At 41.6% G+C, this 144,179-nt stretch overlaps 1 protein-coding gene across 4 annotated transcripts; it reads right to left on the bottom strand.

The window, feature by feature from the left end:
- Positions 1-86,252: 86,252 nt before the first annotated feature.
- Positions 86,253-129,312, bottom strand: MAP3K7 (mitogen-activated protein kinase kinase kinase 7). Of its 4 annotated transcripts, none has more exons than XM_075268202.1 (17): positions 128,901-129,312; positions 116,000-116,110; positions 115,233-115,298; positions 114,205-114,250; positions 110,978-111,116; positions 108,753-108,877; positions 107,032-107,160; positions 103,729-103,859; positions 102,706-102,787; positions 101,425-101,552; positions 99,737-99,896; positions 96,850-96,930; positions 90,793-90,860; positions 89,008-89,119; positions 88,783-88,844; positions 88,484-88,599; positions 86,253-86,875 (listed from the first exon to the last, which is right to left on the bottom strand). In XM_075268202.1, exons 1-17 carry the CDS (start codon positions 128,985-128,987, stop codon positions 86,695-86,697), a joined length of 1,824 nt encoding a protein of 607 aa, XP_075124303.1. In that variant the 5' UTR covers positions 128,988-129,312; the 3' UTR covers positions 86,253-86,694. The 4 variants fall into 4 exon arrangements, with proteins under 4 accessions (XP_075124303.1, XP_075124304.1, XP_075124306.1 ...); XM_075268203.1 differs by having other exon boundaries at positions 90,793-90,857; XM_075268205.1 differs by lacking the exon at positions 96,850-96,930.
- Between the last annotated feature and the right edge of the window lie 14,867 nt (positions 129,313-144,179).

Here is a 144,179-nt window from a genome sequence, read left to right as displayed (position 1 = left end):
TTGTTACACACTCTGTGCCAAGAGCAATGACCCTCGAAGAAATTAAACATGCGGTGGATTCTGATCCCCAACTTCAGTTGGTAATTGACACTGTTCGGTCTAAGAACTGGAACTCTTTTCTAGCTGAGACCCGTCTTCAACCGCAGGGCCAAACAGCATATTTGCAGGCCTTCTTTAATGCAAGACACTCTCTTTCTGTATCTGACTCAAACATACTACTACGTGACAACCGCCTGGTCATTCCTCAGAAACTTCAGAGTAGAGTGATCGATCTGGCCCATGAGGCCCATCAAGGTATAGTTAAAACAAAGCAATTACTTAGGGAGAAAGTATGGTTTCCTGGACTAGATAAACAAGTGGAAGCACTTATTGCCACATGTATACCTTGCCAAGCAACTACGGTGGACCATAGCCGAGCACCAGTACAAATGACACCTCTGCCAGACAATCCATGGACTGCTGTGAGTGTTGATTTCTGCACTTTGCCAGATCATTCCTATTTACTGGTTGTCATAGATGATTTTTCTAGGTTTCCAGTCATTGAACCCGTTTCCACCACCTCTGCAAGAGCTGTCATACCAAAACTGGACAAAATCTTTTCTGCATATGGCATACCTGAAACAGTGAAGACTGACAATGGGCCACCTTTCAATAGTGCAGATTTTCAGTCTTTTGCAACTTATCTTGGTTTTAACCACAGGAAAATAACTCCTTACTGGCCTCAAGTCAATGGTGAAGTGGAGCGCTTCATGCAATCAATCAACAAAACTCTTCGGATTGCTACCATGGAGCACAAGGATTTGAAGTAAGAATTGTACAGATTCCTTAGACAGTACAGAGCCACCCCACACTCTACTACAGGAACTCCACCAGCAACTGCGCTTTTTGGCAGGCCTTTGCGCATTAAGCTTCCAAAAATCCCAGTAGTTCACGTCCAGACTCCATTGGTCCTCAATGATTCCCTTGCCAAAGGCAGGATGAAAAGATATGCAGATAAGAGAAGTTGTCGCTTCAAACAGCTGGATGTGGGAGACTGGGTCCTTGTTAAAAGGGTGAGACCCAGTGACAAGTTATCATCCCCTTATCATCCAGAACCCTTTCAAGTCACGCACGTCAAAGGTACCATGGTTACTGCTCAACGCCAGGGTCATCAAGTGACACGAAATGTCTCCCATTTTAAAAAGCTTCGTGACTACAACCCAGGAGCAAGTGCAGAGGAGACAGATGATGAGGAAATTTCACCAGGTACAACTGGTTCAGCAACACCAACAAGAGATACCGAAAATTCACAGACTGTTTCTGATAACGAGATGTCTCAACGCTACCCGACAAGGATAAGTCAAAGGCCACCAGCGCACCTCAGGGACTATGTTCTGCAGTAAAATTTTCTTTTCAGTTCGGACCTTTTATTTATTGTTCATTTATAATGTTTGCATTTCATTTTATTTTTTTTTATAAGAAGGGGAGAGATGTGATGTTGTTATAAGTAAGTTCTGTATGTTCTGTTCTGCTTACTTATTCTGCTTTGTCTGCCTAGAAACAGTGAGGTAGTAATGGAGGAGGAGCTGAGCTTAGGGGGAGGAGTTGTTAGACAGGGAGCCATGATGGAGCATGGAATATAGTGTTCTGATCTACAAGAGTAACCATCTCATAGTGGACTTATTCCAGAAGACCTGCATCCTCACTACAACACTACACACAATCACATTGATACGGACAGTGTGCAATGTAAACCAAGAGATCAGGGTACTTGTGCTTCAAACAGCTGATCAGCAGAGGTCCTATGTCTTTTTGATTATGTATTCTCAGGATGAGAAGGAGAGTAGCACCATCCCTTTAATATATATTAGGTGATGGTTATATGAATAGGTCCTAGAAAAGAGAGTTGTACATGAACACTGGAATGTTCATACATAGAAATAATAGAGCAAAACCTGCAAGGACATTCAGTAGATATCTTTGTATCCCCTCCATCACTTTCAAACTTTGCATTAGAAAGGACATACTGGCTAGGAAAGATAGCTAAAAACTTTATATTTGTGAACCTATGGGCATTTCTGAATTATGTGCGGCACTCAATCGACCAGACCGATGTCATGATGCTCATGTGCCAGATGTATGATGGGTTCATGAGTAGATTTTTAGCTGACAAAGGTGGCTCTCACTTGCAATTTTCATCAAATCTTGATAGAGATATATATTCATTTTTCAGTTTCACACCTGTAACTGTTACATCACCTTAACAAGAGTATATGTGCCTTCTACATGTGATACTCCAGGACTCTCTCATCTACTAAAGACAACTAAACTGTACAGGCCATTGAAAGGGTATTTGTTTCACCAGGCTGGACTCCACCATCCTTTCCGCACCACGAGTGAGTGCAGGGTCTGGGCGCCCCTCTCTGGCATCCTGTGATCCGCTGCTCCTTTATACACAGCTCGAGTGCCAGCCAGCATCGGGCCAGCAGTCATCGGTTCAGCATGTCCCGATGCTGATGCTGAACTGCGATGCTGGCCCGATAAGGGAAAAGTACCAAAAAGGCCTACCATTGATTTCAATGGGTAGCGCACGTATGCCGGCTCCCATTCAAGTCAATGAGAGCTGCTTTTTACGCGTTCATTCTGAACGTGTTTTTACGTTCAGAATGAGCGCAGCGTAACTCCGTGTGAACGCTCCCTTAAATGTAACTTTTAATGGTATAGGACTAAAAGAAAAAAAATCCCTATATTGCACTTGCAATGTTTCTTTGGGTTACTTCTGCTGTTTTAATGATGTGTTTTTATGTACAGTACAGAACATGGGTCAGTCTTGAGAAATTTCCTGCCATGTGGTACTGTACACAAACATGAGATATATTCAAGACCATTGTGAACATAATCTAAAGAAGGTGTAGGTTGCTACTGATGCCAGAAATTAGATCACTTCTGTTAGATGGAAAAGATGGATTTGAAATATATATAGCCAAATAGCAATGTTGTCATTTGCCAGGGGGTTAAAGGTGGCTCATACAGATTACAAAGTGCTTAATATAGATTACAAGGATGAGGTCAATTATATTTATCAGAAGATGATTTCTCTGTGCAGTGCCAAGATCTGACTATTGGGTCCCTTGTTGGAAGACAAAATGGGGGTAACTACCGTATTTTTCGGACTATAAGACGCATCTAATTTTTAGAGGAGAAGAATAGGGAAAAAAAAATTTCAAGCAAAAAATGGTAAAACATTTAATGTATGGGAGTTGTAGTTTTGCAATGGCTGCAAGGCCACATTGACAGGTGGCCCTGCAGCTGTATGGGGATGTATAGGGCATTTTTTTTGTGGGGCCAGATGTACTTTTTAGTTATACCATTTTGGGAAATGTCTATTGCTTAGATAACCTTTTATTTAAATCAGAGGCAAAACGGTGAGAAAAACCCAGCGGTTTAGCACTTTTGATTTTGACATTTACTATACAGGAAAAATATTAGTAGACCGGGCATTTTTGGACACAGGGATACCTAATGTATATATGTTTCACAGTAATGTTATACTTTTATAAGATAAGATAATCAGATAAGATAAGATAATCCTTTAATAGTCCCACAATGGGGAAATTTCAGAGCTCCTGGGGGGATGGTAATAAATAGAGATGAGCGAACAGTGAAATATTTGAGATTTGATATTCATTTCGAGTAGAGCCTCAATATTCGACTACTTGATCGAATATCGAATCCCATTATAGTCTATGGGAAAAAATGCTTGTTTCAGGGGAAACTACTATTCAACTAAAGGAGAGTCACGAAGTCCATGAATAGCAGGAGGAGAGTGTTTAGGAGGAGCGCTGTGCAGTTAAAGCGCACGGACCCCATTATAGTCTATGGGGTCCGTGCGCTTTAACTGCACAGCGCTTGCAGTTGCGCTGATAAAAAGTCAGCTCCCTCGTAACAGCGAACTGCCAGCTCTCCCAACTATCGAAGACGAGCCTGCGGCAAATCAACGCTGGTTCTGCAGCAGGCTCGTCCTTGCTAGTCAGGAGAGCTGGCAGCTTGCTTTTACGAGTGAGCTTAATATTTCTCATAGGAATGAATTGATCAGCATTGATTGGCCAGTTTACAGCATTTGGCCAATCAATGCTGGTTCTGCCGGAGGCTCGTGTGTGAGGAGGCGGAGTCTAAGGTCAGACCACAGCAGTCTCCATTGTGGTCTCCATTATATATGTGATTATATAAATAGTCTTTCTGGTTTAGCGGTACTATTTAGTGATTCTGGAAAATGAATTTTTTATGTACATTCAGTTTAGACGTACAGAGCTGCACTGTTGCTAATATATTACTTCCATTGTTAAAATAATGGTTATACTTATAATTAACTTATAATTAACTTTTCTGAGATTGATTTTATTTTAAGATAAATGTATAATATTATATTAAGATAAAGTTTACCATTAAAGGGGTATTCCCATGTACATAATCATATCTATATTTATAGATAATTAAAAGTCAAACATTTTTGCAAATAAAAGTAATTAAAAATTCTGCAGAGTTTTAAAGATTTTCTCTAACTTTCTTAGTGGTGACGTCTGTTATCTTGATCTGTTGACAATGGTTACGACCACTAATGCAGAAACTTTCTATGGTCTGGGACTTGTCATGAACCCAGCTATGATTTTCTTATTGTAGATTGTTTATTAGACATGGACACTACATGTATCAGAAGATATCCCGGCCACAATAAAGAAATCATTGCTGATTTTCTGACCTTAGAAAGTTCTTGCGTTCATGGTTGTATCCATGGCAACCGATCAAGACAACAAGACTGTGACCTCAAGATATTTAGAGAAAGTCTTTAAAACTCTGCAAAATGTTTGATTACTTATATTTGCAAAAATGTTTAACTTTTAATTATTTACAAATAAAAAAAAAAACTATGTACATGGGAATACCCCTTTATGCCTTTTCTATTACATGTTAGTAGCAGGAAGTAATACTAGACTGAACAAGAACTCTTTACCTTTTTGTAAAATAAAACTTACATATTTCATTCATTACTGTGTTAGTGCTTCTAATGGATAACCTCTGTTAGCCTTCAGAACCAGAGCAATCTTTCTGACATACACATTTGTGCCAAGGGTGTGCCAAGAAAACATACCACCAAACACTATTACTTTGGAGCAAAGTGTTGGAGTATAAAAGTGTTGGCGTATATGTGGAGGCTGAGAATAATAGTAGTAGCAGCAGTAATTTAAAGAGGAGTGGTCACACTGGATGATAGATCCAACTAGAGATGGGAAAACTTCTCAAGACAGCAGTGGTCACAGTGGATGATAAACTCCGCTATAGATGGGCAAACCTCTCAATATTAGTTTCATGTTTGGGTTCAGTGGCTCAGGTCCTTGGTTTGTTTCAGATCAAACAAGTTCAATAGAATCCACATTTTAAATTGGCTTAAAACATAGTGTAGAACACTCTTAGAGCTCCTAGGAACCTATCCATCCAATTTCTAGCTGTCTAAGGCTAGCACAGTCAAAGATATGTAAATGGAAGATGACGATAAAAATGTTAAAAAATTCTCACAGATACTGTATATATCTTGTTCATTTTGAAAAAATTTTTTTTTTCCACACTACCTATGGACAGATTTGTCCTTTTAGGTGTTACAACGCCACCGACAGCCATGAATACCCTCTCGGCCATAACACTTGAGGCCGGATGAGATAAAACTCCCATGGCAAACTAAGGAGAGGAGGATACAGAGGAGGTGGATGGGACATGTATTGACCTTGTTCATAATTGCTGCTCCATATGGCAACAGTACCATTAAATATCCACGGAAAGACCCACGTTCTCCGACACTGCACACTTCACTCATTTAGCCAGTTATGGGAACAAAACTGACCAATTAACTCAAGTGTGAACTTAGCCTTACAGGGTGAAAGAGAGCACTCTTTTTACACTGTCATCTGCTGATTCCACATAGATGTCTACAGAACCTATTCTATTAAATTCTTATACAAGTAGAGCCCCCCTGACAGAGTTTGGCTGCCCAGATCTTCAATGACGGGTGGCAGGGTGCACTCCAAGTATGTTACCACCTGCTGGTACAGTTTCTTCTCTATGTCTAGCTGCTGGTGAGTAGTTTCTTCGGGTGAAGAAAGCTGCTCATTAGCGACTCTAGGTTCAGACTGCTGCTGATGGATCTGATACTGCTCCTACCCACCACCCTCCACAGCAGCGCAAGGTAAGCGCCCAGGGATCCCCTGGTCACACCTCCGATAGGATGGACGATGGTGCAGATAGGCAGCAGCCAACTGACTACATAGGATGTTTCCATAGTAGTTCAGTTTGTCCTCTCTTTCAGCAGGTGTAAAAAAGGCCCCCATTTTAGTCCGGTAGCGGGGTCCTAACATGGTGGAGAGCTAGAAGTCATCCCTCTGTCAAATGGTAACAATTCGGCTGTCACTACGCCAGCAAGTGAGCATATATTAGGCCATTTGCGCAAGTGACTTGGAGGGACTTCCTGCATCCATCTCCACTGCATACTGTCATGGTGTGTCTGGATCAGTTGCCTCATTTTCCTCATCTCTCTCTCTTGTTCTTTTGGCTGCTTCTGCTCCTCCTCCCCTGTCACCTGTAGAAAAACCACCCATTTTGTTACACATTGCTTGTACTCCAATGTCCTCCTCTTCCTCCAGTTCAGCCCCCACAGGGCTCATGTGGCCCTGAAATGTAGGCGCCATGTTTCCAGTACCCTGACCAGACAGATTTACCAGAATCTTTTCCAGGATATGAATCAGTGGAGTTACATTATCCATGCCATAGTCCTGGCAACTGACAAATAAAGTGGCCTTCTAAAAGGGCAGGAGAAAATGGCAAGTGTCATGCATGAGCTGCCACTAGCTAACATTTAGGATACACAGGGGCGTACCTCTGTCCGCTTCAATCATGAAGAAATTGTTTACGGCCTTTCTCTGTTCGTACAGTCAGTTCATGATATGGAGGGTGGAATTCCAACGGGTGGAAACGTTGCCTATCAGCCTATGTTGGGAAGGCCGTTCTGCCACTGCAGCTCAAGGAGGATGCGCTTGGCAGTGTATGAGTGGATGAAGTGTATGCAAAGCGGATGGTCTACCATGTTTGGCTCATGACCTCCCACTGCTGCCACCCTGCTGACTCCGAGACACGCTTCCGACTTGCTGGTTCCGCTGCTGCCTCATGCGCAAGCTGCCACTCTCTTCTCCCAATGATGATGAAGCCCCTTTGTTACCTGGCTCCCAATTGCAATCAGCTACATCATCGAGTACTGTCTGCATGTCACTGATGTTCCCCTCAATGATTTCTGAGCAGGAGCCTGATCACTCGCAGCACCAGCTCCCACGCCAATCTCCTCATCACTACTTGCCTGCCTAACAGAGAAAGCAGCAGTTGTCTCCTCCAGATCTTGGCTGGGCAGTAGCTGGTGACTGTCCTGTAGTAGCTCGTCCTCGTTGTAAAGTGGAGCTGAGCCCACAGCATAGAGTACTTCTCTGGCTGAGGGAACAGAAAAGGACAGAGGCAGGTTGAGGACAGGTGATGGCACAGGGTCTGCTCCCAGGCCATGCCATCTAATGGTTGTGTCTGACAAACTACCGACTCTTGGCTGGAGGTGCAGTACCACTTGACTCTTAGGTCTCATGTTCTGGAGCATGTTGTTGCTGATGGTAGCCAATGTATTGACCAACTCCATAGTAATATGAAGGCCCTGGACCCATTGCCCTGTCTTGAGTATATAGCGACTTTGGTTGTTCATAGGGCCGGGGGTAGGTTGCCAGTACAGTTGGTAGAATAGGCAGTGGCACATGGATTAATGCCCTCCGGTTTGTGCTGCAGATAGTCCACAGCCTAGCACACAGATTCTCCTTTGAAACTTCTTCTAGTATATGGGCCAGGCTGCAGCAAAAAATGTGTGGTAGTGTCTCTTGGCTCCTACTGTGCACACAGCTGTGGACAGTGTGGCAAAACTAGCCTGACTGGAGACGGTCCTATGACTGAAGCATCACTTCCAGCTCTGTCTTCTACTTCAATTGGAGAACCAGATTAGCCAGATGAAGCCAGCAACTTCAGCTTAACTGCCTCTGATGCTGTCTCCTCAACATCAGCTGGATCCAGATCCTACAGACTGTCCTGTGATCTATGGTAAGAAAAAGGGTAAATATTTTCGAAATTTATATTAAAACATTGACAGAGCATGCATGTTCGTGGTACCCAGCATTTCCCCATGCATGTCCCCATTCCATGTTCTAAGCATGCTAAGTACAGCATGCCCACATACAGCACATTACACACTAATTACACTGAAACAGATAATACAAACAGATTTATTTACATGTACAAGATAGAAGAAAGTGAAGCAGCACTAACATTTCGCTAAATTTTCTCTTGCTTCATTAGTAGCTCATCACAGGACAAACATCATGCAGCAGAATGCCGTAGACACAAACTGTTCGAGCAACGGCCGTTTCGCGTTACCATGCTTTCCCCCCTCAGTTGTGTGACAGACTTACAGTATTTATATTATATTAGAGTATTATATGTCACGATTGAATATAGCATGAACTATTAAAACCACTTAAGTATATACTTACAGCCCAATATCCATGACATCATGTAAGTACATCATCTGCTGAGTAAATATATATATGTTTTTTTGCCGAAGGCCTTGACCATCTCCACTCTTCCCCTGCTGCTGCAATTCTGTAGTGGAACTGATCCCGGCAAGAGTTCCATCCAGTTTTGGCCATTTTTACTGTTTCCCAAACATCCATGAAAATGCGTGAGTTAGCCAGATGTACCAGCTTGAACTTCATACTGGGAGCAGGACGCTTAGTAGTATTGCTATCTATGATGCTAGGGGTCCCTTCCTCCCAGGGACATACTGTCCTATACTGTAATTGGTACAGAACAATATGTTGTTGGGAGGTTGCTATATTTTCTTGAGCTAAAGCCAGGAATAGATTGAGCAAAAGATAGAAGTAGAAGTATGTTCTATATGGTTCCCATTCTTGGCTCAAAACAATGCAGCAAAATCTGCAACAAAAAAGGTGTATTTCCGCACCATGGAACCTCAGACTTAGATTAAGGCCACACATAGTGGGCCATGGGAAAAGCTGTGGTGGCAGTGCCAAACCATGGCATTTACATCATGTGGGGCCCTGACCTTAATGTGGATTCATGCTGAAACTAATCTATGGAGCACATGCTCACTTGATTTTATGGTGTGCTTCAGGGTCACTTGTCTAATATCTAACCAGGGAAGTTCCAATCATGAAAGAGCAGATACAGTCCTATGAAAAAGTTTGGGCACCCCTATTAATCTTAATCATTTTTAGTTCTAAATATTTTGGTATTTGCAACAGCCATTTCAGTTTGATATATCTAATAACTGATGGACACAGTAATATTTCAGGATTGAAATGAGGTTTATTGTACTAACAGAAAATGTGCAATATGCATTAAACCAAAATTTGACCGGTGCAAAAGTATAGGCACCTCAACAGAAAAGTGACATTAATATTTAGTAGATCCTCCTTTTGCAAAGATAACAGCCTCTAGTCGCGTCCTGTAGCTTTTAATCAGTTCCTGGATCCTGGATAAAGGTATTTTGGACAAACAATTCAAGTTCAGTTAAGTTAGATGGTCGCCGAGCATGGACAGCCTGCTTCAAATCATCCCACAGATGTTCAATGATATTCAGGTCTAGGGACTGGGATGGCCATTCCAGAACATTGTAATTGCTCCTCTGCATGAATGCCTGAGGATTTGGAGCGGTGTTTTGGATCATTGTCTTGCTGAAATATCCATCCCCGGCGTAACTTCAACTTCGTCACTGATTCTTGAACATTATTCTCAAGAATCTGCTGATACTGAGTGGAATCCATGCGACTCTCAACTTTAACAAGATTCCCGATGCCGGCATTGGCCACACAGCCCCAAAGCATGATGGAACCTCCACCAAATTTTACAGTGGGTAGCATGTGTTTTTCTTGGAATGCTGTTTCTTTTTGGACGCCATGCATAACGCCTTTTTTTATAACCAAACAACTCAATTTTTGTTTCCAAAATGAAGCTGCCTTGTCCAAATGTGCTTTTTCATACCTCAGGCAACTCTATTTGTGGCGTACGTGCAGAAACGGCTTCTTTCTCATCACTCTCCCATACAGCTTCTATTTGTGCAAAGTGCGCTGTATAGTTGACCGATGCACAGTGACACCATCTGCAGCAAGATGATGCTGCAGCTCTTTGGAGGTGGTCTGTGGATTGTCCTTGACTGTTCTCACCATTCTTCTTCTCTGCCTTTCTGATATTTTTCTTGGCCTGCCACTTCTGGGCTTAACAAGAACTGTCCCTGTGGTCTTCCATTTCCTTACTATGTTCCTCACAGTGGAAACTGACAGGTTAAATCTCTGAGACAACGTTTTGTATCCTTCCCCTGAACAACTATGTTGAACAATCTTTGTTTTCAGATCAGCGACCATCAAACTTAACTGAACTTGAATTGTTTTGTAGAAAGAAATGGTCCAAAATACCTTCATCCAGGATCCAGGAACTGATTAAAAGCTACAGGAAGCGACTAGAGACTGTTATCTTTGCAAAAGGAGGATGTACTAAATATTAATGTCACTTTTCTGTTGAGGTGCCCATATTTTTGCACCGGTCAAATTTTGGTTTAATGCATATTGCGCATTTTCTGTTAGTACAATAAACCTCATTTCAATCCTGAAATATTACTGTGTCCATCAGTTATTAGATATATCAAACTGAAATGGCTGCTGCAAACACCAAAATATTTAGAACTAAAAATGATTAAGATTAATAGGGGTGCCCAAACTTTTTCATAGGACTGTATATCTAAGAAAATGACCACTCAGTATAAATTGCTGTTACAGATTTTTTTTTATCACAAAATCCAGAATAAAAATTTAACATGAAATTCAGTAGTATGTGCAATATGCAGATGATTCACAGTTGAGATTATATTGATTTTAATTTATCTTGCCTCCATTTGTTCTTGTATTTGAGATATTCTATACTGCTATCACATCATCCTGTATTTTTGGTTCATAAAATTACACTTATTTATTGCCTCAAATAGTGTTGGTGTCAAGCAACAAAAAAGGACCCAGTTCTAGGCCAGACAAGACTGTGTTTATGTGGTTTGTGGAATATGTGATGCATATTTTTCATATTACCAAACTGAAACTGTGTCCTGCAAATGTTTCTGCTTATATTTTATGCTACTTCAAATATTTTTTCAGGCTCATATCTGAGCAGTATATATGTACACTATTGTAGAATATAAAAGGTGTGAGAACAGGGCAAGTTTTATATAAGGTGTGGCCCTGGCCAAAATTAAAAGTGGGATTCCAAAATGCTAAAATATTATAGACATAACATATTCAGCCATTTCATAAGGCTTTATCATTGAGCTGTATCATTCCTAGCGCACACAAACAAATTATATGTATGTATAGTTATATATGGTTATCAAATAAAATCACTATACAGGACCAAATGTTACAAGAATATAGTAGTTGAATACACATCATACATAGGCTAATATTATTTACAATTCATACCATTATATAAATAATGCTAACAAACCATGACCATTACTATTATCTCTACATAGTGAAAAAATAATATTACCATACCATACCTCCCAACCGTCCCGATTTCCGCGGGACATTCACTATTTGGGTGACATGTCCCGCGGTCCCGGTTGGAGGGAGTTATGTCCCGATTTCAACTCAGATCTGCGTCCAGAGGACGCAGATCTGAGTTGAACACATATGCGGCTGAAGCAAGGAGCTGACACAGGTCAGCTCCTCGCTTCGCCGCTGCGCGCCTCTCTCGCTGACACATGCGGCTGAAGGAAGGAGGTGACACAGGTCAGCTCCTCGCTTCGCCGCTGCGTGTCTCTCTCGCTGACACATATGCGGCTGAAGCGAGGAGCTGACCTGTGTCAGCTCCTCGCTTTGCCGCTGCCGCCGGCTACTGGCTTGTAGACGCGATGTGGGACGTGAATCTGAGGGGACATGAATCTGGGGGCAGAGATGGAGGGACATGAATCTGGGGGCAGAGATGGAGGGGACATGAAACTGGGGGTAGAGATGTGGGGACATGAATCTGGGGGCAGGGATGGAAGGGGGACATGAAACTGGGGGCAGATGAAGGGTGTATATGAAACTGGGGGAGAGATAGAGGGGGGACATATAATTTACGGGTGACTGTAGGAGGATTATACTGTGTGCGGGCACATAAAAAATTAACAAGTGGGCGGAGACAACACAAAAGTGGGTGGGGTCAAATTTTGTCCCTCTTTCGATTCTTCAAAAGTTGGGAGGTATGCCATACTGTTACTAAGTAAAAAAAGACCCCAGAAACCGATATTATAAACCATGCAGTGAAGATTTCAACTCTGTGAACATCCTGAGTACCATTTTCGTACTGAGGTTCCTTGGGCCCACCAGATAAACTGGTCCTGGGGCCTGCCCTCCACAAGCCCTCAGTATATACATGTCCTTGCCATGTTAAACAGCTGCATAAAAGGTAAGGATATCTCTGATGCTGTCTGACATTAAGACTAAGGCTACATGTTGTGGAAAAGGAACGTTTTTTCTGCTATGCAAAGACAGGAGAAAAAGTAGCTGCATTTCATAGTAGCAACAGAGTGAATGAAGATCTGGCTAATCCTATCCACAAATTGCAGAAAATAAAAAACACTGTAGAAAAGCTGCGTTTTGAAAACACATACATTTTTGAAAAATGCAGCATGTCAATTTTACTTGAAGAAACGCTTGCAGTTTTCCTATAGACTTAATAGGGAAGAAAAACACAGCAAAAATGCAATGAAAATTGCGGCAGTGATAAACGCTTTTATATGTATTCTGAAATGTTGGGCCTCAGCCTAAGGCTGGCACCCCATGTAGCATAATCCTATCCACATGGCTAATCTCATTCACATGTTGCAGAAAAAAATCCACAACGGACATGCTGTGATTTCAAAAACTGTTGCGTTTTTGGAAATTACAGTATGTCAATTATACATATGGAAATGCTGGTGTTTTCCATGTAGGTATAATTGAAAGTCCGGAGAAGAAAACTCTGCAGACTTTCTGTGAAAAGTGCTTGCCGGGAGGGCTTTTTAGCTGCAGCTAGCTATGTGGGGCTTTAGCCTAAAGTGGACTTTTGTTCATTTCAACAAAGTTTGACAGATTTGCATGGATTTATTCAACAAAAGCAAAAAGATTGTGCAAACATATCCAGGGACAAGGATCACTCTGACAATAAAGTTACCAACCAGTTAATAGGTTACTGTTATGATGTGTGTTATATGACTTTCATGTAGGAGTGGACACCCTTAAAGGGAGTCTATCATTAGATTTAGCCAAAATTCCCTAATGCCATGTTGGCGTAGCCTTTAGAAAGGTTATTCTAGCCCTACCTTTCTTAATCTGTTCTTCAACGCAGTTTTTGAATAAAAGACTTTATTCTTATAGGTTCATCTCAATAAATTAGAATATCATCAAAAAGTTATTTTTTTTAGTAGTTCAACTCATCTTCATCTTGAACCAGGCTAAGGGGCCTTTTTAAATGCTAGGGAAGCCTTTGGATCTGTTTTGGGTTAATTATTTTACTTTTCTGAGATAATGACTTTCGGGTTTTCCTTGGCTGTAAGCCATAAACATAAACATGAACAGAAATAAACACTTGAAAAAGTTCACTCTGCTTGTAATGACTCAATATAATATATGGGTTTCACTTTTTCAATTGAATTACTAAAAAAAAAAAAAAATAACTTTTTGATGATATTCTATATTTTTGAGATGCACCTGTGTATGCAAATTCTGCATCATCGTCCCCTGACGAAGCCATATTGGCAAAACACGCGTCGCAGCGTGTACATTTGTGGTAAGGTCCCATTAAGATTTACTAAAGGTGCTTTTTTACTGCGGGTCTACTTTGGTGATGTTTGGAACTTGACTAGGTTTTCTTGTGCTTTACCTATTACTATTACTGTAAGCCCTCGCGGGCAGGGCCCTCTACCCCACTGTGCCAGTCAGTCATTGTTAGTATTATATCTACCTGTATATTCTGTGTATTGTATGTAATCCCCAAATGTAAAGCACCATGGAATTAATGGTGCTATATAAATAAACAATAATAAATAAACAATAATAATTAGACTTTTCCTTGTTCATTATTATGCACACACTTGGTCACTTTTCTTTCTCTTTTTCAGAAAGGTTGATGCTCTATATATATACTATATACAGGGGGTGGATAAAAAAATGGAAACACCTTGAAAAATCATCAAAATAACTTTTAATATGGTGTTAGTCGACCTTTTGCGGCAAATACAGCCTCAATTCTCTGAGGTATCGATTCATACAAATTGTGCATTGTTTCCAAAGGAATTTTAGCCCATTCTTCAGTTAAAGCACCCTCCATTTCTTTTAGAGACGATGGTGGTGGAAATCGACTTCTTACTTGAATCTCTATAATCAACCATAAATACTCAATAATGTTGAGATCTGGTGATTGTGGTGGCCAGATGAGATGCTGAACTTCATTACAATGTTCCTCGTGCCATTCTTTAACAATTCTTGCTCTATGGATTGATGCATTATCATCTTGAAGGATGGCATCCCCCTCTGGAAACAGTTCTTGAACCATAGGATGAATTTGGTTTGCCAAAAGTCCTAAATAGTGATGGCTGTTAATTCTTCCATGAAGGGAAATAATTGGCCTCACGGATTTCCAAGAAATAGCACCCCAGATCATCACTGAACCCCCGCCATGTTTGACGGTTGGTAGAAGGCAGTCTGGATGAAATGATTCTTTTGGCAGTCTCCAAATGTAAACACGGCCAGAGGTCAGAAAAAGGGTAAATAATGATTCGTCAAAGAAAATCCCATTTTGCCACTGCTCAAGGGACCATTTCTGGTGGTTTCTACACTACTCTAAACGCTTTGAAACATTTGTCTTTGAGAGCAGAGGTTTTCGAATTGCAGCTCTTCCGTGGAATCCAGATTTGTGAAGCTCCCTTCGAACAGTTTTTGTGGAAACTGGGTTCTGTACGTGTCTATTGAGCTCTGCAGTGATTTTAGGAGCTGTGGTCTTGCGATCTACTCCAACAATTTGCTTTAGAGCACCAACAATTTGGCCTAATTTGGCCTCTTTGAAAGTCTGAGAGGTCTGCCATTTCTAGACGGTTATAACCAATTTTCTTAAATTTCTGTACAAAAAAAGGTAGCTTAAAAAAACATATCAAATAACAGAATTAAAAAACAAAAAAACATTGAAATATGTCAAGTTATCATTGATTTGAACATGTTCAAACATTATGATGCCAAAAAGTCAAGAGTTTCCATTTTTTCGTCCACCCCCTGTATGTACCTGTTACACTGTAGACCCTGCACCCCAATTATATGGTTTTGGTTGAGGGATTTATGGTTTATATTTTTACAATCATGCTATATTGAGACATTGTCTCTTGAATAATTTAGAGCAGCATTGTATGTTTATACCCTGCACTAATATGATTCATGTACCTTCCACATTGTTTCTCTGGTAGTTTTGGTTCCCTTGTCTTATATGGAATTTATTTGTATTCATTTTGTTACTTTGTTTTCTTATTTTTATTAATTATTTCTAATAAACTTTATTCATTTATGAATTTCTGTGTTTATGACATTTTTTGCAAATTCTACATGTTGGGTTTTTCTGTCTGCTTGAAAAGTCGGACATCTATAGGAACGGACACTTAAGGACAGGCATGGAGTGCAAAAGAACGCACCCGATCGCCATTTACATGAATGAAAAATGTCACGGACACAGTTAGTGTCTGCTGCTAATGTCCGTGCAAGATTTTGAACAGACACTAGCAGTGGACACTACCTGTCGGACAATGACGGTAGTGTGAACGCTCTCTAAGAAGAGGAGGATGACGTGTAACAGCAGGAGGAGGCAGAATACTGTGGATGACAGTGGTGTGCTCGCTGCACTGGTGAAACACCCCTTGTGTTCTGTGCACAGAATTTGCATATAAGAATAAAGTCTTTTATTCAAAAATGAGGTTGAAGAACAGATGAAGAAAGGTAGGGCTAGAATAGCCTTTCTAAAGGCTATTCCAAAATGTCACTTGGGAAATTTGTCTAAATCAAACGATAGACTACCTTTAAGTTGACACTAACGTTCTGGTTTCCATTCTTCGGGTCTGCTTGGTGACCTGAAAAACAGAAACCCAATCTGCTTAAAAAGCATTTACACATGGAAACCCGTGGACTTCATAGACTATAATGGGGTCTGCCGGGTTTTTGTACAGTTTATGCCGAAAACGGTGGAGAGAATAGTCCTCTTTACAGGACTTTACTCTCCACATATTTTAAGCAGAATGGGGGGCGGGGTCTCAACTGAGACTCAAACGCTAGTGTGAACCTAGCATTATAATTATTGCATAGAACATAGACTACTTCATATCTGACTTTATTTTAACAAAATGTCACGCCCTGCAAAAAGGGTTGCTGACCCCTAGACAATTTATTATCATTCCTGCCTGATTGCTTTGTACAACTCCACTTCCAACCTTGGGAGTCACATGACTGCTGGGAGCTGCATGAGCTGCTGGGTCCTAAAGGTAATAACTTTTTTATTTCTCCACTCCCAGAGCCATATGAGGTCTTAATGTTTGCGGGACAAATTTTTCTTCATGTTGCCACCATTAATTATTCTGCATAATGTACTGGGAAGCTGGAAAAAAATCAGAATGGGGTGAATTTGAAGAAAAAATGCATTTCTGCGAATTCTTACGGGCTTCGGTTTTACGGCGTTCACTGTGCAGCCAAAATGACATGTCCTCTGTATTCAGTGTTTTGGTACGATTCCGCGGATACCAAATTTATATGGTTTTATTCACATTTTAACCCCTTAAAAAAACCAAAACTGTTAAAAATTTTTTTCTAAAAGTCGCCATATTCTGACAGTCGTAACTTTTTTTATACGTCCATGTATGGGGATGCATAGGGTGTCTTTTTTTACGGGGCAAGGTGTAATAATTAGTTCCACCATTTTCGGGAAATGCTATTGCTTTGATCACTTTTTATTCAAATTTTTATCAGAATTAAAACAGTGATTAAAACAGCGTTTACCGTACAGGAAAAATATTTTTATACATTTGTAGAGCGGGCGATTTCGGACACAGGGATACCTAACATGTATGTGTTTCACAGTTTTTAACTACTTTTATATGTGTTCTAGGGAAATGGGGGTGATTTGAATTTTTAATACTTTTTTAAAAAAATTATATTTTTTTTTTACTTTTTTTAAAATTTATTGTATCTGCATTTATTACACCCCCTAGGGGCCTTGAACCCCAGGGGGTCTGATCACTAATGCAATGCATTACAATGCCAATGCATTGCAATGCATTGCAAAAAATCATAATTTCTTTTGCAAGCTGCATAGACCAGCCTGCAAAAGGAAATCACTGCAGACAAGCAGATTGAAACGTGACGTTGGCCCTGGAGCTTGCTCCAGGCGCCCGCGATCACCGGCAAAATGGCGGCCCATGTGCCGTCGGAAAAATGGCGCCTCTGGCTCCTTTGACTACGATGCCGGAGGGGTTAATGCCTCCAATTGGTCCGGGGACCGATCGGAGGCATTAGCGCTGGCTGTCTACTGTGTACGGAATGTATGGGAGTCGGGCGGCCGCCATAGTTAAACACCCGACATGCGCCGTACTAGTATGGCGGATGTCGGGAAAGGGTTAAAACCATTAATGGAGAATTATAGAAAATGATCTAAGTAAAGAAAGATGCGATAATACTGGACTATATAATTTCCACAATAAAAGCTTATTGTTGACTTCCATAAGAACATTTACCTTGGTAAACTGTAGTGTTGCATATACATATGAAAACAAATCTGACTGAATCCATATTTTGGCCTTTGGCATGTGGCGTGGAAAACATTAAAATAGCCCAGTGTTGCCAGGGTAACATTGCATGAATCTCAATACTTTTTGCTTTGTATAATCAAATGACGTATTTCTTGTTACTTATTATTGTTTTTTTTTATTACGCTATATTGTACTGTACATGTATTGTATACAGCACAAGGGTGCATGCTCACAGCACTGTTCTTTACTGGCTTTTAGAGAAACACATCAGCATATAAAATGTTTAACGTATTGCCACTGTTTTGTAGTCCGTACAGAATTTTCATTGTATCAAGTGAGAATAGTAATAATAATAATACATTTTATTTATATAAGGCCAACATATTCCGCAGCACTGTACAATTTTGGGAGTTCAAGTACAGCCAAAAAGATACATTACAAAGGAATAGTCACTACACACAATGGGACTGAGGGCCCTGCTCGCAAGGGCTAACAATCTATGAGGTAGAGGGGGTGACACAAGAGGGTTGCAGGGTTAGCATTGCTTATACAATGTGATACAATTATGATAAAGGTTATTTTAATTACACTTATAAATAAAACTGTATGACCCATCACCAGTCAGTGACCTTTAGGTCAGGGCCTCACATTATGAAAATGTGGTATTTTACATTACCGGCAAAGTGGATAGGATTCTAACTAATCCCATCCACACACTGCATAAAAAAAATCTGTCAATTTTTACTTTGAGTTATACCTGCGGCTTTCTTGCGTTGCAGACCACCAATGGCTTACAGACTTTGGATTGCAGGAAATTTGCAGAGATTCTGGCAAGGAAGCTACAAAATACAAACACCCAATACCTAGTGCCACAGTGTGGTTGGCAGGAGAGCACATTTCTGTGTGTTTCCAGCTGTACACATAGAGTTCTGCAGACAAGTCAACCTCAAGACATATCAAAATGAAGAACTGAGAAAAAATACAAAACTAAAGCCTCCACATAAAAATGTAGGCATATCTGAATGTGAAATAGTCTGTAAACATTACGTGCTATTATTCAATATCACTGCCTCACAAAAAGAATAGGAAGCAATGACCATGAACCCACAAGAAACATCAAATTAGAAATCTGAGCGTGATTGAAGCCCAGATAACATAACTAGATACATTTACAACTACTGGAGTCGGATCACAGTGGGATTCAAAGTAGTGGTTGCTAAGTTGCTTGTCATATCCTTGTTATAGTCAAGACTTAACTCCTTTGTTACTGTAGAAATAGCTTTCATTAGAGAGAAAGAACTAGAACACGATTCTTTTAAATGGATAGTTTTAACCTCATAAAGATAAAGTCAAAATTAGAATTTTATGTATTATTATTTATTTATTTTAGAGCATCAGTAATTCCATGGTGCTGTACGTTATTATATTAATTCCATGGTGCTGTACATTATCATATTAATTCCATGGTGCTGTACATTTAAGGGTCTACATACAATACACAAAACAAATACAATACTAACAATGACCGATTGGCACAGTGGGATAGGGCTTACAAAGTAGGTGAGGGTACAGACTGTTCAGATGGTGGTGTGGTGACAGTAGTGTTATTGGAGGTTGTAGGCCTTCCTGAAAAGGTGAGTCTTGTGAGTCCTTTTGAAGCTTATGATTAATGGGGGTTGTCACGGAGCGAAGGTATACGTCTTCCTCCGGAAGGTCTTTTGAATCAACACGGACGCAAGAGGTCGGGAGACAACAGCAATTTATTGTAATCCACAAAGTTAGTAGCCGGCGGCGGTCACATCAACCGTAATAACAATAAGTCCACAGAAGTCACAATCCAATGATAACTTTGGTTCCTTGGTCCTGTAACTAAATTCTGGCTCTCTGCAGAGCTGTGCACAGGCCGGCTAACACATACTAACTCCAAGCTACAACTATATACTAAACTGTTACTTCCTATATCTGGGGGTGGGAAGGGCTGAGTCACAGATCCTTCCCCCCTCACCTATGCCAAGGAGAGCAGACTCCCTGTCTCTTTTGAACAATGCACAGTCCAACATCTTCTTGGAGACACCGATCAGATTATCTCCACCCATTGTCCTCACTAGTTAGAGGTATTTGCATACAATGTGCTAACACACTAGACCCTAATCAGCCAACTACACATTGATGTATACAACAGGTTAGAGAATACATTCCACATGAAATATATATTACACATTGCCTATAGTATAGACTCTAACCATCCCGTGACAACCCCTCCCCCTCTCAAAACATGTGCATGACACAATTGGCCTACACAGGTAAATTGGGGAATGCACATCAGTCTCTATAGGTCATATGTCCTCCTGCCGGGATAACCCATCCGCGTTCTGGTATTGGTTCCCTCGGCGGTGCTGAATGGTAAAGTTGTAGGGTTGAAGGGCTGGCATCTGTCAGAAAATCCGGTGGATCCATGTTGGCTTCTCCCTGAGCTTGGCTTCGGGTCACTGCTCCCACAAAGTGGCACTGTAGATTTCCAACATCGTTGCCTAACAGAACATCGGCCGGCAGCCCGCTCATCACACCAATTGTGCATCGTTTTGGTCCATAACCATAGTCGAGTTCCACGGTAGCTTTAGGAATACGTCTTTGAGTACCCCCTGCCAACTTGATAGAAATGCCAGAGCCCTCCTCTAGGGCCTCGGGTCGCACAACTCGGGGGTCCGCTACCGTTAGGAAAGCTCCCGAGTCCCGGAATCCAACAACTGTTCGGCCATCCAGTAGGACCTCCTGCAAGTGCTTCCTCTGAAGGTTTGCGGGATGTGTGGCGGAAGGCTGAATCCCATAGACCCCTGGAGGTGGAACAGATGGGTCATTCATGGAGTCATCTGGAAATGGGGCCAAACTTTCTGTCCTAGGGGTGGTTCCCAGGTAGTGAATAGGCCGGGATGCCACGGTGGCCCGTGCCCCCATGTTAGCAGGGCAACTAGCTTGCAAATGTCCAGGCCGCCCGCACCCAAAACATCTGCGCTCTAGCATTCTTCCAGTGGGTCGTTGTCTAGGGACAGGGTTGTTCATAGCTGGAGGCCGATGGGCTGGGGCAGGGGTAGAGGGGGAATTGTAATCCTGAGGCCGGACACGAAAGGTGGGTGGCTGGCTGAAGGGTGTCTGGCGGACTGTGGTAGTTTTCCGCTCCTCTGCAAACAACCTCTTCCACTGCGGCTTGATGGTCAGGCCCTCATCTGCAAGAGAAGCAGCTTGCTCAACTGTGGCTGGGTTCCGTTCCAGCACCCACTCACGGATCTCAGCGGGGCACTGGGAAAAGAACTGTTCCTTAAGTATGACTTGGAGGATCTTATCGACTGTGACAGCCTCCTCTCCTTCTAGCCAGCGCTTGCATGCTTGCTTCAACTTGTGGGCGAACATGTGGAAGGAGCTTCCCCCATTGTAAGACAAAGAGCGGAACTGAACTCGGTAGGACTCTGGAGTGACTGCATAATACTTCTGCACCGCTCTTTTAATGGCCTCATAGTCCCGCTGATCACTAGGGTCCATGGCTCTGAGAGCTTCCGCAGCCCCATCTCGTAGGTGCCCCACCAGATACCGGACCCAATCCTTCTCTGGGACTTCCATCAGGCGGCACTGGTGTTCGAAGTCCTGAAAATATCCATCAACATCCCCAGCCGCTTCATCAAAGGTCTTGAAGTGTTTATGGGAGACATATGGTGGTTCTCTCACTGTTGGGCTGGGGGTCGACGTTTGATTATAATTCCGCGCAGTTATCTCAGCCATTCGCATTTCATGCGCCATTCTTTCCTTTTCATACGCCATTCTCTGTTCCTCCTTCTCCGTTTCCTGAGCCCTCTGTAATGCTCTACTCCTTTGCTCTGCAGTTGCTTCTAGCCCCAGCACTGCCAATTCCTCCTCATACAAAACAACCCATCTGCTCTTTTGGGTCTGTACCTGCCACTCCCGTATCTCTACTGTCTCCTGGGGGCAGCCCTCCTCATGGTCGCTTTGCAGGGTCATCTCCTCCAGTGCCTCGATCAGTTGATCTTTCGTTCTTGCCTGGTAACTCAGGTTTAGTTCCCGGGCCCTTACTTGTAGACTTGCCATAGTCCAGTTCCTGTATTCTGAGGTTGTGGCTCCATTAATCGCTGAGCTGCTGTAGTCCATCTCGCTGTCCGCTGTTGATCCCACCGCTGCCAACCAGTTGTCACGGAGCAAAGGTATACGTCTTCCTCCGGAAGGTCTTTTGAATCAACACGGACGCAAGAGGTCGGGAGACAACAGCAATTTATTGTAATCCACAAAGTTAGTAGCCGGCGGCGGTCACATCAACCGTAATAACAATAAGTCCACAGAAGTCACAATCCAATGATAACTTTGGTTCCTTGGTCCTGTAACTAAATTCTGGCTCTCTGCAGAGCTGTGCACAGGCCGGCTAACACATACTAACTCCAAGCTACAACTATATACTAAACTGTTACTTCCTATATCTGGGGGTGGGAAGGGCTGAGTCACAGATCCTTCCCCCCTCACCTATGCCAAGGAGAGCAGACTCCCTGTCTCTTTTGAACAATGCACAGTCCAACATCTTCTTGGAGACACCGATCAGATTATCTCCACCCATTGTCCTCACTAGTTAGAGGTATTTGCATACAATGTGCTAACACACTAGACCCTAATCAGCCAACTACACATTGATGTATACAACAGGTTAGAGAATACATTCCACATGAAATATATATTACACATTGCCTATAGTATAGACTCTAACCATCCCGTGACAGGGGTCAATCTTATGTGTTAAAATTCCAGAGTATGGGGGATACATGGGAAGAGCTTTGGAGGCGGTTTGTGAAAAGCGGATAAGAGCAGAATAGGGGGCCTGAGAATATAAATATATATGATCTTTCTATGTTTTTTATTTAATAGAAGTTGCCATTGCTGTTAGGGAGATTGTTGTCAAAGTTGTTGTAATTAACTTTCACATTAGAGAAGCAAATATTTCATTGTATTGTACAATTTTATGACCTTGATCAGTCCCTCTGATAACGTGATGGGATAACATGATGGGATAGGATCATACTAGTCTTCCGTTCCCCTGAAAAGCACATCAAATACACATTATTAAAAAATAGTACTGTACCTTTTCCAGCATTGTTTACACCTGGTGACTTCATTCCAGTGTCTACGTTTAGATATTTTGGGTGGCTCTAACATGTGACAACATCATATTGGTAAATAAGCTCCAAAAGAGAATATGAAAAGAATCCATGCCAAGACAAACTTTCTATTGTCAAATACAATTTGGCTTAAATGAATTTCAGTTGTGGACTATTCCAGCAATACAGAATCAGGCAGAGGTGAAATGGCATGCTTGCTTAAAGGGATTCTATCATTAGAATCCTGTTTTAAGCTAAACCAACATCGAGATAGCCTTAAGAAAGGCTATTCTTCCCCTACCCTTAGATGTCTTCTCTGCGCTGCCGTTCCTTAGGTATCCCGGTTTTCGTCCATATCCTAATTAGTTTTCTTGCAGCACTGGGGGCATCCCCAGTGCTGCGAGAAAACTATCCAGTGCCACCTTCTTCTTTTTCGCCGTCTCCGCATCTTCTTTCCTGTTCAGCCACAGGAAAATGGCTGACTGTGCCCACATGCGCATGTCCGTTGACCATTTTTTCTGTGGCCAACTGTTCCCATTCGGCCACAGGAAAATGGCAACGGACATGTGCAGTCGGCGCTTTTTGAAGAAGATGTGAGGAGACAAGGAAGAAGAGGTGGAGAGGTGAACAAGAAGAAGGTGGTGCAGGGTAGTATTCTTGCTGCACAGGGGACATCCCCAGTGCAGTTTAAGTGCTGGGGACCCCCCCCCCCCCAGTGCTGGGAGAAAACTAATTAATATATGAACGAAAACCGGGATATCTAAGGAACGGCGGCACGGAGAAGACATCTAAAGGTAGGGGAAGAATAGCCTTTCTTAAGGCTATTCCGACGTGGGTTTAGATTAAAACGGGATTCGAATGATAGAATCCCTTTAATACTGAATTCCTTTAGACTCACCATAGTCTAATATACAAAGCCCAAGGCATTGCCAAAGTATACTTTCAAAACTTTGCTTTAGAGCACAAAAGCATAAAACAGGATTGTTTGAGCATACAGATCTTCTTCAAACTGTTTAAGTAATATTAATGCAATTTATTATGCCCATATTATGACCACATGATAACCCTGAGGACGGTCTAGAGGACATCTGATTATCGGGAAGCCCTGCAATATGCTATATTCTCTGCTATATATCATGCAGTCAGTAATACTCTCAGAGAAGTAAAGCATTGCATGGAGCCAATTGGAGTCAGAAAGGTTGTATCATACTGTACATCAGTGTAAAATATGTTTGCCAGTAATTCCCTGAGCGTACTTGGCTGTTCCAACAATTTTGGCTGACAGAGAGGGGCCACAAGTAGCAGCATTGTCTTAACCCTTTCTGTGCTGTGATACTTGTAGCTGGAAATCTAATTGGGTCAGAACAATACAAATGAATGAATTCATGCATATTTTAAAGTAGGAAGAAAAATGCTTGTTGAACAGTTTCATGGCAGCAACCTCAGGATAGTTCATTTCACAACATGAATAAAGTAATATGTTCGAGCAGTCTATTTTAAGAAAAGCTTGTATTTTCCTCATGGTTTAATAGATGTTGCTGAAAGTAGCAGGATACTGTTTGAAGAGTGTTGCCTGGCAACAGACACTGTACATCAACATCTAGGAGCGATCTCGCACAAGTCCTGCCATTGTCAGCATATTTCTCCTGATATCTTTCGTACATTTGTGAATAAGAATGTTATCTATCGACACGTTAAATATGGACTGATTAAAAATAATGTACTTGACTTCTGAAATATAGAAGGCTTTATTTTTACGTGACAGTTGTGTAGATGAATCCTTATGACACATTACATTATGATCTGGCTTCTATTTACCATATTCCACCATGCTTCCACTATATCATATACATGCCAGTGAATAATGAATAATAAATACATGCTAATAAATAATGAGCGCTCTTGATTTCATGCAGCCTCAAAGCAAGTGCCTTTTTATGTGCCATGTACCTCCATGACCATGAAGCCCCTGCTAAGAACAGACGTGTAAGATGTGTAAAGAAAAATTACAACTTATCTTTTTGATTTTTTATTTATTTATGTTGTATAGATTTAATTGATTTATTCATTGATTGATTGATTAATTGTATGTTGTTTATTACAAATGTAACAAGAGAACATACAGTAGCCCAGTTTCTCAAGGTTAGGGACCTCAATCCCAACAAGAGAACATACTGTAGCCCAGTTTCTCAAGGTTAGGGCCCTCCTCCCATTCAGTTCACTTCTATGGCTCACCAGTTAACTGGTAAATGTAGCAGAAAGCAATAGATTTGTATAGTACATTCTACTCAGCACTACATGATGGGTAGGCCTTCCCCTATAGTAACACTCTAGAAGGAGATACATCATTATCCACCATTTTTTCATTGGTCAACTACTCACCTATATATATATCTCTGGCTCCTACTACAGGTTTGTGTGCATGACTCACAACATAGATGTGCCCACCACCCACAAAAGATTTACTCTGTTCATCTAATCATCCAAGCCCTTTTCAAGGGTAACGCAGGGATTTGGGGTCAGGGTGCGGTGTTGGTACATCCTGGTTTGCAACACATAATATAATTAAGCTGCATCAGTTAAACCACCAATTCACCACCACCTACTCCAGAAACCCCAGTTTTACAGCCTTCAGATGTGATTATGTGATTTCATTCTGTTGACCACAATCTCTGTATTCAATGTACAGTAGGTACTAACCTGCTTTTCTCCAAACTCCCTCCTGTACCACCGATTCAGAGTTGCCACTTGGCAAAAGCTCTAGTAGTACAGTAGTAACCAGCAAGTTCCATGAAGAACCACCGTTCTGTCATTTTTCTGCCTCAAGCATATATACCACAGCCTGTACTCTATCTGTATCTGGGGACATTCACTGTTTACTAACCTAATTTTGACATGGGCTAAATGGCATTTAAACAGCTTCATCTTAACCCATATTTCTATAGTGAGCCAACACACCATTCAGATGGTACAACTGTTCACAAAATGTCCAGCAGTACATTATGACTAGAGATGAGCGAACACTAAAATGTTCGAGGTTCGAAATTCGATTCGAACAGCCGCTCACTGTTCGAGTGTTCGAACGGGTTTCAAACCCCATTATAGTCTAACGGGGAACATATACTCGTTAAGGGGGAAACCCAAATCCGTGTCTGGAGGGTCACCAAGTCCACTATGACACCCCAGGAAATGATACCAACACCCTGGAATGACACTGGGACAGCAGGGGAAGCATGTCTGGGGGCATAAAAGTCACTTTATTTCATGGAAATCCCTGTCAGCTTGCGATTTTCACAAGCTAACTTTTCCCCATAGAAATGCATTGGCCAGCGCTGATTGGCCAGAGTACGGAATTCGACCAATCAGCGCTGGCTCTGCTGGAGGAGGCGGAGTCTAAGATCGCTCCACACCAGTCTCCATTCAGGTCCGACCTTAGACTCCGCCTCCTCTGGCAGAGCCAGCGTTGATTGGCCGAAGGCTGGCCAATGCATTCCTATTGGTAGCAGTGCTGAGCCAGTTCTGCTCAACTACACCGTGTGCCGGTCAGCCCATCTGATATAGCAGAGCCGAGTGTGCACACTCCGCTCTGCTACATCAGATGTAGCAGAGCCGAGTGTGCACACCTGGCTCTGCTATATCAGATGGGCTGACCGGCCCATCAGATGTAGCAGAGCCGAGTGTGCACACTCGGCTCTGCTACATCTGATGCAGCAGAGCCGAGTGTGCATCAGATGTAGCAGAGTCGAGTGTGCATCAGATGTGTAGTTGAGCAGAACTGGCTCAGCACTGCTAAGTCTCTGCATTCGCATAGGAATGCATTGGCCAGCCTTCGGCCAATCAGCGCTGGCTCTGCCGGAGGAGGCGGAGTCTAAGGTCGGACCTGAATGGAGACTGGTGTGGAGCGATCTTAGACTCCGCCTCCCCCAGCAGAGCCAGCGCTGATTGGTTGAATTCCATACTCTGGCCAATCAGCGCTGGCCAATGCATTCTATTAGCCTGATGAAGTAGAGCTGAATGTGTGTGCTTAGCACACACATTCAGCTCTACTTCATCGGGCTAATAGAATGCATTGGCCAATCAGCGCTGGCCAATGCATTCTATTAGCGTGAGCTGAGTTTGCACAGGGGTTCTAGTGCACCCTCGGCTCTGCTACATCTGATGTAGGAGGAGTCTAAGGTCGGACCTGAATGGAGACTGGTGTGGAGCGATCTTAGACTCCGCCTCCTCCAGCAGAGCCAGCGCTGATTGGTCGAATTCCGTACTCTGGCCAATCAGCGCTGGCCAATGCATTCTATTAGCCCGATGAAGTAGAGCTGAATGTGTGTGCTTAGCACACACATTCAGCTCTACTTCATCGGGCTAATAGAATGCATTGGCCAATCAGCGCTGGCCAATGCATTCTATTAGCGTGAGCTGAGTTTGCACAGAGGTTCTAGTGCACACTCGGCTCTGCTACATCTGATGCACACTCGGCTCTGCTACATCTGATGCAGCAGAGCCGAGTGTGCATCAGATGTGTAGTTGAGCAGAACTGGCTCAGCACTGCTAAGTCTCTGCATTCGCATAGGAATGCATTGGCCAGCCTTCGGCCAATCAGCGCTGGCTCTGCCGGAGGAGGCGGAGTCTAAGGTCGGACCTGAATGGAGACTGGTGTGGAGCGATCTTAGACTCCGCCTCCTCCAGCAGAGCCAGCGCTGATTGGTCGAGTTCCGTACTCTGGCCAATCAGCGCTGTCCAATGCATTCCTATTGGAAAAAGTTTATGTCACAAAAATCACAATTACACACCCGATAGAGCCCCAAAAAGTTATTTTTAATAACATTCCTACCTAAATAAAGGTTATCCCTAGCTATCCCTGCCTGTACAGCTATCCCTGTCTCTTAGTCACAAAGTTCACATTCTCATATGACCCGGATTTGAAATCCACTATTTGTCTAAAATGGAGGTCACCTGATTTCGGCAGCCAATGACTTTTTCCGATTTTTTTCGATGCCTCCGGTGTCGTAGTTCCTGTCCCACCTCCCCTGCGCTGTTATTGGTGCAAAAAAAGCGCCAGGGAAGGTGGGAGGGGAATCAAATTTTTTTGGAGTTTGCCACGTGATGTTCGATTCGAATCGAACACATCAAACAGCCTGATATCCGATCGAACATGTGTTCGATAGAACACTGTTCGCTCATCTCTAATTATGACGTCATCCATTAGATCATTGATATTTCTGAAACTGAGAAGGTTTTGGCAGTATTGCAGCAGCCTTTGCAATTTACTTGGATGTACTCCCAGGAGATGATAAAAACTCCATCTTTCAGACATACAGGGACCAAGTGATGAATAACTTGGGCTATAGGATAACAGTCAGAGACAACTCTGCCTGGGAAAGGGTAGGCATTGCTCTTGTTACTATCCAGGAGCCATGACTAGTATACAACAGAATAGTCTTCAGACTTTAAGAAATTAGTCCTCATTAGAGATGAGCGAGTAGTGTTCGATCGAGTAGGTGTTTGATCGAATACTACGGTATTCGCAATACTCGTACTCGATCGAACACTACTAGCTGTTCGAAGTTTAAGGTTCGATGTAGAACCAGCATTGATTGGCAGAATGCTATACATTCTGCCAATCAACGCTGGTTCTTCTCTTACCTTTCCGAAGTCTTCTCCGCGCTGCGTCCCCGCATCTTCTTCCGGGTGAAATTCACTCTGCCTAGGCATCCGGCATGCGCAGTCGGCTCTGCTCAGGCGTCTGGCCTGGGCAGAGCCGCACGCGCATGCGCAGTCGGCTCTGCCTAGGCCGGATGCCTAGGCAGTGTGAATTCTACCCGGAAGAGGATGCGGGGACCCTGCCCCGGGAGAAGACTTCAAGCAGAATCCAGCCCGACCGTCACTCGTGGACTTGGTAAGTATAATTTTTCGAATGTTGACTACCCCTGAAACGAGCATTTCCCCCCATAGACTATAATGGGGTTCGAAATCCGTTCGAACAGTCGAACAGTGTGCGGCTGTTCGAATCGGATTTCAAACCTCAGACACTTTAGTGTTCGCTCATCTCTAGTCCTCATCTACTGAGTACTGATGCCTGCTGCACTGTTGCCCAACATAAGACAAAGAAGAATGGAAGGAGGGATGGACCGAGAAACAGTAAGAATGTGACATGATGTGACGCAGGAGTAATATGCACCCCTATACAATGCAGGCAAGGTCTGGAGCAACATGCTGACTCTTTAACAGGTACTTGAGTTTGATCAAAAGATTAAATATCTTCAGGGTCTTGCTCGGCAAATACTTTTCTTGCTGTATAAGCCTTTATACATGGTATTCTATCTGCTCTACTGCTGTTATTAGCTCCATTATGGCTACAGCACATTTTACATTTCTCACTGAGACTGGGGGCACTTACAATAAGGAGCAGTTTGTCCGCGTCCCCTATCCTTTATTACCGCTACTGGTTTAATCACGTTATTCTGCCCAGACTGTAAAATAGTAAACAAATAGATCATAAAGCCCGGGAGAGATCCTAGGACACTGAACTGCAAAAACATGATACAGATAAAAATGTCCGCTGAGACAGGAAAAGAGTGATCTGAGCACAGGAAAGCTGCTTGCTTTCTATGACTAATATCACATCAGCAATCAAAGTCAGACTGGGGTTTCTAGGGCCCTCCAGTAGAATGACCCACCACCAAGATCTCTGCAGTCCAAGACAGCACAACTACAGGTAATAACATGTCCTGAGCCATCCTAGCCACTCGCCATACAATTTGCACCACTACACTACCTAAACCCACCACTACACCACGTATGGCAAGTGAGTAGTGCGGCTCTTGGAATTGTTACCATTATCTGTATACAGTGTTCGGGAAAATACTTAGGGAAAGTATTTTAAATACAAAATACTTATGACTAAAGTATTTTAAATACAAATACTAAATACTACTTCAAAAGTATTTAAAAAATACTAAAATACTTGAAAAATGTAAACAAAAAATTTAATAAAAACAAAAAATGGAACAATTGAACATAGGCTAAAAGAAGCTAATTTACTGTATTCCATGACATAATCATACAGTAATATATTCCCGATCGGATACTTTTTTTTAAAAAAAAACAAGTATATAACATGTTAAAAACATAGAAATTGTTTGTTTTTATCATTAATAAATTAACAAGTTATCGCAGCGTGGGCGAGATTCTTGTCAATTCTCGTGAATCTTGGGGCACGTGAGAAAATTCTTTTAACGTATTTTACATTTTTTTAAAAAAAAGATATTAATTTTGTTTTTTATATTTTATATAATTATATTTAATTTTTAATTTGAAATAGTCTTTTTATTTTAATTTTTAATAGTGTGGTAAAAAATAAATCGTCCGGAGGCCACAGCGCTGGAGTCCTGGTGTTCAAATCCTGCCAAGGGCAAAAAACCATCTGCAAGGAGTTTGTATGTTCTCCCTGTGTTTGCGTGGATTTCTATCCCATATTCCAAAGACATACTGATAAGGAAAAATGTACATTGTGAGCTCTATGTGGGGTTCACAATCTACATTTAAAAAAAAAGAAAGTCAGACATTGAGTTTTTTTGACCCGTGATTAACTTGTTTGGACAGGCCTTGCAGTAAGCAGACACTTTTTGTCCTGCGCCTGCCTCTTCGGATTTAGTCTTGTTAATTTTAAAAAAGTTCCGTCCAAAATTGCAGGGAGATGTGGGTCTTCGAGATCTGAATCATTGTCAGTTGCATCCCCTTCACTGGTATTACGATTTTCCTCCATTTTTGAAGTAATTTTATGGAATGGATTACTACAAGGCGGACTTGCGTTTCTGGAACACGCTGGAATTTTTCCTCCTCTTGTCACACCTCGCACGAGATATGAGAAACAAGAGTGATGGCGTGACTCGCGCTGTTGTTTTTTTTTTTTAAGTGCGGTGAGGCAGGTTATTTAAATTACAACATTTGTTTTGAATTTAGACAGTAATTAAAATACGTAAAATACTTCCCAAAAGTATTTTAATTACAAATACAAAATACTGAATAAAAAAAGTATTTTAATTACAAAATACAAATACCTGACAAGTATTTTAAATACTATTTTATTTACTTGTATTTTAAATACTCCCGAACACTGCCTATATGTACTGTCCTGGGAAAGCTCATCTTCAAAGGTCCTAGATGAAGTACCCCTGCAGGTGTAATATTGAAGGCCTATCCTAAGGATAGAACATCAGTATTAGAAAGATGGATAAACCCTTTACAGAGATTGTCCAGCAATTGGCGCAACCCATGTGCTGGGCGGGAGGTGTAAAATAAAAAAAATAATAAAAAAAAAAAACACACAAAAGCCAATTAGAAACCAACCAATTTGAAACCTAAATACAAAGCCAAAAAGTACAGCAGAGTCCAGTACATTCACATAAAAAAATAAACAAATAAATAGTCCAGAAAAAAGTCCGGGCAGGGGATGCAAGAAGAAGATGGCAGTTAATCTGACTTGTAGAGGGTAAGAGCATAGAAATACAACAATACAAAAAGTATAGTTCCCATGTGGGTCGGGGGTGCTCGGTCGTCCCCAGTTATCCTTGTACCATTGGAGAGTTTGGTGTGTAGGGAGTGGGGGTCATGGTGTCAATTTAAACAGAGTAGGGGGAAGGAATCCTTTTAGACAACAGGACAAGAGGGGAAGTATATGTATGTTTTGAGGGGCTGCTGGGGGCGCATCTCAAAATTGAGGTGAAGGACAAGATTTGATATGATGAATGTGTGGAAATCTCATTATTGCCATTGGAGAAGTTTAATTGAGGTAAGGGGAAGAGGGACAAGTGCAAGAAGGGGGCAAAATGGCGATGGAGTTTGATCCTCCAGACGTTTACCAATTGGCTGCAGGAGTGTTCCATTTTGGCCATTGTCATCAGAGAAAAGTTACTAGAAAAGTATTTGGGGCTTTTCTGCTATTTAGATGTGATTAGTGAAGCTTATCAAGTTTACAGGGGGAAGGAAAACGTGGCTTTGTTATGATGAAAGTTCTGGCAACGAAAGGCGGTCCTTCTATCAAGGAGCGTGGCTCAGCTCGTCCGGCCAATCCGGCTCAGTCCTCTGTGGCACAGGGATCAGGCCTGTGTTGACAGCTTAATGATGGACAGTGCAAATTTGGGGCAGCTTGTAACCCTTATCTAAATCATTATCCTGATTGGGCTAAGACCAGTTTGTTGTGTGACGGGTTTGAGTTCAGTTTTAGGATCCCATGTTCAGGGCAGCTCCTTGTCCAATAAGAATTTGGCCTCAGCACATCAGCACCCACAGGTGGTGTCTGAGAAGCTGAAGTAGGAGGTGCCCTTGGGTCGCATGGCGGGATCTTCCCGTTTTTCCCCATGTGCCAATTTAGTTGTTTCACCTTAGGGAGTTGTTTGAAAGAAGGAACCTAACAAGTTTCAGATGATCCATCATTTGTCGTACCCTAAAGGGGGTCTGGTTAATGATGTTAAGTTTGGTTGCATATACCTCTTTTGATGATGCGGTAAAATGAGCGTGTAAGTACGGTAGCGGGGCATTATTAGTATAGATGGATGTGTACTCTGCATTTCTCCTCCTAACAGTACAGCTGAAAGTCAGAGGCTGCTGGGGTGTCACTGGGATAGGGCGCTTTTTGTGGATCATTGTCTCCCAATGGGCTGCTCCATTCCCTACGCCTATTTTGAGGCTTTCAGCACATTCTTGGAACAGGTAGTACGGGACCTGACAGTTGTCGAGTTGGTTATGCATTACTTGGACAAATTTCTGGTTTCTTTTGATTTGTTGGAGAGTTTGTATAGGCTCATACGAGTGCATCTTGTTTTGCCTTGCATTCTCGTGGGCTTATTGGGGGCATTTCATCTTGGGGAGCTGATCACCCCGCTCAAGTTTAGGGCGGGTGGTTTCTTTTGTGATGTATCCGTGTCTGATTCAGGGGTTGAATTTTACATACGGAGGTCTAAGACTGATGAGAGCAGTAGGGGAAAGGGGCCAGATTTCGGGGTCTGCCATGTGTCCGGTTAGGTGTTTTTACGAGTTTCGGGAGGTTTGCCATCAAGCAACTATTCTCTATTGTGTCATCAGGATGGGTCTTTTATATCCTGGTCCCAATTCACTTAGGTTTATTGCAGGTGCATCGCGTTTCTCAGTCTGGACACAGTGGTTTATATGCCCCATTTGTTTAGGATTGGGGCTGCTATGGAAGCATCTGCCTGGGGTTTAGGACTGGAGGTGGTGCGTCGTATCTGGAGGTGGAGGTCGCAGTATTTTCCCTCCAACATCCGTTCTCAGTTTTTGTGAAGTGGGGTTGGCCTTGGTTTTCTTCAGTTATGGGCTTGTGTGTATGTGGGGGGGTGGTATTGCAGCTTTTGAGTGTTTTCATTGTTCTTGTTGTTTGTAGTTTCGCTGTGCTTATAACTGTTTTTCCAGGTCCCCCCATCATTTGGTCTGAATTTTTGGGCACTCGTATGTCCATTGGGGAGCCGCCAGAATAGATATGCGGCAGATGGTTTGGTTTCCTCAGACACGAGGTGGTGTTATGATGTTTGAGGTTTTGTCAATTCAACATTTAGGCACATTTGGATAGGCCTTCGGAAGTAGTTTGGTTGTCTTGCATCTTGGGGGTAACAATTTGTGGGCTTGACCATTTTGGGAACTAGTGCGGGATATCAAGCATGATTTGCTGTGATTGTCGGTGGTTTTTCCTTCAGTGATCGTGGTATGGGCATAGTTCCAAGGCGAGCCTGGAGAGGGGCCAGATCGATTGAATGACTTAAAGTGTGTTCGAAGGTCAATCGGATGGTTGGCACATTTGTGGTTCACAACGTGGGGGGGGGGGGGAGTTAGTGTACCTTTGTGGGAGGTTCCCATAGTTGAGATGTTCAAGGTATGCTCTCAGTGGCAGGGTGGGTGGGTCCTTGGATTTGGTTAAAAATTATGGGGGAAGAACCATGGTGGTTAGTTCTCTTAAAATTAATGTTATTTGATCTGGTTGGTTGTGGGCTCCTTCTGGGTGGTGTCCCGAGAAATAATTTTTCATTTGGTGTGGAATAGCTATTTATATTCCATGGTACTGCTGAGCCTATGGTTTGTGGCTGGGGGCAATTGCTGCGGTGGACAGATTGGTCATCAGATCTATGTATCTGCAAGGACCTCCTCCCCATACAATAATTCTCAGGGATTAGTTGGATTTTAAGGATGGTATATATTTATAGTTATTTATACAAATATTTATATTTAGGCTTTTAAGGGTATGTTCACACGTTGGAATAGCTTAAGTCCATTGCAGGTCTGTGGCCAGTTTTAAAGGATTAACCGGTTTTTAATAAATATAGGCCAAATAACAGGATACATCAATGCAAAAGACTGCCTAATATATATCCTGTTTAAATTCAGCACAATTTATCTGATTTATTTTCAGGTCATTGTCTTCAGCTGTGACATTTACTATACCTCCTTGTGAGCAGTTCAGCCAGCAAACGAAACATCACAGGATCACGTGACGTCAGATGAGAGTGATTTGTTACCTGTGATTATATTGGAGGGGAGAGTGGAAAAGGGAGAGGTACACAGAGTGAGAACAGGCAGATGAATGTAGTTTGTCCACAGATTCACTGCAGGTAAATAACAGTGATAAAAGGAGCAGCAAGTAAAATAAAGTCAAGCAAAGGGTGCACAAAGGAACAGTTAGCACTGTTTTGGATATATTTGCATATAATTTTTGGAAGCTGGATAACCCCTTTAAGGCAAACCTGTTAGAAATGTATGCTGCCAAGCAGGATATGATGGAGGGAGAGGAGCAGAGCTCTGTGATATATACCAGATAAGTGTGTCATATGATTTTATATTCCATACCATTGGAAGATAGTTTCAATTATTTAATGAAGAAGTGTGGGGAGAGGATCTCGAAATGTGCTTATATGCTTTACTAGACTACAGATGTGGTGACTCGAATGTAAAATGTCATTTATAAATGGACAGTAGTGACTATGTCTGCTTGAATTACAACTCAGTGGAAAAGGCATTTTACACATACGTGGTACATGACAAGTGTGCTGCCTCAAAGGCTTTGCTGCTTTGAGTCTCATGATACTATATCTTAGAATCAGAATGCTAATAATATTTATGATTTGCCGTATAATCATTGCATGCTCTGATGTATATGGTATGACTTATATTTCTCACAAAGCGAAAATTAACCTTTAAAATGCATCTTCAATGAATATTTGAAGCGCTTGCTCCCAGAGCTGGAGTTTTAAAGCTCATTCATCTTTATGGCACTGACAGTCTGCAAAGTGGCTGGAATGCCTCTGGCGGTTCGAGTATTTATAGAAAAGAAGCACTAACGGAAAATACTGATTTTTTTCAATCTATTTTAATGGTTCTGTCTTTTAGCACCTAATGTATCTGCTTCTTATTCCACTTCATTTCTACCGGACATTTTAGAAGTAGATGAAAATATGTCTTAATAATGCATGTTTTTCTTTCTGGAGAGTTTTACACTTCACATGCACAGGAAGTCTGTACGGTGTAGAGGTGCAATAATCTGTATTGCCTTAAAAGAGGAATAACATTTTGCACAAAGTATCATTTCAGTGTTTAGCTTTATAATATTTGCAAACACGTATATAGCCAGCTATCTATCTATCTATCTATCTATCTATCTATCTATCTATCTATCTATCTATCTATTTTTTAATTCTTTATTTATAACATTTTCAAAACAGGTATACAGTATAAAGAAAGCACAGAACAGGTGTATAGTAAATGTGTCTCTCTGTGGAGGTAGGGCCATATAAGGCCTACAGAAGCAAATAACAGGGGAACATACTAATAGGGGAAAGAACAGTGGATACAACAAGGTTGGGAAGGCAACAAGAGGAGAACTAAGAAAAATAAAGGGGTGGGGGGGGGGTTGAGCAGCGTCAGAGGGAGATACCTGCTGAGAAGGGATTGGCCTATGGACCGTCTCTATGCTGAGAGCATAATAGATTTATATTCATCAGTCTCTTTATAAAGAATCCAGTAGTACTATGTTTTCATATAAATGTGGTGACGGTCATGCAGCTGAGCTGTCAAATCTTCCATTAGACACAGCTCTCTGATTTTTTGAAACCAGAGCGAAGAAGGAAGTAGCACCGAACACAACTACCCCCTCTAGGAAATCCTCAATCTCCCACAAGATAGAGTCCAAGTACATGGCCTGGCCAGAGGTAGGTAAGTACAATGCGCCCAAGGTAACTATCATGCCCGTTATCTTACATTTGATGAAGAGGTAGTGACCAGAGTAATCTGAAAGACTATGCACAAACTGCCAAGCTACATGCCAGGCCACTAGTATAAAGACACCCTTCATCTTGGAGTCTGTCGTACAGCCATAATAGATGTCCAGAAAACAAGGATTGGTGAGTCTAGGAATGTGGAGGCTCATTGGATCTGAGGGGAACAGTCAGGAAGAGTAACTGGTGGAGTGCCCAGGAATAAGAAAAGATCCTCAAGGTCATGAAGAAAGCACACCAGGAAGTCAGCCCCTGTCCTGTGGAGCACTATGTGGAAGAGGTGACCTTGACAATAAGTGGCACCCATCTCTTTGGCCTTGTCTAGGAGAGATTTCATTTGTCTCCTTATGTTCAAAGTGTACGTCAGGTAGTTAAGTGATGCGACAGTTCTTGTATTCCACCGGGTCTACCTGCCAGGCGCTCTGCAAGATAGCTTCTCTTGGCTGGAAAAAGTGCACTTTGAATAAAAAATCCCGAGGCCATCCCAGGCTGGAGACTTCAGACCAGGTACCCAATGGTCCTTTTCCAGCTCAATGTGGGAAATCCACAGGTTTGTTAAGTATGTGGTTAAAAATGGTGGACACTGCTTGCTGAAAAGAGTTCGTCTGTACCAATTCTGGTAGACCGCAGAATTTAATGTTATATTGCCTACCATTTGCGCCATTGTAAGGCTGGGGCCCCACTGGCCGTAAACACTGCAGTAAAAATTGCAGCATTTTACAGTACTTGAAAAGTGGATGGGATTCATGTGAATTCCATGCACACTTTGCAGAAAAAAATTGCAGTGCAGACACACTGTGATTTCCAAAACCTATGTGGTAACTTCCCTATAGATATAATTGTAACAGAAAGTCTGTGGAGGAAAACTCCATGAAATTTCTGTTGAAAGAACCACGGTTCTTCCCATAGTGCTTTAGCGCTGCGTTTCCGCCCTGTGAGACCTTAGCCTAAAGGTAGAAGAGGACACTGCTACCATGTTGGATCTCTCTGGAACAGGGGAAGTGCAGGGGAGGTCCGCATATACCAGATGAGAGCTGATCCCAGTGTGGATGGGGGTTATGATCTTGCCTAAGCCCCATCCATTGTCTGGGGCACCATTGAATGTTGGTTAACAATTTGAACCCCAAGAGAGGTAGTTGTCGTGTCAGAGGGCGGGCAGTGTGTGTCTTCACACTGCCACGTTCGAGTCATGCCCCTTAGATCAATGTATTTTGTGTCTTTTATGTCGTGTTTTTTATGTCTTCTGTGTGTGTCAGTTCTATTACCTGAGTATTTTAACATACAACAATACACAGCGATAACATTAAATAAACTCTATAATATTGCATGTCCTCTTCATGCAGCCAAAACAGCTATAACTCATTTAAAGAGTCCTCCAGTATCAATTAACAACAGATCCTTTATGTCTTGTAAGTTACAGGAGGGGTCCTCAATGGATCAAAAAAAAATTTTCAGTATGTCCCACAGATGCTTCATTGCAATGATACCAGATGCATTTTGTTGCTGAAAGATGGCACTAACATTAAGAAATATAACTGCCACAAAAAGGTGTTATTGGTCTGCCAAAATATTGAGCAAGAGGATAAATGTGCAAGTAAAATTCACATAAATGCCATGGCCTAGAGTTTCCCAGCTATGGTGCATGTTCTAGTGCTGTGACTCCTCTGTATACATTGTATTGTTCATTTCATAGTGGCCATGTGATGTAACTACAGCTTTATTCTGTACTCACAAGGCTGCAATTATATGACATGGACATTATAGCCAGATAGTGATGTAAACAGTGAAGGTGGTCACCTTGCTTGTACGTGTGACATGGACCCTTTAAACAATACTGCCTCCCAATAACCCCATCTATAAATGATCTAGTCTTATATTCAGAATTTTCCCTAATGCCCACTTATAAAAATAGTACCCCTTACACTCATAATTTCTTCTTATATATGATATCCCACCTTTATGGTCATACTGCACCCTAACATCCCCTTTAATGCTACATATAATAATAAGACCTCACAACTAACAAAAAAAAAGTAAAATAAAATAAGTTATACTCACCTGCCTTCAATCCCTTGATGCAAGGAGCTGCAACGGCCAATGTCTTTCTTCTTTCTTATAATTTACTGTGACCACAGACAGGACATCTGCACCTAAGCACAGGAGATGCAATGCTGTGGCTTCATTGTGCCTTTCTGCCATAAAGCAGACATCTTGTCTGTGTACACAGTGCCTTGTGAGCCATCAGGCCTGAAGCGGCTTATAGCGTGGAAGAGGAGGAAGTCAAATGCTTCCTGCTCTAGCATGTATTTCAATTGTATCCGTGTTCTTCAAACACTGATATAGTTCAAAGTAATACAAGTGTTTATGGCAGCCCTGGGGTGACCCCACAGAGTCAGTGGGTCCGGGACTGCCATCTCACCCTGCCCCTTTGCAAGCTATGACTCTTGCTCATTGTAGAATATTTCAGGGGGTCACCAGGGACATCATGGCTATTCTGACTGGTCATATCCATTGAAATCACTATTCAAGCTTACAAACATATCACCTTTAAGATCTGTCTTTTCACTTGTATAGACTAGTATATCCAACCCCTTATTCATTTCAGCTGTCAGTAGTTTGTGTGCTAGGCTCATTGTTGTAAATTTGATGTAAGTGAGATACACAGAAAAGAATACTTGTCTGTTATAATGTAACATTATTTTATCGAGATGTTAACTGTTCAATGTTGCAAGGCTCTTTTGCTAAGCTTCTTTGCAGGAGAGGCTTTCTGCATTGTATGGTTGCCTAAGCATGTGGACAAAAGCTTGGTCTCGCACCACTACTTATAGACGTCTGGTGGAAAACACAGTTGACAACATTATTAGAAGTATCCTTTAATCTTACTGCACAACTTTCAGACTCAACTAAAATATCCTACTTGTTACCACATTCATTTTTTTGGTCATCTGTGCCTACATTTTTCACAGATGTCACACACATTGCAGTGTGAAAACAGACAAAAATAGCTGTAGTTTCACAGCAGCTGGAGTGCCGAAAGGTTACTGACCCCTGTTCTAGACTATAGAAAGCTCCTGCAATTGTGGCATTATGCAATGGCAACCAATCAAGACAAAAGACCATCACTACTAAGATGGATAGAGAAAATCTTTGCAATAACTTTTGACAGTCTACAAATTTAAATATGTTCATGGGAAAAGCCCTTTAGACTGAAACACCACATTGTGAAAACACTACATTTTACAGTACCTGCAGAAAAACACATGATGTGGATGGAGTTTTCTTGAGGAGTGGCTGCAAAAGGAAATATATAGGAAGTACTTCAACTTCTCCCTTCCACTCAATCCACTCCTTGCTTTGGCACAAAAAAAAACCCCACAGCAAAATCTGCAACATAAAAGCATCAATGTGTGGCATTACAGAAACAGTTCTAGAAATTGTTATTGGTATACATATAGTACAGACAAACATTTAATAATTTCATTATAGCAACTATGGAAAGCCATCATATATTAAACACTGGCAGATGTTAGGGCTTCCCTAAAACGAGGGTCATAAAAGAATCTACAGCATAGGCATCCATAATCTCCATATAGTATACATATTGGGGCATATTTATAAAAAGGTCATCTAATATATACATGTGATGTAAGCTGTATATCATGCTACCATTCTGCACCATTACTGGTCACTCCAGCCCATTGTCTACACATAAAAACACGTTTCTTACACATGTCAGATATACAACATTTTAGAAATAGTGATAGTTTTAGAGTGGTGTATTTAATTTTGCTATTAGCGGTCAATAGTAAATACTGTATATACATCAGTTAGGGCTTGGCGGTCATTGGTACATTCACCATCCTGCACTTCATGAGCCCCACAATCTGGAGCCTTTGCTGGAGACATATCTGACCAAGATCACAGTTTCTTCACTTTCTATATACAAGGGAAGAAAGCGCAACAAAGAAAAAGAAACTGAATATTTTTTTAATAGTTTTTTTTAAAAAAGAAAACTATTATGAATTAATTTATTTTTTTGTTCGTTCTGTGACAACACCTATATCTTTAGAAACTGTTTGATAGAATATTAAGTATTGACATGTCCATGTATGGGAATCTACCAATGTTACTTCTAAACTGCTTATATGCTGTTGTAGGATTTCTTACTGGCATAGTAAACCTTTCTTGTGTCAAAGTGCAATCTTACTAGCAAGAAATTCAACTTCTATTTCATATGCAAATGACTGTATCATGGGCAGGGCCATATCCACCAAAGCAATATCTTCTTATGTGTTCACTGCAAATCTATGTCCATAGGACATGTCAGTATTTCTCTTAGTGGGAGGTAGGGACACTGGGTGGTGACCACAAAAGAAAACAGGTGCCCGGGCAGTGTGGAAATGCCACCGGTGCACCAAGTAGCTCATCTGCATAAGGAATCAATGTTGAATTTATGAGCAGAAGGTTTCACTTCGGCACAAAAGGTACGTCCACTATGCAACCCTAAATCGGCTTTTTCCATTTTGGCACATTTTCTTCTGTACAGTTTTGCATATTAAGCTCTGCCCCTTTTCATCAAGCTCTGCCCACTTATTGGACAAGATGCAGAAACTGTTAGAAAGTGCCTCAAATACATAGGAAATGAGGAGCCTCGCTGTTTTATTTTGTGCCTATTACTCCATAATTATGGTCCACTGGCTGGTACCCGCGACTTCGTCTGCGGTGATTGTAGAAGTGTGTATATACAGGCGCGGGTAAGGTTTTCGTACTGTGTATAAGGTATGGGATATGAAATGTAACTGTGTATCTTGTTTTTGCAGCAATTCTGAGAGCACATGAGACTTTTGTGTTGAATGTAATTTGTATTTCAGCTGCTATACGGTGTTGTTATAAACTGTACATAGTGTCTTTGGGACAGAGGTATTTCAGGTTAATATACTTGGATATACAACATTGTATGATTTGTTATTTTCCGCCTGTACATGTAAGTTTTGGGCACAGGATACTCTTGAGCAGCCACATAAAGTCTGGCCCTGTGCATGACAGTTTAGTAACTCCATGCTCCTCTTAGTAATAGCAATTAACCCCATCATGTCCCTCACATTAACCCTTGTGTAAGAGTTACTGATATGTGAGAGACTTGGAGGTAATAATTAAGTATCTTTATTATTGAGTTATTGAGGTTTTTTATTAGTACCTCCATATGTCTCACATATTAGTAGCCCTTATATGGGGCCCACAGGGGTTAATATCAGGGACATGATGGGGTTTATTCCTAATAATGTGAGGCACACAGGGGTTAATATGAGAGACATGATGGGGTTTATTCCTATTAATATGAGGCACACAGGGGTTAATATGAGGGACATGATGGGGTTTATTCCTAATAATGTGAGGCACACAGGGGTTAATATGAGGGACATGATGGGGGTTATTCCTATTAATGTGGGGCACACAGGGGTTAATATGAGGGACATGATGGGGTTTATTCCTATTAATGTGAGGCACATGGAGTTACTAACACTAAACTAATAACCCAAAATGACTGACATTAATGAGAACAGTAATCCTATGTACCTGCGTGTTTTTCAGTTTCACTTTGCTAGCAGCTTCCTCTTCTCCTCGGGGAATGTTTGCAGGATGCAGACCACTATAGCAGGCACAGACCTGTACGATTAAGCTCCACCCCCTGGGTTTCCTGCACCCCTCTCAAAGGGGAGTGTCCTTATGCCTCAGCTCTAGCACAGCACTGAAGACTCGGACTTCATTTAACTCTTGCAGGTCCTGTGCTGCTGGTGTGCCAGTGAAATATGGCAGGAGTGCCACTCTTGGCACGTGTGCCAGGGGTTGCTGACCTCTGCTGTAGAGGGTAATATGAATTTTGTGGCTTGCTATGGTCCAAAGTGTGTGAGATTGCAGAAATAGTGATGTGAGTTTGGGTTTTGTGGGGGTCCTGGGAAAAACGTATGTGCGCTATTGTGACGAAAAGTAGCCTATTGCGCAATCGAGTGTAGTGACTATGTTTGTGGAAAATTTCAGCCAAATCGGTGGAGCGGGTTTTGCGTGATTGAGGAACAAACATCCAAACATCCAAACACACAAACCCACAAACATCCAAACTCACAAACTTTCACCTTTATAATATTAATAGGATTTTCATTCCATCATCTGACCCACTGTGTATTGCCATTATGAAGCTGTTGCTGAAAGGTGAGATTCTAGGCTTTTTTATGCTACAAACATCACAGTTTTAGCTATAAAAAAGTTAGAAATATGATTTTTATATGCAGTATGAACTGCACTCTTGTTTAGGTTGCATAGGCTTTAGGAATTGTTACATCTGTACATATTGGCAATGTACAGTGGGAGAAATTTATCAAGTCCTGCTCATATGCACATAAAAGATTGTGACTTTGTTCAATTTCACACAACTCACTCCAATTTTTAAAAGTGTGTAGGAAAGCAGTCATGGTTAGCCTGTCTAGTTGTCTGTAGCCAGATATGTGTTATGCCCTGTTCACATCAGCTTTTGGATTCCGTCCAGGGGAGTCCGCATGGGGTCCCCCCCAAACCATCACCATCTACTTTCCGGTCTGCATGATTTGTGGTGGCAGTGCGCAGCAAGCACATGGATCTCATTATAGTCTAAAGGGTCCGTGTGCTTTTAAGAACAGCACTTACAATTGCGTTTGTATTCTGTTCGGGGGGTCTCCATGCGGACTCCCCTAGGGCAGAATACAAAAGCAGATGTGAACGAACCCTTAGACTAATAGATGCACCTACTTTATCGAACATCATTCAGTACTTGATAAAAATTCCCCTCATAATATAACTCACACAGTGTGTACTGGATGGACTCTTCCTGGCAAGTTAGAGCATTGCTAGGGAGGACTTTTTAAGGGTCAGTTCACATGGGATTTTTGGTCTGCATTTTAACGCGGAATCCGTGTCAATATCCGGCTCAAAAAACCGCCTCTGCTCGCAGAAAAAAAAGAAGTGACATGCCCTTTCTTGAGGCGGATCCTGACAACCGCCTAGTGACACTCCCTCCCAACTAGGCCCATTCATTTGGGCCTAATCCGGAGCGGAATGCCGCAATCAGTGCACTGCATCCAGTCACGGGAGGTTTTTTTTTTGACTAGATAATGACGCGGCCCTCGCGTCAAAATACAGAAAACCCCGTATGAACTTTCCCTAATTTTTTTTTTTAAATAAAAGAATGTACAATAGGTTATTAAGCATATTACAAAAATGATCATCACACACCCCTAGTATAGTTTGACCATATTTAGATTCAGCATTACTATGGCTATAGCATTTTTTTCAAAAATCTTTTGGCATTAAACCCATAACTGTGGTTGTGATTTTTGTATGTCTTGTGTCGCCTGTTTTCAGTCTTTAACTGAGGAAGTGAAAGCACCTTAAATATTGTTTTCCTACTCAGTTAAAAGTCCACCAAACCTAGACTACACCTTGACGTAGAACAGGTGTATTAACAGTATTCACCAATTTATAAGAAAATGCTACAGAATTGATCAGCACAGATATTATACAGAATATACTTTGAGACTAGGACAAACCTCCTTTTCCACACAGAAGACTTTGTGTAAATAATCCAAACTGATGGAAACGGCAACCAAATGAGCCTACATTAGAAAATAGGCTTGAAAACAGACAAAATAGCTGATAGCTGCACTTCTTCATCTTTTGCATCTAACTACCCTATAACCAGTAGCAATCTTCAATTAAATATACACTTAATATAAAATATGGTTATACATTATGTTAATTAAGAATCTAAAAAGCATAAAAAATAAAAAAATAGTGAAGTTTATATAGACAGGGTAAGCAGAATTATTCTCATGAAATAATGGACAACAGACATTGTACCGCTGAAAGAATGGATAAAGCTTAAAAGTAAAACTGTAACTCTACACACAAACTAGTAAGAGTCCGTCTGCATCTCTACTATTGCTCTTCTGCTTCCTGCAGACTGTAATAATTTGCAACATTTCTCAGTTGACCCTAGTTAACCCCTTCCCGACATGCGCCGTAATAGTACGGCGCGTGTCGGGTCTGTAACTATGGCGACCGCCCGGGAGCCGGGCGGCCGTCATAGCCGCCGGGTGTCTACTGCTTTAAGCAGTAGACAACCGGCTCTGATGCCTCCGATCGGTCCCCGGACCGATCGGAGGCATTAACCCCTCCGGCGCTGCTGTCAAAGGCGCCGGAGGCGCCATTTTCCCGGCGGCGCATGGGCGCCGCCATTTTGGCAGGGATCGCCGGCTCCTGGAGCATGCTCCAGGGCCGACCCCCCGTTGCCATGACAGCCGGGAGCCTTGTTAAAGGCTCCCAGCCGGTCTGCAAATTCTCTCTTTTGCAGGCTGGTGTATACAGCCTGCAAAAGAGATGATGATTTTTTGCAATGCATTGCAATGCATTAGCATTGTAATGCATTGCATTAGTGATCAGACCCCCTGGGGTTCAACACCCCTAGGGGTCTAATAAATGCCAAAAAAAATAAAAAAAATTATAAAAAAATATAAAAAGTATTAAAAGTTCAAATCACCCCCCTTTCCCTAGAACACATATAAAAGTACTTAAAAACTGTGAAACACATACATGTTAGGTATCCCCACGTCCGAAATCGCCCGCTCTACAAATCTATACAAATATTTTTCCTGTTCGGTAAACGCCGTAGCAGGAAAAATAGTCAAAAGTGCCAAACCGCCATTTTTTCACTGTTTTAATTCTGATAAAAATTTGAATAAAAAGTGATCAAAGCAATAACATTTCCCGAAAATGGTAGAACTAAAAAGTACACCCGGCCCCGCAAAAAAAGACGCCCTATACATCCCCGTACACGCACGTATAAAAAAAGTTACGGCTGTCGGAATATGGCGACTTTTAGAAAAAAAATTTTTTAACACCGTTTTGGAATTTTTTTTAGGGGTCAAAATGTAAATAAAACCATATAAATTTGGTATCCCTGGAACCGTACCGAAACACAGAATACAGGGGACATGTCATTTTGGCTGTACAGTGAACGACGTAAAACCAAAGCCCGTAAGAAAGTCGCAGAAATGCATTTTTTCTTCAAATCCGCCCCATTCTGAATTTTTTTCCTGCTTCCCAGTACATTATATAGAATAATTAATGGTGGCATCATGAAGAAAAAATTGTCCCGCAAAAATTAAGACCTCATATGGCTCTGGGAGCGGAGAAATAAAAAAGTTATGGGGTTTAGAAGGAGGGGAGTCAAAAACGAAAAACGAAAATCAAAAAATGCCATCGGCGGGAAGGGGTTAATGTCATCTTCCATAAACCACAGACTGTACGAGAAGGAAAGTGTATGTCAGAGTTTGCCTCCAAATGGCCACATCCAGGAAAATGTTCTTAAATGAAAAATAAATATCTACATCATTTAAAGAGGACCTTTCATGTCCTTGGGCACATGCAGATTTATATACCGCTAGAAAGCCAACAGTGCACTGAGGGGGACATTAAACTGGGGGCAACTAGAGCTGGCATTACACTGGTGGCAGCTGATATCTAGATTTGAAATACAAATATACAAATATACAAAAAAAAAAAAATTATATTTCCCTACAGAGAAAATCTCCAGTCTACAAACATACAAAAATATTTTTCCGTAGGAGGGAAAAAAAATATCAAAAGAGCCAAATCATAGGGTTTTTTTTTTGCCATTTTACCTCCTAAGAAATTAAAAATGATGACATGGCATAGTGAATTCCATAATTACAAAGCCGGTAAGAAAGTCAAACAAATGCAGTTTATCTCCATTCCACTCCATATTGCATGTTACCATTATGAAGAACAATTTGTTCTGCAAACATTCAGTTCACTTAAGAATCTGTGAACAGAAAAATAAAAAAAAGTTATGGCTCTTGGAAGTAATTAACAAAAATCAAAAATGGCTGGAGCAGGAAGGAGTTAACAACATAAATCATTTTATATGGATAGATATATGTAGTGGTTTTCCAATGCAAATCAAAACAATATAGTACCAAGTATAACTCAGTGTAATAACTCGTTCCAATCTTCATTCATATAAGCTTATATTGCCACTATGTGGTCGCAACTGGTTTAACAAGGATATACACTCAACTTGCTCTCTCTCTGTAAGAACACGTCACAGTCCTGCACATGATTCTTATGAATGGCAAAATAAAACAAATTGTTACAAAAACAAGTATTTGAGATCAACTATAGCAAAGGATCTACAGTCAAAAGAAAAACAGATCACACCCTCTGAATTCTAGGCTATTATGTATCAGGACAGTTAAAGGGGTTGGCCACTTTCAGTCCAATATTGACAAACAAATGTAGAATAAAAAGATATACAATTTTCCAATATACTTTCTGTATCAATTCCCCACTGTTTTCTAGATCTCGGCTTGCTGTCATTCATTCTGTTACTTCTAGAGGATAAAACTCTGACCATGGTCATGTGATTTACGGTCCATGGTCATGTGATTTACGGTCCATGGTCATGTGATGAGCACACAGGTTCCGCTCGTTACAGTCACAGCACAGTAATCAGATCTGCCTGGTAATCAGCTGTGCACCTGTGTGCTGATCACATGACCATGGACCGTAAATCACATGACCATGGTCAGACTTTTATCCTCTAGAAGTAACAGAATGAATGACAGCAAGCAGAGATCTAGAAAACTGTGAGGAATTGATACAGAAAGTATATTGGAAATTGTATATCTTTTTATTGTACATTTGTTTGTCAATATTGGTCTGAAAGTGGCCAACCCCTTTAAAGTAATGGTCCTTAGGAAGTCTTAACATTAGGTGAATACAACCTGAGATGAACATCAAAATACAACAGATTCCCCCATTTCATTATTTAAACATGAAGCCAAAATGTCTCCATGTGTGAAATACTAAGTACACCCCATAAATCAACCTGAATAAAATAAAGCAATAATTATCTGTATAATTTTAGCACTTTCTCAAATCATTCTGGATGAATGCTGGCTCACTTCTTACAACATTGCTTTAGTTCCTTAAGGTTTGTGAACATTTATGCATGTACATCTATCAAAAATCTTTTGAGTTCTTTTGGTACTTGAATACTTTGGTATACAGAGGAGTTCATGCATGACTCAATGACTTCAAGGCACACAGGTCCTGTGGTTACAAACAGGGCCGGCGTCAGCGCACGGCATAGTCGGGCAAGTGCCGGGGCCCACAGAGCCTCTGGGGGCCCCCCGGCACTTGCCCGCCCCAGCCTGTCACGATTTCAGCTCATCGGCGTCCGTCCGCCGATGAGCTGGAATACATACGCGATTAAAGCAGGAGCTGTGAGTTCAGCTCCTGCTTTAAAGCTCCGGCCCGGCTTGCGTGTGTAGGCGCGATGACGTCATCACGCCTACACACGCAAGCCGGGCCGCAGCTAAGCAGGAGCTGAACTCACAGCTCCTGCTTTAATCGCGTATGTGACTGGAGTGAGAGAGTGGAGAGAGGAGAGTCGGGGGAGCGATGGAAGGTGAGTGATGGAAGGTGAGTGTAAGTGTTTGTTTTGTATTAAATATAAAGGTGGAACATAATGAAGGGGGCCCATGAAACTGGGGGCCAAATGAAGGGGAGGGGGGGAACGGCATGACACTGGGGAAGATGAAGGGGGTGGGGAGAGAATGGCATGAAACTGGGGACAGAGATGGAGGGGGCCCAAAGAAACTGGGGGGCAAATGAAGGGGAGGGGGGAACAGCATGACACTGGGGCAGATGGAGGGGGGAGAACAGCATGACACTGGGGACAGAAATGGAGGGGGCCCAATGAAACTGGGGGGCAAATGAAGGGGAGGGGGGAACGGCATGACACTGGGGAAGATGAAGGGGGTGGGGAGAGAACAGCATGACACTGGGGCAGAGACGGGGGACATGAAACTGTGAGCAGATGAAGGGGGAGAACGTGATGAAACTGGGGACAGAGATGGAGGGGGGGACATGAAACTGGGGGCAGAGGAAGGGTGTATATAAAACTGGTGGAGAGATGGAGGGGGGCATATAATTTACGGGTGACTGTAGGAGGATTGTACTATGTGGGAGCAAATGATAAATGAATGAGAATGGGTGGAATCAACAAAAGTGGGTGGAGCCAAATTTGCCGCGGCGTGCAGAGCGCGCCGCACATTTTGCTCCTCTTTCTTCTCTTTAAAAATTGGGAGGTATGGCGTTGGTGACGCCACACTCCTGCATGACGTCACTCGCTTCATCTGTGACGCACAATGTCTCGACTCCCCCGCCTCCTTTACAAGGGGGCCCACTGAGGCTCTGTCGCCCAAGGGCCCATAAAAACCTGGAGCCGGCCCTGGTTACAAACAATCCCAAATCATCCCCATTCCACTACTGTGCTTGGTAGTTGGTAAAAAGTGCTTGCGCTGCAATGCTGAGTTTCCACCATCATAGCCCAACATTTCCAAACTAGTCTCATCTGTTCAAGGGATATTGTTCCTGGAGCCTCATGGTTTGTTTAAATGCAACTTTGCTGCCATGTTCTATTTAGAAAAAGGCTTTCTCCTGGCAACCTTCCAAATAAGCTATTTTTGTTCATTTTTTTTTTCCAGTTGTAAAGTGATGGAATTGAGAATTTAACATGCTAAGGTCTATAGAGTATACATGTAGTTATTGTTTTTTTGGAATTTCTCTGAACATTACTAAGTCTGACTTTGGGACATTCACTTCTAGCATTATTGTTAATTGTCTTGCATTTTTTTCACTTGTGAATAATATTTCTCATTATAGAATGTTTGACTTCAAATTGTTTAGATATTACTTTGTAACCCTTCAAAGACTTATTGGTAGCCACAATTGTTTTCTATCATTTGTGGATTTCTTTTCATCCTTAGTATTGTCTTATCAAACACCTGAATGTTCCAGACCAGCAAAGTGCCAAAACTTCTGCTTTTATATAAGTTGTCAAACTTGCTGTTGATCAGTTAATCAAGGGTGACTGATACTTACCCTTAATTTTTATGGAAGCTGTAAGGGTGTGCTAAATTTTTCATACACTGCTTCTCTATGTTGACTTTTGTAAAATAATTACTAGAGATGAGCGAACACTGTTTGGATCAGCCGATCCGAACAGCACGCACCCATAGAAGTGAATGGAAGCACCTGTGACGCTGACTTTGCTGGCGGCCGGCGTCACAGGTGCTTCCATTCATTTCTATGGGTGCATGCTGTTCGGATCGGCTGATCCGAACAGTGTTCGCTCATCTCTAATAATTACATTGTGTCATTTGTCATGTGTTATATATATAAAGCCATATAACTTAAAGAGGTTGTTCTTCATATTTCTCATGACTATACATTAAGAGGAAAAAGCTTTGTCCACTAAAATAAAAGGGCGTTCTTTACTGTAAGAACATAGTGAGACTATAGATCTACGTACCAGAGGAAGCTGTCATGGTGAAATTACTAAAAGAGTGTGAATGGACCTTTCTTGAGAGTAATATTCTGACATAAAGATACTGGATTTCCTGAGGCAGGGATTTATTCTGCCATATTTGGAGTCAGATGTTTTCCCTTAGGATGGGGGACATTGGCTTTGGATTTTCTTGTGTCTTACTCTGGATCAACATTGCTGAATAATAGGCTTAACTAGGTGCACTTATATCTCTTTTTAGCTTTACAAACTGTGTTACTCAAGGCAACTTTGTTATTCATGGTGTACCATATAATAATAATAATAATAATAATAATAATAATAATAATAATAATGTTTTATTTATATAGCACCAACATATTCCGCAGTGCAGTACAATTTTTAGGGTTCAAATACAGACAAAAAAGATACATTACAAAGAAATAGTCACTTCACACAATGGGACTAAGAGCCCTGCTCACAGGAGCTTACAATCTATGAGTTAGGAGGGTGACACAAAAGGTAGCAGGGGCAGCATCAGAGACTGCATTGCTTATACAGTAGTCAGACAATTTTGTAATAGAGATTACTGTCATTACTCAAACATAAAACTATATGAGTCGTCACTAGTCGTATCCTTCAACATGCAGATGGTGCTTGTATATATAAAGTTAGCCTAAGATGGCATCATATTGTATGGCGTAATGTGGGAGAATGATCAGAGAAGGGTTAATTTTAGTATTATAATTATGGCACAGAAGGGTTTGCATTAGGAATTGTGATAGGCCTATCTGAAAAGATGTTTCTTTAGTTTGCACTTGAAACTGTAGAAATTGGGAGTTAGTCTGATTGTCCGGGGTAGAGCATTCCAGAGAAGTGGTGCAACATGGGAGAAGTCTTGTATACAGCGTGGGAAGTTCTGATAATAGAGGATGTAAGTGTTAGGTCATTGAGTGAACGGAGAGCATGGGTTGGGCAATAGACAGAGACGAAGGAGGAAATATAGGGAGGTGCAGTATTATGAAGATGAGGGTGAAAAGTTTATATTGTATTCTGTAATGAATAGGCAGCCAATGTAGTGACTGGCACAGACCGGAGACATCGCTGTAGCATCTAGACTCATAGCTGCCTGGCCGCTGCATTCAGAATAGATTGTAGAAGGGAGAGTTTAGAAAGGGGAAGATATAATTTATATATCATACCATATCATTTCAAGAGTCATATACTTCTATAAAGGTTCACTCCCTCTCAGCAATGCAGATCGCCGCTATTGGCCAATCAAATCTGATCAGCCAATACCAGTTTGCCAGAACAGATCCAATGATCTGTGCTAGCAGGTGAGCCAGGAACCAACAATGATTGATGCTAAATATACACTCACCGGCCACTTTATTAGGTACACCTGTCCAACTGCTCGTTAACACTTAATTTCTAATCAGCCAATCACATGGCGGCAACTCAGTGCATTTAGGCATGTAGACATGGTCAAGACAATCTCCTGCAGTTCAAACCGAGCATCAGTATGGGGAAGAAAGGTGATTTGAGTGCCTTTGAACGTGGCATGCTTGTTGGTGCCAGAAGGGCTGGTCTGAGTATTTCAGAAACTGCTGATCTACTGGGATTTTCACGCACAACCATCTCTAGGGTTTACAGAGAATGGTCCGAAAAAGAAAAAACATCCAGTGAGCGGCAGTTCTGTGGGCGGAAATGCGTTGTTGATGCCAGAGGTCAGAAGAGAATGGCCAGACTGGTTTGAGCTGATAGAAAGGCAACAGTGACTCAAATAGCCACCCGTTACAACCAAGGTAGCCAGAAGAGCATCTCTGAACGCACAGTACGTCGAACTTTGAGGCAGATGGGCTACAGCAGCAGAAGACCACACCGGGTGCCACTCCTTTCAGCTAAGAACAGGAAACTGAGGCTACAATTTGCACAAGCTCATCGAAATTGGACAATTGAAGATTGGAAAAACGTTGCCTGGTCTGATGAGTCTCGATTTCTGTTGCGACATTCGGATGGTAGGTTCAGAATTTGGCGTCAACAACATGAAAGCATGGATCTATCCTGCCTTGTATCAACGGTTCAGGCTGGTGGTGGTGGTGTCATGGTGTGGGGAATATTTTCTTGGCACTCTTAGGGCCCCTTGGTACCAATTGAGCATTGTTGCAACGCCAAAGCCTACCTGAGTATTGTTGCTGACCATGTCCATCCCTTTATGACCACAATGTACCCAACATCTGATGGCTACTTTCAGCAGGATAATGCGCCATGTCATAAAGCTGGAATCATCTCAGACTGGTTTCTTGAACATGACAATGAGTTCACTGTACTCCAATGGCCTCCACAGTCACCAGATCTCAATCCAATAGAGCATCTTTGGGATGTGGTGGAACGGGAGATTCGCATCATGGATGTGCAGCCGACAAATCTGCGGCAACTGTGTGATGCCATCATGTCAATATGGACCAAAATCTCTGAGGAATGCTTCCAGCACCTTGTTGAATCTATGCCACGAAGAATTGAGGCAGTTCTGAAGGCAAAAGGGGGTCCAACCCGTTACTAGCATGGTGTACCTAATAAAGTGGCCGGTGAGTGTAGTATTGGTGCTGTAACGTTTCACGGGCTCGGCTATTTGCAGTCAAGGCAGGCAGTTCAAATCATCAGTAACATGCATCACTCCTACTGAGATTGTGGCAGAGCAGTCATTATACTTCCATGTGAGTGGATCCATCCTTCTCTGGCATCTATTTCTGCCACCCTCCTCTGCCATACTTTTTGCCACCCTCCTCTGCCAACCATTTCTTCCATTCTCCATCCTCCTTTGCCATCCTTTTCTGCCACCCTCAATCAATCCCTTTCCTGTGTGCTGTGCCATTGGGTGTTTGAGTTCCCCCTCCTACCTTACTTCACCAAACACCTTCACCAACAGACCCTTTTTGGGGAGCATTTTTTTTTTGTTCTTTCCACACCCCTTTTTATAAATTCCCTGTGCCTGTGGTTCCCACTAAGCGCTGATCAGTGACATATGTTAAAGGGGCTCTATCAGCAAAATCATGCTGCTAGAGCCCCACATATGCATGCATAGCCTTTAAAAAGGCTATTCAGGCACCGTAAATGTTATATTAAACTACCCCCCCCCATTTTAAAATAAAACCCTAAAAAAGAATGTGAGCTACTTACCGAACGTGCACACTGGGTGGGCATTCAGGGTGTGTCTTCATCTTCCTCCATGCCTCTTCTTCCTCCGATGTCCCATCTTCCTCTGGCGCTCGCGAGCGGACACTGATATAAAAAAAAATGACCTGGGCGCATGCGCAGTAGCGGCTACGGCTACTGCGCATGCGCCCAGGTCATTTTTTTTTTTATCAAAGTTCGTTCGCAAGCGCCGGAGGAGGACATCGGAGGAAGAAGAGGCATGGAGGAAGATGAAGACACACCCTGAATGCCCGCCCAGTGTGCACGATGCGTAAGTAGATAACATTCTTTTTTAGGGTTTTATTTTAAAACCGGGGGGGGGGGGGGGAGGGTAGTTTAATATAGCCTTTTTAAAGGCTATTCAGGCATATATGGGGCTCTATCAGCATGATTTTGCTGATAGAGCCCCTTTAATGATTGCATCTGTGCTGAATTTTATGGTGCAGGTTTGTTTTTCTATCCAATAGTAGTTACAATCAGTTGTTAAATAAATCCTTATTTAAAATTTTGACAACTTTACGCACATTTTGAAGTGTAAGATACACCCAACACTTTCAAGTTTCAAGACCTGTAAAAACACAACACAAATACAAAAGGACCCAAAGCTTCCAAATGTCCCAAAGAATGTATTCAGGAGAAGAGGCGTATGCCTTAGGGTGCATTCACACTGAGTAAACGCTAGCTTATTTTGTAGAGTAAAATTACACTTGTAAATTTTGCTATCCCATTGACTTCAATGACATTTTACAGGCGTATTTTTACAGGCGTATTTTTTACAGGCGTATTTTTTACAGGCGTATTTTTAAACTTGTAAAAAAATATCATTGAAGTCAATGGGATAGCAAAATTTACAAGTGTAATTTTACTCTACAAAATAAGCTAGCGTTTACTCAGTGTGAATGCACCCTTATAGCGTAACTAAACTTTCAGACAACATTTGTTTTTCTGGCAGTATTTGTGTCAATAATAAATTTTGTAATATACCCTACCCCTACTCCAAGTCTATACTCCATAAATGGTAACATTCAGTTAGAGGCAGGAAAAGTTCTCCATACAGAAGCATGGGAAAGAGTAATCTATCAAATGGCCATGACCAGAACACATTATGAAATTATCCTGAAATGTTTACACCATAATGATAATACAGAATGCCTGTCCCAAGAACTCTGACCACCTATTCAAAGTCAGGCCAATCATTGACCACTTTAGCACCAAATTGCAGCATCATACATACCTGATCAGAACATTGCAATAGATAAGTCCCTGATCAGTGTCAAAGGGAGGCTGAAATTCAACTAATACTTGCGCAAGGGCATTTCAGGGTATACCCATAAGTATAGGGTTTATGGAAGGGACACAAGAATTGAGCCCCCAATCCTAGGAGTTAGTGGGAAAATAGTTTGCTGCACCCACTGCTGGACCAGTGTTATCACCTATATGTGAATACCAATACCAGCATCTCACTTTTTAAGTGTCTCCGTTCCAAACACTCCAAATTCTAGCTATACCCATTGATCCATTTTTTTTAAAGGGATTTAATTTCCAAACTGAAGTCACTTGTTGGGAGTTTCCAATGTTCTGGTATTTCAGGGGCTCAGCACATGCGACATGGTACCTGAAAACTATTACAGCAAAATATATCCTCCAAAATTCCAATACCGCTCCTTCCATTTTTTACCATACTGTGTGTCTATACATCAGTTTACATCCAGATGGGGGATCATTTCAAGCTTGGGAGTAATTCTGAAGTATTGGAGTACAGGCATCTTGTATAATACTATAAAACTAACAAATTGCCATGACCAGGACACATTATAAAATCATTCTGAAATGTTTACACGATGATAATAATAATAATGCAGAGTGCCAGTCCTGAGATTGTGGAATGCTTATTCCCCCTTAATCCCTTGTGAATGTGTAAAAATTTAGGGTTAAATGAATATAGTAGTAACAGAGATTGAAAAGTGTAAATGTGTCCTCTATTTTGTTTTAAATTGCTATGAAATGCAGAAAGGGGGGGGGGGAGAAATTTCCTAAATGTGGTTTGGAATTCTTTAAAGGAGTGCAGTTTTGGGAATGGGGTAATTCATGGGGGTTTTTTATGAGAGAGGCCTTTCAGAACTAAACTGGTCCTTTGAAAAATAGGTTTTGGAAATATTCTTGAAAAATTACTGTTTGACTTATAAAAATCATAATAAGGGGGTGTTCACACTTGCATCCCTGTCTGTCCACTGTGTTTCTGTCCTAATTCCCGGAGAAACTGCACAGGGGACGGCCTGTCGGCGGTCAGTTTTAAAACCCGTTCATTTGAATGGGTTTTTGAAACAAACCACCAGTGTCCATATACAACCTCTCCACGGGGAAACTTTTTTTTTTTTTTTTTCTGGTTGGACACAAAGTCGGACATGCAGGACTTTATGTCCGTCCAAATAAACAAATAACTTCCCCACGGAGAGGCTGCATACGGACACCGGCGGTTTGTTTCAAAAACCCATTCAAATGAACGGGGTTTAAAACTGACCACCGGCAAGCTGTCCCCTGTGCAGTTTCTCCAGGGATTAGGATGGAAACACAGTGGAAGGACAGGGGCGCAAGTTTGAACGCCCCCTAATAGTCATGATAATAAAAAAAGAAACGGTGATTAGAATTAGATTGCAAAATAAAGCATACAGTAAATTGTATGTATGAAGTAATTTGGGTAGTATGACTATCTATATAAAAGGCATTTCAAAGTTTGAAAATTGCATTTTCCCCCATATTTCCTATATTTTCATAACTAAAGGCAAAACATATCAACCAAAATTTAGCACTGACACGAAGTAAAATGTATCACGAAAAAACAGTCACAGAATCCCTTTCATAAATTAAAGCAACTCCAAGTTACCACCACGTGTTTTACGTTCAGAATAAGCTTCAGTATACATAGTGTGAATGCCCCCTTAAAGATGTAAGAGAAAGACATCAGGGGTGATAAAGTAGTGATCACTTTCGCTTAACAATCCCATTAAATAATACTTTGGTAAGTCTCTTCTGAGCCTAGAGCTGTTGCTTATACAATATGCTGAATTGTACAGTAAATAATAGAGCATTCTCACCCTATATTACCTTAAATACTAGCTTGTGTTTTTTAACATAGGTGTTTCTGCCATCTTGTGGTCTTATCGAAATATGCAGCAACTGGCTTCAGAATATTTGAGAGTATCGTAGATATTTCAGTGATTTATCTTTCTGGGAAAATAACCTGGTAAATTTGTTCTCCGGGCTCTTTTTTTTTTTTTAACTTATTTTTTAATGTAGATCGTGAGCCCCATATAGGGATCACAATGTACATTTTTTTCTCTCCTATCAGTATGTTTTTTTTTTTAGTAGAATGGGAGGAAATCCACGCAAACATGAGGAGAGCATACAAACTCCTTGCAGATGTTGTTCCTGGCGGGATTCGAATCCAAGACTCCAGCGCTGCAAAGCTAACCACTGAGTCACTGGTTCTCTGGGTTCTCTGGTACGATTATATCAATACCAAATCTGACATGTGTAACGTAATGTGAGAATAACTTTGGAACACTTTAACTTACCCAAGTGTTTTTCAGATTGTATTTTTCATGAAACATTGTTAATAGTAAACTTTAGTCAATATTTTTTTTTTTTTTTTTTTTTTAAATTGGACATTGGGTGAAAATTTTAAAACATTTAGGCTGAGTTCACACAGGGTATTTTAGTCAGGATTTTGAGGCGAAAAGCCTGACCAAAAAAACAGCTCCCATTGAAATCAATGGGAGCCAGTCAGTTTTTTTTTCTGGTAGCAGTTTGTTCTGGCTTCCAGAAAAAATAAGCGACATGTTCATTCTTTCAGGTGGATTCGCCTTGCTACATCCGCCTGAAGACACCTCTCTCCCGACTAGGCCCATTCATTTGGGCCTAATCCGGAACAGAGTGCTGAGACTGGATGCCGCTGCAGTGTACTGGCATCCAGCCGCGGCTACCTGTATTTTGGACTGGAATCTGAGACTGCCTCCGCGTCAAATTCTGGTCCAAAATACCCCGTGTGAACCCGGCCTTACAATTTTCGAAATGTGAAAAGCCCTGTTATTCAGATTGAAAGTCATAGCACCCAAATTAGTTAATAAATATTATCATATCTCTGCTTTATTATTGTCCTCAGTGGTTTGTGCACATATATTTGCATATCTGCTCCAGGTAGTGCAGACAAACTGACATGAACAAACACCTTTAAACCAAATTGGAGAGCTATGAAGGAAGCCAGAAGTCAACAGAGTTCTCCACAAGCGGAGCTGAAGGGGATCATCGACGCCAACAACATATGCATTATATGGCGTCGCAGTGAGCTTCTGAAATGCCGGAACAATTACAAGCACGGTGCGAAGAACAACTTCAGTGCCAGGCCAACTTGAGAGCTGCCGAAACACTGGAGCAGGCGGATTATCAACGCCAACAACACACTCATTATATGGCATTCCAGCGAGCTGCTGAGATGCCGCAACTATCACGGGCACAGCACCAGGTACGAGTTCAGTGGCAGGCCAGCTTGAGAGTTGCTGAAATGCTGGTGCATGCGGATCATCAACGCCAACAACACGTTCATTATATGGCATCCCAGCAAGCTGCTGAGATGCTGGAACAATCCCAGGCACAGCGCAAGGAATGTGTTCAGCGACAGGCCAGCTTAACAGCTGTTCGAAACGCCAGAGCAAGTGGATCATCAATACCAACAACACGCTCATTATATGGCATCCCAGCGATCTGCTGAGATACTGGAACAATCACAGGCATGATGCAAGGAACAAGTTCAGCAGCAGGACAGCTTGAGAGCTGCCGAAACGCTGGAGCAGGCAAACCATCGACGGCAGCATTTTGCTGAATATAAGCAGATCATCCACTTCAACAACCTGCAGACGAAGTTGCGGGCAGAGGCTAGTAATGATAATATATCCAAAAGGTATAAAGAATAGAGTGACAAGTGGTAGCACAATAATAAATAAATGATATAGTACAAAAAGAGACTATAAAACCATCAATTATCAATTATCAATACCTGCGGCCATAGTGACAGTCAAACAACCCTATGGAACAAGCCATCGACTCACGTTTCACTCCTATAAAGCTTTGCCAGGAGGTAGCCACAATAAGACAATAGGTGGGTATATGTAGGGAAGACACTTACTGCAAATTAGGATCATCTGTTGTGGGCACAACCCCGCCATGATGCTGAGACAACGGCGCATGCGACGTGCAGGCCATGTGTTGCAGAGTGATCTCACTACACAAGACACAATGACGAAAATCAGGCCTGCGGAGCGAAGCAATCTGAGGAGCTGGACACAGAAATTGCAACCCCGCATTGATGGCCAGTGGTCAGTGCATTGATGTATCCCAGCAGGTAAGCTATCCCAGTAGTGCAAAGCTAGTAAAATATATGGCTGATGCAGATGTACAAATGATCGTAATGATACAATGACATTCCACAAGTTATATAGCCAATTCAAACAATATGTAACAGTATGCACGAGGACAATCAAAATAAAAATAATACTGAGTAAAAAAGAGTGCCAGTTAGTATTGCATATATAAATAAATGAGTGGTAGATAAAGTGCAAAATAAGTTAAGGGGATGATAGAAGGACATCCCAGGTGTGAAAAATATGAGACAAAAATACATGTGTGAAAAAGATGCAACTCCAAATAATCACAACAAAAAAATATAAATAAAAAATAAAACTTCCTATCCTATTAATATTATAAATGTGAAATGTTTGTGAGTTTGTGGGTTTGTGACTTTGGATGTTCGGATGTTTGGCGGTCAATCAAGCAAAACCCGCTCCACCAATTTGGCTGAAATTTTCCACAAACATAGTTAATACACCCAATTGCGCAATAGGCTACTTTTGAACACAATAACCCACATACGTTTTCCACACGAACCCCACAAAAAACAAACTGCCACCACCAACTCTGCAATCTCACACACTTTGGACCATAGCAAGCCCCTAAACTTCACATTACCCCCTACAGCCTAGCCCCTAACCCCACACACTCACATTCACATATACTTTCCCACTTTCACCCTCACCATACTGCAGGAGGCTACCTCTCTTACTCCGGACTCTGTCACTCTCCGGACCAGCCATGTTTGCCCACCCCCACCGCTGGGAGGATCCACGGCACCGCCCACCACACTACTCCACTAGCTTCACAGGAGCATGCGCACTTTGCACACATAAACAACGTGTTACTAGCACGCCACCATTTTGCGCCTCCACCTTAGGCCGCAGCACACAAAATCCTGCCTCCAGCCCGCAACAGTACCCGACGCCGCTATCACCTCCCTGCTGTTTCCTCTGCACGATCCATCCACCAGCTCGACACTGGTAAGTTCACGTACCACTCTAACACTGCCAGGACCTCTGCCCTCTCTACTCTGCTGTGCCAACACGTTACACTCCATAATAACCTTACCCCTCTCTCTCAGTGCCCTATCCTTCCACTTCTCCTCCACAAACACACTTCACAGTCACTTGCACCTCACTTCACCCCCCTTGCTACGGCCCATGCCACTGATGTTCCTGTGGCAACCGGCCGCCATAGCCGACGCTTCCTTGCACACCACCGCTCAAATTGCCTCTGCTCTCGGCCGCGATACCCCCTTGTACTATGGCGCATGCCGGCACTTTCCATCTGCCAGGTGGCCGGTAGCCGTACGCCCGCCATAGCCCTTCCCTTACACAATCGCGCATACACTGCGCTACCCTCGTCATGTCCCCGGTTCCAGCCAACTTTGCATCCTCCGCCGCCTTCTCTTACCTGTCCTGCGGCTCCCATCTGTCCCTCACTGTGCGGAGGCTGCGAAAGTTCCTATAGCAGCCGCTAGCTCTCCCACGCCTCCCACACAGCTCAGTGTGTCCAGGCTGCTGCAGGCTATGCTACGTAGCCTGTATTAGCACTGGCACGATTATGCAATACATAGCAATACATTACGATTGCAATGCATTGCATTGTTCAGGACACCCCCTGCTGGTGTACAACGGTATTGTTTTGCAAGCTGCTGGATGCAGCCTGCAAACCTCATTAGCATTAAAATGAAAAAAAAAACAAAAAACAATACTGTGAAACACACACATTACCTATCCCCGCCTCTGAAATCCCCCACTCTACTAACTGAACTAAACATTACGCCTGCATACACTCACACTATTAGGCAATGCATTGCAATACATTACTATTGCAATGCATTGCATTATTCAGCGCACCCCCTGCTCTCCTTCACACCCACTAAACGCCCATGTATTTGCTGAAAATACACGTCTACAAATACACGTGTAAGGGTCCATTCACGCGGCACTCATTTGGTGTTTATTTTTACGCCAAGCGCCGCGTTACGAGAGCGTTTATGCCGCGCTATTTACGGTGCGCGTTTACTGTCGCGTGTACGCGGCATTAACGCCGCATAAGCCCAATCGTAAAATTTCACCAGGGACTCGATTTACATACTTCTACAATCACCACAGACAAAGTCGCGGGTAGCAGCTAGTACTACTTATAAACAGCAACTTGTTCCTGCCAGCATATTTTGTGTAGACTAGTTAATATTATAAATGTGAAATGTTTGTGGGTTTGTGACTTTGGATGTTCGGATGTTTGGCGATCAAAACCGCTCCACCGATTTGGCTGAAATTTTCCACAAACATAGTTAATACACACGATTGCGCAATAGGCTACTTTTGCACACAATAACCCACATACGTTTTCCACACAAACCCCACAAAAAACAAACTGACATCACCATCTCTGCAATCTCACACACTTTGGACCATAGCAAGCCCCTAAACTTCACATTACCCCCTACAGCCTAGCCCCTAACCCCACACACTCACATTCACATATACTTTCCCACTTTCACCATCGTGCAGGAGCCTACCTCTGTCACTCTCCGGACCAGCCATGTTTGCAGACCCCACCGCTGGGAGGATCCACGGCTCCGCCCACCACACAACTCCACTAGCTTCACAGGAGCATGCGCACTTTGCACACATAAACAATGTGTTACTAGCACGCCACCATTTTGCGCCTCCATCTTAGGCCGCAGCACACAAAATCCTGCCTCCAGCCCGCAACAGTACCCGACGCCGCTATCACCTCCCTGCTGTTTCCTCTGCACGATCCATCCACCAGCTCAACACTGGTAAGTTCACGTATGCCATAGCCCTTCCCTTACACAATCGCGCATACACTGCGCTACCCCCGTCATATATCAGGTTCCTGCCAACTTTGCGTTCTCTGCCGCCTTCTCTTACCTGTCCCGCGGCTCCCGTCTGTCCCTCGCTGCGTGGAGGCATCCTCCTGCTCATCTCCGCCGCCTACACTGGGCTAGGCTGCCGCAGCGAAGGTTCCTATAGCAGCTGCTTGCTCTCCCACGCCTCCCACACAGCTCAGTGTGTCCAGGCTGCTTCAGGCTATGCTATGTAGCCTGCAATAGCACTGGCATGATTATGCAATACATAGCAATACATTACGATTGCAATGCCTTCCATTGTTCAGGACACCCCCTACTGGTGTACAACGGTATTGTTTTGCAAGCTGCGGGATACAGCCTGCAAAGCTCATTAGCATTAAAATAAAAAATAAAAAAACAATACTGTGAAACACACACATTACCTATCCCTGCCTCCGAAATCCCCCACTCTACTAACTGAACTAAACATTGCGCCTGCATACACTCACACTATTAGGCAATGCATTGCATTATTCAGCGCACCCCCTGCTCTCCTTCACACCCACTAAACCCCCATGCATTTGCTGAAACTACACGTCTACAAATACATATGTAAGGGTCCATTCGCACGGCGTAACGCGGCACTTATTTGGTGCTTATATTTACGCCGAGCGCCGCGTTACGGGAGCGTTTACGCTGCGCTATTTACGGTCGCGTGTATGTGGCATTAACGCCGCAGAAACCCAATCGTAAAATTTCACCCGCGACTCGATTTACACACTTCTACAATCACCGCAGACAAAGTCGCGGGTAGCAGCTAGCTAAAATATAAATCCAAAATAACAATGCAGTGTTGCAATCATAAGAGAGCAGCAATCCATAATCATACAAAGCACATGGGGTCAGTTGAAGAATAAGCAGGAAAAAACATCAGATGAAGAATAAGCAGGAAAAAAACATCAGCCCTAAAAGAAACAAAAACAAAAAATTAGACACAAAAATATAGATAACACCAGATAAAAACTATACCACACACAAATACTAAAATTCACGCTAATACATAGGCAGGAAGGGTTTGAAACTGATGGCCTCATTAACAGGGCCGGCTCCAGGTTTTTATGGGCCCTTGGGCGACAGAGCCTCAGTGGGCCCCCTTGTAAAGGAGGTGGGGGAGTCGAGACACTGTGCGTTGCAGATGAAGCGAGTGACGTCATGCAGGAGTGTGGCGTCACCAACGCCATACCTCCCAATCTTTTAAAGAGTAGAAAGAGGGGCAATCTGCGCGCCGCTGCAAATTTAGCTCCACCCACTTTTATGTTGATTCCACCCATTCTCATTCATTTATTATGTGCTCCCACACAGTATAATCCTCCTACAGTCACCTGTAAATTATATGCCCCCCCTCCATCTCTCCCCCAGTTTCATATACACCCTTCCTCTGCCCCCAGTTTCATGTCCCCCCTCCATCTCTGTCACCAGTTTCATCACGTTCTCCCCCTTCATCTGCCCACAGTTTCATGTCCCCCGTCTCTGCCCCAGTGTCATGCCGTTCCCCCCCTCCCCTTCATTTGCCCCTTCAGTTTCATTGGGCCCCCTCCATCTCTGTCCCCAGTTTCATGCCGTTCTCTCCCCACCCCCTTCATCTTCCCCAGTGTCATGCCGTTCCCCCCCTCCCCTTCATTTGCCCCTTCAGTTTCATTGGGCCCCCTCCATCTCTGTCCCCAGTTTCATGCTGTTCTCTCCCCACCCCCTTCATCTTCTCCAGTGTCATGCCGTTCCCCCCCTCCCCTTCATTTGCCCCCTTCATTATGTTTCACCTTAATATGTAATACAAAACAAACACTTACACTCACCTTCTATCACTCACCTTCCATCGTTCCCCCGACGCTCCTCTCTCTCTCCCTCCAATCACATACGCGATGCAGGAGCTGTGAGATCAGCTCCTGCTTAGCTCCGGACCGGCTTGCGTGTGTAGGCGTGATGCGATGACGTCATCGCGCCTACACACGCAAGCCGGGCCGGAGCTTTAAAGCAGGAGCTGATCTCACAGCTCCTGCATCGCGTATGTATTCCAGCTCATCGGCGGACGGACGCCGATGAGCTGGAATCGTGACAGGCAAGTGCCGGGGGGCCCCCAGAGGCTCTGTGGGCCCCGGCACTTGCCCGACTATGCCGTGCGCTGACGCCGGCCCTGCTCATTAAGGCCTGAAGGTGTTACTGTATCTAAGAGAACAATCCATTGGGCTTCCCTCTTCAAGAGGGCCTACCTAATATCCCCACCTCTCGAGCCGAAGGGGGCCCTATCATTACCACATACCTGTAAACCACTAGGATCACAGGCCTGGAAATCCCGGAAGTGGCAGGGAATAGGCTGCAATCTTTTCAATTCTTGAGCTCTGGCTGTTGCAAAATAAATAACTGCTTCAGTGTTACAATTGATATTATGCAATATTTTATATTCTTTCTGTCTTGAACAAATGAAAAATACATTGGTACAAATAATGTATCTACATGCCAAACTTTGACCACAATTAGATAAACTCCATTTTGGGCCTTTACTCCCAAATATATAGGATTTAGATTTTTTTCGGACATAGTGACTAATAATAATGTGACATCGCTGTGTACATCACTGTACTGTAAAATCATTATTAATCTAATATATCGTTGAGTGTAGATTATATATAAATTATCATAAAAGTAACAATTGTGTGCCTTAACTATATAAATGATCCAAAAAATTAGTTGAGGACTAAATAGAGAGTGCATAGTCCCTAAACATATTATTCCTACAAATAAACGCACTCCATCTCACAGTGTAACATCCTTACCTTCCGGGCTTTGGTGCCATCCTCTGGCCACATGCTGTGGCGCAGGAGACGTGTCTGGTTGTGATTTCTTCTTTTGCGTTCTTGTATTGTCTGAATACTGTCCTATTCCCTCACGTTTGGTAATTGATTTTCCACCACACGCATCTCCTTCACCTTGTTTTCTCTCTGCTCCTCTAATAGTTAATATCAACCTTACCTGTGTGATTGATAGCCTATCTTCCTATCATATCTGGTGCGCGTTCTTCTTCTCTATTTATTCTTGGCTCTCATTCATATTGGTGCTTGCTATTGCCTTGTGCTTGCTGGCTATTTACTCTGTTTTGTTACCTGTATTCTATTCCTGACCTCTGGCTTTGCCTTTGACCATTCTCTTGGATTACGATTTTGTACTGCATTGCTCGACTGTTACCGATCCATTGGCTAGATGACCTCCCTTTGTTGTTTGTGTTGTCTGCGTTCTGTGTCATCACATATATCTAGGAAGGGCTTGTCTACCAGTTGGCACCTGTCACCTAGGACAGTACAGGCAAGAAAGAAGAGACTGGGGGAAGTTCAGCTTAAAGCTCACTGTCTTGTCGTGCCACCCAGAGTTCACCAGCAGCTACTGGGGAATTGTTCTTCTAGCAATTCCCTTACACACAGTATATACTGTAAATGTTAAAATACATATACTTTATTGATAAGACAGGTCACAAAGCCACAGTGATGTAGGGAATATGCACAGGACAAACCCCAACACAATATCTCAAAATACAATGAATAATATACCAAATGATAATAAATGGGGAGATAATTAGTAAATAGTAACCCCAATATAATGTAAACTTCAATGTAATATAAACCTTATATATCAAATAGGTATAGACGTAAAAAAAAAAATACAACAATAGACAGGCAGCAATAGCCAACACAGGACATGTTGAAGGGTATATCACAAATTGTGTATTACATGAAATATGCGGAATGAGTTATTAAATTTGATAGATTGTAATATGTTATGACAACACAGCATCCACAGAAACCCCATTTAATGACTGCGAACCAAAATATTAAATTGTTCCAGAAAGCTCGATTCCACTAGACAAATTCTGGTAAATTGTAAAATCATTATTTGCATTATTCCTGAGAGAAATAATAATACATATTTCAAGGTGGTCGTAAAAGTGTGGGGCACCATTTGCATTTTTGCTATGTAAATGTTCCCAAAGTTCTTCGATACTCACCTGTTGTGGTTGGTAGGGTTAAATTACAGAACTGAAAATTGTAATTATGATTGAATCTAGATTTAGCTGCATTGGTAGCAGAACCAGTATAAATTGTGTAGTGAGTTTTGGTATTTAGCCTGGACAAAGGTAATAGAATTGAGTCTAGAGGCCGAAAAATATTAACTTTCAGGTGATTTATAAATGGTATTCACCAAGGTATGCAAATAGGAGCTTCCTGTCACAGGGCATCCTATGATCAAAAGCAACCCATGTACAGGTACACAATAATGGAGCATTTGTAGAGGTATTAACACTCATAAGATATACCATAAACGTGTGACAAATATAAGTTCCATCTTTGGAACTATGACTTATTGGGAGTAAAGGGGTCTGCTATATGCATGGCTGTCTCATGATTATACACTTCAATAGACAAGTGGTCATATTTGGCTGCCTGTCTTTTACCAGGATAGCAAACAATACATTTTGATCTCCATAAGGGCAATAAAATATGGATATGTATTCTACTCCTTGAGGATAAGGTGAGGATGGCAAATGAGAAGAGATTGCCCTCCTTCTGCTCATTAGGATTCAGCCAGTCTGCCCTTGATTCTCCTTAAATCTTGGGAAGACTTGCTTGACCTAATTGGGGTACGGACTATTAAGCAATAGCTGAGACATATTTAGACTGCTGTTTGGCAAGTGGTAATAACAATAGAGAGAATGTTGAATATGAAAATGAAGCTCCTTAAATGTCACTTGCAAAGGGAAAATTATATATTTTTTCACAAGTTTCCCTTTAAGCCCAGTTGAGGTAATGTGTGTAGCCACAGTAGGTCCAAAAATTCCACCAACCAGTGGTGCAGTTTTAGTTGATAGCACACAATATTCCAAATTCAATTATCTTAAAGGGATTCTATCATAAGAAACCATTTTTAAACTAAATACACATCGGAATAGCCTTAAGAAAGGTTATTCTTCTCTTACCTTTATTATTCTTTACTATTCTAATCCGCGCTCCTGACAAATATCTTCTTTCTTCCTTATGTAAATGAGTTTTCTCGCAGCACTGGGGGTGCTCACCGGCAGTTAAACAGCACTGAGGGCATCCCTAGTGCTTCTTGAAAAGTCTCCAGCGAAGCCTCTGTCTTATTCTCCACCACTTCTCTTGTGCTCCCATCGCGTCTTTGTCCAAAAGCGCCAACTGCACATGTCTGCCGACAGACATACGCAGTCGCCACTTTTGGACCAAGACGCGGTGGGACCATGAGAGAAGAGGCAGAGAAGAAGACAGAGGCTCTTCTCTCGCGCTCCCATCGTGTCTTGGTCCAAAAGTGCCAACTGCGTATGTCCGTCAGCCATTTTTCTGTGGCCAAAGGTTAGAGGCCACAGGAAAATGGGTGATGAACATGTAAAGTGGGCGCTTTTGGACCAAGACATGATGGGACCATGAGAGAAGAGTCAGAGAAGAAAGCAGAGGCATCGCTGGAGACTTTTCAAGCAGTACTGGGGATGCTCCCAGTACTGCAAGTAAATTCATTTACATAAGGAAGAAAGAAGATATTTCTCAATAATGGCAGTGCGGATGTTAGGGAATTACAATAGGAGCAATTCCCCAGTAGCTGCTTGAAACCCTGGAAAGGGGCACAAGAGACAGTGAGCACTAAACTGAAGCCCCCCACTGTCCTTTCCTGCTTTCCTAGTCCTATCCTATGTAATAGGCGGCAACTTGGAGACGATCCCTTCCTATATAAAAACACAAAATGCAGACAAGACAAACCACAACAAAGGGATATCAGCTAGCCAGGGTTTGGTAACAGTCGAGCAATGCAGTGCCAAATCGAAGTCCAGAAGAATAGTCAATAGGGAAAGCCAAGGTCAGGATTAAGAATACAAGTAACTAAACAGCAAGAATTACACCAGCAACCACGAGGCAATAGCAAGCAACAATGTGAATGGGAACCAAGAATAATTAGGGAGGAAGAACCCCGCCCTGAACCTGATAGGAAGGCAGGCTGTCAATCACAGGGCAAAACAAAACTTAACTCATAGAGGAGCAGAGGGAAATGAAAGTGAAGGAGACGGGTGTGGTGGAAAATCAATTTACAAGGTGAAGAAATAAGTCAGTGTTCAGACAATGAACCAAAAACTCTAAGCAAGTTATCAAACTGCACACGCCTCCTGCGCTGCAGCATGCGAGCAGAGGGTGGCGCAGAGACCAGAACAGGCAGAGATGTTACAGCGGATCAGAATAATAAAGGTAAGTCAAGAATAACCTTTCTTAAGGCTATTCCTACGTGTATTTAGTTTAAAAAGGGTATTCTAATGGTAGGATCCCTTTAAGTCTCAATAGCAGCAGGAGCCAATCCCATCATCCAGGCAGATTCCATGGTCCAGAAGTGGCTATAACTCCTGCACAGTAGGGAACAGGTCACCACCCTGAGAGCCATTTCCCTCTTCCGTACTGTGCGCAGTAAGCAGAGATTCTGAAAGGCATTCTTTAATTTGTTCGCCCAATTTATTCCCTGCACCAAGTTCACTAAAGCGATTACTCTATTAAGTGCCAGCAGTAGCTGAAGTTTTTAACATCTCTCTTCGAACATTAGCACTCAGAGGGAATAAACTTTACTTAACCTAATTAATTTTAATCACTGTATTCCAGTCTCATACTGCGCAAACAGATGCAAATGTGAACACATTAATAAATTTACAGATTCCACTGTGGGCTAATCATGCATTGAACATTTGCCGGTCCACATTAGAAGAACAAGCATTGTGGAATCACAAAATATATATGAAAAATACACTTTGTAATATTCACTGGTCCATGTGTAAAGGTTCCCATAGAAGCACAGTGTGAAAACAGCACATTAGGAAGTTCATGAGCGGTGCTGCCGTAATTCTCATTAATCCCTGAGCGGTGCATATGTTTGGCAGAAATTATAAGGAAATGAATATTCCGGGGCTCTTTATTTTACTGTACAATTTCCAGCATGAAGATGGAGCTATTGCATTACCTATTAGAAAGAGATCTCAGGTGTATGTCCAAAGAAACACTACCCTGGAGCAGGACATACTGACCCAATTTGACCCATTCCCTGCGAGTGATTTGTGGTTGTCCTCAGTCTTAGTACTGTCTACTGTCTTAAAATATGGGTGTGATTATTGGATGTATATACATAAAGATGAGAATTAACCAGAAGACATTATGAGTTATAAGCAATATAATAGAAGCTAATCGGCAGATTTCTGGAAGATTATTGCATAAAAGAACCAAATAAAACCCATTTTATTTTTGCAATGGGAGTAAAATACTAAACATTACAAAAGGAGATTACAGCAGCTTTTATGATGGCCTACTATGTAATATGCTGCAATCCTTATTTACAGCATAGTCAGTTTATAGTAAGTACATTTTAATGTCTCTTCATGTTGGTTTAGAGACTAATAACTATATCTTTAATGGTCTACATACAATGCCTACCGGGCCCAGCTGTAAGGGAATAGTACGGAAACTGTGGTTAATAAATGACACCTCAAAGGTGCTTTACATCATGAAACCAAGTGTTCCCACATACTATGGTGTCTTTGTTAGTGCGGTTATTGTATGACAACTGAACTGTACTTGAACTCTTCAGTTCATTTTAGAAATAGTCATAAAATAAACATATTTATCTCCATTGCTTGCACTGACTTTTAACCCTTAGTGACCACCCTGGTTTTAGGCCTTCATGACCACACCATATTTTACATTTTTCATTGTCACATACCGCGGACTATAGTAATACGTTTTTTCTTTTTTTTTTTGTAGTGAAAGACCCAGAACTTAGTTATTTTTTTGTCAATGTATTTGTGTGAAGGCCTGACGTTTTTATTCATGCCATTTTGGGAAACATAATGCTTTGGAATCGCTTTTTATAAAGTTTTATCTGTGGCTGACAATCAAAAAACAGCAAATCTGACACTTTTTTTTTCTTTTTTTTACCCCATTCAACATGCCATTATATTTCTCAGGTCATTATGGAGACGGCAATACTCAATATGTGTGTTATGGTTTTACCTTTTATTATTATTAAAGATTTTGGAATGGGGATTATTATAATTTATGTGTGTTTGTTCATAAGGATTATTAAATTATTATTAAATATTATGTATTATGTATTATTATTATACTATTATGTTTTTTAAAAAATATTTATTTATTTTAATCTCCTAGAGGATTTTAATTTGTAATCTGATCATTTTTAACTACATTGCATTATACTGCTTGTCATATTCTGACAGTTTATTAGGCCAAACAAATGTATAGGGGAAATTTATTAAACCAACGACTAGTGGAGACTACAACCACTAGACTAAGATGGTACAGCCCTACAATATTTTGGTGCATGTTTGGGCTATCTGTGCAACACCAATGTAAACCTACAGCTGCTATGAGCTGGATTTCCACTATCATTTATAACAGAATTCGATGCATTCCCAGTTAGTTCTATTTACATCCATCTATATTGTAGTGATACTAAAACAGTTACCATACGTCCTTCTTTAGGATGCTACCCCTGTTTACCACTACTTTGAAACAATGGCCTCTTGTACACAGAGTGATTGTAGTAGTATATTTTCTATGGTGACAGCTTGTTCCCCAGTCATTCAAGTTATGAATAAATAAACTGCGTTTTACTAAAATGTCCTGGCTAATTTCAGTATTCAAGGCTTTTATGGTTGGGTATACATGTATCAGATAACTGGTAAGTCCTGTGTTCACTACAGCAGTTTTGAAAATTATTCTTTTTCGCATTTCACAGTCTCTTCTGACAAAATGTTGAACACAAGATACATGAATTGGTTTATTTCTATGTAATGGACATGAGAGATTTGGCTTCATTTGGTCAAGGGTGCAGTTATTTGCGTTCTTAGCTGCCCATTGAATTTTTAAGTCTTCAAAAATACTAATGTTCAAAGGAGTCCTTATGTTTCATGTCCCAAATCTTTATTGTCGGTCTTTGCACATACTGACACATCACTACATTAAAAGACTTCTGTAGATCTTTTATCCTTATTCTGTGTTATATCCTTCCATTGCCGAATCCCCTGCAGTAATTTGTAGAAAGTTGTCAACTAAGTTTTCACCATCAACTCTATCTCTATTTTCTATTTGGACGTATGAAAAATAAATTTTAACTAAAGAAATATAACACTAACTGATTGTATTGGTTGAACACCAAATGTTTCCTAAGTAAAGGATAGACATTTTTTACATATTGAGATGCCACAATGTTCACTCTCCAAACTCTCTCCCTCCAACTGCGGCAGTCACTTTGGATTTACAGTAGATTGTACTGTCATATTGAATTGGCTTTTCCTACAGTGTGCCATTGTACCATTTCTTGCCCAATAAACCAATCCTCATGCACCCAGTCATTCCCATGATGTAAGAGAACTTGTGATTCATCAGACTAGCCCACCTTCTACCGCTACTCCAGGTCCATGTTCTGATGCCCACTGCAGTTTCATTAATGAACAAGAGGCAACATGGACACTCTGACTGGTCTGTAGCTATGCAAACAATGAACTGTATCTTCTGACACCTTTAGGGCTAGTTCACACGTGGGCAAAGGAGCGGTTTTTGACAGCGGAATTCGCTTCAAAAACCGCCCCTTTAACATGGTGGTCTATGTAGACCGCTAGCTTTTTTTTTTCCTCCTAGCGTTTTCCGCCTGAAGAAGCGACATGACCTTTCTTCAGGCGGAAAACGCCTGAAGAATTGCATAGAAGTGAATGGTAGGCGAAAACCGCGCGGTAAAAAACCGCGCGGTTTTTTGCAAAAAACCGCGCGGTTTTCGCCTGCAGTTTCTATAGCACATATAGAAAAAAAAAAACCTAGCGAAAACCGCTAGCGAAAACCGCGTCAAAAACCGTGCGGAATGCAAAAAACCGCGTCGAAAAAACTCCCCGCGGTTTTTTACCTTGCACAAATAAGCTAGGCGGTTTTCACGTGTGAACTGACCCTTACAGAGTAGCTCTTCTGTGGAGTCAGTCCTGACAAGCTAGACCCTTCTCTTTGTACACATCAATAAGCCTTGGGTGCTTATGGCTTATTTTGGCTAATTCACCAAATCTCATTTTTACATTTTTTTTTTTGCAGGTACCTGCCAATGCTTACTAGGTACAATCTAAACTTGCCATTTCAGAGAAGCGTAGGCTTCATAATGTTGCCCTTTTGAAAACAGGTCAGATACTTATGCCTGCCCATTTTTCCACTTTTCAACACATTGTCAATAACTGAAAGATATCAATGTCATGAGGCAATCCATAATATTAAATTCACCTGTCAGTAGTATTGATGCTATGACTGGTTAGTGTATGTGACAAATAAAACCGCTACCTGATTTAAAGGGAATGTTTCAATAGAAAAGAAACAGTTAAGTTTTATTAACAGATTTTTTTTTTTTTTTTAGAAAAATTACATCAGATACGGTATATTAACCGGTTGACGACCACTGGTTGTAAAGCTACAGCCAGTGTTCATGCCTCTGAAGACCATCCCATTGTAAAAATACGGCCGGCCCCCTTGATGGGAATCAGGATCAGGTGTTAACCTACAAGCGGTTCCGCGAAGACTATGTGCCCCTCAGCACCCCTCGCAGAGAGATTGGGGGATGTCAGTATCAGTCATATGCAGCCTGGGGTCTGGCCAGTGAACCCAGGCTGCCTGGTGCCCCCAGTACCTGGTTGATCCTGCTGGTGTCTAAAAATCACTTGTGTAAGTTATAGCGTCTCAAAGTTATTGCCATATAAAGTGACAAATGTCAGTTTTGAAAAATGAGGCATGGTCCATAAGGTACATTTAGACATGGTCCTTAGCTGGTTAAAAACAATTCAGAAATAATGATGTTTTCACACTGCCCACTCAACCTCATAATAAGCTATCTCTTGGTCCTGTAGAGTTCACAACTCAACAGACATCGTATTATTATTGTAGTGCCAGTACAACACCAGGTCAACAGAGGATGCAAAGATAGACAGCACATGAAGGGAACATGGACTGTTCAAGAAGTGGAGATGGAGCTACAGAAGTCCAGGAGCCCGATGTGAATGTGAGTAATGGGACTTAAAGGGGTTGTCCACTTTCTGACCATTATTGAGAGACCAATGTTATTGTTTGTATATTAAAAAGTTATACAATTTCCAATATACTTTCTGTATCAGTTCCTCACAGTTTTCTAGATCTCTGCTTGCTGTCATTCATTCTTCTTACTTCTAGTGGATAAAACTCTGACCATGGTCATGTGATTTATGGTCCATGGTCATGTGATGAGCACACAGGTGCCACTCGTTAGTCACAGCCCAGTAATCAGACATCTGCCTGGTAATCAGCTGTGCACCTGTGTGCTCATCACATGACCATGGACCGTAAGTCACATGACCATGGTCAGAGTTTTATCCTCTAGAAGTAATAGAATGAATGACAGCAAGCGGAGATCTAGAAAACCGTGAGGAATTGATGCAATATGTATATTGCAAAATTGTATATCCTTTTATTGTACAAACAATAACATTTGTTTCTCAATATTGGTCTGAAAGTACCCAACCCCTTTAAAGTCCTGCTGCTCCGTTCTATTAAACTATATGGGCATCCTTAGGATGCCCATGTAGTCAAAAGCAGGCATGCGGCCATTTCCCTATCAGACTGGGAATTGTGGGCATTTTGTGTGAACAACAAAAAAAAACTCATATATAACAGAGATTTTTTTGGGGGGAGGGTTAAGATTTGGGTTGGTGGAATTATGTATTTTGTGGAAAAAAATGTAAACCTTTGCCCATAAAACTCCCTAAATGGGTTGTGTCTCCCCCCCCCCAGGACTGAAAACTGAAGGGGGAGGGGGTGTCGTCTTTTGATTGTCCATAGTTTGACACCTGGCATCCGCGGTACTATTAACCACTTCGTCTTTCTAGTGGTACATAATACCACCCATCTCTGAGGACATGAAAGATTCACTTTAGGCTGAGGCTCCAAATTGCGGAAATGCAGCTTTTTTTGTTGCAGATTTTGCTGCTGGTTTTTTTTTTTTTTTTGGGAGACAATCCCAGGAGTTGCGACAATAGAAGTGGGAAATATATAGGAATCTCTTATACTTCTACCTCATGCTTAATCCACTCCTGGCTTTGGCTCAGAAAACCTCAGCAAAATCTGCAACAAAAAAAGTTTTTTTCTCTCTTTTTTTTTTTTTTTTTAGGCAGAACCCTACATTGCAGAAACACAGTTTTTTTTAGTTTACTGCAGAAAAAAAGTGTTTTACAAAACCAGGAAACTGAATGAAATGTAATCAATTTACCCCATCCTCACATTGCAGGAAAAAAAAAAACATGTGGAAGATGCTGCAAATTGTAAGATGCGTGCGCTTAAACTATGGCGGGGGAATTCTAGCCGCGCAGTCATGAGCATTTCCACATATAATTAATAGCGGGAGAAAGTGCTGGAAAATGCATCAAAAGCTCAAAAAAAAATACTGTGGAAAAAAAACCTATGATTCACCGCTATTTTTTTCCACAGTGTTTTTATAGCTGCGTCTCACTGTTGGGCCTAATCCTTATTATATGTGCATCACACTATAAGGATAAAGCCTCACATAGCGGACACAGCAAAAAAAAAAGTGCTGCGGGAAAAACCACAGCAACATTGCATCATAGTGTATCCCGCAGCGCTTTTCACAGAAAGTCAGTAGAGGTTTCCTTCCATTATACCTATAGGGAAACCAATGGCATTTCAGTAGGTATAAGTGACATGAAGCAATTTCCAAAACTAGTATACTGTATATACTCTCACATACCACACACATATACTGTATACCTACACAGTCATACATATACCATATATACCTACACAGTCATACATATAACATATATACTCACACATATACATTATTATTAGAGATGAGCGAACACTGTTCGGATCAGCCGATCCGAACAGCACGCTCCCATAGAAATGGATGGAAGCACCTGTGACGGCCGGCCGGCCGCCGGCAAAGTCAGCGCCACAGGTGCTTCCATTCATTTCTATGGGAGCGTGCTGTTCGGATCGGCTGATCCGAACAGTGTTTGCTCATCTCTAATTATTATAGTATATATACCTACACAGTCATCCATATACCATATATATTCACACACATACATTATCCTAGCACATATACATTATTACAGCATATATACTCACACATAAACATATAGAATTCACACAGTATACAAGACACAAACTATAAACAAATGTACACATATACATATTAAATATTATATTTTACAAAAAAAATCCACACTCACATTTGTCTGGAGTGAAGCTGTCCTATCGCTACAGACTTCTTCCTGTATCCACACGCTACAATCAGAAACTACTGTGAGGGCGGAGGGGGAAGTCCGGGCTGCACGTACAGGATCTAATAAACTGGTAGGTGTAAGTGCTGCTGTACAGTGTCCGGAGGGTTAAACAGCTGCACCCTCCCCTGCCATCTCTGTCCTCCCCCGCCGAAAACACTAAGCCAGCCCAGAACAAGTTGTAGGCATCTTGTTTTTTTTGTTTTTTTTATATGGCCTGTCCTGGACTGGCTTAGGTTAATCAAAATGCTGACCCCTGGATATACGCCGCCTGAGGCTATTGCCTCACCTCGCCTCATTAGAGGTGCGGCGCTGGTTACTAGAGAGGTTCTGGTCTTAGTTATTACTCTGAAACAAGATAAGTTCATAGTGAGTGGAGGGGGAGGGTGTGTTATCTCTTTACGCAATGAATGGAAAGAAAAAGGGTTGGTTTCCTCACAGCCTCCACATATGTCTACAACAACTTTCCCTGCCTGCACACTGGACCATGTGTCCTTCCGTCTGCTTTGCATGGACACAAAGTTGGACATACAGGAATTTGTGTCCGTCAAAAAAAACAAAAACAAAAAAAAACAGTTTCCCTGCGGACAGGCTGCATATGGACACCGGTGGTTTGCTTTAAAATCTCATTCAAATGAATGGGTTTTAAAACTGACTACCAGCAAACCGTCTCCTGTCCAGTTTCTCTGGAGATTAGGATGGAAACCCCTGGGCGGACAGCAGATGCTGGTGTGAATGCCCCCTAAGAGTAATGAACCTGCCTCTCATAGCTGTACAGAAGGATTAGAAAATACTGTTATAAAGCATCAATTAATTTAATATTTTGTTATTGTTTTTGTTATTTTGTCCTGTTTAGTTTATGATGACATTTAGTTTTCATTTGACATAAGAATTATATTTCTTTTATACGTGAAGTTTTGTTTTGTTAATCCTATTTCCGGTACACAATTTTAACTAAAAAGGTCATGTTGATTTTAATAGAACTACATCATGGTTTCCTATGTCATACTAATGAGTCTGTTCTGCATGGTTCACCAAGTTCATGCTCATTAGTTTTCTTCCTATTTTCTATAACTGCTGATATTTCACTGATGATTCTTGTTTTCATTTTCTTTTTTGGTTTTAAATGAGCTGTACAATTTTAAAAATGGAACATATCTACTTGTCATCTAATAAAAAAAATATTGTATATTTTTATATTTTTTGTACATGGTTACGTTACATGAACTGATACTTTAATCTGTAAACAGTTCAGAAGTTGATTTTACTGCTGGTACATTCATGCACACATTTTGGCACTAGCTTTATGTGGGGAAGGGGAGGGGTCAAATGGGGGGGGGTTAAAAGGAGGCTAGTGCCGACACATGTGTAGCATTAGGGTCCATTCGCACGGAGTTTCCATGCGCGGATTCTAACCCGGAATTCGCATCAGAATCCACAAGGAAAAAAAGGCTCCCATTGACTTCAATGGCTTCCTTTTTCCGCTCGCTCATAGAAAAAGGAACCCATTGAAGTCAAAGGAAGGCTTTTTTTCCCACGCGGATTCTGATGCGAATTCCACGTCAGAATTTGCATACGGAAACTCAATGTGAGTGGACCCATAGATGACATCTATGTGAGACAGCCTTACCGCCAGCATAGATTAGTTCACTGCTTTAGACTAGGGGTACACAGCGCCTTTGGCTGCAACTCCTGGTCGCCCTGTTGCTCTGCTTCTCTTTCACTCATGTTAGTGAATGGAGTCACATTATGATCCTGAGCGTGCAGCAACTGCAACTTCAAGTTTCAAAAAAGTCGAACTTTGTTCGAGTAGTTTTTGATGGTGTCTCAGGGCAGCAAGGCAATCTTTTGGTTTTGCAGTGTGACTTGCGGCCAAAGTGGAACTTGCTATGCGACCGTATTCTGATCTTGCTTTAAGGTAGGGTTCACACTTCCGTTGGATTCCATTCAGGTGGTGTGTTTAAAAAATGAAAACAGACACCTATCATAACGGACACAATATAATGGACAGTAACTGATGGCTATCAGTCACTGTCTGTTACTTGTTTGTTGCCCATAGACTTCAATGTTAAAAAAATAACGGACCCTTGTTTTCAAACGGACAGAAAAGTCCTGCATGTAGGATTTTTTTGTCCGCTTGTAAAACTGGACATGGGTGTAAATGGACACAATATAAAATCCCATTGAAATGAATGGAAATTTCAGATGAACCAGCTAGTGTCCGTTGCTTAAAACTTGTACAGACAATAGCCATGGACACTGCTGACGTAATCCAATAGTAGTGTGAACGCCCCCTTATTGTGCAGATTAAATGTCTTCATGCTGGTTTTGGCACTTTTCCCAGGTGATTTATATCAGCTACAATGTAACATCCCATTCCCCATAGTCTTTTGTACAACGTAATCTTTAGGCATGTGCACCTCTTAGCTGTGTCATTGCAGGTACTACACTATAAACAGTACTATAGTGTTTATTAACCACAGTTGTGATCCTTGTTCATTTTTTTTTAATGTATTTTGTGGTTATCATATTGATTAATTAGCATATTTATATTTCTATAGACTTTCCTGCATTTTTTTTTTTTTTTTTTAGTTCTGTGATTTATCATAGAGGTGTTACCATTTATTGTAATCCTGCCTATGATAATGGAAGATTATGAATGATAATCTGTTTTCCCTTAGCCCAAACAGCAGCACAACTGGGGTATTTCTGCCCCTGTGAGCTGTTAGGACAGGTGGAACTTTTAATTAACTAACAGCTTTAACCCCCTATAAGAGGCCGTCAGATCTCCTCCCCCCTGTGTTAGTACCAAAGTATGATCTACAAACAGAATTTTACAAATAGATACGACTGGGAGGGAGCCTTGTGCTGCTGTTTGGGCTAAGGGAAAACAGATTATCATTCATAATCTTCCATTCCCCCTACGCCCAACCAGCAGCACAACTGGGGATTTAGCAAGTATAGCTTTACCCTAGGGTGGGTGATCTTGGCAGACCGATGCCAATACAGAATGTCCAAAGGCGAAGGTCAGCTGCGAACTCCAGGAGGCAGCGGCACATATCTGTTCCAAGGAAAGGAAACGTCTTTCAGCCCAGGACGTCGCCACTGCTCTGGTGGCGTGGGCACGGACAAAGTCTGGTACCGGAAGGTCTTGAGCACGCAGGGAGCAGGTGATGGCTTCTCTGATCCACCTTGACAGGGTTACTTTTGACGCCCCTGTTGTGGCCAAACACAATGACCAGTAGATTTTCCGACCTTCAGAAAGGGGCTGTACGGTCTAAGTAAATACGCAGTGGTCTGACCAAGTCCAGCTTGTGCATCTTCTCTTCCCACTCAGAAGTGGGAGAGGGAAAGAAGGCCGGTAAGGAAATTACCTGGTTGATGTTCTGAAGTGTAGGTACCTTTGGCAAGAATCCCGGGACGAACCTTAGTTGTACCCTGTCCAGGAAAAAGGTCATAAAGGGTTCCGAGGCCGCTAGGGCCTGTAGTTCTCCAACCCTCTTGGCGGAGGTTATTGCCAACAGAAAGGTAACCTTGTATTACAGGTACTTCCAATCCACTTCAGATAAAGGTTCGAAGGGGGGAGAGCAAAGCCCCTGTAGAACCGCAGCCAAGTCCCACCTAGGGACTGGAGGTTGTACCTGGGGGCAGAGCCTGACGGCCCCTCTTAGGAATTGCCTGATTAGAGGATCCTGTGATAGTCGAGTCTCCAGGAGAGCGGAGAGAGCTGAAACTTGAACCTTCAGGGTGGCTGGTGCAAGCCCCCTCTCTAGGCCAGCTTGAAGGAATTCCATGACCGAATTTCTATCCAAGCTGCGCTGGTTATCCATACACCAACTTTGGAATATCCAGACGATCCTCTGGTAGCTCCGGTTGGTAGATTCCGCTCTCGAATGGGCTAAAGTCCTTAGCACTCCCTGGGACAATCCTCTATCTCCACATACGGTGCGGTTAACCTCCAGGCAGTGAGGTTGAACCTGTCCAGGTCTTGGCAGAGCTGTCTGTTTAGAGTTACCAGGTTGTGGACTGATGGAAGCCTCCAGTAGGTCCCTCGACTCATTAGGATGCGGTGGGTAAACCATGCCCTCTTTGGCCAGAACGGCATGATCACTATTGCCGAGGTCTGGTCCTGCCTGAGTTTTGCCAATACCTTCGGAATCATCGGAATAGGAGGAAAGACGTACGCCAGTCTGAACCTCCAAGGTATTGACAGGGCATCCACCGTCAAAGGGTTGTCTTCCCGGTACAGGGAGCAAAACCTTTCTACTTTGGTGTTGTATTGGGTGGCCATCAGATCCACCTCGGGGAGACCCCCACATCTCGGTGAGCTGGTGAAAGATGTCCGGATCCAAGGACCATTCGCCTGATGTCACTAGGCCTCTGCTGAGCTGATCCGCAAGGATATTCAAACGTCCTCGGATGTGAATTGCCGGCAACTGGGACAGATTTTCCTCTGCCCAGGCAAATATCAGGTTGGCTACCTGCAGGAGAGAGGGGGATCTGGTTCCCCCCTGCTTGTTGATGTAATGGACTGCTGTTAAGTTGTCCGTCCTTATCTTCACAGCTTGTCCCTGCAGAAGGGGTGCAAACGTCATAAGTGCACGGTGAACTGCCGCAAGCTCGCGCCAATTGGATGAGCGCGTTTTCTCCAGACGATTCCATGTACCTTGTACCGGGGTCTCCCCTAGATGCGCTCCCCATCCTGTGAGGGAGGCATCTGTTGTCAACAGGATCCAGGAGGTCTGGACCGTGGACTTCCCGTCTTGAAGATGGGACCACCAAACCAGTGATCGACGGGTACTGATGGATAACTGGATAGGCTTCTGTAGTCCTGAAGGACTGTGGTTCCAGACTCTCAAGATCTTGCTTTGTAATGGGTGCATGTGCCACAGGGCCCAAGGAACTGCCTCGATGGTGGCGGACATAAGACCTAGGACTTTCATGGCCGTCCTGATAGTAACCTTCCGGGTAATGGACAGGTGATGAGCCGCTCGTCCAATCTTCTCCTTGCGAGGAGAGGGCAGGGAGATCGTCATACTGAGAGAGTCCAAGATAAATCCCAGGAATTGGATCCGGGTTTATGGAACCACTACCGACTTCTGCCAGTTTATTAGCCAGCCCAGCTCGTTTAATAACGCCACTGTGATATCCATCTGTGTGGCAAGGACCTCCTTTGACCGGGCTTTTAGGAGCCAGTCGTCTAGATATGGGACTATGAAGATCCCTTGGAGGCGCAGGGCAGCTGCGACCGGAGGCACTACCTTTGTGAAGGTGTGGGGGGCCGAGGATATGCCGAATGGGAGAGCCGTAAACTGGAAATGAGACAGTTTTCCCTTTAGGTGTACAGCAATTCTCAGGAACTTCCTGTGTGCCGGAAGAATAGGTACGTGGAGGTATGCGTCCCTTAGATCCAAGGTGACGAAGTGATCTCCGGGCTGCAGAAAAGGAAGGACCGACTTGATGGTTTCCATGCGGAACCGTACCTTGTGAATGAATCGATTCAAGTATCTGAGGTCAATAATCATATGCCATCCGCCTGACGGCTTGGGAACAAGGAAGACCGGAGAATAAACGCCTTGGCCGTGTTCTGAGCGGGGAACCGGTTCCAATGTGGCTTTGTCCACGTACTCTCTTTTTCTAGATGAAGTTGTTTTGTGCCCTGAAAAGGGCGAGTTGTTACAAACTTGTCTGTAGGATATGTGATGAACTTTATCCTGTATCCTTCTTGGATCACTTGCAGGACCCAGGGGTCTTGCACATAACGAATCCACGCAGTCATATGGTGGGAGAGTCGGCCGCCAACAGTCGCGGGGAGGGAGGGTCAGGTAGTCAGAAGGAAGAGCGCTTTTGTTGGTCACGGGAAGCACCGCGACCTCCGCCTGTGGACTGGGGACCAGGGCGTCTCTGGCCCCTAGAACCTCTTCTGGGAAACCCGCGGCCCCGAAAGGAAGGTCTTCTGCTGCTGCTGGAAGGTTGAGGGAGATTCTTCCCTTTAGAATCAGCCAGACCCTCCATTATCCAATCCAATTCCCTGCCGAACAACTTACCAGGTTTGAAAGGGAGGGCGCACAGGCTGTATTTGGAGGCGTTGTCAGCTCTCCAAGGCTTTAACCATACGGGGCGTCTGGCCGCGGTGGAAAGCGCCATTGCCCTGGAAGCCAATTTTGTCTGGTAGAATGTGGCCTCAGACAAATGGTCAACCATTAGGTTAATATCTGACATTGCTGTCAGAAGGTCATCTCGGTGGATGCCAGAATCAATGTCCCTCACTAGGGACGACAGCTCGGCCTTTAGGCCTGACACCACCTCACTGGCGGAGATGCCCACGGAGGCCTGGGCGGAGGAGGCTGCATAAATTCGCCTGAGTGAACCCTCAACTCGGCGGTCCATGGGATCCTGCAAGTTGGACCCATCCTCCGAGGGTACTACGGTGCGTCTGGATAGCTTGGCTACCGCCATATCCACCTTCGGGGGGAAACCCCAGGCTCCCTGCTGGGACTCCGCGACAGGAAACAGAGCCTTGAAGCGTCTGGAAGGGTTGAACACTTTTTCGGGGTGTCTCCACTCAGCCTCGATCTTGCGGACCAAATCAGAGTCCGCCCTAAAGGACCTGGATCTTCGGCTCGTCCCTTTGCCGCTATCACGGTCCCTGGACCTAATGGCTTTTAGCAGCCTAGGCATTTTTTTAACTGGAAAAACGGCTTTCTCTGTTTCCGGTTCATCCTCGGATGAGTCAACCTCCCCAATATGGAGGTCTTCCAGAGGGGGCAGGGAGAGCTCGGTGGGCTCGATCCGGGGCCTCTTTGCCAGGTGGGAGATGGAATCTTTCACTTCCCTTATGGACTGATGTACAAAGTCCTTCACCCAGCCAACCACGTCCCGTAGGGGGGTATCGTCAGATGGGGGACCCCTGCAGCCCTGGCAAAATCGATATTCATATGCATCCGGCAAAGGGATCCTGCATTTGCCACAGGCAAAATGCTTCCTTTTTGAGGTAGACTTTCCCCGGGAGGGCATCACGGAGGAAGAGGAAGAAGACATGCTGAGAAAAAATTTAACAAAGTTAGTAGGTCCCAGCAGCAACTAAGCCAGCAGCCCGCCTTCCCCCCCTGCCCACCTAGTAAGAAACAGCTTGTTTAACCAAAGACTCTTGAGCACAAACCGACAGCTTGAACACCCAGAGAGTGGCAAGCAAAGACTAGGCGGCAGGAGGGGCCTTATAAAGGCAGGAAGAAAAAAAAGGGGGCGGGGTAGCAAAGACCCCGCCCACCCACAGGCAGTCGCCGTGAAATCGCCCCAAACTTGCCCCCTACAGGGCTCTAGGGCAAGCAGGCCAGTGTGGAACCCTCTCCCCCTGTGGAAGCGATCGAGGGAGAGGAGACCTAAAAAGAAAACAAAGTCTGCGGCCAGCGCCGGCAAAGGCCGGCGCGCATGTGCGGCAACCCCGGAAGCGGAAGTTCCGCCGGACGGGGAAACACAGCCGCGCGCCGAGGATTCCGCTCTGACCACCGGAGCGAAAGGGTTTCTACCCGCCAGGATCCCTGCGGAGGGCCGGCAAACATATGCCGGCCTCTCAGACCGGCAAGGAAGAAGTAAGGCAGGTAGTTACAATCAAGGGTAAAAAAATCTGGAAAGTATGGGGGAGAGGGACCCCCTCTAAGAGGACGATACACATCTCCCCCCTCCACCTGTCCTGCACAGTACAGAAAAAAACACAGGGGGAGGAGGTCTGACGGCCTCTTATAGGGGGTTAAAGCTGTTAGTTAATTAAAAGTTCCACCTGTCCTAACAGCTCACAGGGGCAGAAATACCCCAGTTGTGCTGCTGGTTGTGCGTAGGGGGAATGAAATGGTATGAAAATGTGTTGACAGCGATTTTACTGTGATTATTTACTGTGAACTCTTCAGAAATACATAAGGAACTTGTAACACAACCAACACATACTTGTGATAAAATCCTTAGTCATGTCTTTCTGATGGTACAACTACAGTAAAGAAGACGCCTTGTTCTACCTCTGTTTGTCTATGGTGGTTGTGCTGTCAACCGATTTTGATTTCTGTAGAGCATAGTGACATTTATATCAACTATCTATTGCAACAACAGGTATCAGGTGCTTGCTGTATACAACTCCTTGCAGAAACAGGGAACAATAATGCAACAGTATTCAGTCTTGTGTGCAGTCATCTGCAGGAACATGGGAAAAGTTCATGTTTTAACTACAGATGTAAGCAAATTAATAATCTACTGTCAGGAGCATTGGTGTCACACAGTGACCGATTCCACTATCATAAAAGTGTGGCGTCTTTACTCACCTGCTTTCTTGTGGGAGGCTGCAGGGACAATAGGCTGGGACATGGAATGCAGTATTCATGCTTATTCAGCACATCTCTCTTCCCGGGCCCTCTCTTCTCTACAGCCTGCTAGCTGTCTATCTGGCTTTGGCTCTCTGCATTTTTATGTGAGGTGTGAGGGCTTCATTGTGTTCACTAGTAATACTCTGCACTAACCTCCCTCTCTTAGTGGAGGCTCCAGGTACCGCTGTCACACTTAAAGGGGTTGTCCACTTTCAGACCAATATTGAGAGACCAATGTTATTGTTTGTATATTAAAAAATTATACATACTGCATCAGTTCCTCACGGTTTTCTAGATCTCTGCTTGCTGTCATTCATTCTGTTACTTCTACTGGATAAAAGTCTGAGCATGGTCATGTGATTTATGGTCCATGGTCATGTGATGTAGACACAGGTGCCGCTCGTTACAGTCCCATCACAATATTCAGACATCTGCCTGGTAATCATCTGTGCACCTGTGTGCTCATCACATGACCACGGACCATAAATCACATGACCATGGTCAGAGTTTTATCCAGTAGAAGTAACAGAATGAATGACAGCAAGCAGAGATCTAGAAAACCGTGAGAAACTGATGCAGTATGTATATTGCAAAATTGTATATCCTTACATATACCAGACAGGTAACCAGAGGTAAAAACAGATCTTCTATAAAACAGGACAAAGACTCCAACATAAAATAAGTAAATAGCATGCATGGAAGCATATCAGGGACAGAACTCCGATACAAAACCGGACAGACAGACTGGTATACAAAAGACTGTATGTGCATGGAGCAGAACTCATCAAATTGCTCAGCCAAAGTGGCACTAAAGACACTGATTACATAGAACAAGAGACAAATACAGAGCAATGGGTATAGACAGGTGCAAACACTAACAATCAAAAAGACAAGCGCTGGAAAAGAACACAGAAGTAGGTGGTAAGCTAGAACTATTAGAAATGCCGCATGCCAAAAGAAACATAGTACACAGTGTTACATGGTTCGCACGCTGGACGTTAGATATGCCTTTACAACAGACTTGAAGATATTTTGCGCAGGTGACAGACTTGAGAGGGATCATATTATTGGACTGAGTGGGCAAGATGTTTATTTTGAAGAATTGCCTTCAATCCAGGCCGTTCAGATAGGAGGTATTGGAAGCAATGGTTACATAAGGGTATGCATATGGAGAACCATAGACGGCAATACCAGTGTATTGCCGTCTATGGGAAATTCTGTACATTACTATCGTGGCTGGTCATAGACTAGCTGCTATAGTAATATTGCTGACAGGCCTGGGAGCCTTCAATAGGCTCCCAGCTGTCACCAGAACCAGTCAGTTCCTGCGATATGGCCGCGCAGGAGCTGGCCTGCAACTTTAAAGGTATGGGGCCGATAAAGACTGGCCCCGGGGATGTTTTTGCAAATACAAAGTTTATATGGATTTAAAAAAAAAAAAAAAAAAAAAAGTTTGTCTCCAATATTCCAAAAGCCTTATCTTTTTATCAGTTGACAGTTGATATGAGGGCTTGTTTTTGTAGGAACAGCTGAATATTTTATTGGTGTCATTCATAAAGCACTGGTAACTTATTCCATTTTTTTGGTGGTGGAGATGAGTAGCAATTTTTTTTTGCTTTAAACTTTGTGGTATAAATAACATGGTAACTTCATACTTAGGGGTCAGTACGATTATAACCATAACACACCATTATAGTTTACTACTTTTGTACAGTAAAACATTCTTTAAAAGGGGTTGTCCAGGGTTAGGATTAAGGCCTAACTTTAGGATAGGACATTAATACCTGATTGATGGGGGACAGACAACCAGCAGCTGCACCACTCAGCTGAATGCCCATCCTATACACAATACAGGATTGAAAGCAGATACCCCTGCCCCCCTGTATAGTGTCTGAGCATCATCACTGCAGCTCATTTCCCACTGACTTCAATGGGAGCCAAACTGTAGTATCTATGCTCAGACGCTATACAAAGGAGAGAGTTAAAAATATTAACCTTGGACAAAAGACAACTTTAAAAATAAACTGGCATTAATTGTCGCATCTTTGGGACAATGCATTTTTTTTTTTTTTTTGCAACAAAGATGCACTATTTTGCTCTTTCTACGCCCTGATCACCTTTTCCTAAAAAAGTGGGTGGAGTGGGAGACAATCTACAATACATACCGTATATACTTGAGTATAAGCTGACCCAAATATAAGCATTTTACCACAGAAAACTGGGAAAACTTATTGACTCGAGTATAAGCCTGGGGGTCGGAAGAGACCACCAGTGCAGATAAAAAGTCTGGTCATGTGCATTACAGCTTAGTAACTCCATGGGGATCATAGTAATAGCAGTTAACCCCATCATGTCCCTCACATTAACCCCCTGTGTGCCTCACATAAGCGTTACTAATATGTGGAACATATGGAGGTAATAATTAGGTATCTTCATAATTAAGGTCCTTTATTAGCACCCCCATGTGTCTCGCATATTAGTAACCCTTATATGGGGCACACAGGGGTTAACATGAGGGACATGATGGGGTTAACTGCTATTAATGTGAGGCACATGGAGTTACTGAAACTAAGTTAATAACCCCAAATGCCTGACATTAATAGGTATAGTAATTGGCACAGCAGGTACCTGTGTGTTTTACTTTCACATTACTGTAGCTTCCTCTCCTCCATACGACAGACATCTTCTATAAGATACAATGAATCCTGCACATAATGGCCACTGACTTATCTGCGGATGTTACATTCTAGTGGCTACAGGACCTTTGACAGTAACGTGACCTACATGACTAGCCAATCAGAGCAGTAGCACTAAAGGACCTCCCCCTTTGTTTAATTTATGCAGGTCCTTGCCGTTTTCTGTGCTCTGTGGACCCTGACTCGAGTATAAGCCGAGGGGGGCTTTTTCAGCATAAAAACTGTTCTTAAAAAGTCGGCTTATACTAGAGTATATACAGTACATTTCATATAGGTTATTGGTGTTCCTTTTTCACATTACTGCACACAGAGTACAAACTAAACCTTTTTGTGACTACATACTACCTGAATAACGGTATATATCATTATGGGCAAGTAATCTCCTCGTACGGACCAGTCGTTTCATTTCGGCAGTTTAGGAGTAGGACATTCTTCTAGATTTTCAATTATTAATGTAAAAATAACCCAACAAGATGGGAAAGATTATGTTAACAGCTTGATGTTTTTACTGTACTTTAATAAGTTCAGATTGAAGGGAGCGCATGAAAGGTCATTTTTACTAAGCGTGTATTTTCTTTTTTTTTTTTTTTTAAACAAACCTGCATTTATTTTATTGTTCACCACCCCCACATTTCTTCTCCACACACTGATAGTAAAACATAAATTACTTAACTATATGAATACAATGAGACATAGAATATGTGAAACGGCCTGAAAGAGATAATGGGTGTAACTGGAATTTGTATTAGCCAGCGGACTAATGTATTTTGTTAACAAAAAAAAAAATAAAATTCTTTGAAAAGCAAGATCTTTGACATTCTTTAAGAAGCAAAGTTCAGCATTACATATAAAAGATTAATCAAACTATTCATATATAACGTATTAGGACCTTCCACAGGCATGAAACATGCATACATCAATAGTTCACATCAATCCTTTATGGCTGTATTTTATCCAGCAGCTTCAAGTGCTGATCCAATGAATATATCCATTTTCATGCTCAACGTAACAAAGGAAAGTTTGCTAAATTGTCTTTAATTGCACAGTAGCGAGAGGTCTTCTGGTAACGGATCTAAATCACGACGTTCCTTGCCGTTTCTGTTGCTGGCTTCTGATGACATCCAGCTGTTTCTTGCATTGCTGATAATACGTTGAAAGACTTTTGTTTTCATCTAAAAGCTTTTTGTGCTCCTGTACCAGACGAGATGTATTTTGTTGGTCTTTTTCATCCTGGTCGAGTTCTGCTATTAGTTCTTGCCTAAAAAAAAAAATGAGTGATTAGGTTTGTATACAAAATAAATAATGCATTCTGATTGCGGACATTAGCTTCGGGCCTCTGCGTATAGCAAGCAGTGGCAGGAGTGATGCTGCTATTCCGCTCCTCAGTCCACATTCGGACTATAAGACGCACCCTTATAGTCCGAAAAATTCGGTATATATATATATATATATATATATATATATATATATATATATATATATATATAGTGTACTATGTATGTAATGCTAAAAGTGCCTGCTGACAACAATAGAAGCAATAGAGCTGACTATAGGATACATCTGATAAGGTCAAAGCCGTGTTTATTACTAATTGACCAATAATCCTGGGTAACTGTCGTTGTCCTTATTGATTAGGCTGAGTGCCAGGCAGTAAAGAAGTCTCTATATACTCTATATGTTGGTATTAGTTCCTTTCTCAGCTATGGAATATGTGCTGACGCACTTTATTTAAGACCACGGGGGTTAACTAGTAGCAGAGAAAGTAAGAGATAACGTAACTTTTCATATTCATTCCTGATTGGTATAACACATTTCAAATCAAACAGAAAAAGTTTAAGCTGTTCCATATAGCCAGCTACTCCCGGTCCTACGTGGTAACCTTGGGGAGCAGACTTCTGGCAGCAAGCCAAGCATTTGTTTTTCTTGCACCCATCCTGGATGCAGGCACCATCAATTACAAGCATAAGCAACTATATCTAGCATTCAGCTTTAAAGGATAACAATGTTTTTCATATATTACATGATTATAACCTTCACACATCCAGCATTAGGCTATGAAAAAAAGGGAAGGAGGGGAAAAAAAAACCCCCAAACACATTAAAACTAGGCAGTGCTTATTTTCGTGGTACTCTAGGGTTCCCCTAATGCTTTGATCTTCATGAAAGTTACTTGTTTTAAGAATTCTGTTTGGGCTGTGTCAGGGCTCATTCACATCTGCGCCCGGTCTCCGTTCTGCAGGTTTCCGTTTCCTGCACAAAACAGAGGCAGGAGACGGAAACCTGCAGGACTCTTTCATACCCATTCATTTGAATGGGTTTGAAAGATGTCCAGCCGTGAGCGCAGGTAAGCGTTTTATGCTTTACGCCGCAAAACTTTTTTTTTTTTTTTTTTAAATCGGACACAGAGTTGGACATGCAGTACTCTGTGTCCAGTTTTAAAAACGGTTTCGTGGCGGAGAGCATAAAACACTCACCGCTGCTCGCGGCCGGACCCGCTCTGACAGCTTTCAGTCTTCTGCATGCAGAAGACTGAAAGCTCAGAAATGAGACCCGAACACTACTGTGAACCTAGTGTCACTGGTGATTTATGTATCTTTTCAGGGTACAGGGATGTGTCCTATTAGGAGACTGAATGCAGTTTGCACACTGCGTTCAGTTTCCCTTTATTGATACAGATGAGTGCTGGGAAGGAGCAGAGAAAACAACTGTGGCACAGTTCTCTTTAGTGGACGTCATTATCTAAGACAATATCATCTAAAACAAACAAAATAATCCATACAACTACAGACTTTTCATTGCAATGTAAAGTTACTGATGTCTGCAAAGTACAACACCCTTCCCGGTCCCCAAACCTGATAGACACTTACTTCCGTTGCAGTAATAATGCAATCTCTGTCTGAACTTTCATATACTCCTGTGCCATTTTGCAGTGCTGCTCAAACACAGCCATAGATTCTTTGGAGTTTGGACATGGTGCTAAAGGCTGAAAATAAAAGATAGAAGATTACATAAAGATAAGATATCTTATGTTGTTCCAACTGTGAAGGCTTATATATAGACATAGAACAAACTGTATCCTGCATACATGAAAACCCAAGTACCCTTTAAGATATGTACAATAATAATAAGAAGAAATAATACATACAAACAGAATTCTTATACTAACTTGTAACTGGTGATCCAGAGTAAGGTATGCCATTGGTATAGAGTTATCCGAACCATTGGTATCTGAAACAAATGTGGATAACATTGTTTATAACCATATAAAAGGGAACAAAATAAATCAATATAACAAAGCTACAAAAATCTTTAGAAAATGTATACTAAACAGCACTCATTGTAAAGCAAATTTAGTTCATGTGAATAGTAAAAGGTGAGACTGTATTGCTACCTGAATCATCAGGAACCCATGGAATACCACGTGCTGGCTTGTCAGGGGTTGGTCCTGAGGTAGTTATCATCCTCACACTAGGACTTGAGGATCTGCTGCTACTTCTGCTTTCCTGAAGGGTTTAGGAAACAAGTGAATAAGCCATTTTGTCAAACATCAGTTAAGCAATTCACTGGAAATAACTATTCACCAAATTACTTTTCCTTCAAAGTGAACGTCCACTTTTTAACATTTTGCGTTGATGTCCAATTTTAATTTCACATCATTTCTTAAGACTCAACTGGAACAGAAGGTGCGGATTGTGACACCAACAGTAGGGTCATGTGGGCAGCTAGATACTACCAGCCACTATGTTTGAGATTGGTCATGACTGAAGGGCGCTGGTACCTCCAAAGCATGTTATCCTGAATAAAAACACTATTTTTCACTCTATTAGTCGCAACGATTGGCAATATGATCTACACCTCCTGTTTTTAGTCTGTGCTTCATTCCAACTACATGTCAGTATTGAACGTAGGTTATTGGCAATTTGGGAGCTCATCATATCTCCCAAAACCCACATGTAATCTAAAGTTGTGTCCATGTTAGTACTACCAAAAAAGGTGAGCAACCTCTGACCATGATATATGTATACATACATAATGCACACAGAGAGTTTCTTGTACTGGATATATTATGGTGCACCAAATCCGTTTTCTCCCTTCTTATAGGTCAGAGCTTCAATATTCCTGAGAGCGCAAAATAACCCTTTGCGAAAGAAAGCAGGCTTCGTGATAAATAATGAATATTGTCAGAGTTTCATTTCGCTAGATGTATAAATCTGCATGTAGTAAGCACCCCCAACAGTGAACTGCAGGTCAAAAAGTACGAATCCCATTTGTAGTTTTTCGACATATTTATGATTCTGTCAAACGGATGAACGCCTTGTGCTATGAATTGGCAGGTTTAACCATACAAATAAATCTAATGCTATAAGGTAAATTTATAGAACATAATTCAGAAATGGAGGAATTTGGTGAAGGGAGTTCATTTTACTGTGTGTGGGCTACTGACAGAATGAAATTGGAAGTTGTGCAGGGGCCTCAAGGGCACATTTCAATTGGTACGATAGATATCTCCATCATACCAATCACAAAATGTCAAATAGAATGATTTCAAAATGACTCCTAGTATAGAACACTTATACTTTCTATAGTAAGTGAATCTTCAAGGTTTATCCATAACCTATAATAATCGCATCATAATCTGGCTTTCATTTGTTATATATAAATGAATACAGAAAAGAGTCATACTCAATTTGATAACTATGCCTGGTTAGAAGAAATTGTCAAAACAATCACTTTACTGGTTAAAAAGGTCCCCACACCCCCATTGAGAACCATGCTCCCTTGTAGCAGCTACTGCAGAGAAAATGCAAAAATACAAGGCACTCACTCAGATGAATGGCTGTCCATGTAATACAGGAACAGAGCATCTCTACATTCTGACTTAAGGGATGTTTTATGCTTAAACGGGTTTTATTAAAGATTTTTCAATATTATAAAATACAAACAGAGAGAAAACAGGTTGAGCAGCAATGAAAAAGCATATAAGTCAGTAAGCCGAGGGGCCTAAAATAAGACCTCCTCCCACATACACTGGGAGATAGAGATATATATATATATCTCTAATGATATTAGTACTTTACAGATAAACCAGTCTAACAGGGTCTAGTTCCCTAGCAGTCAGTGTCACATACAAACAAGAAATACAGTAACACAAGTTCTTTGGACAGCGGCTCCTTACCTGATTGGATTCTGTTCCAACAATTGTGAGGTCCTGAACAGATCTGCGCCTTGGCTGCCCGTTGCCTGCTGAATATTAAACAAGAATGAATTCATTAAACTCTGTTCTAACGTGTAACTGAAGGGTCACAACTGTGGAAGTTTGGTATTTGTAAGAGTTCATAGGCAGAAAGGAAGGGATACACACAGGGAATGAGAGACAGCTGCAATATTTTAACTGGGGAAGCACTGGCCGACAAAGTATATACCAAGACAATAACCACTCCTATCGCATGAACAGCAAATCTGTTCAACATCTTCTGCCATGTGTTTAAAAGGCTGAATGTTAGCTGTCCAGCGCTGATGACGGCATCTATTTCCAGGGCCTTACATAATACTGTTTCTACAGAAGGAACACTGACCTAATAAGCCAGCTGGGAACTTCAGCACCTCTTTACAACACCCAACTTACTGGGTACATGGCAATCATGTCACTTAAGACCTCCTAACTAAACTCAGGCATTAATGCAGCTACAAAGAATACTCTTTAATCCTATGTAGTCGCTTCTCCTACCTATAAATTCACACATCCAACCATGCCATTAATATATTCCAGAGAACATAGTCATTCTTCTCTCCAGCCTGACATATCTGCTAGTTAATCGGTAAATTCTATCTATGCCGAGTACAAAGAAACCGCTTACAGAAAACACGTCAATTACCAAGGTCATGTCCATGGATTTCTTGACCAAGGAACACGTAATGTTTGTATTGTGTATTAACATAAGAGATCAGTTGACCAGAAGGAAACCCTGAGATTGCCTGAAGTGACAGCTGAGAAAATGCTTTAGATTCTTGGCTGACCAAACCGAATTACATAACACTTCATAGTGGCCATTCATTACTGAATGCATAAGAACAGTTGCTGTAAGGACCAACCCATTGCATACGCAGTTGTAAATTACCACATTTGTCATGTACATATTCCAACAAATAGCAAACGCCAGTAAAACTAATTCTATTTAGGCAAAGTAATTTGTCCTGACACCGCACATTAACTGTAACCATAGTGTTAGGCCAGTGCCCCACCTTGCGGAAACGCAGCTTTTTTTTTGTTGCAGATTTTGTTTCGTTTTTTTGAGCCAAAACCAGGACTAGAATGAGCAGAAGTTAGAAGTATAAAGACTTCCTATATATTTCCAATTCCATTTGTAGCCATTCTTGGCTTTGGCTCAAAAAACCGCAACAAAATAAGCTGTGTTTCCACAATGTGTGGCCTCAGCCTTAGGCAGCTTTTCTCTACCATCATACTAGACACATACCAACTAATATATAATAATGGGAATATTCAATAAACTTAGGCAGGCCTAGAGGCCGCAAGTGCAGAAAACCGTTTATATGGGTAATAGTTTTGAGAATTAGCCAAGATGGGAGGATATGACATAAAGCAAGAAGATTTAGGAATTAAAATAAATACTTTGAGAGAAAGTGACAAGTGATAAGTACTAATATCCACCACCAGCGTCACAAAGCTCAACTATTCACAACCCGCCACCCATCATGCTGTGCAATAAATAGACTCGTAAAGCGCGCACACACACGCGCACACACACACACACACACACTGCTCCTCTTCTGTCAGAGATAACATCTCATCTGTGTACTTACCAATGAAAAGCAAACCAACAACTTTACCTACCCACCAATAAGTACTTAAAGGGAACCTGTCAATGTACATGCAATTTGATCTGCCACCAGGATATTCTAAAGCTAAGGAAATAAAGGGATTCTGTACTTGGAAAGCTGTATGGCATTTTGCTCTGTGACCAAGAGACCCCTGGGTCTGGTCTTATTACATATGTAGCAACATGTAAACAAATATATTACGAGTTATATCCCACAAAGTTACATATCAATTTTAATCGGTCCTCCTACTCTATAACATCTCAGACAGCATGTTCAATTTGACAGTATCCCTTTAAAAAATTTCTATGGTTACATAACAGGCGCAGTGCAAAGTTGTGATCAATCTTTATTCTGATAAAACATGCAATCTGATAGATATCAGACAATCAAAGAAACAGGATTTATTACAAGAATAATAATCTATTAGAATTCTGGAGATCAGAGGAAAAAAATCTTATCGGCTGTAGCCTATCCTTATACCCAGTTCCCATCACCTTTATTCATTTTTTTACAATGTCCATTTTTGTTATCCTGTTGCCTTTAAAGAAAAAAAAAATGGCACTGTTTCTGTCCTATCATGATGTAAACTGGGCCTTATTACTAGGATTCCAGGAATGTTCAGTGCCAGAGTAAATGAAGTTTACTGTAGATCGATTTAACTTCCACTTTTCCCATTTCATTGGCATTTAAGGATGCTGTCCTACTAACTAATGGCAGCAATTAAAACATCATGACAACTACTTGTGTAGCAAATGCATCACCACGGCCCTAAGATTAGCAAGACTTAAGTGCGGTGGCAGAAATATTTTTTATTCTTTGATCGATATAGCAGCACTTGTGTACATGCTGGAATGGCATGAGAAATGAAGTCAGAATTATTAGAGATGCAGCAAAATAAAACCAAGTGACAACATGAAGTGCAGGGCATGGCGGAGAAGGCGAGCACGATTAGCATGGTTAGTAGAGGTTGCTTATTTTAGAATAGGCATGCATGTTATTTTATACACTCCTAAATTCCATTAATAATAGAAGCTTAAAGAATCAACATCAAATGCTTGTCACTCCAATGACGTTCCCGTCACATATGTCATAAACAAGAGTCACAGAGACAAAAGTGTTGTGTTACTGCAAGGTTACTCAGAAAACTGAACACTTCTATGTATTATTAGGGGCAGATTAATTCACTTTGTTTTTTTTTCTGTCAGCAACAAATGAAACCTGCAGACAACTTCTACGGGTACCGATCACATTTCAGAAAAGGTTATATAGAACATAGTCATCTAAATGGAATGGGCCTTGCTGTGTAAAAAGCAAGACTGCACAGTTTGGTGTCGTAATGTAACAAAGACGACTGTCAACGTCCAAAACAACTAAAGGCCTCTATACGCATTAGAGTAAAACCAGACTATCCCACCAGTCAGGGGGAAGAAGAACTGTGCATGTCGCATTTCAAGTGCTTATTTAAGTGTTTTTAGTCAAAATGCTGAAAAGTTCCCTTTTAATTTTTCGATTTTTCGTTTTCTTGACTCCCCTGCTGAAAAACCCCATAGCTTTTTTATTTTTCAATTTTCAAAGCCAAATGCCAACTTATTGTTTGCGGGACAAATTGTTCTTTGTGAGGATACCATTTACTTTGCTGTAAAAGGTACTGGGGAAAAAAAATGGTTTGGAATTGGACAGAGTGCATTTGTGCAACTTTATTACAGGCTTTGTTTTTACAGTGTTTACTGTGCAGCCAAAATGACGTCACCCGTATTCTATATTGCGGTAAGATTTGACGATACCAAATTTACATTTTAACCCCTTAAAATAAAAACTTTGCAAAAAATTTTTTATTTCCAGATTCTGACACCCACAACTTTTTTATATTTCTGTATACGGAGATGCATAGAACGCCAGATGTACTTTTTAGTTAAACCATATACTGCAATACAACTGTACTGCAGAGCGGCCATCACCTTTAAAGACTCAGTATCCGCCATAATACTACGGCGGATGTCAGGAAGGGGTTAAGTATTGGACACCACACAGAACTCAAGAGAAATACTGTTTAGTCTTAGAGTTTCTTGCATTTTGTAAAGGCCCATGTTGCAGAAGCAGTGTGTTTTTGGCTTCTCCAGAAAAATCCTGCTGCATTGTACGGTACCAGAAAAGTGAATGAAATTTTAATTTCATCCACATATTGTGGTAAATAAGAGATGTGGGGAAAATGGATTTTTGTACTCACCGTGAAATCCTTTTCTTGTTTTCAGTGGAGGACACAGCCCCATGGGTATAAACCTGGCCACTAGGAATAGAAAAAGACGCTCTGCCTCTGGGAACCAACAGCTCAGGCCACAACAAGAAAACAAGGATGTCCCCCAATGAATACAAAGGGAAATGGATTTTACGGTCCATTTTTCTCACTTATTTCATTGGGAGATGCAGTAACATGAGATGTCCTAAAGCTATCCCAGAGGGTGGGAATTACACAGCCATGCGAGCAACCTAGTGCATAGCCGTTAGCAGCAGAACCTTATGACTCAAGCTGGCATCGGCAGAGACCACAGAATGGATCTGGTAAAACTTGAAAGAAAGTTTGGACAGAGGGATCCCCATTTGTTGAAAATTTTTATTTATTAATAAAAATCTAAATTAAAAAAAAAAAAAAAAAGTTTGGACAGAGGCCCAGATAGCGAGAGTGTCCACCCTCTTGTCCAAGGAATTGCTGAGGGAAGCGGAATCTGCTAAAGGAATAGTAGCCTTGGAGAACCTAGCTATCCCTGGGTCCACTGCAGGAGGCTCTGACCACTTGGTAACATACTGGTCTGGGAAAGGAAAGAAAATGTCCAACTTCCTAGTGGAAGACAGGGTGATTTAGGTGAAGTCATTGTTCTTTCAAGATATGGTCAAATGCCCCATAGTTGGTGAAAGACCAAAAGAGGGTGATGACTGTGGAAGACAGACATGTGCTCTTGAGAAGCAGGATCCTGGTAATTTTAGTTCCTGTGTAGCAGCAGATAAAGATGTGCCTACCTGATGCTCCAAGTCCATGTCAGAGGCATCGCCAGGGTGCAGGGTACTATCTGTCGAGTGGCGCCGTGAGCTGTGTCCCAAACCGGTGAGTGCCCAAAGGAAGCAGAGTAGTACAGTGGCCTGTTTCCTGGTCCTCTTAGGAGGACGGCTCCTGGAGCTGGAACGGGAGCTATGACAGCACCCAGGGAGAGGCCTAGAAGTCACCAAATGAGTGGTAATTTGGGAAGACAGCTGTTCCAGTTTCCACCATGAACTGGTTAAGTCTGGCAAGGTCCCCTATGGCCCGGGTAAGGTAAGCTTCCCAACTTGGTGGGGATGGTCTGCCAGAAAGGGGCTGTGAGGGTCCTGAACAGACAGCACAGATGGGCTTAGGCTGACTCCATAACTTTTTGTTACATTGGACTCATGTATAAAACGTGACGGCACCGGTGGGGCCAACAAGCAGTTTGGCTCTTTATCGGAGGACACGATTGAGGGGGCCCAAGAAAAATAGAGGTAACCCAAGGGAGTTAACCTACCAGACCTCTGGAAGAACTACTGCAAACAGGCTGCACAGAAAAGATTGCCCAGGTGCTTGCTGTATCTCTCAAGAAGACAGAGTATTCCTCCCTTCCCCACCAAGGAGCTGACAGGACGCTGGCGAAGCAAGAAAAAAAAAAAAAAAAAAAAAAAAAAAAAACACACAACAGGAAATAAAGCAAAGAAATTTCCTGAGGAGAACTAAGGTTCCTTCCCCCAGAAGCCAGCTGGGAGTTACAGAAGGCCAGCAGAGGTCTTCAATAAAACAGAGTGAAATAAGCGAGAAAATTAAAAAAAAACCAAAAAAAAAACTAAAAATAAACGCAGCATGCTAATGTTATCCATGGAATTACAAGCTTTTTTTTTTATTTTTTATTATGGATTAAAAAAGGGGCAAGGAAAAAAAATATTCAGGAAAAGGTCTAACAAATCTCTATGAAAACCTACTCTACAGATGTCTGATGTACCGCTGGCTTGCCACGGCAACCTATGATGGCACGGATTTACGCCAATATAGTAAGTAGATGAGCCAAGTAGATTTATTGGTCTGTTTAGAGAAGGCATGATGGCTTGTGTTTGTTTGCATCCAAAATCCTAACGTGTTAGGCGCTTTTATTTTTAGGGGTCTATCCACTACTTTACTAATGTTGACCTACCCTAGGCATAGGTCATCAGTAGTAGATCAGTGCTTGTCTGACTTCTTGTATCATACATCAACTGAACTTATACCATTGTTGTGTGTGTATGTTGGAACTCTGTGACGTGAAGTACTTGCATATTATGAAAGTGAAGCAAGAAGCATTCATATGATGTATTGATTAATAATTTGCCTTACAAGGTTATCATCAACCTGTAGTACCTGTTATGATGATCTCAGGGACATCCAGAATATTGCCAAATGAAGCAGTTTTACGGTGGCCTCGTTTAGGCTTGGTATAGGCTGCAAAAACACATACTCAATACACATGCAAACGACAGTGGTACAAGGCACAATTCACAAAAGCACAGAAGTGTACAGCACAAAGTTACACAACGGAACTGCATGCAGAAAAACAACCATGCATGCTATATACATGTAAATGAGAAGGGAAAGCATTTCAAGAAAAAAAAAAAAAAAAAAAAGGAACATGCAAAACCATTTAAAGTCTACTTGTAAGGGGTTAATTGGTTACTAACTACATCAACTATATGACTTATGCCCTAGCCACAGGATAGGGGAAAGCGTCCGATAGGGGACCCGGTGGTGATCAGAATTGGGGAACCCACATCCCCAAGCTTACCCCATGTTAATGGTGAACCAGTGCACTTGCACGACTGGTACTGGTACTTCTGTGGGGTTGCTGGTACTGCAATCTTGTGCACTGCAGGTAGCCCTATTGCAGTGAATCCAGTGCAGGTAACACTAGCGCTCCATTAACAATGAGAAGGCATGGAAGGACCTTTGTCCCCCAAATTCGCCTGAACGCTGGGGGACCAGATGGTCAGATGCTGTGGACAAAGGTCCTTAATGGGTCAACACCATTAAGAGTTCTTGCCACACAGTGACTGCAGCTGTAGTAGCCTAGCTGCAAGTGAAGCACTTGTTAATTTTGGGCTATCGTATAGCCAGTAGTTAAAAAAAACAACAACCCACAATTAAATCAATCAGTCTTCCGCTTACTTATAAGTGCTACATACTGGGCCAGGGCCCAGAATTTTTTCAGAGTACGTTGTGTGACAGCACCCTTCTATTCTGTAGGGTCACCACTGGATATTATTTAATTAATACAACAATCCTTCTAAAGATAATAGTATAGGAAAAGAGGTTTTTTTCAGATAAGAATGGATAAAGTTCCATAAACAGTTGTTGTGATTTAAGAATAATATAGTTAAACTTATTTTAAGTACATTAACTGAAAGGTTATGAAGGAAGAACGGACACATGAAGATGATCTGACATCTTCCATGACATGTCTGTTTTAGTAAACCCTTGTAAGAAAAATGCGTCAGAATTATGACCACTACAACTCTGCATTTGCCATACCGCCTGAAAACGTAGGATGATAAATTGACAACTGGACGTTAACATTTTCTTTGGCTAATGGCACATTTCCTACATAGTCTGACCCTGCTCAATCAATGCAGAAATTAAAGAGGACCTTTCACCATATCCGGGCACAGGCAGTGTTATATACTGCCGGAAACCTGACAGTGCGCTGAGTTCAGCACGCTGTCGGCTTTCCCGATCTGTGCCCGGTGTGAAGAGCTTACAGTCCGGTACCGTAGCTCTTCTATGGTCAGAAGGGCGTTTCTGACCATTAGCCAGAGACGTCCTTCTGCCTCGCGGCGCCTATCACGCTGTACTGTGGAGCGGGGAGGAATGCCCCCTCCATCCCTGATAATGCTCATCTATGGACGAGCGCTGTGAGCAGAGGGAGGGGGCGTTCCTCCCCGCTCCACAGTACAGCGCGATAGGTGCTGCGAGGCAGAAGGACGTCTCTGGCTAATGGTCAGAAACGCCCTTCTGACCATAGAAGAGCTACGGTACCGGACCGTAAGCTCTTCACACCGGGCACAGATCAGGAAAGCTGACAGTGTGCTGAACTCAGCGCACTGTCAGCTTTCCGGCAGTATATAACACTGCATGTGCCCAAAAGTGGTGAAAGGTCCTCTTTAAATCATTAAAAGGGAACCCATATCCTGAGTACTGGCGACAGGCTCCCTTTAACAATGGGGAATGGCAACACCTAGTTGACAATTAACTCATACTTTTCCTGTCGGGATAATAGATGCATAGTTCAAAAGACTGAGCTCAAGCTTTTCATTGCATTTTGAATACAAGTATTTCTTAAAACAGACATGTCAGAAGAGCCCACGGGTTCCCTTTATGAAAAGCCAAGTCAATAGGGACATTTACATAACAGTGCAGCACAACAGGTTCTTGTGTCAAGATTGCACAGGTTATGGATTCTGTTGTGAACATAAACCTGTGAATATATAACCAAGAGTTCATATGCATAATCCTATCCTTTGTGTAAGAAACTGGCAGTGTGTACAGATATAAAGACTATAGCACTCATGTAAAATCACAGGAACTAGTCATTTACCCACACGGTGCAGCAAGATCCATTTTTGCTTGAAGTACAAAGTACTTCCTTTGTCAGCCGCTTCCTATTTTAAGCATTACACTGTTGCCGTTTTCACCTTTCATTGAACTCTGCAGAATTTATATGATAATATAATGCTTCTATTATACTCAATGATTCTCTCTGTGGGTTTATCTTTTATGGCAAATTAATGGCACTTAAGTGGTGGTTGTTTGCCATAACAGCTCTTTAGTGTTTTAGACATGCTTTTTTTATTCTTTTGTTATGGGATCTATATGTTTTATTTTTATTATGTGTATATATCTGGTTCTACACCGCCCTCCTGCCTTGAATACAGACTGTGCCAATGGGTATATTACACTCAAATGTTCTTGGCATATGAAGCAAATAGTGAATGATAAAAATTAATAGCTTGGTAAACTTAATTACCAGTAATAAAATAATATGCATTAGGTGCAAAGAACTGCAACAGTTTCTTGGGAAGGAGTAAAGAAAAACAAACAAACAAAAAAAACAACAACCCAAAACAAACTTGTTTTGTGACCTTAATGAATCCTGACTGTTGCTATACTACAATGGTTTGCCCATCAAGTCTATATAGTCAGTCAAAGTACTGGCAAAAATCCATCCTAGAGCAACAATATTTATTTTCCCTTTTACCTGTACTTGCAGAAATCCTTGCTTCCAATTCAGACATGTCTGCACTCATTCGTTTGTTTTCAGATGTGCCCAGTATTGATGAAGGCTTCCCTCGTGTATCTGACAGGCTTTCTACGCTGCTACCTCGAGAAGGTGGCAAACTCAAACGGCCTGGTTCACCCTGAATGGAAAAAAAATTGATTAAAAAAAAAAAAAAAAAAAAAATTGTAAAAGGGGTATTCGCATCTCAAGGTTCCGGTCTAAAACGCTAGTTTTTCTAAAGTCAAGAGTTGTCCTAAATATATAGTTTAGAAATGCTGCTACATTAACCTACTATGTGAAATTATCTTCCCAGTAGTTACACTACATTTTTAGGTCCCCGACGTCAGATTGGATGACACGACTCGCTGATCTCTGGTGGGGAGGAGTGCTGAGTTCTCTGGATTATTCTTACTCTCAGAACGGTTAACTCCCACTTTTCGGATCCAGGGAGTCAGTTCAGCCAATTACATTTTGATGATAATAGGACCTTTTCAGTGCCCGTTACCTCAGACATAAATGTTGAGATTAATGCAGTCCCACTTCTTACCCTGGCAACATGCAAGTTTGTTTGGTTTTTTCCCTCTCGAAACTTATACACAGTAAATGTTACATTGTACATTATCTGAACTGCATTTATATTAGATTTCTAGTAATTATAATAAATATCTCATGAAAAAGGCAATATCTATATCTACTAAGGTACTTTATATTGCCCTGTCCAAGAGTCAAAAGCCCACTTACTAGCTAGTTGAATACAGGAAGGGAGAAGGAAATCCCTTTAAAGAAACATTACACTTTTCTGTCTTAAGAGTTATAGTATATTAAAAAGGTCAATTATTTAGGCAATAATATAGGTGCATAAACACATCCCAACAGGGTATGCTCCCAATAGGTCTGATTTTGGTGCGCATTCCAGGCTAAAATCTACATTAAATGCATATCAGTTTGTACTTCCGTCCGCATTAAAGTGGAATAAAACCATATCCTAGATAGTCTTTGGATTAGCTGGTTGTGGATTCTCCAGCAAATACATATAAAGTTTACCAAAGTCATATTACTTTAATTGCATAACATTTTATAGAGCTCTGCTTAAAGCCAATTAACTAATCTTATTGATATGTGGAGACTTAAATCTGTCCTAGTCATTTGGTGCTCACTGTCACAGCTTCACCATGTCTATCAGGGTTCTAGATCAGGGATAGGCAACCTTCGGCACTCCAGCTGTTGTAAAACTACAACTCCCAGCATGCATACTTGCTCTGCTGTTCTTGAAACTCCCATGGAAGTGAATGGAGCATGATGAGAGTTGGTAGTTTCACAGCAGCTGGAGTGTCGAACCTTGCTGACCCCTGTTGTAGATGTAAATTTGAATGGTTCAATATCAGAATACCTTTTAAACCAGGATGAACAAGGGCAGTGATCCCAGGCAGCTAGCCATTTAGGTGAGGTGAAGAAAGAAAAAATAAATAGATTTTAAGTGTTTTTGCCATAGTTGCTTGCAGAGGAGCAAGGAAAACTAGGTATTGTGCACTTTGTGTGGTCCTATATTTGAAGTAGAAAAAAACCTTCAAGCATTCCATGAAAGCTTCTAGTGTCTAATTCCAAAGCAGAGTTATTGTAAGTAATAATCTAGGTTTAATACAGAAGAACCAATCACATTTACTTACTCCCTGTTTGGACTGATTTTTCAGATGTGCCAATTTGGACTCTATTCTTTTAATGGTATCATCAGCACTAGGTTGGATATCATCGCTCTTATTACTGGTATTCGTAGATGTAATGTCAATACAAGATCCTGCAATAGAAAAAAAAACAAAAAAAGAAAGGTCATATCCTGCTTCCAAAGTCTCAGCACTACCTACATTACAAATAATTCTGAGATGCACAAGATGTGGAGATGCATTAGAATCTAGTTTCTCCATTTTGTAAACATCAAATGGAATCTATTATTTCTGTGGTGGGAATACATTTAGATATCCGTAGTTGTCTTTAAGTTGCCATCTCATCCCGCTTGGAAAAAATGATCTTCAAAATTGTTTCTTTATGTCCATTGTACATGCCCAAAGATGCAGGTGCACTTTCAAATTTCATCTAATGTGAGGCACATTGGTCAGTGTGTGACACCCTGCACCCCCACTGATCAGCTGTTCTCAGCAGCTTATAAAAGAAGGAGTGGAGAAGGTAGGTTAAGCTTTACTGCAGCTAAAATGAATAGGAGCTGGTCTGTAGTAATTCGATCCGACACTACACAGAACAAAGCTGTCTGCGTCCTGCTCAATTTTCTGTGTGTCAGCTACTGAGAACAACTGATTCATAGGGATGAAGGGTGTTGGACCCATACTAATAAACTTCATCTTAGCATAGGTAAACAATGCTTTTATCTCAAAATACCCCTAGTAACATTTAGTGGCTCTTTTAGGATATCTAGCACTTGATGCTACTTCCCTCAAAAAAGTATTTGAGATACTTAGCTTCTATATCTGTAGGATATCCTGTGATCAGCCTATCAGGAGACCCACTAAAAGAATTTTTTAAAGTAGCTGCACATATTTCAACTTTTTTTGAAAACTCAGGTACCCTTTAAAGGCTACTTAAAAATTAGACTAGGTTCACAACTCTGCCAATGTAGTCCCTGGCTTTGATCTATAAAAGTCCTATAGGTACAACTTTCTCTTCCATTTGTAAAGTAACCAACACAACAGAATTACTTAATTACTTTTTCAGTCGTCAGTTTTGATTCTACAACAAATCAGAATAATAGACTAAACAGGAAATGTGAACCTAGACTTTTCTTGATCTTTGAGAAGTCTTTGTAGCAGACGTCTTACTACAATAAAATAGATCTGAATTTGGTTTCTACTTTGATGTCTTGACTTAACAGGTTTTGCTGCAACACATTCTTCAACAATTATAGTCATCTGAAGAAATGCTAAAGTAGGATTACTAACCTGTACTTGTGGCAGAATTGCTTTGTCCGCCATCAGAGTACTGGCATGGATACTGTAAAGCTTCGTCAGCTCCAGGAAAATACTGCAAAAGACCCCGAAACCAACAACTAAATAAATCAAGTGATTAAACACCGTACCCTGTGTGCAAGTAACAAATCAAGAAAAGCTCATTTACTGATAGATTTAACTTACAATGATAGTTCATCAGATTGTCTCCCAACAAGGAGACATGCAGGCAAATGTGTGCACGTCACCGGGCAGCAATTAAGCGGAACATAGAGGACATCAGTGTACCACCCGTGTCTCTGTGGCCCCATTCATTGAGGTCAGTGAGCACGGGACACAAAATGGACAAGTATAGGACCCCTTAACAATTGTGAAGCTCTGCTAGTAAAGGCTAAAAGGGATTTTTTTTTTTTTTTTTTTTTTTTTTTTTTTTTTTTAAGTGCACCTACTGACTAAAGGATGCTGTGTATATACAGTATGCAAATACATGGCATGTTGATATGCTTCCTTTTCCTATATGGTTCAGTAATGGCCATTAGACAGCAATTACAGATGCTTGTTCGGATCCCATGAAAGCAAAGAAAGGATATTTATACAGTTATCTGATTTCGTTTGTAATGGGTGAATTCATGTCAATATGATCCAGTTGTAGAAGATGTAAAGTGCATTCCAATTATAGATCACTCCTCATACTAAGTAAAAATAGAAAACAAAAAACACCTTATTGCTTGTGGTTTCTTGCAGTGACCATTTCCCTAACAGAAGAAAGTTGCATTCACTTTGCGTAGCCCCAGGCTAAGGGTGCTATTACAAATATGGCAGGGGCTGCAGGTATCGCTTGCAGTTGGCAGCCAACTGACAGGCAAGCTAAGGTGCAGTATGGCATGATAAAAAGTGAACTCAAGAAGTACTCAAGGCACTGTCGCATGTGTAATAGCACCCCAATATAAAACTTTTACATCTAGAACATAACATACACATTAGAGAATAATAAGCAATTGACAAAAAACACCTTGCCTGCATAAGATGTGTCATTATCTTGACAATCTCTTCCATTGAAGGTCGTTGAGATGGATCTTTTGACCAGCAACGAGTCATTAAGCTTTCAATAGGCTTAGGTAAATTTTTAATTAGAGGCGGCCGAGTACCTGGGAATTCATAAGAAAAGGTAATTAAGTGGATGGATTATACAACTGGTGAAAGCATGGTATTCAACATATTAAGAAAAACAAGATGTATTATTTTTAGCAAAGCAATTTGTACAAAACTGTAAACTAAATAAAAAAAAAAAAAACCCAAACAAAATCAAGACCATGGAGAGCGCAATATAAAGAAAGCTACATTTCCAGCTATCAGTTCTTACTAAATATATTTACTGATTAAAATGTGAACGTGTTAATTGGTTACTGACCTTACACCAACCTTTATACCTTATATATAAACCCCCCCACAAAACAAAACATACAAACATGTACAACAGGAAAATATCGAAGTTATAATCATAATAGTTCGTTTTGCTTAGCAATTAAAGGGATACCTTCCTCTAGGAAGCTTATGGCTAGCATTCCGCCATCTTGTCTGTGTATATTCCATACTGCTTTCACTAATGTCTTGTCCGTCTCACGCAGCTACTGTGAGAGACTTGCAATTGTGCTTTCTTATCATATTTAGGAAAAGGTTGGAATGTTTCTGAGTTTCTCATAACTATTAGTTTCTCATGTTCCATAACAAGACACAGAATGTCCATTAGATAGGAGATCAGTCTAAACCAGTTCTAAGGATCAAGGACAGACCGTCCATCAAAGAGCACTGTGCTAGCACAATTAGAACTAAAATGGATGACACGGACAACCATGTTTTAACCCATGTATTGCTTCTGCACGTATTTATCATTTGTAAACGCCCATTTTGTACTCTGACCAATGATAATTCATATTTCTATGTGATGTAGTTTGTTATGCATAAACTAGCATACAGCCATTATTCCTCTATAAGAGCTAAGTAACATGTAATAAATGTCAGAACATTTTGATATACATCTGAGTATGTGTGGCTTTGTGTTCTCCCGAGCTCGGCAACCATTTTGCTTTTAATTTGGAACCAATAGCATGTGCTCCCAGGGGCGTCCCCCCCCCCCCCCCGACAACCTCAAAATCAGATTTCCCTTTGCCCTTGGCTTGCGGCTGCAGCAAATCGAGACACCTTATTGAGATATGTCATGAATGTCTAATATACAGCATTATGCCCTTAAAGAGGACCTTTCACGTCCTTGGACACATGCGGTGTAATACACCGCTAGAAAGCAGACAGTGGGCGATTTGCAATCTGTCAGGAACACCCCCTCCTCACGGTAACATCTATTGCGCTGTACTGTGAGAGGGGGCCTTCCTTACCGCCCAGCAATAGGAACGCCCCCAGTACGTGCTCATAGACGAGTACTATCAGGAGTGTGGGGGCGTTCCTCAACACTTGTCATTGCTGGGTGGGAAGGAACATCCCCTATAATAGTACAGCGCTGTAGATGCTACTGTGAGGAGGGACGTTCCTGACTGACTGTCAACCGCCCTTCTGACACTGAAGAGCCATGGTAACGGCACCAATAGCTCTTCAGCGGGGGCACAGAACGGGAAAGCCGATAGTACGCTGAATTCACTTTTAAAATGTAGGTTTAAACACCAAAAATATGGAGTTAAAACTACTGTTACAATGATGAACAAATATTGTAGCACTAAGCTTTTAGGAAAAAAAATAAAATCAAGGCTTTGTTCACTTCATATTTTTAGAATTCTGTTTGAACAGATTTTTAGTTTTTTTATTTTTTATAAACATATTAGCAGGGAAAAAAAAAATAAAAAAATTATATATATATTATATATATATATATATATATATATATATATATATATATATATATATATATATATATATATATATATATATATATATATACACACACACATATACATACACACACACACATACATATACACACACCGTATTTTTCGGACTATAAGACGCACTTTTTTTCCCCCAAAATTTTGGGGGAAAAGAAGGGTGCGTCTTATAGTCTGAAGGTGGCGCTTATAGTCTGAAGGTGGCATCCGCTGTAATAGAGAGGCGGAAGCCGGCAAGTGATAGACGCCATTACAGGTGCCGGGGCCTGAGACATCGCTGCGCTGCCTGCCTGCGCTCCTCTGCCATGCATGAAGCCAGCAGCGGCAGGGGCTCCTCCGTCCCCCCGCCGCTGGCTTCATGCAGGGCAGAGGATCGTAGCGATGTCTCAGGCCCCGGCGTCTATCCCTCCCCGGCATCCGCCTCTCTAGTACAGCGGATGCCGGGTCAGTATCGGTGGCCCCTTCTCCCCCGGGGCCGGTCCCCAACGGCCCAGTACCTGTAAAGTTGCAGGCCGGCTCCTGCGCGGCGATATCGCAGGAGCCGACCTGTTCGGGTGACAGCCGGGAGCCTAATGAGGCTCCCCGGCCTGTCACGGCTAGATTAGTATTGCGGCTGGTCTCTATGACCAGCCGTAATACTAATAGACAGAATGTCCCATAGACGGCAATACAGTTGTATTGCCGTCTATGGGACTTGCGATCAAGTGACCGCAGGTTCAAGCCCCCGGGGGGGAATAAAATAGTAAAAAAAAAAAGCTTTAAAAATATGAAATAAATAAAAGTTCTAAATCACCTCCTGTTTTTTTTTTCAATACAAGGTGATCTAAGCAATAGATATCCCCCAAAATGGTATAACTAAAAATTACAGCTGGCCCTGCAAAAAAAACGCTCTATGCATCCCCGTACAGCTGCAGGGTCACCTGTCAATGTGGCCTTGCAGCTGTTGCAAAACTACAACTCCCATATATTAAATATTTTACCAGGTTTTTGCTTCAAAATTTTTTTTCCCTATTTTCCTCCTCTAAAACCTAGCGTCTTATAGTCCAGTGCGTCTTATAGTCCGAAAAATACAATATATATATATATATATATATATATATATATATATATATATATATATATATATATATATATATATATATATATAAAACAAAAAACAATGTGGCAGGCTTCATTTTTATGCGCAGAGAATCTCATAACCTGTCAAAGGAGAGCTGGGAGATTATGACCCAAAATCAAATCCCCCAATCCTTCCATATGCCACTGAATTTTGGATTCAGTTACTCACATTTCGGTAATCCTTTTGGCAACTATTTGACATAATTGCAAAATAACCAATACCAGAATGTTGTTTCCAACAATCCTATAAGATTATAATATATATTTATACATACAAACAACCAGGTATACACATACACTCACTAACCATTATGAACAGCCCACATAATTCGAAAAGCTGGACCACCAATTTCATCAAATGGCTTCCGCCTGGTGATAACTTCCCAAAGAATGATACCCCAGCTGAACACATCACATTTTTCACTGTAGTTGCTACCTGAAAACAGAAAAGAAAAATGAGGTTTATAATCTCAGGAACAAAATAATTGATTTTAGATGTGTGAAACCAGTATGGAAGAGCTAAAATACAGTCATGTCTAAGTGTAGGCACCCCTGAAATTTTTGTAGAAAGAACTATTTCTCCCAGAAAATTATTCCAATTACACATTTTGTTATAGACATGTTGATTTTTTTTTTTTTTTTTTTTTTTTAAAGTCCGCTCAGGCACAGAACAGAAAAAAAAAAAAAAAATAAAATAAAAAATAATAGCAAAGAGTTTCATAAATTCTCTCAATCTTATGTGCATAGTGAGAAACATTGTGTTAATTGTTACTCAGACAGATTTTTTTTAATGGATGGTCTATTAGGCCAACAGTGCCCACTTCTCCCCAAACATAAGCCTAGGGCTGGGTAATTTTTAAGAAGCCATTCCTCATAGCTCAAAAGCTGCTTAAAATTATTTATTTTTTTTGTTAAGGAATTTACAATTTCTGTTACCCATTAAGCTGAGGCAAAACATTGTGGAAAAGATGAGTTTTTTTTTTACTCTGCATTTCTCATTAATTTAGAAGTCACTCTTGGCATTCTGCAACAAAAAAACCCAAAAAACAAAAAAACTACTTTTCAGCAATCTGCCGCATCAGTCCAAAACATTTTGCTTTTATTATGAAACTTTAAAGGGCTTCTACCATTAAAACCGTTTTTTTGTGGATGAGATGTCGGAATAGCCTTTAGAAAGGCTATTCGTCTCTTACCTTTAGACATGGTCTCTGCTACGCCGTTCCTTAGAAATACCGATTTTACCGGTATACAAATGAGTTCTCTCACAGCGATGGGGGTGGGCCCCAGCACTCTAACTGCGATGGGGGTGTCCCGACCACTGCCAGAGAAGTGTCTTCAGCACAGCCTCCTTCGTTCGCAACGTCATCTTCAATGTCTGTATTTCTAAGGAACAGCGCAGCGGAGACCATGTCTAAAGGTAAGAGACAAATAGCCTTTCTAAAGGCTATTCCAACGTCCTATCCAAAAAAAAAAAAAAAAAAAAAAGGTTTTAATGGTAGACTCCCCTTAAAAGAAATGAGTTTTAGGCCTAACTCCATGGGAAAAATTGTGGCGTTTTACAGTAAATTGGATGGATTTCATGTGAATCCCATGACCACCTTGTGTTTAAAACAGCAGCGCGGACACGCTGCAATTTCCAAAACTGGCGCAGTTTGGGAAATCAAAGCATGTCAATTATATCCATGGAAACGCCGGTGGCTTCCCCTTAGATATAATGGTAAAGTCCACAGAGGAAAACTCTGTGAACTTTGTTTAAAGTGCTGTGGGAAGAACCGCGATGCATTCCCACCGCAGTTTTTCCCACAGTGCTTTAGCGCTGTGGATCGTCTCGTGGGGCTTTAGCCTTAAAGAGATTTCACACGCCGGAAAGGACCTCAAAATGATAAAAGGGGGTGTTTGGTGTTCAGGGCTATTTTCTTTCTCCCAAAACACAGGTAATAAATTATATTTATCTACATAATATAATAAATATCTATCTTACACACACCCACTCACTCTTAGATCTAGCAAACCCTAAAAATAAATTACCTTCAAAAACTTCAGGAGCCATCCAAGCAGCACTCCCTTTGTTGTTTGTCATATGAGTCTGAATATCACAGGCTGTACCAAAGTCACAAATCTTCAGAACAGTGCCTCCAGCTACCAGAAGCAAGCTGCAAATCAAATGAATTATACAATGGGTATAATAAATAACATCTTATTAAGATGATATACAATACCTGCAGTGAATAGTTTGTCCAGGACAAACAGACGCAGATGGGACATGATGTCAGACTGCTCAGTTAAAGGGGTTGTTGTTTTGCAGACAGCTATTTTTACAATGTGTCCCCCCCACGTCAGTCAGCTGACTACAAGGTTTCTTCTCTCAGCAAACATTTGTCTTTGCTGTGGGAAGCTTCAGCCAACCAGGTAATATTACAAGGCAATGTTTAAGAACAGCCAGAACAGAAACCACTTGTACAAAGCAATTCTCTGTACTGACTCATAGCTAGGGGTCCTGGAGGACCTCTTCTATGATGTCCTTATGCTCTTGTAACACGCTTGTACACAAGGGTTTACTTATCTTGTTAAATCCATAAAAATATTATGGAACAAATCAGAAGCATTTTATGAAAAGGGGTCTGATAGAGACTCCCACAGATTTGCAGTTTCAGGACATCTTCAGGTAATGTTTACATGGTGGACCAGGCTGTTCACTTGCTTTAGGTACTGTAGTGCTGTCCCACTGAAGTCTATGGGACAGTGCTGATGTACGTAAAGCCCCGACTATACTCTGTGTGGCGTGTGAGAAGCAGGGCTCTTGCCATGTAAACATTAAGAGCTGCACAGTCCTGGAACAGCTGATATATAAGGGTCCCAGATGTTCGACTCCCCTCCAGATCTAATATTGATAACACATATTTCAAAACCAGTTTAGCTTTTAAAAAGAGCCATCTGACTAATAGTCGACAGAAGACTAAAGAAATCTGTGTGGATTTCCCACTGGTCAATGAACAGTGACCAGCTGCTCACCTCGCTCGTGGCCATAAAAAAGGGAACATTTTCTGTGGGCAGCGCCCTGAAATCTAGTCACCTAGAATTTGATTTCTCACATTTGCTCTGTTCTAAAGACAAATAGTTCCTACACTCCTATAGAATAAAGAATTTCTGTGAACAATTCTTAATGTATAAGTATAACCAAAGACAAAAAAAAAAAAATTCCACTTTAAAGGGATTCTACCATTAAACTACCTTTTTTTCGAATGAACACGTCGGAATAGCCTTAAGAAAGGCTGTTCGTCTCCTACCTTTAGACGTGGTCTCCGCTGCGCCGTTCCGTAGAAATACCGGTTTTAACTGGTATGCAAATGAGCTCTCCACAGCAATGAGGGCAGGCCCCAGCGCTGAAACACCGATGAGCGTGTCCCCATTGCTGCCCAGAGCTCTTTCCTGCGCCACCTCCTTCTTCTGCAGCAACTCTGCCTCTTCTGGCTTCTCTTGCTCTTGTAGTTCTACACAGGAGCATAGAGAGGCCACCCCAAAATGGCTGCCGGCCAGCTCCTGTATTGAACTGCAAGAGCGGCTACCCAAAAATGGCCGCTGGCTTGCTCCTGTATTGAACTGCAAGAGCGGCTACCCAAAAATGGCCGCCGGCTGGCTCCTGTATTGAACTGCAAGAGCGGCTACCCCACGGCTGTTTTGGGGTAGCCGCTCTTGCAGTTCAATACAGGAGCCGGCGGCCATTTTGGGGTGGCCTCTCTATGCTCCTGTGTAGAACTACAAGAGCAAGAGAAGCCAGAAGAGGCAGAGTTGCTGCAGAAGAAGGAGGCGGCGCAGGAAAGAGCTCTGGGCAGCAATGGGGACGCGCTCATCGGTGTTTCAGCGCTGGGGCCCGCCCTCATTGCTGCGGAGAGCTCATTTGCATACCAGTTAAAACCGGTATTTCTACGGAACGGCGTGGCAGAGACCACGTCTAAAGGTGGGAGACGAATAGCCTTTAAGGCTATTCCGACGTGTTCACTAGAAAAAAAAAAAAAAAAAAAAAGTAGTTTAATGGTAGAATCCCTTTAAATTTACCACTATCAATAGACTATGGATTATTTTGAAAAAAATTCTAGATGACGGTATATGCAACACAATGCCATCTATGGACTGTAAGCATCACAAGTCATTGTTTAGCCCCAGACTAAAGTACATTTGTCATCCTTCCAACAAATATTCTTTATGTGAACTAAAATATTGAGTCAAACAAGCACTATAGAATATCAACCTACTTTGGTGGTTTAAGGTCCCTGTGAATAAGAGCCTTTGGTTTCATGCTGTGTAAATATGCTACCCCTTGGGCACACTGTAAACACCAACTCATTGCATGAGCAGCTGTGTAGTAAGGCAGGGGCTCAGCACCATGCAGGACTGCAAGATAAAAATGGACACAAATACATAGATTAACAGAGAACAAAATAAAAAATAAATAAAATATCAAAATTTGTCTTCATCCAGGCCTTATTGCCCTTGTGACATACCAACCAACAGTGTCATAGAGAAACCAATAAGACTACTTTGAATAACAACAACAACAACAACATGCAGTAATAGTTATAGATCAGTCCTCATCTACATACAGGCTTTCTAAATGTGCTCTACTCACATGTATACTGCAAGCTCTACTTTAGCAGAGATTAATTTACACTGTTGCAGCTTAGTATATGGATGGATTTAATTTTAATTTTTTTTTTTTTTTTATTTCTTGAAGGATTAGTATTCAAAACTTCTATCTCCTTATTTTAGTCCCATGTGGGAACAAATGACTGATGATACTGATAAAATATACTGTATTACTTTGCACTGTATTTCAGTATAATATAGCTGACAGTTTGTTTTACATTGACAAAAGAGCTTATTTAGACCCAGAAGCTGACTGGGACGAGCAGGCTTTTACAAATGAGCAGGCCCAGATGCCAATGTTACAACCTCAGTTGCCTTCAGAACTCATTGACACCTTAAGTGAGATGTCAATTATGATGTGAAAAGGCAGTTTGGTGACGGGAAGCAGCTAAACTAAAGTTACCATAACAGTGACCAATTCAAACTGCACTTCTGGAATGACAAAAAAATACACCTCATCAAACCACTCTTTTCACCATAATTATTAATATTTTAGAGATTTATCTCCTCTTCAATAACTTTATTCTGCATTTACTTTCTGTAGAAATACTTTAACCCCCTGAAAGTTTTAAAGGTATCTTGCGTCGAGTAAAAAAAATAAAAATAAATTAAGATCAACTTGTATTGCCACACCTACAACAACGCCCAAAATAAAATGAATACATTAATTTATTCTACATGATAAACACTATCAATCATAAAATTCAGTTGGCAGAATAGAAGTTTTGTTCATCTCAACTCTCACACCCCTTCTGCCTTGGAGAAAGCGTGTGAACAAAACACTTAAAGTCTGTCATTAGAAAAACACCTTTTTAACTAATAACATTTTGGGATAGCCTTTAAAAAGCCATTCTACTCCTACCTTCCATTCTTTTCTTCTCTCTGCCATTTTTGATAAAAATATGTTTCCTCCGTTATGCAAATTACGATCACGGAGCACCGGGGGCATTCGCCCCCTGCACTCTGAGCAACCCCTGCGTGATAACCTTCCACTGGCCCCAAGCGGATTATGTTCACGCCCCTCTCCCTCTTTTCCGGATATTCTGAGTTTCACAGGCATCGGTATGATTAGTTCTCCAGAGAACTACATAAACGTACTGTATAGCAGACCACAGAAAAATGGTGGCCTGGGCATGCAAAGTGAGCTCTACCTGAAGCCAAAGTGGCAGATCCATTGCGCATGCACGAGATTTGTCATCTGTACAGCTCAGCATCTGATGCCTGTGAAATGCAGAAGATCCAGAGAAGAAGATAGAGAACACAAATAGCTAAGGGGCAGCAGAAGGATATGATGCAGGGGGAAGGTTCGGAGGGGAATGCACCTGGTGCTCTGTGATCGGAATTTGCATAACAGAAGAAACGGATTTTATCACAAATGGCGGGGAAAAGAGAATGTAAAGGTAGGAGTAGCATAACCTTTTTAAAGGCTATTCCAACGTGCCATTAGTTCTAAAGGTGTTTTTCGAATGATAGACTCCGTTTAATGCTAGCAGCAGACTAGAGCTGAAGACAGTACAGCAGGCCTGGGATGTTGGGCCTAATAATCCAGGGCGTCGTTTTTTTGCCATTTTAATGTGACTGTACTTCTACCCAGTATCTCTAAGTGACAAGGGTTAACAAGGACTGTAACTCAAGATAAGAAACATTCACACTGCCTATCTCACTCAGGCAGCACTACAGACCCATCATTCTGTCAACACTATCTAATACTTTTTTACCCATAATTTGAGGTCAGCAGGAAAACTTTAAATTCAATGGAGCCACAACACTATGTGAACCACAATATCCTTAGTCATATTTTGTGATAACAGTGGCAAAACTTTTCCCTAGAAGTAATTTTTCCAAAAGGAAAATTGCTCTATAACATGCTGCCTGATGGAAAACAGCAAGAATTTTTTTTCTAGATGGATTAATATGGAAATAAAAAAAAAAAAAAAAATGTTGTGAGTGTTAGGCTTGCAGAGGTACTACAGACCATCTAGAATTACATGGATACTGTACTGTGGCTCTATACAACTTGGAGGGTGTATACATAATGTGTAGTCTGAATGTGAGTTTCTGGTAACGTCCCATTAATCAAAGACTACATTGAAAAGAATCACAAAAAAGGTCTTCATTAAACAAGTGCAACACACAAATGAGATACTGTATTCTATCACATAGAAAAATGACAATGACTACCATTGTGCAAACCATGCACAAGGAACTCAAAGTGTAGGGAGTGTTGTGGAGTAGGGGAGTTAATGGCTGTTGTACAGACACTCATCTCCAACACCAAAGGGTCAGTTGGTCTAGGGGAAGCAAATTTACCAATAAGGGCTCGTTCACATCTGCGTTGTGGTCTCCGTTCTGCAGGTTTCCGTTTCCTGAATAAAACAGAGCAGGAGACGGAAACCTGCAGGAGTCTCTCACTCATTCATTTGAATGGGTGAGAAAGATGTCCGGCTGTGAGCGGCGGTGAGCGTTTTATACTCTCCGCCGCGAAACCGGGTTTTATAATCCGGACACAGAGTCGGACATGCAGTACTCTGTGCCCGGATTAAAAAATCCTGGTTTCGCGGCGGAGAGCATAAAACGCTCACCGCCGCTCACGGCCGGACCCGGTCTGTGCTTTGCGCCTTCTGGCATGCAGAAGACAGAAAGCACAGAACGGAAAGCTGACCGCAGGTGTGAACCTAGCGTCAGTATATTTTTTGCTTGTGGGAGGCAACTGGAGTACCCCGAAGAACCTCAAGCAAACAAAGGGAGAAAATACAAACTACATGCAGCTGCTGCTTTTGGTTGGCTTGAACCCAGTACCCCAGCACTTTAAGGCAAGGATAAATGAAATTATTACCATTATACAATGAGCCTCCTTCAGCATATTCCATAACAAGACATACCTAAAAAAATAAAGATAAAGGGAAATTGTAAAACATTATTTTTTTTTTTAAAGTGTGGTGTGACATACAACAATGACATTAACCCTTGTCTGCCATAAGGGGTTAATCTTTACGGGACATTATACTTTTTAGTATCAAACCATTTAAAAAGGTTGTCCAGGTAAAAGTAAAGATTTTTAAAATAGGTTGTCTAGGTAAAATTTTATGTCCTCCCAGCACGGTCCAGTCCTCCTGCTGGGAAATTGAAAATTGAAACAGATCTCCTCGGCTGAAGACACTGAATGGCCTCAATGTTCAGCAGCCTCAGGGATCATGTGCGGTGAATTACGACAGAAGACTACAAAGGACTGGCTTGACCATACCGGAGAAGGAGAATATATAGATTATAGAAAAAAAAATAAAAATTATATTTATTTATATATATATATATATATATATATATATATATATATATATATATATATATATATATATATATATATATATAATTTTTTTTTTTTCCCCACCTCCCATGGCCCATTTCAAATATAAAATTTTTACTGGGACAACCACTAATATTATGTTCAATATACTGGGAAGCTGGAAAAATAAAAAAAAATAAAATAAAAAGAAATCTCCTTACAATTACGTATATTTTGACACTGACACCTTTTATGGATCTCCATGTATGGAGCTGTGTAAAGGGTCTTTTTTGTGTGGCAAATTGTAGTTTTTATAGATACCATTTTGGGTTTTGTCTTAAATTTTGATTTGCTTCTTACTGAATTTTTCTAGGTTCACCGTTTAGGAAAAGTATTTAAGTTATAATTTTGCATTTCCAGACACTGGGACGCAGCTCCTCAGCAGGTGCCATGTCTGATCTCCCAACATTTGTCACAGGGGTTAAACATATATGCCATTTAGAACATTGGCTATCAGATAAATATAAAAGTTGCTCTAACATTTAGTGACCATTTAACATATAAAAAAAAGCAATCCTTACCGGATTTAAGCAAGCTCCATATAACTTCACAATATTTGGGTGATTCACACGTGACAACTGGCGGAGCTGAAATAAAATAAAGAGGAATGAAAATTAATGTTTCTGGACAGATTGTTTCATGCTTGAATTTTGCATACCTCAAAAAGATATGCTTGTTTTTCTGCTATATTGTGTATACATTTCATCTAATGCATATAATTTTATTCTTCAGTCAGCCAAGTAAAGATAAGCAAGTTTTATTGCCGAATCATTCTAAACTTTGGAAGTAGATTAAGGCTGAGGCCACATTGCAGAAACACAGCTTTTTCTGTGGAAGATTTTGCTGATTTTTTTTTTTTTTTTTTGTTTATAGAAGGAGTGTGAAATACATAAGGAGTTTTTATATTTATCCCTTCTGTTCAATCCACTCCTGGCTTTGGCTCAAAAAAACTGCAAGAAAAAGTCTGCACCAAAAAAAAAAAAAAAAAAAAAAAAAGCAAGCTGTGTTTCTGCAACGTGGGGCTTTAGCCTAGAGCTGGAAAGGTTAGGCCAACTAGTCTGTGTTGCCCTAGTCTTTGAGATGGCCATATATGTATTCAGCAACTCAGGATTTACCCCAAGTAAAAGCCTTGAAATTCTGTGGTCTCTAACATATTATTATGTTATTATACAAGTACCCATCCCTTTGCAAGTTTGCAATTAGATTTTGGGACAAGTCAGCTGAGATATACATTCAGTATGAAGAGAATGGTTTTCATTAACCCTTTTATCAGTATTATGATTTATACCTCAACAATAAAGGCTTTCCTCTCGGATTCACTTTCAATTTGCTTGATAGCCACATCTTTTCCACGCCATTTTGCCTTGCAGACAACACCAAATGTACCTCTTCCCACTACCTGTTGAGAAAGAAGTCATATCTGTGTGATTTATGGAACATACAAATTCCCAGAACCTTGAATATGTAAAACTACATTGAGTAGAAATGCGTTACAATATTACAACAGAAAACAAACAAACCAAGAGGACCATTTCATACAATGTACACAACAAAGACCTGAAACAGAAAAGTTAAGCTTAGATTTCCCTCATGTATGGTCAGACTGGCCTGTTAACCACTCACACGATAGAGGACAAAACTAGATCAAGCAGCCTTCACCGTACTGTAATACATATGAGCTGGTAAAAGCTAGGGGACAGAAAACCTTTAAATTAAAGTACGGTAAAATAAAAAAAATAAGTCTCAAAAAAGACCACCTGTACCTTTTATTTGCAAAATTACATATGATGAAATATCATGTTGATGTTTGTTCTCAATAAATTTCTCATGTAAGAGGGTGTTCACACTACTTTTAGAGGAGAAAATAGGGAAAAAAAATGGTAAAATATTTAATATATGGGAGTTGTAGTTTTGGAACAGCTGCAAGGCCACATTGACAGGTGACCCTGCAGCTGTACGGGGATGTATAGGGCGTTTTTTTTTTGTGGGGCCAGGTGTACTTTTTAGATATACCATTTTGGGAAATGTTTATTGCTTAGATCACCTTTTATTTAATTCAGAGGCAAAACAGAGAGAAAAACCCGTCAGTTTAGCACTTTTGATTTTGACGTTCACTGTACATAAAAATATTAGTAGACCGGGCATTTTCAGACACAGGGATACCTAATGTGTATGTTTCACAGTAATGTTATACTTTTATATGTATTCTAGGGAAAGGAGGTGAACTTTTATTTATTTTTTATTATATTTTTTTTAAGTGTTTTTTTTTTTTTTACTATTTTAATATCCCCCGCCTAGGGGGCTTGAACCTGCAATCATTTGATTGCAAGTCCCATAGACGGCAATACAAGTGTATTGCCGTCTATGGGAGATTCTATACATTACTATCGCGGAGGGTCATAGACCAGCCGCGATAGTAATATATAGCTATGACAAGCCTCGGAGCCTTCATTAGGCTCCCGGCTGTCATCGGAACAGGTCGGCTCCTGCGGCCTCGCCGTGCAGGAGCCGGCCTGCATCACTAAAGGTATGGGGCCGGTGGGGGGGGCTAACTGACTGCCGGGACCTGTGGAGGAGGAGTGGATTTGCAGCATGGCCGCGCTACTGCCACCGCTGGTTTTCTTCAGCGGCAGTAGCGCGGCCCCGGCAGCTAAGACAGTCCCCAGCATCTGCTGTAATAGACCGGCGGATGCCGGGGAGTGTCTTAGCTGCCGGGGCCTGCAGTATTGTCACATTCCTGCCGCTGAAGAAAACCAGCGGTGGCAGTAGCGCGGCAATCTGCAGGCCCCGGCAGCTAAGACTCTCCCCGGCATCCGCCGGTCTATTACAGCAGATGCCGGGGACTGTCTTAGCTGACGGGGCCTGCAGATTGCCGCGCTACTGCCGCTGAAGAAAACTAGCGGTGGCAGTAGCTTGGCCATGCTGCAAACCCACTCCTCCACCTACATTCAGACTATAAGACGCACCCTCATTTTCCTCCGAAATTTTGGGGAAAAAAAGTGCGTCTTATAGTCCGAAAAATACTTTTTTAAACCGACACCTTCTGAGCAGACACCAACGGTAGTGTGAACCCTACCCCAGTGGGATGCTGGATAATACATATACATGTAATGTAGCCACTGGTACCTTTAGTTATAAGGGTCCATGCGCACAGGGGGCAGACTTTATCACAGAATGCAGTCAGGTGACATCCAAGTGCATTCACATCTATGGGGCTTCTGGATCTATTCCCTTCTGATAACATGGATGATTATAGGGCACATCCTATCCTGTGCGTTATCGGAGCAGAATGGATCTGGAAGCCCCATAGATGTGACAGCATCAAGGAATACACATTGATGTCAGTTTGAGTGTCATCCAACTACATTCCGTGATTAACTTGACCCCACCTTGGATGCACACTTGCTGAGTTTACACATTGTTTTATTACAGAAGAAGTGCATGCAGATATGAATAGCACATATCTACTATGGCAATAAAAGGTTTGCAATTTAATGGCTGTCATAGAGGTGAAATGTATAGCTAAACAGGATACTCATTTCAATTAAAAACTGCATGCAATTCTTTAGCACCATGTAAGGCTTCCTTCACACTACCAAGTCTCGATCTGTTCGAGCACCTTCTTTTCTGGCCTGCCCCATATGTCAGGAGAGGTATTATAGTCATGTAGGATACTAGGAGTCCTCCCAGCCACATACTATACTGTACTGTAGTTAGTAATAAACTCAATAGTGGGAAAGCAGCATAAGACCAGCCTTGAGATGCAAAACAAAAAACAAAACAAAACACAAAAGCAACTAAAATACAGCATAACTGCAATGTGTGAAGCCAGATTGAATGGGGTTTATAACTGCATGTCCGACTGTGTCCAGTTTTAAAAAACCGGTTTTGTGGCGGAGAGCATAAAACGCTCACCGCCGGGCATCTTTCAAGCCCATTCAAATGAAAGAGTCCTGCAGGTTTCCGTCTCCTGCTCTGTTTTGTGCAGGATACGGAAACCTGCAGAACGGAGACCGGGCGCAGATGTGAACGAGCCCTTACTTGACATGCTTTATAACCCTGCCCATGTATTGGACTGTATTGGCAACTTTTTTGCCCCATGTCAAAAATGCGCAAGTCATAAATACAGCGTGAAAGATCTCCATTTAGGTCATGACCCCCTTTTCCCATCAAAAAGAAAAGTGGCAAGGGCAGCATAACATATTGGTGGGGAAGGGGGGGTGGGGGAGCAAAAAAAGCAAATGTCTTTCATTAAAGGGTAGGGCAGACTACGACCACAAAGGCATAAATGGCTTAAAAAAAAATGTGTCCATATGTCCAGTGATCAGCTGACAAGAATACATTCATTTGCTGTTGATCACATTTTGCATGTGGGTATGAGAATTGCTGCATGTGAACAGGGATCTGCTGCTGCCAATGACAACACTTAGCAAACACTCCAACGACCAGGCACATACAGTATCCATGAATGCTCCATGTAATAGAGTTAAACAAGCATTGACTAAAATAAATCTGTGAGTGTCAGGGCTTGTTCACATCTGTGCCCATACTCCGTTTCCTGCACAAAACAGAGGCGGGAGACGGAAACCTGCCGGCATGTTTCAAGCCCATTCATTTGAATGGGCTTGAAAAGTCTCTGGCTGTGAGCGCTGGTGAGCATTTTATGCTCTCCGCGGCGAAACCGGTTTTTTTAAACCGTTCACAAAGTTGGACATGCAGTACTCTGTGTCCGGTTTAAAAAAACAAAAAAAAAACGGTTTTGCCGCGGAGAGCATAAAACGCTCACGGCCAGACTCCGCATGACAGGTTTCCGTCTTCTGCATGCAGACGACGGAAACCTGAAAACTGAGTTCAGGCGCTGGTATGAACCCAGCGTAACCTAGGTTAATGCAATACTTTGTTTTTTGTTTACTAAAAAAAAAAAACTGTATGAAGTTTTGAATTACAGTAATGCCTAGCATAGGCTACTATGTTACATTTCATTACTAAACTGAAAACCTCTGGCTTATTCCCACAGCAGAAAGGTTCTTCATGAAAAGTGTGCTCTGTAGACTTCTGTGCAATAGAGCTGGAGTGTCGGCACTTCGGCTACATTGCGCAAGTGCAAGCAGACGAAGGCCTCCCATCCATGCGCAATAGAGCCAAAGTGGGCTGAGTTACTTATGGCTAGTAGTTTGTGGCCTAGCTAGGGAAACAGGGAGGGATCTGAGTAAAGAGCAATGCATCACTGTAGCTGTAAGATAAGAAAACAGAAAGCTACCCTTATTAACAAATGCAGAGGACGCCAGGAGCTCCCAGAGATCACTCAAAACACTGCTAAAGGTATTTATTGAAAGTTCTATTAATGTGGTAATTTTTTTTTTGCCCAGAAAACCCCTTTAACTTGTCTACTACAAAGCAGTCGATATAACTCAAACCACAAGTCATGTTTCTACACAGCAATGTGCTCATCACTACTCGACCTAGCACCAGAAGTTTCAGCAAATTTTATTGATTGTCTAATGAAACGTTGTACAATTTTCCAATATATTATCTGTATCAATTTCCCATGGCTTGCAACATGTCTGCAATGATTCATTGTTTATTTCTAGTGGCTAAAAATCAGTCCATGGTCATGTGATGGACACACAGGAGCAAAGCTTGTTACCAGGCAATAGTCTGAACACTGTGCTGTGATAAACTAGCAGTGCACCTGTGTGTCTGTCACATGACCATGGACCATATATATCTCAGGACCATGGACCATATATATATATATCACAGGACCATGGACCATATATATATATATCACATGACCATGGACCATATATATATATATCACATGACCATGGACCATATATATCTCAGGACCATGGACTGATTTTTATTCACTAGAAGTAACAGAATGAATAACAGCACGCAGAGACCTAGAAAACAGGAACGGAAAATATATAGGAAGATTGTATAATGAAACTGGACAACCCCTTAAATTCAAGGAACAATAAAAAGCTGTAAATAAAGTCACAGACAGATATGGAACACCCAAAAGAACTCGGTGTGGAAGTCCTAATAAAATGACAATGTAAAATTAAACTGACTGATGATTATATTTTCTACGGGCCAAAAATGGACAACATTTTTTTTTTGCATGTTCCACAGAGACAGAACGCAGCTACAGCACAGGATATACTGCTAGGCCCTGATAGCTATTTTTGCAAAGTTCACAATTTGTCATCCACCTGATTGTTCCGGTATTCGGTCCCTAGGTGCATAGTTTGTTGCGTCTGTGCACAGGGAAGCATCAGAGAATGTTCTGGAATTTAAATAAACAATATTTATTGCACCTCCCCAATGATCTGTTCTGGTAACCCTGTCAAGGAAGTCTGACATTTGTCTGATATGATCACTCCACAGGGAAGGCCTATTGCCTTGTTTTATGTAGATTACTGGATACAAGATAACAGATGATTCCTTCCCTGGCCATTACTAATACAATGGTTTTAGACATGTACAGAAGACATTAGTCATTTACCAAACGCACGAGACAGTAATTGTTTATTCTACACCATCTTAATTATTTATTTCTAGTTTATTCCATGCTATAGCAAGATGGAGCCAGGTGAAAACTCTTTCAAAGGTCCAGAGAAAGTAACATGCACGGTATTGATTCTTTAAGCTAAGTGCAACTATAGTAACACGCCAAGCACTTGCTGGTTTAGGGCTAGTTCACACGGGGTTCCGTGTGTACACATTCCATCATGGCTGCTGCGATAGGATGCCGCTGCAGTGCACTGGCATTCCGTGATTGATTAGGCCCAAATGAATGGGCCGGAGGCTTGCACCGCGGACGCCACGGCAAGATAGGGCAGTTCTCTTTTTTTCTGCTACTAACTAGTTGAAAAAAAAGCAAGCAAGCAGTTCCCATTGAAGTCAATGGGAGCAGCGGATTTGAGGCGGATTCCGCGTCAAAATCCGTTGCCGACTTGCACCGTGTGAACTAGCCCTTACGATGAGTCACGTGCCTTATCATAAGTTAGGCGCATCCTCCACCGATACAGGGATTATCAAGACTAGTGTGGTAACTGCTGTCTTGCTAAATCTCCCTTGTTGTCTTTGAGCACAATACCATTTTCATTCTGTGAGCATATTGGTTTATTACCAGCACAAGCACTAATAATTTTATGTCCAATTACTTAAATGGAGTGATTTAGTGGTAGCTATAAAATTATGGTTCCTGGAGGAAGGTTCCTTTTCCCAGAAATTTGGTATCAAGCCAGTCTTTACATTCAGAGTCACCACTGTGCTTTACATACAGCTCATCCACATTGCTGTAATACAGCTTGATGCAAGAGCCATATATTTTAATGCCAAGGATGCCCTTGTAGGAGATCAGAAATGCCTTTTCCAAATAAAAGCTTTCCAGACCTACCAAAATGGCATTTCGATCCTTGTCAATAAAAAGATATTTTACACAAGACCAATCACATCAGCTCTGACTTATCTTGGTAAATGAACCGTCACCATTACACGGTGGCTCAGTGGTTAACACTGTCACATTACAGCACTGGAATCCTAGGTTTGAATCCGGTCAAAGGCATCGGCTTGAGTTTTGTATGACCTCCCTCTGTTTTTACGGGTTTCTTTACACACTCCAAAGACATAGGACTTTTAGATTGTGAGCCCTATTTGGGAGAGTGTTGACAATATCTCTAAATAGCTGCAGAATACGGAATTAGAGCTGGACAGTTAAAAGTAAGCTCAATTAATCGTTGTGAACTTGCTCACCAGCTATTTCAATTATTTTGCATCCATGCCATCCAGCCTCACACTAAGGCTGGGTTCACATCTGCGTCTGGTATCCGTCTGCTTGCAAACAGTTTTAAGAGAAAGATGGTTTGGTACACAAAGGATTCCAAATGATTACACAGCAGATCCCTGAATCATTTTTTTTTCTTCCACCTTCCCATGTGAGTATCACCGGGCCGTGATTGAACGGCACATAGATAAAAACACAGACAGGAATAGGACTGGTCCTGAATTTTGCTACTGGCTCAGAGCTCCATACACCAGACCATAAAAATACACGCTCATGCATATGCGGCCATAGAAAAGAATGGGATAGCGTGCAGTTGTGTGAATGAGGCCTAGGAGATGTCACTAACTGTACATTGTGCAGTCAGGATTGCCAATACCTGAACAACCAAAATGCATTGCCTCGTCACGGAGGGGCATTGCATTTAACAAAGGTCGGTGTCCAAATTTTCTCTTTTTTTTTTGTCGTAATCGAGATAAAACGTTCAATTAAACATGATTTTGATTTGGGTCATAATTATACACTCACACCGCAAGCTTAAGAAATGAATGACAACAGTCATCTGGCTTCATCCTTGGTGCAGTGTCCCTTGACTAATACCTTGTCTATGCCTAAACCTGTTATAAATCTTGGTAATCCCAGACATACAGCACAAACCAATCCGTTTAGGACTAAACAAAGTCAGATTTTCCAAGCCAATAATAGGGGTGACTGTAGCAGTATGAAGCTAGTGCCATGTCTACACTTTCAGGAGTTTGGTCCTTGGTATTAAAAAGATGTATTTTACACAAAACCAATCACATCAGCTCTCACTTATGTTGGAAAAATCGACTTGGGTACCTTGGAATGCTTTCTGCTTGCAGACATTTAATAATATTGATACACATCATATATTCCATGTCAGAAATGTATTATAATATATAATATTTCCATCATACTTATAATTTTTCTCAATAAGTTTTAAAATCCATACACCGCTAAGACCGGATTTGTCATGTGATATAAAGAAATGTATGGGAAAACAAAGGAAAAACCTGAACTTATGGCAAACACCCCCCCCCCACACACACACACACACACACACTCTACATTATTTCTGTTCCATCATAGGAGCAGACATACATAATTCCAACTGTGACCGATCTGTCATAGTACCAGAGGCAGGGGCTGGAACCCACAGACTTATAATGGTGGTTTTAACATAATGAATACCGCATGTGGTGTTAATATTTTTCTGTCACATATGACAGGCCCATTACCGCTTCATACCCTTGTCATGTAGATCTGGCTTGTATACACTACTATGGGCATAATACAGCAGGGTGCTAATACAATTTTTAAAAGCATAGTTTATGACTTTTTCAATTTAAAGGGTATCAAATATTTTTTTATCAAACAATGGGCGAGGTATGCAACTGCATATGTCAGGAATAAACACAGGGGTACAGCTCCAATATAGTATGCAACTTCTTATCCTATTATCCATTACTGGCTACTGATCTAAATACTTCCAAATATGTAACAGACATACAGCAGTAATCAAGGGGGAAAAAAAATAAAAGATAAACTTGATCCATCACTAGAACAAAGTGTCAAAAGTTATATGATGGGGAAGGGGCGTCCACACCCTTTGGCTTCAGTATTATTGCAGATTTTGCTGTGTTATTTTGTGCCACAGCTAGGAACGGATTGAGCAGAAGTGGTAAGGGACTCGATGTAAAATGAAATGATTTATACACTCACCGGCCACTTTATTAGGTACACCTGTCCAACTGCTCGTTAACACTTAATTTCTAATCAGCCAATCACATGGCGGCAACTCAGTGCATTTAGGCATGTAGACATGGTCAAGACAATCTCCTGCAGTTCAAACCGAGCATCAGTATGGGGAAGAAAGGTGATTTGAGTGCCTTTGAACGTGGCATGGTTGTTGGTGCCAGAAGGGCTGGTCTGAGTATTTCAGAAACTGCTGATCTACTGGGATTTTCACGCACAACCATCTCTAGGGTTTACAGAGAATGGTCCGAAAAAGAAAAAACATCCAGTGAGCGGCAGTTCTGTGGGCGGAAATGCGTTGTTGATGCCAGAGGTCAGAGGAGAATGGCCAGACTGGTTCGAGCTGATAGAAAGGCAACAGTGACTCAAATAGCCACCCGTTACAACCAAGGTAGCCAGAAGAGCATCTCTGAACGCACAGTACGTCGAACTTTGAGGCAGATGGGCTACAGCAGCAGAAGACCACACCGGGTGCCACTCCTTTCAGCTAAGAACAGGAAACTGAGGCTACAATTTGCACAAGCTCATCGAAATTGGACAATTGAAGATTGGAAAAACGTTGCCTGGTCTGATGAGTCTCGATTTCTGCTGCGACATTCGGATGGTAGGGTCAGAATTTGGCGTCAACAACATGAAAGCATGGATCCATCCTGCCTTGTATCAACGGTTCAGGCTGGTGGTGGTGGTGTCATGGTGTGGGGAATATTTTCTTGGCACTCTTTGGGCCTCTTGGTACCAATTGAGCATCGTTGCAACGCCAAAGCCTACCTGAGTATTGTTGCTGACCATGTCCATCCCTTTATGACCACAATGTACCCAACATCTGATGGCTACTTTCAGAAGGATAATGCGCCATGTCATAAAGCTGGAATCATCTCAGACTGGTTTCTTGAACATGACAATGAGTTCACTGTACTCCAATGGCCTCCACAGTCACCAGATCTCAATCCAATAGAGCATCTTTGGGATGTGGTGGAACGGGAGATTCGCATCATGGATGTGCAGCCGACAAATCTGCGGCAACTGTGTGATGCCATCATGTCAATATGGACCAAAATCTCTGAGGAATGCTTCCAGCACCTTGTTGAATCTATGCCACGAAGAATTGAGGCCGTTCTGAAGGCAAAAGGGGTCCAACCCGTTACTAGCATGGTGTACCTAATAAAGTGGCCAGTGAGTGTACTATACTATTATTGCTATTGAATAGTTAGATACATTGTATATTACATATTTACTCTCACAGGAAATCACTCATGAGTTAGAGCAGCTTTACTGCAAGTGTCTTATCATGGCTGTCAGTCTAAGGAGGAGTTGAGTTGGGCTGTGAAGAGAATAGACAAGTCAGAGTTGGTGGTTTGGGCTACACAGTCCCAAGTACACCAATGCAACCAATATTCATTCAATTGCTTCAATGTATCCAAACTAAAAAAAAAATGAAGTAACACTGCAGTCTTACACATAAGCCCACAATTTTAAGGCTCAGGCTTCTATACAGACCCGATGCATAGCTAGCAGAGCAAAGACAAGGCGGCAGCCCCAGGCCCACTAACTTTGTTGTGCCTACTCCTGAAATGCCATAAACGCACACAATTTTATCTGGTCTTGGAGACACTGATACAATAGAAATATATAGAAGAGCAGGGGAGAGAAAAAAAAAACAAAAACAAAAAAAAACACACACCTACAACACAGCTTCCAACTCTACTATTCTTTTAACCTGGAGGATGTCAGCCTGTAGGAGCAAGATGAAGTCACCAAGTTCTTTTTTGGTGGGGTGGGGAGTTGCTGTATTATTAAGGGGGCAATAGTGATATAAGAGGGCATTCTTAATAAGGGGTCATTGGAGCAAGCAGTGGTAATACAAAGGGGTTGCTATTAATACAAGAGGGTGGGAGGCAGCACTTAGATTGGGGGGTATTAACCTATGGGGTACAAGGCTATATTACTTTAGGTGAGCATTATTGATGTTGTCCAGGAATTTCAGAAGTCAGGGAGGAGCCTGGGGAAGGTGAAACATGGAAAAAAAAAACAAACAAAAAAAAACTTTATATATATATCTCATACTAGTTCCAGGCAGTCACCACGGTGCACTCCAGTATGGGTTTTGACTTTGTGGGTGGAAGCCCTGTGCTGCATACAACCAGTGGTAACAGGAAAGGTACTGGTGCAGTTACTCACATACATCACTGCTTTCTTTCCTGTGGCTGCTGATTGGCCTCAGCACAACAGTTCTGCCAGGAATGGCATGGAACATGCTGGACCGGAGCACTTGGGATAGGCAAGTACGATTTTTTTTTTAAATTTTTAGCTTCCCCAACCTACTTCATGAGGAGTGAAATTCCAGGACAATTCCTGTCGTAGGCTGCAGCAAAAAGTGGAAAAGACACTGGGGAAATGCACTGCGGTTTTTCCTGCAGTGCTTTTCAAAGAAAGTCCAAAGAGGTTTCCCCTGTGAACTTTCTGCTTGAATTATACCTATAGGGAAATAGGTATAAGTAACATACTCCCCTATCCCCAGTGCTCCGGTGTCTCCCACCACGGTCATACCTGCAACGCCCTGGTGCTTCTTCTGATGTCCTCGCCAAATGTAAGGACTGAGGCCAATCAGCAGCCTAATGAAAGGTCCTGGGACATCACTCACATACATCACCTGTGACGTTACCTGTCCGTTCCTTAGGCCGCTGATTAGCCTCAGCGTTCACGTGCAGCAAGGACTTCCACCAGAACAAGACCCCAGGAGCAGCAGCACTGAACCGCAGTGGGAGACACTGGAGCACTGGGTAAAGGAGAGTATATATTTTTTGCTTTAACCTTCTGTGGCCTACTTACCAACAGAGGGCATACAGGAAGTATCAACAGAGGGTGGCATTCATTTAAAGATACATACAAGGGATTTTCCTGGAAAAGTGATGAGCCAAAGATATCTGTAATGCAAACTTTACAGAGACAAGTCATGGCAACCCAGATGGAAGAGACAAGAAACGCCAACAATTACAGTAAGATAAGCCACATAAGTCACTAAACGTAAATGCACTGTCTCCACCTAACTGGTATGCAGAGCCAGCATATACCGCTATATACTGTATAGTAATAATATTGATATAACTGTTTTGGTGGCCCACTTGGATAGGTTTTCCCACCTTTCTTGAACTCCTAGCTATGCCTCTGACAGACCAATGTGTCAGTGGTTGTACACAACAAACCCATCCTGTGATCATGCAGAAATACTTCCCTCTTACGCTGGGTTCACACCAGCATTCAGCACTCCATTCTCAGGTTTCCATGTCCAGCCGTGAGCGTTTTGCGCTCTCCGCAGCGAAACCGTTTTTTTTAAAACCGGACACAGAGCACTGCATGTCCCACTCTGTGTCCGGTTTAAAAAAAACAAACAAACAACAAAAACGGTTTCGCCACGGAGAACATAAAACGCTCACCGGCACATACGGCCGGACACTTTTGAAACCCATTCAAATGAATGGGTTTGAAAGATGCCGGCAGGTCTCCGTCTCCTGGCCAGTTTTGTGCAGGAAACGGAAAACTGCAGAACGGACTCCTGTCCTGGGCGCAGATGTGAACGAGCCCTTATCTGTCTGTTTCCTGGTTATCCCTCTGTATTTGTAGGTTATCAAAAACAGTAATATATATGAAAATACAAGTGATAGTCACATCCCGCCCCATCTGGATACAGACAATTCTTATGCACATATATGGGGGTTCACCAGCAGGTTTGAGATTCTGGACATAATATGGACCCTATAATGCAGCTATAAAACTAGCCTTACACTAGGCATGCCAGGCCAGGTTGCATCTCAATAATATAGAATGTGATTATACTGGACTCTACAAGCACACAGAGATCCAGGGTGTGCGCTTGTAGTGTGAACACTCATCTAGACACCCCTTTATGATCTTGGGAAATGTCAACAGCCCATAGACTGCTCTGCCTCCATACCATACAGTCATATCCTTCACACACTATACTGAGGCACAATTCTATATGCATGTATAGGGTATGCTCCATCACATGTCACTTTACAAAGTATTCTCCCCTGTAAGTGACAGACGGTGAGTAGGTCATGGAGAAAATCTGTGCACTGTGGGTTCACACTTAGTAGGCTTACTGTGTTTTCCCTTTATATTCAGTATTCGTATCCAGCCACTGTCTCCACAATGACAATTCTAGATAAAGTGTTCAAGTACTAGAAATCTAAGTTTTGTAAAAATGGAGATACTATAAAACAGGCAGAGGATCATAGAAGAGGGGCTGTAATATCTTTCCAATCTCCCCTACATCCCTAGTCTGCACTCTGATACCAACTGCAGGGCTTGTAGAGGAGCAGATTTAGAACAAATGTTGAGCAGCCTGTAAAAGCTATAAAGAGACTTTCTGCAAAGGCACATGAATAAGCTGCACCCCGTCCATGGTGTGGCCCCTGTATATAACCTTATAATCACTGATACAGAACTTGTCCTACGGAGCAGGAACAAGTCAAGACGTACCTGTGAGCACACACACATAAAGCGCAGGTGACAGTGCCATTAGCTGACAGCTTCGGGCCCCTTCCCGCTATAGGTCCTGCAAGACACAGCCTCATCCTCCGCTTGTTGTCCCTCAACTCACCTCTTCCACCTCGATCTCCTTGAAGTCGATCTCCTCAAAGTTGAGCACTGGAGGGGTTTCAATCATGTCAGCGGAAGAGGCAGACATGCCGTTCCCTCACCAAGTCAAAAGGAAGCTCGGCCAGACGCCTAGACTACAAGCTGCGGTGGTTACCGGACCCGGGGGAAGCAGAAGGTCCGGGGCCACCATACACTCGGGCTTCACGGGCGGCCCCGGCCCTGCGGTATCCAGGTGACCCCCAGTAGGTAACACGCTCGTCAGCTGATTTAAGGCAGAGATCAGGGGGATGACAGAGAGGGAGCTGCGCTGGCACACTCCCGATCCGACCATACATGTAAGCGTCGGAAGCTGCTAAGGCCGGGAGCACAGTAGCGGTGAAAGGGGCGGAGCGTCACTCTACGTCATTCCCGTACGGCTGCACGGTTTACAGGAAGAGCTTTTTTTTCTCCCTCCCCCTTTAATTGCACAAACTTTATTGAAACCGCAACAAGAAGCAAGGCTACTACACAGGTGTCAGGGGATGAATGTCACATGATTACTGGAGTGTTGTGGATGAAGGAAATCCTAGAGTTCCATATCAGGCTCCAATACTGGGGAATGGTGGGAGCTAGAAAGATAATTCCATCTGTGCTAGAATCAATGCAGCAGTATGTATATATTGGTGTAATGAGCTGGACTTGGAGGCAGTAAAAGGTCCTTTTTGGGGCTAAGGCCAAACATAGTGGAACAGAGCAAAAAAACATGGGAAAAACCGTAGCTACAACGCATTGAAGTTTTTCCTGCGGTGCTTTTCACAGAAAGACTGCAGAAGTTTCCTCTGTGGACTTTCTGCTTCAATTATACCTATAGGGAAGCCGCTAGCATTTCTATAGGTATAATTGGCATGTTGCGATTTCCGAAACTTCAACAGTTTTGGAAATCGCAGCATGTCCACAGTGCATATCTTTTTGCAAGGTGTGGGTGCGATTTTCTAGAATCCTATCCACTAGAGGTGAGCGAGTAGCATTCGTTCAAGTAGGTGTTTGATCAAATACTGCGGTATTCAAAATACTCGTACTCGGTCGAATACCACGCGGTAAACGCAGTAAAAATTCGATTCCTCTCCCACTTTCTCTGGCACTTTTTTTTACATCAATAACTATGCAGGGGAGGTGGGACAGGAAATAGGAAAACGTAGGGCATTGGTAAAAAAATGTATACAGCCATTGGCTGGCTAAATCATTATCAGCAATAATAATAATACTGGGACTTGGGCATGTTAGAGGCCCCCAGTCATGCTTCCCTGCTGTCCCAGTTGCGTTCCAGAGGTGTTGGCATCATTTCCTGAGGTGTCATAGTGGACTTGGTGACTCCAATTGGTTGAAATTTGGTTTCCCTGAAATGAGCATGTTTTTCCCATAGACTAGAATGGGATTCGATATTCGAACGATTAGTCGAATATTGAGGTGTACTCGAATCAAATTTTCGAATATTTCACTACTCGCTCATCTCTACTATCCACCTTGCGTTGAGTGTAGAACGCTATGATTTTTATTCAGCATTTACGCAACAGACAGCACGGATGTGTTTACGCCACGTGGGGCCCCGGCCTAAAGATCAAGATCATACCTATAGCTCCAGTAGAATCAGAGTTATCACTAGTTTAAGTGGGACCTGCATATACTGCCAGCTCTAACTGAGGTCTGTATGCAGGGAACATGCGCTGCTGACTGTGTGTAGGGAAAGGGAGAATGATTTCTCATTCTGCAGCCATAGTGACTTCAGACAACCCCAGGTGAAGGGGTACCATGGACTTTTTGTGGTATTATCCTCTCATTATAAATCAGAAAGCATACTTGCCATTTAACCCCTTAGATGCTGCGGTGACTGCAGCACCTTAGGCTGAGTTCAGTTGACGTTTTTTGATCAGAATTTGAGGCGGAATCCGCATTATATTGTATGGGGCCACTGAGGAGGCATTATACTGTGTGAGAGCCACTAAGAGGCATAATATTATGTGGGGCCCATTGAGGGGGGCATTATAATTTGTGCAGGTCAAGTATTTCTATGTGGTGTTGATGTGTGGGTACTTATGAAACCTTCGCACAAGGCCCACCAATGTGTTAAAATGGCCCTGCCTATCAGTGTTTTCTGACGCCAGGCAGAATCGCCAAAGAGAATAGGGAGCCTTGCTGGAGTCCAGGAAAGGTGAGAAACAAAGATTTTTGTCCTGATAACTTATATTATAGAATTTCTCATATTTGTTTGTACTATAAATTTCTAAAAAAAATGTAATAAAAATACTGAACTAGCCATTTAAAGAGGACCTTTCACCACTTTTGGGCACATGCAGTGTTATATACTGCCAGAAAGCCGACAGTGCACTGAATTCAGCGCACTGTCAGCTTTCCCGATCTGTGCCCGCTGTAAAGAGCTTACGGTGCCGGTACCGTAGTGCTCTATGGTCAGAAGGGCGTTTCTGACCATTAGCCAGAGACGTCCTTCTGCCTCGCGGCGCCTATCGCGCTGTACTGTGGAGCGGGGAGGAACTCCCCCCTCCCTCTCCTGATAATGCTCGTCTATGGACGAGCTGTGTGAGCAGAGGGAGGGGGCGTTCCTCCCCGCTCCACAGCACAGCGTGATAGGCGCCGCGAGGCAGAAGGACGTCTCTGGCTAATGGTCAGAAACGCCCTTCTGACCATAGAGCACTACGGTACCGGCACCGTAAGCTCTTTACAGCGGGCACAGATCGGGAAAGCCGACAGTGCGCTGAATTCAGCGCACTGTCGGCTTTCTGGCAGTATATAACACTGCATGTGCCCAAAAGTGGTGAAAGGTCCTCTTTAAGACACAATCCTAGATAGAAATGAGAAGAACTACAACTGTTACTGTTTTTCAGGACATAGCAGTGATGTTCTATTCCTTGTGTTACAGCATAAACTTAAATAGGTGTAGATTGAGTGTAGTGTTAATTCAAGCTACATTAAGTGTTCACATACAGCTCAGACACAAAAATTAAGATTTAAACAGTTTTATTTGAGAATGCATGAACTTTTAAACAATTACATTGTAAGTCAATCACAATCAAGATCCAACCCTTGTTGACTCACATATAGATTAACCATTATTTATTTCAGTGACATATTTTGCAATACTGTACAGATTATCATCATTCACATTAATCCTTTTCCCCATTAGGGCTCACAATCTAAACTTATAAATACAGTTCGCCATGCGGTGCTAAAGCACAGAGTCCTCACCGGGCCTAGGGTCAGGGAAATCACTATTCCTCTAGAGTCTAGACCTTCAAGTCGTAGAAGTTTCCAAACTGCATCAGCACCTCAGGGGGCCCATTCTAATGAAGACAATGTCCTCAGCCCGATTCCAAAACAATGAGGGACCACTGAAAGAAAGTGGCCTTCGAGCCAAAGCCACAGACGGTTGTCTTTATCCTGTATTTTTATAATGTTCACATCATATTTATATGTCTTTCCCCATAATTTTCATAAGATCTTTATCCCTTGGATAGGAAGCTGCCAGTACTTTCAGAACATCTTAGTATCAGGGTCAGCTCTTTTTGGCAAGGTTTGCTATTTAAATGTATTGACATTATTACAATCCATTCATGCATACTAATGCAGAGAGTCTAATATGCACCTCTGTACAGATTAGCATCATTCATATTATTACCTGACCCTGTAAGGGCTCACAATCTAAACTTATAAATACAGTTTGCCATGCGGTGCTAGGGCACAGAGTCCTCACCGGGTCTAGGGTCAGATAAATCACCATTCCTCTAGACCTTCAGGTCATGGAAGAGTCCAAACTGCATATCAAGCACCTCAAGGAGCCCATTCTAATGAAGACAATGTCCTCCGCCCGATTCCAAAACATTGAGGGACCACTCAAAGAAAGGGGCAGTCGAGCCAAAGCCACAGACGATTGTCTTCATCCTGTATTTTTATCAATTCACATTATAATTTATGTGAATTTGTTTAACCTGTAAGAAAAAAATACCTATCTGACAACACACTTCTATTTTTACCTGTATTTTACATTGTAAACCTCCACCAGCCAGTGCTCTTTAATAGCTTCTTATTCGTGTTATTGTCAAAACCAAGGGGCAAAGGGCTAGAGGGCTTGAGATAAGTGAATATTAGTTCTGTAAAGATTCTCTTGATTCAGGTGTAAAATGAGTTTTGGACCTAATAAATTTGATCTGAATATAATGTGCCCTGTTCTAGGTCCCGCTGAAGCAGTCACCAAACTTCTGATTCCTTTCTTGGTTTCGTCCACCATATTGCTGACATCACGGCTGAGGTCTGTGTTTGGTCTCATTGGTCACATAAGGGGAAATGCACATCACCATGGTCTGAAACTCCAGCACCTTTCTGTTAATGTTGATGTGATGATGCTGGAGATTCCGAGCATGATGATGTGCATTTCCCCTTACGTGACCAATGAGACCAAACACAGACCTCAGCAGTCATTTTAAAGAATCCAAACTTTCGGAGAGATTTATAACAAATTATGTCTGTTAGGAATAGATGTGCTCATCTCTAGTCAGAGATTTAATCACACCCACTGATCTTGATTGCCTTGGTGACAAAGATCTCACTTAAGAAGGACAGTATCCGGAATCTTGCACATGTATACTCCTTCCTGCTTCGTGGGACATATACAGTGAAGCCAGGTGTACTGGTGTGAGATTTCAGATGCTAAATATCTTGAATAAAAGTGTTTTTAATGTGAATTATATTGATTTTGACTATCGCATCAAGAGGAAGCTGTTATGGGGAAAGTGTCACCAAAATTATTTTTATTAATGTAAATTTCAATTTATTAATTTTAAAAAATTTTTTACATTTTTATTTTCTGTATTTTTGGAAATTGAAATTCAGGAAATTGTGATTGAAAATCATAATATAAATTTGAATATTTCCCATTGTTGGATAGTAGAGGAATCATCACGTGTGTACTATGTCAATACAACAGACAGTACATCGATGATTTCTAATTGTAATATGACCTTGATTACAGCGAAAATCCTTGTCTAGCAGACACAGAACAACTACATGTATATTACACATACAGCTTAACTACATACAGTTCATGCATACAACTACACATGAACCTCAACTACATACATATCACACACGAACCTCAACTACATACATATCATACACACAGATTAACTTCATGCACATCAAACAGTCAACTACATGTACACAACTATATGCGCATCACATGCACTACTTAAAGGGATTCTATTTATTAAAATCTCTTTTTTAACTAAGTACACGTCGGAATAGCCTTAAAAAAGGCTATTCTTCTCTTACCTTTCTTTTTCTGATCCGCGCCACCGTTCCTGAGAAATCTCTTCAGCCAAAAGTACCGACTGCGTATGTCCATTGGCCATTTTCCTGTAGCTTCTTACACAAGCGCCCGTTCGGCCACAGGAAAATGGCCGACGGACATGCACAGTCAGCACTTTTGGCTGTAGATGCAGCTGATATCTCGGCAAAGAGGCAGTTGGAAGTAGAAGACAGGGGCGTTGCTGGAGAGTTTTCAGACAGTACAGTTGAGGCCTCCTGTGTTGTTTAAGCAAAGGGGATCGCCCCTTGCGCTGTCTGAAAGCTCATTTACATATGGAAGAAATAAGAAATTTCTCAGGAATGGCAACGCGGATCAGAATAATAAAGGTAAGAGAAGAATAGCCTTTCTTAATGCTATTCTGACATGTATTTAGTTAAAAAAGGGATTCTAATGATAGAATCCCTTTAATTGCATGCAAATCACACAGCCTATGTGCATATCATACACAACTAGATGTACAACACATACACAGCACAACTGCATGCACATCATACACTACATATAACTATGACACTGGGGAACTACAGCTCTGCTCCTATTCTGTTGAATACTAGCAGAGATACTTACAGCTCTATACCATGTATACAACCTCTGGCAGGTAGAGGCTGCCAGGTCACTGATCAGTCCAGGTGTCTTACCCCCAAGATCAGATCCCATATACATGGGTAACTCCTTCAATACATTACATAGGTGATGCTCCCTCTAGTGGCCAACAATGAGAATTATTCAATATTATTTAATTACTTTTAGACTTTTGTCATATCTGTAAAATAATGTAAATTACCAAACATTAATAAGCAGAAATTTCCATTAATAATAGTGGTGAGGATTTACAACATAAAATACAGGTGACAGGTATTACGAATTACTAGTAAAAGGCTGACATGTCTTCTTCTGGTCCTTTGTCTGCTTGAGGCTGAAGTAGATGGAAGTCGTGGTAGATCACTGCTGAGGATCAGGGCTCTGGATTTGGTGAAATAGAGCTTTTCTCAGTCTAATAGCGCCATGTCCTCTTTTGCAGATCTCTATAAGCAGCCCTCAATAGTATGTTCAGATCTCCATAGTATATGCAGCTTTCTTCATCACGATCCAGGTATTGTTTCTTTTATACTTTGCTATCTACAAATTAATCAAAAAGAATAAACGCCTTGAATCTATTGACATTAATACATTTGGCCCTGGTCTAGGATCAGGGGGAAAAAAGGTTTATGTTTAGGCACAATCATGACCAGATTCCCTTTGCGGACATTTCCCCAGAGGAGATTTCTCTGTTCTCAGAGCTGTGTTCAGTAGTGTAGCGCGCCATGTGTCAGGATAATGTTATTCTCAAACACTGATGGTATGACAGTGACCTCTTCAAATGTTTACACATGGTCACTCTCAGAACTCTGTAGTGTATTAGTTGCCTTGAGTTTGCAACAGGCCTTAAAGAGGTTTTTCAATGAACTGAAGTTTGTTATTTATTGTACAGCACTGTACTACTATATGTTGGCGCTATACAGTTGAAGGATAATAATAATTGTATTAGATCAAATAACTGCATTCACATCTAGTAACTGTTTACCGTCTCCCTCTGACTCTCTCAAAATGGCTGCCACTACCATTGCAACCACAGCCATACAATTCCAAACTACCTAACTTGTCCCTATAACTATCCTGTTTGATATACAATATTTGAGAACATGGCAGCATTATTTATGTGTACATATCGGCCCCTTGACCCCTCTTGTTTCTCTGACCCTCTTGTGACCCACTCACCTTCCTCACAGTTATTATTGATGACTTTCATTCATCTTGTATGAAATCTCCAGTCCCAAATCTGACTTTACCTTCATATTCTCAAGGTCTTGTACCCCATGTATATACTGGTCTAGAGGGTTCTTCATGGTGGCAGCCATGTCTGTTGATCTGTTCTCCATTCAGACGGTGCTTGTACAATGTTCTTGGCATGTGGCTTTAGGCCCTGTCCAGGCTGGAAAAGACCAGTAGGAATTAGAAAGAATTCTTTATGGGATGTAAGAACTAATATTATACATGTGGGCGGGGCAGTATTGGTTGTTATTACCAATTATTATGGCTAGCACTCATACTTGTTGTATAATCAAAATGGCTGCCGCTACCATGGCAACACCGGCCACACAGTTACAAATACTGCCTAAATGGCCCCTATGATTGCCCTGTTGGCTCCAGAACATTTAGGATCATAACCAGCATTAGGTTTATTCTTATCCTTAGGCCGGGGCATAGTTATGAGCCTTGCTGGGCATGTACCCTGGGAGTTGGGTACCCACAAGCCTTGGTACTGGTGTTTGGAAGATGCAGCTCTAGTCACATTAACCCCTTGTCTCTTCACCCTCCCAGCCTCACCCCCTGTGCACCTCATCAGCTTTTAGCCCCTCCTCTTACATATTTTTTCTAGCCTTACCTTCATGTTGTCAGGACTTTGTGCTCCAGTTGTTCTCTGCTCCAGGCCAGGCCCTGTCTCTGTAATGGTCCCCTTTCACCATACAGGTGGCAGTTACAAGATGTGGCCGCTGGAAATGATGCATTGTGGGATATATAATATATAACATGGGGGCGGGGCTTGTGCATAGAACTTATATGTGTCATATCAGATTATAGCAACCAATCAGATCACTGCTATGAATTCTCATCCTGTCCTGCAATAATGAAAGCTGCAATCTGATTGGCTATAATAGATACCATTAGTTTCATATGCAGAATGCAGCAGCAAATTTGGCATCTTTGGGGCCCCAAACTCCTAATAAATTTGTTTAGGTCATGCCCCTCTTAACCCCTAGCAATCACATTACATTCGTGAAATGGAATTTATGGCTGAACTAAATATTACTGTCACATAACATTTTAACCCTTTAGCGACCTAACATATTTAACCTTAAACCAGTAACATTTTATCTCTCTCTGCTTTCACAATTTATTTCAATGTAGCTTTACAAGACCTTGTATTTGGTGGGTACAGGAGATTTTTGATCAGTTTATATCAGTTTTTATTCTCCATAAGTGAGATGATCAGAAAACATCAATTTTGGCGTCAGAAGGATAAGGTGTATGTATGTATGTATGTATGCGTATATATATATATATATATATATATATATATATATATATATATATATATATATATATATAGATAGATAGATATATATAGATATAGATATATATATACATACCTTTTATCAGATTTTCTTAGTCCCAGGAAACACCGTTCATATAAAAATGTTATAGGTCATTTCCTGGTGACACTTTCCTTTTAGCTCCTTCAAGGCGGATATATAAAGCTTAAAGCTTGCGTACCAAAATGACAGGCTCCAGTATATCAGAAGTATTTTTCTGACCAGTTTATAGCAGATTCATGCCAAAATGGGCAGGAAGTTTTAGGCCCACAATTGGTAGCAGAAGTCAGACTCTGCAACCAGTGTATGACAAACAGAGGGTGAACTTAAAAATAAATGTCCTTGTCATAAATCACGTTGGGGGAAACATACTAACACTGGATACACAAAATCAGAGCCAATTTACATTCTTTTTTTTCAGAGCCATTAGCTATTTTATCATAATGACCCAAATCCAATTATAATGTTGTTTGGAATTATTATGCAAATAAAACATTAATCACTTAAACACCGGCTCGCTAACTTTTCATTTATAACACTTACTTTGTGGTAGCCATTCATTAATATTAAGGAGTGGGCTGAGTATTGGGTAAAGTTTGTAAAACGCTGCTTGTTAATAATTTCTAATAAAGAATACACCGTCTACATCTTCCTTTCTGCCGCGGTTAATTAGAATACCTTTTTATTTTTGCTCCAGAGTGGGACGAGGTGAGACTGTGCCAATTAATAAATGCGAGTTATTCTTATATATTGAGTTATACAATAATAACGCTCTCAAAAAATACTGTAAAAACTGCATCTCAACTAATGAAGGTCAACCGAGAACTGTGTGAAATATTGTACTGTCATTGGGGAAACAACACATTTAAGAAGCCAATTCATCATCTACAATTTCTACACTAAAAGAAAATGTGCTGTTCCCTCTCATGCTAAATTAGGAGAAAATGTACTTTGTAGACACTAAAAGAAACCATAATGGATATTTGATAAAAGTCATTATTATGAATTGGTGTCTCCATGGCAACTAGAAAAATAAATGCCTGCACTCGGTAATGAATAAGCATTCTTGTTTCTTCTTTGGCACTTGAAGTTTTGAACTCATATAATGTACAATTCTATTTTTTTTCAAAGAAATTCTTACTGATTAGTATTCTACACCATCTCCGAAAAACAATAAAATAACTAAATCCAAACATATAACTTCATTGTGAAAACCGCAATGACTAAAGATTTGTTCTTTACACAGTGTTCACAGCCATATAATAAAGAGTGAATAGAAGCCTATAACATTTAGTTGAATTTGTTAGAAAATATTACAAGGTACAAGTAAAATAAGCATAAATTATAGACAATACATTGACAACGTCATAGCATATTTATAGAACTGTTCTTTTCATTAAACTTTGTTTTCAACATTTACAGACTTTGCTGCTTTGCAGACATTTGATATTTAGCTGTTTTTGATGATATTCCGGGGAAATTTTAACCCATAACATCTGTAGCTAGGTATATTTGACTTGTAGGGCCTTTATTCTCTAATTTTATGGAAAAGCTGATGAAATTTGCAATGGTCACCAGTTTACGTAAATTGTTAACCATTCTGATTCTCATCAGGGTCCCCAGTTACCCTGCACGAATGATACTGTAATACGCACGCATGACCACTGCTCCATGGGATAAACAGAGCTTTGCACACAGCTGTCTCCATCAATCTCATAGAAGTGAATGGAGCTGTGGTCATTTATATGTACTACTCCTCCATTTACACTAGACTTGAGGTCCCCATTCTCCTGACATTTATCCCCTGTCTTGTGTATAGGAAATAAGTTTTGTTCGTGGGAACTCTCCTTTAAGAATCACAAGGTTCACACCTTTTACAGCAAATAATACACTCCAATGAAAATTGAAGTATGATTTTTTTCTTCTTTATCTAGTCTATTGGATAGTAAGTTTTCTCTAACTGAGGTTTTAGAAGGTAAAGGATAAGCATGGCTAGGGGGCCACACGGTGGCTCAGTGGTTAGTACTGCAGCCTTGCAGCGCTGGATTCCTGGTGTTCAAATTCCGCCAAGGGCAAAAAACTATCTGCAAAGAGTTTGCATGTTCCCTCCGTATTTGCATGGATTTCCCCCCTATGTGGGGCTCACAATCTACATTAAAAAAAAAAAAAGAAAAAAGGATAAGCATGGCTACAAAGAAACCATCAGAGTTTTCATACATGGGACCGCTGCTAGGTTTAAAGAATAGTTTCCTGAAAATCTTGCAGTGATTTGCATTCATTGGACTGTGCTCACTCTGCACATTGTGTCCTGCTGAATTTCGGGAAGGGTACATGCTTGGATGCGTCTGTTCAGTGATACTTAAGCTGCTAAGTAGTGGCAGAAGGATAACATTATCATACTTATGCTTAACAAAGAATATGTACCATTGGCAAGGAAAATTAAATGGGATTTTAAGAGCTTGAGGAATAACAGGATCAACTGCAGATACAGTTCAGTGCCTTAATCTGAGCATTGTGAAAGGACCATATATTAGGGTAATGGGATAAGTAGATAGAAATTCACATTCACAATATCAGAATCTTAATATATAAAATATAGAAACATTTGAAGCCATGTATTCATTTGTTTGATTCATTTTCATTATGTGCTTTTCTATAAACATTTAAGTAGTCTATAAAGCCTATGTTGTTCCCAAAACTTGGATATAATATGGATACTTTGGGCAACCATAGACCTCCCAGGAACTTGACGCCTGGGCAGCAGTCCAAGTTGCTCATGTTATAATCCACCACTAACAGAGCTTTCTTTCTCCCAGCCAAGGGTAAATGTATCACTAGGGATAACTTATTTAAAATAGATTTATAATTGAGTTCAATGGGAGCTGTATAAGGTTAAGGCCCCCCGTAGCGAACCACAGCATAAATATGTTGTGGGGAAAAAAAGCAGCAAAAATGTATTGTGTATTTTCATTGATTTTTTTCTTCTATTAAAGGGGTTGTCCAGGATATTATAGTACTGGGGCAGAAGGTCAGGAAAGGTAACTAAGAAATACCATACATACCTGTCCCCAGCACTCCAATGATTGGCCTCAGGGGTCAATAACGCTGGAACAAGCCCCCGACACTGCTGGACAGGACAGAAGGACAGAAGAGTATCGTTTTGTTTCCTGGCCTGTTGCCCCAGCACTAAAATATCCTAGACATCCTCTTCAAGCCTACATGAAAAATGTTTGTGTTTCCATAGCAGAGCTTTTCTTTGCTTTTGTTCTACAGTGTGTGGATGAAATTAAACAAAATCTCATTCACTTTGCTGGTGCTGTAAAACGCAGTGTTTTTTTCCTCTGTGTTACCGCATCAGGGAAAATCTTAGCATTTCTGCCTTAGCCTAAATTGGTTTTAAAACAAAAACATAAAAAACTTACCCTAGTGGTGAAATACAGCCAGAATGTTATTATTTCTTTCACTGGCTATGTAATAATAAGGGTAATAAGAGTCAGTAGTGCCAAGCCTGGTACTTTGCACATTCAACTGTTGAATTTTTTAATGTATTGATACACAATGTACCAGAATTATTAAGATGCTACAGTGCCGATTGAGAAAGTCCAAAATATTTCACAAAAACCCCTAGCTATGTGTGACAAAAACTGTGATTTTTCCATGTCTTGTACCAGAAAACTGGCATGCAATGCGTGATGTATTGGCTGCAATGCAAATTAAACTCTCATTGGCCAGGACCCCATGTGGTGGAAATGCAGTCACTACAAACACTTCTAGCGAATCCCATCCACACAATGCGGAAGAATATGCGCAGTGGAAATGCTGTGATTTCCAAAACTGGTTTAGGAAATAGCAGCATGTCAATTATATCTACAGAAACACTGGTGGTTTCCCTATAGGTATAATGGAAGCAGAAAGTCCACAGAGACTGTGCAGACTTTCTGAGAAAAGCATTGTGGGAAAACCCGTGATGTGTTTTTGCTGCATTTTTTTCTGCACTGCTTTTTTTCTGTGGCCCACAATGTGGGGGCTTAGGCTTTTTCAGGTGAGCTTGACTGAGCTCTACTATTATACACACAGGGATTTTGGACATATTAGGGACCACTTAAACACAATTTGTTTAATTTGTTTTTTGAAACGCAAGTGGATTTTGGCACTTTTTTTGGAATTTCCATTGATCGATGGTTTCATGGTAAGAATGAGCATCACTCCTCATTTTACTATATTGGAGTACACGAGCAGAAAAAAATTAATCTTATGCCCAGCCACACAGTTCTCTCCATCCGTGCTCTTTCCTGACTGTCTCTTATCAGTTTGTATGTTCTGGGTTTCCTCTGGGTAGTCTACTTTCCTCCCATGCTCCAAAGACATACTGCTAGAGAATTTAGATTGCAAGCGCAACTTGAGATGGTGAGTGATGGCAATATCAATAAAAAAAAACTATGCAATATCATGGTGAATAATATAAATAATGAACAGGAGCGTTCAGTTTCTCGTTGCAATGACCATACTAAATTCTAGATGATGTACATCCTGGTAAATATAAACCAGTAACTTTATGCTTTTGAATGTTTTCTTAATTGACTGTAATTTGGGTCCAGAATTTAGGAGTGACCACAGACACAGTATAATATACTTTCCAGAGTATTATACTGTGGGAGGCTCTAGGGAGCATATTATACATTGTGGGGCCACTGTAGGGAACATATGCTGTGTGGAGATTCTGTGGAGTACATTATACTGTATGGGGACACTGTGGGGCATTATATTGAGAGGGGTCTCAGGTGAGCATATTATGCTGTGCAGGGCCAATTGTGGAGCATATTATCCTGGGGGGCTACAGATACTTGACAATGTAAAAAGTGAAGGGGTCACAACAGCGCTTGCAAAAGCACTATGGTCTCTGGTGTTGGATCCCCACTGATCATTAAGAGTGTGCAGCTCCCAGCATTTTTTACTTGCCTGGTACTGTGCTGCTCACTCACTCTATTCCTGATAACCTCAGTTATGAGTTCTATAGCTGTATCCCTTTCAAATATCTGAGATACTGCAGCATCCATAACCACCACTATCAAGAATATGCTGTAGTGAGGGCATAAGGAGCCATGATCAAAGTTTGTATTGGGGTCCACAATATTTTATTTGTGCCACTGCCTAGACCCTCCTTCAGGAGTGCAGATTATAGCCCATTTCTGCCCCACAAAAGATATTACCATAAACGTTATCACTGCCATGAGCCATTAAGATTGTTTGCAGAGATAAAGTTTGTTTTTATTCTGTAAAATGTCATTGTTTTCTACCTGGTGTTGTTCCTTTCACTGATTTAAAACTTATTAATTTAATATTTATTTGATTCTGTTGTGGAGGTCCCCTAACTTTCTACTGACCCCTATAAAGCTAAAATGACAGTAATTTATTTAAAAAATAGAATATAGTCATTCTTTTATGTATATAATTTGTCAATTACTCACTTCTTCAGCTTACTGTATGTCTTCAAGAGAATGAAAACATAGAACAAAATGAAACATAGGAACTTCTTAAGACCATGCATATTAAAAATACAATTATAAGTCTTTAATTGTTGCTTCTTTGTAGATCTGTAAGTGGATGCACCAAGTACAGTACCTTTCAATGTGATGCCACAGCTAAATCTCCACAAGACCAATGACTGGACACTATTGGACTTAGCAATATAACCCACATGATATGATTGTTAGTGCGTCTGGCACACCCTACAACAGGCAGATTAAACCATATATAGATTTGATCTATTCAAGAAAGCAGAAAGTAGTTCATCTACATTAACTATAGTCTCTTTTGAGTTTTGGAATCGTTTTTTTCCTTGTCATTGTGGATGTGATGTCTTAATCTTCTATGGTGGGACCAGATGCTGATAGTCCCTGGAAAGACGAACATTATTTAAAATGCAGAGCAAACTCATTTCTGGCTACACTTTCAAACAGAAATACGTGTCTTTGATAGATTCCCGAGGCAAGTGAATTCAAACAGTGAGCATGGCTGGCTAAAACACTGAAAACCTAATTGGTAGTTACTCATGGCTTATTGATGAATGGTAGCTGCACAGCACAAGATGTTACATGAATTATAGAGCCCTCACTGGGGAATATAGTATACCCGTGTTTCCAAAACAGACAGATACTGACTGTTATGCAGACTTCTTAAAGTATATTGATGCTGAGTAATCTGATAAGCACGATCGCAGGGCTCTGGCAAGGGCATTCTTCTCATAATAGATTCAGAAACATGAATGTTAAATTAGCAAAAACAATATTGGATACATAAATATGAATTTTAATTCAGGAGAGGCAATCTGTTGTGACAAGTCTGACACAGAATATTGACAACAATATATTTAAAGGTCTGAATGCTAAGGTGATATTTACTTACATAAAGTGTGATCCTTCAATTGATTTTAATCAAACTGAAGATTTTGCCTTATGTTATAAATGAGAGAATTAATTCAATAAATGTATAGAATATGTATCTAATATGCTCCATATCTAATCTGCAATGCTAGTCCAAACAAAAAAAAAAACATGCTAAGTATGGAGAAAATTATTTATATTAATATATAATATATTATTATTTACTATGTTATGCTATCACTGCAGTAAGTGGGGTGGGGGGGGCTCTAGTACTATATGCCTTTGTTTTTAGAGTAGTATAAGTGCCAGCAACTTTTTTATACAATAATCAGAGCTTAGGTACCATTAAGCTTTTTTTTTGCTTTTTTACAAATCCCTTCTTGGATATATGATGGAAGGCAAGAACC

This window comes from Leptodactylus fuscus, chromosome 3 (genome assembly GCF_031893055.1).
Source record: "Leptodactylus fuscus isolate aLepFus1 chromosome 3, aLepFus1.hap2, whole genome shotgun sequence".
Taxonomy (NCBI): Eukaryota; Metazoa; Chordata; class Amphibia; order Anura; family Leptodactylidae; genus Leptodactylus; species Leptodactylus fuscus.
Note: the sequence above shows the minus strand (reverse complement) of the source record. Positions and strands in the feature narration are given on the sequence as shown.

Bases quoted from the DNA above. Each gene is read 5' to 3' on its own strand.
- MAP3K7 (XM_075268202.1), bottom strand. From the start codon at position 128,987: ATGTCTGCCTCTTCCGCTGACATGATTGAAACCCCTCCAGTGCTCAAC. The intron at 89,120-90,792 runs GTAAGGAGCCGC...TAAACCCTTCAG, and splicing joins TTGGAACAGAATCCAATCAG to GAAAGCAGAAGTAGCAGCAG. The intron at 88,845-89,007 runs GTAGCAATACAG...CATTTGTTTCAG, and splicing joins ATGGGTTCCTGATGATTCAG to ATACCAATGGTTCGGATAAC.